At 53.7% G+C, this 141,483-nt stretch overlaps 3 protein-coding genes across 5 annotated transcripts in view; 2 read left to right on the forward strand and 1 right to left on the reverse strand.

The window, feature by feature from the left end:
* Positions 1-32,998: 32,998 nt before the first annotated feature.
* Positions 32,999-92,071, reverse strand: PTPRU (protein tyrosine phosphatase receptor type U). The gene is made up of 32 exons (XM_054395180.1): positions 92,065-92,071; positions 91,896-92,024; positions 84,422-84,693; positions 83,361-83,442; positions 82,713-82,828; positions 81,789-81,963; positions 80,899-81,192; positions 79,666-79,974; positions 77,701-77,810; positions 76,704-76,905; positions 74,747-74,849; positions 73,908-74,181; positions 72,261-72,297; positions 71,454-71,592; positions 68,796-68,825; positions 66,745-66,902; positions 63,279-63,469; positions 61,392-61,464; positions 60,629-60,705; positions 59,817-59,834; positions 58,934-58,970; positions 58,497-58,594; positions 58,292-58,408; positions 56,697-56,851; positions 53,603-53,738; positions 53,368-53,517; positions 53,036-53,209; positions 50,317-50,457; positions 46,324-46,449; positions 38,194-38,351; positions 36,961-37,096; positions 32,999-33,081 (listed from the first exon to the last, which is right to left on the reverse strand). Exons 1-32 carry the CDS (start codon positions 92,069-92,071, stop codon positions 33,019-33,021), a joined length of 4,287 nt encoding a protein of 1,428 aa, XP_054251155.1. The 3' UTR covers positions 32,999-33,018.
* Positions 92,072-127,044: 34,973 nt separating this feature from the next.
* On the forward strand, positions 127,045-131,360 carry MECR (mitochondrial trans-2-enoyl-CoA reductase). Its single transcript, XM_054395384.1, has 9 exons — positions 127,045-127,105; positions 127,252-127,383; positions 128,420-128,563; positions 128,649-128,751; positions 129,007-129,109; positions 129,649-129,722; positions 130,203-130,263; positions 130,699-130,771; positions 131,197-131,360. Exons 1-9 carry the CDS (start codon positions 127,060-127,062, stop codon positions 131,358-131,360), a joined length of 900 nt encoding a protein of 299 aa, XP_054251359.1. The 5' UTR covers positions 127,045-127,059.
* Positions 131,361-134,597: 3,237 nt separating this feature from the next.
* Positions 134,598-141,483, forward strand: part of SRSF4 (serine and arginine rich splicing factor 4) — a 13,432-nt gene continuing 6,546 nt past the window's right edge. For all 3 annotated transcript variants that reach the window (XM_054395144.1, XM_054395146.1, XM_054395147.1), the window contains exon 1: positions 134,598-134,704. In XM_054395144.1, the coding sequence (XP_054251119.1) occupies positions 134,598-134,704 (107 nt within the window). The remainder of the gene's footprint in view (positions 134,705-141,483) is intronic.

Raw genomic sequence — 141,483 nt, forward strand, 5'->3', positions numbered from 1 at the left:
CCCAGTTTCAGCTAATCAGTCTGTGGCAGACCCCACACAGACATCAGGCAACACCTAAATATTGTGTCCCAGAGCTGCTGACCATGAGAAGCAGTCTCTTCAGCACTCTGTGCTAGCTTCACACTCACACACTCTTCAAACAAGCACTCACCACTTTGACAACCTAGCTGGAAACCAGGAGCAGATGCTTTGCAACACGTAGCAACTCCTCTAGCTTGGGCAGCTTACACCAAAGTGACCTTGGCTCCTCTTTCTCTTCCTCCTTTCCCAGCTGTCCTCTCTGACCCCCAGGCAATAGCATTCACCACTAACCCTCTTCCTCACAGGGAAAAAAAAAAAAAAAACAAACAAAACAAACCCAACCAAACCAAGCAGTTCCTTTGAGGGTTGCTTTGGGTCCCAGATGTCTGGCAGGATGATTGCCACATGATCTTACCTGATTTTCCCTCTGATCTCAGGCACTAAATAAGAGCTGAGAAGAGAAGTGGCTTGGATACACACACAGCAATTTTCTAATTTTCTGAGCAAATTTGGTTAAAACTGCTGAACAAGAAAGCTTGAAACCTCAATAACACAGCAACCAGGCAGGCAGAGGAGTGACAACAGCTCTGAGCCTAATTAAGCTTCTGCCCTGGCCTAGAGGGACCATCTGAAGGAGATCTTTGTCCTCCTTTGCCCATCACACCCAGGATGCTGAGAAAGGGCAGGGGGCTTTACCATGCAGTGGTATCTCCCCTGGGGCTCTAGCAGGAGACTCCTCAAGTGGTTTGAATCCATGGTTTGAATGCCTTGAGACAACAAAACAGAGGGAAAGGGTTTGCATGCATGGTAAAGGTTTTGTGTGCTGAAGGCTCTGCCTCCCTGTGCATATTTACAGCTACTGGAGAGCAGCCTGGAGCCAGGCAGGGGCTGCCCGCTTCTTCCAGATAGGATGAGAGCAAATGGCCTCAGGCTGCACCAGGGGAGGCTTAGGTTGAATATCAGAAACAATTTCTTCCCCAAAAGGGTCATTGGGCACTGGACCAGGCTGCTCATGGAAGTGGTGGAGTCACCGTCCCTGAAGGTGCTTAAAACCCGTTTGGATGAGGAGCTCAGGGCCATGGTCTGAGAGTTGTGCACAGGGAGATGTTAAGTTATGGTTGGACTCGATGGTCTTAAGGTCTTCTCCAACCAGGAGATTGATTCTGGGATTGTGGGGTACACACCTGAATAATGACAGAGCATTTGCAGGGTGGAGCAGCCCCCCTGGCAGCCTGCGTGCTTGCACAGGAGGATGGAACCAGACCTTGGGCAGATGTATTCCTGCAGGATGAAAGCTGCAAGCCCTGGAGTTATTCTGAGCACAAGAGCCTCTCTCCCAGCTTTTCTGATCTCCTGTAACAACAGTGCAGAACAAAAGGGCTTGCCTCTGCTCAGGGAGGGAGGGCTGGCCTGCCTCTGTGTCCTGCCTTGGCAGCTGCAGCACCTGGATGTGGCTGCCCTGCCTCCACTGCTGCCTGCAGCAGGTCTCTGGGAGCAGTAAGTAGCTCTGCTGCTGGGAGGATCAGAGAATCGTTAAGGCTGGAAAAGATCTCTAAGATCACCCAGTCCAGCACCACCATGGCCACTAAGCCATGTCCCAAAGTGCCAGGTCTACACATTTTTTGAACACCTGCAGGGATGGTGACTCCACCACCTCCCTGGGCAGCCTGTCCCAGTGTCTGAACACTCTTGCAGTGAAGTTAGTTTTCCTAATACCCAATCTAAATCTCCACTGGTGCAACTTGAAGCCATTTCCTCTTGTTCTGTCAGTTGTTACTTGGAAGAGGAGACCAACCCCCACCTGGCTCCAACCTCCTTTCAGGGAGAGAATGAAAAGATCTCTCCTCAGCCTCCTTTTCTCCAGACTAAATAATCCCAGCTCCCTCAGCCAGGCTTGTGCTCCATACCCTTCACCAGGAAGGTCCTGGGCAAGAGGATCAGATTCCCTCAGTGGATGAGTTGGAAGCAGCCCATGGAGAGCTCTGCTTGGCAGAACCTGTCCAGAAGCAATTTTGCCCCATTACCCACATCCATGGATTTGTGATTCCATGTGAAGCAGCAGCTTGGCTGTCTCCCAGTAAAAGTGGCTGCTGCTGAAGCAGCCCCCAGAGCCCTGGGTCTGTGCAGCAGATGTCAGCAGGCCAGCTCCTCCCACACCCCATGCAAATGGTTTAGCCTTGGCAGCTCTGCTGGGTGCCACTCTCAGCCAAGGAAAAAGCTCTCTTGAAGCCATGTCTTGTGCTGATCTTTTCCTTCCCTCCTTTCTGGTAGCTTTCCAGGATGTATTATCATCTCACTCAGGGGTTCAGGGACTGTTTAAGATCCTAGGATTTGTTACTTCCTCTCTTCTATTGTCTTGCTTTCTCCCAAGCCTTAGTGATCTCCCACCTACAAACATCTTGCTTGACTAATCTGACAGCTTGACTGAGCCCTGGAACAGGCTCCCCAGAGAGGTTGTGGAGTCTCCTTCTCTGGAGACTTTCAAGGCCCATCTGGATGTGTTCCTGTGTGACCTGTGCTGGATTCTATGGTCCTGCTCTGGCAGGGGGGTTGGATTCAATGATCTCCAGAGGTCCCTTCCAACCCCTAACATCCTGTGATCCTGATCCCTATTTTGGTTTCCAGCATGGGGGCTCTCATTTTAGTCACTCTCCACCTTCAGACACAGCAGAAGAGGCAATGCAGATGTTGAACATGCATTCAGGACACACCACCCACCACCAGCATCCTGGTTTCAGCACATTGCCTGATGTGTCAGTCCCTCTGGAGCACACACTGAAGGACATCTGAGCAAAGAGAAGAGCCTGGCAAGAACAACTCATAAAAACTAAACTGCATTAAGAAACCCCCAGACTCATCTCTCCATAGCTAATTAATTTAATGCTGCTAACTAGCCCTATTATCCAGCCTTTTCCAAGTTTTATTACAAGCTTTTTAATGGAGTTGGAAGGAAAATTGACTCTCCCTCGGTGGGGGTAAGCACCATGTTAAATATCAGCCCCAAGAAAAGTTGGATAAGCAGCATTAAAGAAAGGGAAAGGCACTGGGAAAAGAGAAGGAAAGGCTAAAAGACCAATTGAAGTCTCCTGTGATGGAGAACACTTTCAGTGCTGCCAGATAAACCTGATTTGAGCTCCCAATTTGTTCAGAGCCTGCCAAGAGGAGGCTGAGAGATGAGCTGCCTCTTAATCATATCAGCTCTGTCTCTCCTACAAGCCTGATGACACCAAGACATGAAAACCACTGAGATAACAGAGGGTTCCCAAGGGCACAGAGCTGACAGCAGACTTTGCTGGCTGTCTTTAAACCACACCAATCAACAACCATTTCTTCAGGGAGGTTTGTGCCTCCTGGCTTTTGTCTCCTTGTTCTTCTCTCATCTACATAGTCTCCCACACACTGAGATCCATCAGTCTGAGGAGCAGGACTTTGGATGTAATGCTGCAGCTCCAGAACACTCTAAAATAGAGGGACAAGGCTGTCTGCCATGGGGACATCTTCAGAGCCTGCCATGGGGACATGGCAGGCAGCCTTGTCCCTGTATTTCAGGGTGAGGTCAGAGTGGCTGGAGAGCAGCCAGGCAGAAGGGACCTGGGGGTACTGGTTGACAGCAGCTGAACATGAGCCAGCAGTGTGCCCAGGTGGCCAAGAAGGCCAATGGCATCCTGGCCTGCATCAGCAATAGTGTGGCCAGCAGGAGCAGGGAAGTCATCCTGCCCTGTGCTCAGCACTGGTTAGACCACACCTTGAGTGCTGAGTCCAGTTCTGGGCTCCACAATTCATGAAGGACTTTGAGATAGTTGAATGTGTCCAGAGAAGGCCAACAAGGCTGGGGAGGGGTCTGGAGCACAGCCCTGTGAGGAGAGGCTGAGGGAGCTGGGGGTGTTTATCCTGGAGAAGAGGAGGCTCAGGGGAGACCTCATTGCTGTCTACAACTACCTGAAGGGAGGTTGTAGCCAGGTGGGGGTTGGGCTCTGCTCCCAGGCAACCAGCACCAGAACAAGAGGACACAGTCTCAAGCTGCTCAGGGGGAGGTTTAGGCTTGATCTTAGAAAGAAATTCTTCCCAGAAAGAGTAATTGGCCATGGAATGTGCTGCCCAGGGAGGTAGTGGAGTCACCATCCCTGGAGGTGTTCAGAAAAAGCTTGGATGTGGCACTTGGAGCCAGGGTTTAGTTGTCAGGAGGTGTTAGGTGTTAGGGATTAGGTTGGACTTAGTGATCTCTGAGGTCTTTTCCAATCTGGTTGATTCTGTGATTCTGTGACATCCACACATATCCCAACTGAGGTGTTCCTGCTGGACAGGACTCAGCAGACATCCCAGCACCCATCTGCTCCATGCCTTGCTCAAGCTGCACAAAGCCACATTACTCCCCCCTGGTAGAAGGGGTACCCTCATAACTGTCATCACCTTTGAATTGCCCACAATGTGTTAGCAACTCCTCACAGCTCAAATGCTCACAACCTTTGCCCTAAGAACATTGAGGGGTGGTTGGGTTTGTATTTTTTTCTTTTAAGCAATGCTAAACCAAGAAATCTCTGGAAAGTTTGCTGACCTCTGCTTCACCACCATTTTTTTCCAGCTGGGAAGCTCTCTCCCCTGCCCAAATTGTCCTTGTACCAGCACTTTCCTTAATGCACCTTCCAGTGCCACCTCTCTGAAGAGCACACTTACCTGCTTTATTAATCTCTGGGTGCTGCATTCACCTTCTCCAGGCAGCTTGTTAAACATGGATCTGTTGGTGCTTCTATTGATTTCAGGTGCTATTAACACTAATTGTCCTTCCTGTAAGTGGATTTCCCACTGCTTTGGCTGAATCCTGCTCCCCTCACTCTCACCAGCCAGGCTGGGCTGGCAGGGAGCCTCTCCCCCTGGTGTGTGGCTAAGTTTAAGCAGCTTTGTGTTCAGGATCCATGCTGGAGGTGCAGTACAGGCTTAGCACTGGTGTGATGAACTGGGAGCAGCACCACCAGAGCCTGTACAGAATCACAGAATGTCTTGAGATGGAAGGGACCTTAAAGATCAGCCAGTTCCAACCCCCCTGCCATAGGCAGGGACACCTCCCACTAAAGCAGGTTGCTCAGGGCCCCATCCAGTGTGGTCTTAAACACTTCCAGGGATGAGGCAGCAGCATCTTCCCTGGGCAGCCTGTTCCAATGTCTCACCACTCTCACAGTAAGAGCTTCTTCCCAATGTCCACCCTAAATCCACCCTGCTTTAGTTTCAGACATTGCTCCTGATCCTGTCACCACCAGCCCTCATAAACAGTCCCTCCCCAGCTCTCCTGCAACCCTCTTCAGGCATTGGAAGACCACTATAATGCCTCCCCAAAGCCTTCTCTTCCCCAGGCTGAAGAGACCCAACTGCTTCAGCCTGTCCTTGTGGAAGAGGTGGCACAGCCCTTTGATCATCTTTGTGACCTCCTCTGGACCTGCTCCAGCAGATCCAAAGAAAGAGATGGAGGAAACAGATAGCAGCACCTCCAATAAACCCTCAGCTCTGGGCATCTTTGGCCAGGAGCAGTGTCATCTTGCAGGAAGGGATTGTTTCCTGCTTTCTCATCTCCAAAACATCCCAGCTCAGAAAGCACTGAAGCCTCAAATCCTCTTCTCTGCAGCCTGGCAACAGCAGTGCCAAAGAGAGAGAAGGAAAGCAACAGGAAACCTGGACATCAAAGAGAAGCTTCTTCCAGATGCCATGGCCGGTGTTGAGGACAGTCCAAGGACAGCTGTTGAGGTGCTCATGAGGGCAGGATGAGCCTAGAGAGCCTAATATCCATCCCTAATCCAGGAATCAGAGCCAGGATTAAACCCAGCAGCTCCATGCAGATTCTGTGTCTGGCTGCTTGGATGTCTTGGGAACCACCCTGATATTTTGAGGTCCTGGAGTGAAAACAGCAGCAAGTCCCAGGGCACCTCAGCTCTGGAGGGCAAACTGTTGGCAACACGTGCTGGTGTTTAGTTATTGAGTCATTAGCCATGAAATCCTGATTAGCACCCAGGTGCAGAACACTAATGCTGGGGGAACTTAACAGCACTGAGAGAGCATAGGGGAGGCAAAATGGCTCAGGGATGGGGACTCCACCACCTCCCTGGGCAGCCTGTTCCAATCCCTGACCGTCTTTGAGCAAACAAAGTTTTCCTTATCTCCAACCCAAACCTCCCCTGGCACAATTTCAGGCCATTTCCTCTTGCAGCCAGCCTGCTGGAGTGTGAGGTGTCCCTGCCCATGGCAGGGGGGTTGGAACTGGGTGATCCTTATGGTCCCTTCCAACCCTGACTGATCCTATGATTCTATGCTCTTGGGAATCAGGATACTGGGGATACCAGCCTCTGGTTTTAAGGTGTCAGGTAATGATAGGACTAGGAGGAATGGGAAAATAAGTTAGAAATGGGTAGATTCAGATTGGATGTTAGGAAGAAGTTTTTCACCATGAGGGTGGTGAGACACTGGAACAGGTTGCCCAGGGAGGTGGTGGAAGCCTCATCCCTGGAGGTTTTTGCAGCCAGGCTGGATGTGGCTGTGAGCAACCTGCTGTAGTGTGAGGTGTCCCTGCCCATGGCAGGGGGGTTGGAACTGGATGAGCCTTGAGGTCCCTTCCAACCCTAACGATTCTATGATTCTCTGCTGAATCCACCTCCCCCATCCAAAGGATGCTCTGTGGGGAGCAGTGCAGGAGCTGTGTTTGCAGGGCTGGAAGAGAAGCCAGAGGCTGTACCTCAGCTCAGCAATAAACCTCAGCAGCTAAAAAGCAGCTTCAGAGCTTCGCTTCCTAACTGTTGGTTTTCCACAAAAAAAAAAAAAAAAAAATCTGAGTGCTACCAGGCCTGCTTAACTCACAGGCAGGCTGACAGCCCCAATCAGCTGGGTTTGCTTTAAACACCACCTGAGAGCATCTAAGAAATGTCATCTCCTCATTACAGAGTAGAGCCTCGTTAGAAGTGGCTATCCCACTTGTGAGCCTGCCCTTAGCAGCATAGGATACACAAGAAGCAAGCCAAGGTCAAACATCCTCCAGAGTAAGAGCCCCTCATCCCCTAAGTGCTCTCATATTTATAGAGCTTCTTCCACTATTTCTTTTTCCTGATGTTTCTCTCGAGCCCAGATGTAAATGACTGATGAAGTCAAGCTCCCACCACTTCCCCTGCAAGATTATTCCATGGGCTGAGAGACTTTGCTCTTATAATTTAGGTTGTTGTGTGGTTTTGTTTTTTCTTCCTTCCTGACAGCTGAAATTCGATGCAGTTGAATTTCATCCTGCATAGAGAGGAATAAGAAAAGCCACAACTGTAGAGCAGGGAGCTTAAGAGGGCAGAAGGGCCTAGACCAAGGACCTAGAAGGGGGTTTGGGCAGGATGGAGCTAAGGAGTGACAGATCCTGTTGCAGAAATTCCTATGAGGAAAGGCTGAGGGAGCTGGGGTTGTTCAGCCTGGAGAAGAGGAGGCTTAGAGGGGACCTTATCACCCTCTACAACTACTTAAAAGGAAGTTGTAGTCAGGTGGGGGTCAGGCTCTTCTCCCAGGCAGCTTGTGACAGGACAAGAGGCCATGGTATGAAGATTTAGGTTAGATATTAGGAAACACTTCCTCACAGAAAGGCTGATTAGGCACTGGGATGGACTGCCCAGGGAGGTGATGGAGTCACCATCCCTGGAGGTCTTGAAGAAAAGCTTGGAGGTGGCACTTGGTGGCATGGTTTAGCTGATGTGGTGGTGTTAGGTCATAGGCTGGACCTGATGATCTCAGAGGTCTTTCCCAGCCTCAGTAATTCTGTAGTGCCTGGGGTGGCATGTCAGATGGTTCACCTCCACCTTCTCCTCAATCCCTGTTTTGCCATCATAAACTGGAATAACCACCCCCAGCCCCTCTGAGGCTCTGACTACCCTGAAGAGATGCTCCCAGCCTGGGGAGGGTAGACACAAACCCACAGCATCTTGCATGAAAAATTCATGCCCTCTGAACCCAGGGGAGGAAAGTTCAGGGTGTTGCAGTTGTAACAGAACACACTCCTCCTTCCCTAATCAGGATGTGTTGTTGGGGAGCAATTAAAAAGAAGTCAGGGGTAATTAAAGGCAATTAAATGCTCTCAGTGGGGAACGAGATGCTTGTGGGATGCTGCATAGCTGACAGGCAGAGAGCTGTCTGTGTGCAGAACATCTGCCCTCCAGGAAGGTTATGAGGGAGAACAGGATGGGGTGCAGGAAATGCACCCCCAGCTCTGCCCCAGGCAGTGGGGATCCCATCCAGGAGCCAACACTCCAAACCAGGCAGGCTCAAGGTCTGAGGTTTTCCCATGTGGGATATCTTCTGCCTGGAGAAGGCATGGAGGGGCTTCTGAGGGAGCTTAGCAAGAGGAGAGAGATTGTCCAGAGGAGCTTTCAGCCTGAGAGCATCACCCCAAAAATGAGACCATGCCACAGATGAGCAGACACAAGCAGGATGCAGGTAGAGGTCCTGTGTGACTCTTTGTTTTGAGAACCTCGTGGGGTTCCACAAAGCCAAGCGCGAGGTCCTGGCCCTGGGTCGGGGTAGCCCCCAGTGTCCATACAAGCTGGGGATGGAGAAGCCCTGTGGAGAAGCAGGGGCAGGGAGGGGATTCTGCCCCTCTGCTCTGCTGAGACTCCTGCAGTGCTGGGGACAGCTCTGGAGTCCTCAGCACAGACAGGGCCCTGTTGGAGCAGGGACAGAGGAGGCCACAGCAGTGCTGGGAGGGCTGGAAGCCCTCTGCTGTGAGGGAGAAGAAAAGGCTCCCAGGACACCTTCTGGTGGCCTTTCAATATTTCAAGGGTCTGACCAGAAAGCTGGGGACAGGCTTTTGAGCAGGTCGTGCTCTAAGGTCTCCCCAGAGCCTTCTCTTTTCCAGGCTGAACAGACCCAGCTCCCTCAGCCTGTCCTCTGGACCCTCTCTAACAGATCCAGAAACAGTTTCTTCTCCCCTTCTCAGCAGCATTGCCATGGTGAGCTGAGCCCACTTACCCCTGAAGCTGGGGCCAACCTTCATATGGCAGGACCTCTTGGACATGCAATCATAGAATCACTGAGGTTGGAAAAGACCTCTAAGATCATCAAGTCCAGCTGTCAGCCCAGCACTACCAAGGTGCACCCTTTGCAGCATCAGCTGAATGCACAAGGAGGATGTTCACAGAACCACAGACTTAAGCAGGTTGGAAAAGACCTTCCAGATCATCTAGTCCAACCACCCAACACCATCTAACCAACTAACCCCTGGCACTGAGTGCCTCATTCAGTCTTTTGTTAATCATTTCCAGGGATGGTGACTCCACCACCTCCCTGGGCAGCACACCCCAATGGCCAATCTCTCTTTCTGTGAACAATTTCTTCCTAACATCAGCCCAAACCTCCCCTGGCACAGCTTGAGGCTGTGTCCTCTCCTTCTGCCACTGATTGCCTGGGAGAAGAGACCAACCCCCACCTGGCTACAACCTCCCTTCAGGTAGTTGTAGACAGCAATGAGGTCTGCCCTGAGCCTCCTCTTCTCCAGGCTAAACACCCCCAGCTCCCTCAGCCTCTCCTCACAGGGCTGTGCTCCAGACCCCTCCCCAGCCTTGTTGGCCTTCTCTGGACACATTCCAGCATCTCAACATCTTTCTTGAACTGAGGAGCCCAGAACTGGACACAGCACTCAAGGTGTGGTCTAACCAGTGCTGAGCACAGGGCAGGATGACTTCCCTGCTCCTGCTGGCCACACTATTGCTGAACCAGGCCACACAGTTCCTGTGTGACCTGTCCTAGTTGATGCTGCTTTGGCAGGGAGGTTGGACTCAATGATCTCCAGAGGTCCCTTCCAACCCCTACCATTCTGTGGTTCTGTGACTTCTGCAGAATTTGTAGCTAAAGAGACAAGAAAACAACCCCAGCAGAGCAATCTGTCTTTAGGAGCATTCATTGATGTGAAAAGAGAACTCTGTGGATGACATCCTGATGCTGCCTCTGTCTCTGGAACGTGTCTGACATACTCATGGGAATAAACACCCCCCTGAGCTGGCCCTGCTGCTGCCCACATCATACCATGGTGACAAATGGAGGCACAAGGGTGATGACAACAGTGCCCCAGGGTTCCCTGGGCTGGGGAAGATTGATGCAGCCTCAGGCTTGTCCTTCTGCATGTGCAACAGCCCCAGGAGGCCCCAGATGGGGACATATGCTGACACCCACAAGGTACAAGGGCTGCTTGGATGGAGGCTGTGTCCAAATCCCATCTGCCAGTCTGGGCTGAACCTCTCCACAGGGAGTTGTTTCCAGCCTGGATCAAGCCTGGAAAGCCTGAGCATCTCAAAGGGAATGGGATCCAAACTGCTGAACCTCTCCACAGGGAGTTGTTTCCAGCCTGGATCAAGCCTGGAAAGCCTGAGCACCTCAAAGGGAATGGGATCCACACTCAGGAAGCCACAACATCTCCGATGTTTGGGCAAGATGAATGTTTTCTTAAACACCAACATTTTCACCTGCAGATCCCAAAGTATCCTGTAAAACAATCCCCTGCTCCAGCAGAGCAGCAGCATGTCCCTAACAACCACAGAGACAGCAGAGGACCTACCCAGCAGCCAGGTTTGGGCTGTTCAGGGAGTCACAGAATCACCTGATTGGAAAAGAGCTGAAGACCATCCAGACCAGCTGTAACCTAACATCTCCCTGCACACAGCCCTTAGACCATCCTCATCCAAGTGAGTTTCAAACACCTCCAGGGATGGTCATTCCACCACTTCTCTGGGCAGCCTGTTCCAGTGTCTGATGACCCTTTCAGTAAAGAAATTTTTTTCCTAATATCCAGCTTAAGCCTCCCCTGGCACAATTTCAGGCCATTTCCTCTTGTCCTATTGCTTATTAGCTGAGAGAAGAGACCAAGCCCCACCTGGCTCCAACCTCCTTTCAGGGAGCTGTAGAGAGCCAAAAGGTCTCCCCTCAGCCTCCTTTTCTCCAGGTTGAACACCCCCAGCTCCCTCAGCTGCTCCTCCCCAGCCCTGTTCTCCAGACCCTTCTCCAGCTCTGTTGCCCTTCTCTGGACCTGCTCCAGCCTCTCAATGTCCTTCCCCAAAACTGAACCCAGTACTGGAGGTACAGCCTCCCCAGTGCCCAGTACAGGGGTAAGATCACTTCCCTGGTCCTACTGGCCACACTACCCAGTTTGTGAAGCAGGACCATCTCTACAGATCTGCTGCCACTTGTGAGGAAAGAGAAGCTTGCAGGTTAGCATCAGGAAAAGGTTAAATTCCTCTGTGAGCCACTAATTACATTTTTACTGTAGTTTTAAAAGGCCATTTGAGGGCCCTGGGAGCAAACATTTTTCCCTTTTATTGACACCAGAATAGATTAAGAGGGACCTGTCCCAGGGACCTGTCTCCCAGCAAGCATGAAACAAAGGAGATGGATTCCACCAGTGACCACAGCCAGCATGAGGAGACACCAGGGAAAGAGCTGCCCCAGCTTTGGGCACAGATGTTGCACAGAGAAGTCAGCACTGGCATCCCTCCCTGCCCCAGCTCAGCTCCCAACAGCCACTGCAGGACTGAAGCTGTGCCAGGAGAAAACAGAAACCAGCAAGTGCTTGGGGGAGGGAGGAGAGGTTAGTGCAGATGTTTGGGTTATTGCAAGATATCATCCAGGAGGAGGAGGGAAGGGGAGAGACAGCAGGGGAAAGGAAATATTTATCAAGCTTCAAAAGAAGCAGATGGCTGCAAGGGAAGGGAAAGTGCACAGAGGATGATTCATAGAATCATAGAATTGTTGCAGTTGGAAAGGACCTCCAAGATCATTGAGTCCAACCCCACCATGGCCATCAAACCATGTCCCCAAGTGCCATGGCCACACATTCCTTGAACACCTCCAGGGATGGGGACTCCACCACCTCCCTGAGCAGCCTGTTCCAATTCCTGACCAATCCTGCAGTAAAAAAATTTTTCCTAATATCCAGCTTAAGCCTCCCCTGGCACAATTTCAGGCCATTTCCTCTCATTCTATCACCTGATACTAGGGAGAAGAGATCTCCCCCCACCTCACTGCAGCCTCCTCTCAGGGAGCTGTAGAGAGCCAGAAGGTCTCCCCTCAGCCTCCTCTTCTCCAGGCTGCACACCCCCAGCTCCCTCAGCTGCTCCTCCCCAGTCCTGTTCTCCAGACCCTTCCTCAGCTTTGTTGCCCTTCTCTGGACCTCCTCCAGCTGCTCAATGTCCTTCTTGGAGTGAGTGGCCCAAAACTGAACCCAGTACCCAAGGTGCAGCCCCACCAGTGCCCAGTACAGGGCTAAGTCCCAGCGGGAACAGGATTCATCCCAACCTTCTACAGGTTGTTAAGTGCTCCCTGCTCTTTGTCACCCCCTATTGAAACCCCAGGGTGCTCTGGACAAAGCTGGGTGCTGGTGTCTGCCCAGTGGGGCCACTGAGGGGTCCAGAGGTTTGGGAGAATTCTCCAGCAGCAGTCTGGGCACTGGGACAGGCACCATGCAGGACACATGTCCCTCAGCTGGGCTTGGGCCAGGTCACCCTCTCAGGAGGCTACTCTTATGCCTGGGCTGCCCCCAGGGCATGAACCATTGCCAGCCAGGACTGGGGGGAGGATGCTGACCCCTTCCAGCACCCACAGCAGGATGCCAGTGCAGACAGGAGCTCACCAGTGGAAGCAGCTCCAGGAGCAGTGTCTGTGAGTGGCAGGATGGAAATCTGCCTAATTAGCACCAGTAAAACAGCAGCAGCAGCAGGGGCCCAGCCAGCCCCTGCCAAGCAAACATGTTCACATCAAACTGCAGCTTTTTTGCTCCAAAGTTTACAAGATGTTTCTTTCAAACCCTCATTAAGCCCTTCTGCCACCCCCCAGCACCACCTGACCCTGTGCCGAGGCTCAGGTCCCATCCTGCACAGCCACAGCTCCAGCCCCATTGCTGCTGGAGGGATGTGGATGTCAGGACATCTGGTATGCGTGGCATGGAAAAGCCCAGGAATTCCCTAATCCCACATGGTGGGGTTGGAAAGGACCTCTGCTGATCATCCAGTCCAGCCCCCTTGCTAAAGCAGGGCACCCACAGCAGCCTGCACAGGATCACAATGCCCAGGGGGGGTTGGAAGCTCTCCACACAAGGACACTCCACAACCTCTCTGGGCAGCCTGCTCCAGGCCTCCAGCACCCTCACAACAAAGTTTCTCCTCCTGGCCAGATGGTTCCAGTTTGTGCCCATTGTCCCTTGTCCTGTCTCTGGGCACCACTGACCAGAGCCCAGCCCCATCCTCTTGCCCCCCACCCTTTAGTTCTTGCTGAGCATTGCTCAGATCCCTCTGGGGCTTCTCTTCTCCAGGCTCAGCACCCCCAGAGCTCTCAACCTTGAAACCTGAAGGATTGGACTTTTTCTCCTTTGGAAGGCAGGGACACCTCTCACTGGAGCAGGCTGCTCAGTGTTGGACATCTCACCACGATGGAGCAGAGACAGGTGACAGAAAGGAAGAGGCTCCACAGGGAGGAGGCAGTGCCTGAGGATGGGTGCAGGTGGATCCACAGGGTTAGGATGGGCAGACAGCTAACTGGGACACAGTGGTCTCCACTAGTCCCTTGTCATGGAGGACACCTCATGCTTAGCTTCCCTTTATTCTCTCCTCTTGTCTTGCTTTTCTGCTGCTGTTGCTGGAGAGCTGGGATGCTGGACTCACACCACAGGCGTTTCCTGGTCAGCTCAGCACCAAGTGGCAGTGGGACAGAGTGGTGAGAACTGGAGCTGGGCTGCCCCCACACATATCCCCAGGCAAAGCAGGCAGGGCTGCAGGCAGGGCATGCAAACACATCCCTGCCAAGCTGTTCCCTGGCACCAGCAGAGGTGTCTCAGATGGGAGCTGCCCACGCCTCCAACATGATTTTTAAAAATAAGTTAATTTCCTTGGACTTTAATTAAATGCTCAGCAGCAAGTCCCAGCTCTGGGTGAGTACCCAGGCACCTTCTGGTGCTGCAGCCCAGCCTGCTGCTTGCTGCTAATTGCACAGCCCCAAAGTGTCCCTTCACCAAGTGGAGCCTCAGGTGGTGGGACACAGCATGGAGCAAAGAGCCAAACCCCAAACCCTCCCTCTGCAAACAGCTTTCCCTCCTGAGATGCATCCCTTCCTCCCAGGGTGCTCCTAAACAGAGGTGAGGGACCTCAAACCCTGTGTCAGGGGGAGGGCATCCCCTTGGCACGTCCAGCCTCAGAGCAGTGAGCTGGGTTCAGGTGGCACACCACGTGGCTCTTGCTGTGCCAAGGGAGCACAGAGGAGGCCAGCCAGCACCACGCTGGGAAGCAGGATCCTGGGAGCACTCTGTCAATATTTTTTTCAGCATTTTTAACAGTTTTGTCCTTTTCCTTTTGCTGTGCTGCTGTGTTCAGTGCAAGGTGGCAAGATGCCCCACAGACAGCCTGAGAGGTGAGGAGGGCAAACAAGAGATGGAGCAGAACTCACCCAAGGTTCCCAACCATGAATCAAATCAGCCCTCCTGCTGCCCTGCACTCAAGCACTGTTGGAGCACTGCCTGATTTTCACTTCCTTGGCTGGATTGCACAAGAACTTTCCTGCCCAGTGGGGCATCTCTGCAAGTATCACCCCATGGGTGGACTTAGAAGAGGCCACCTCCATCCCTTGCAATTAGCAGATGAGAACAGGAGCAGAGAAAGAGCTATAATTGAGTCCTGCCCTATTCCTGGCTTCTCAGAACTGCTTATTACTCATAAATGGTCAGGGCCCCCATGCAGAGCACCCATACACACCTACTCAGAGCAACTGCAGCAGAATTCCTTGTGAGAGGGCAGAGACACAGAGCTGGGATGGAAAGAGGAAGCTGGGGAACAAGTTAAGTGCTGAAGCAGAGCCACCTGTGGTCAGCATAGCTTCCAAACCTGAGCAGCCAATCCCCAAGGGGTTTGCTTCTGCTGAGGTTTCATGGAATGGTTTGGAAGGAAACTTTAAAGGTCACCGAGTCCAACCCCCCCTGCAGTCAGCAGAGGCATCTGCAACTAGAGCAGGTTGCTCAGAGTCCAGACAACCTGCCCTGGAATGCTTCCAGGGATGGGCACCTCCCACCTCTCTGGACAGCCTGGGCCAGGCTCTCACCGCTCTCAGCATCAAACATTTCTGCAGAGCAGAGCAGAGGGGCAGAATCCCCTCCATGCCCCTGCAGGGGCAGGCTGGGACTGGGTGGGGAGCACAGAGTGCCAGCTCATGCCCAGCTTTTGACCCCCCAGCACTCCCAGTCCTCTGCAGGGCTGCTTTCCAGCCCTTCACCCCCAGCCCTTCACCCCCAGCCCATGCTGATAGCACGGGTTGCCCTGCCCCAGGTGCCCCTTGTACTTGGCCTTGCTGAACCTCATGAGGTTCACCTGGGTCCATTTCTCTAACTTGGCCCAGGGTCTGCTGCCCTCCAGCAAGGCTCCTGCTCACCCCAAGCCATCACATTTGGCCAGCAGTGCTATGTGTTGCTCACTGAGTGCAGGCCTTGGCACCTGCCAGGAAAGCACTGCTCTTGGTGGGCTTAGCAATTTGGGGAGCAGGAGGGTGAAGGTCAAGGCAAAACTCAGCACTGGTCAGTTTGGGAGGTTCATGCCCTTATGTTGGCCATGAGCCATCAGCCTGGCTGTGCCCTGTGTTGTGTGGCATCTGCTCAGAGAGACACAGGCTGGTAGAACAAGCAGCACAGCTGTAAGGGCTGTAGCTGGCAGTGCTGGCTCCACATCAGAGTAAACATCCACAAAGAACACAATAGAGGCAACTGGCAGGCTCTCAGTGCTGCAGAGTGAAGAGTTTCCTCCTCCAACCTCGCTCCACTCCTTGCAGGGTCACCATGGTCTCACCTGCAAACTTTGCTTGCAGCACAACAGCACTGAGCAGCCAGGCTGGAGCTCAGCTCAGCCCTGACAAAAAAAAAATAACAGAATCCCAGACTGGTCTGGGTGGGAAGAGACCTTCGAGGTCATCCAGCCCAACCCCCTGCAGTCAGCAGGGACATCTGCAACTAGAGCAGGTTGCTCACAGCAATAACCAACCTCACCTGGGATGTTTCCAGGGATGAGCATCTCCCACCTCTCTGGGCAGCCTGGGACAGAGTCTCACCTTAAAAAGGCTCCAGTCTGAATCTCCTTCTTAGTTTCAAACCATCCTTGTCCTCTCCCAACAGGCCCTGCTCAAAAGTCTGTCCCCAGCTTTCTGCTCAGCTCCTTTAGGCACTGAAAGGCCACCAGAAGGTCTCCCTGGAGCCAAACAACCCCAACTCTCTCAGCCTTTGTTCAAGGGCAGCTTGGAAGGGGCTTTGAGCAATCTGCTTCAATAGGAAATGTCCCTGCCCATGGCAGTGGGGTTGGACTGGATGGCCTTTAAGGTCACTTCCACCCCAAACCATTCTGTGATTCTGCAGTAAGGAAGCACATGCATGGTGGGACTGGGTAGGGGGGCAACAGCCCCACAGAAATCCATCACTGGAACTCCATTGGAATCAAACTCCAAGCTCTGCAACATTTGGAGATTTGGGGTGAGGGAATGTCATGGAAAAAAGGACAAGAAAAGCTCAGGTTGCAACACTCACAGTGCTGTGTTTTTGCCCTTTTGATGCTGCTTTTTATTTGGCTTGAGAAAGACTTTGTGGTCTGACACAAACCTCACTCTTGCCTGAAGAGCCAATGTCAACATGAAGCTCTGTGAGCTCCTCAAAGGGAAATGTCTGAAATTACAGAAAGAAAATAAATAAATAAATAAATGACAAATAAATGAAAAGCAGCAATTTCTCTGTTCCTGGCTTTGCCTCTTCCTTCTCAGGGACTTTCAGCATTTTTCAGCTCTCTTCCCTGCAAAACAAAGTCACATTTTTTGCATCTCCAGCTTCCTGCCCCACCACTCACAGCTTAAGCAAAGCCCAGCTCTCAAGGGCAGGGGAGAGCCCAAACCCACCCCTCTCCCACTCCAGGATATCATCCCAGGGAGGAGATCCTGGCAGGCTTTTCCATGCAAATTCCTTCTTCCTGGAGCCAAGCCAAACACCTTCCCCTCTTGGCACGGCGTGCAGAGGCCAGCCAGGCTGTTGATACTTGGTTAGTTAATGCAGGAAAAACCTTGGGTCTGGAGAAAAACAACATTTTCCCACTGAAAAATGCAGCCCTCAACTCCTTCCTCTAGTTAATTAAGGCAACACTGCTAATTAGGCTTCCATCTACCCAGCTCACATCCTTCCCTTGGCCAACGCTTTTCTGCCCACCCTCATGCAGTCATCAGCCAGCCCTTCACTGGCTGAAAAAAGCTCATGAAAGCCACAAAATTGAGCAAAGTCCAGATGCAAGCAACCTCAGCTGCTGGATCTCAGCAGCACATTTCATGTCAGCCAGAGAAACTCAACCCAAGACAGACCTTTGCCCAAAGCTCTATCTACAGGGCAGCACATCCGTGAGTGGTTAAGGCAGGTGAAGAGAGTTGTGCCCCAGCTTTGCCCTTGCTGGAGCAGCATGAAAGTGGAAGGAACCTATGTGTGTAAGTCCAACCTGAAAGGAGGCTGTAGTGAGGTGGCTGTTGGGCTCTTCTCCCTAGCAACAAGTGATAGGACAAGAGAAAATGATCTCAGGTTGTGCCAGGGGAGATTTGGGTTGGACGTTGTCATAGAATCAGGGAATTCTGTAAGAAGGGAGATTGAGACTGGATATGAGGAAGAAATTCTTGCCAGGGGGGGTGGTGAGGCACTGGAAGAGGTTGCCCAGGGAGGTCATGGATGTCCCCTCCCTGGAGGTGTTCAAGGCCAGGTTGGTTGGGGCTTGAGCAACCTGGGCTGGTGGGAGGTGTCCTTGCCCATGGCAGGGGGGTGGGAACTGGATGATCTTTAAGGTCCCTTCCCACCCAAACCATTCTATGCTTCTATTAATTGTTTTGGTTGGAAAAGTCCTCTGAGATCATCAAGTCCAACCATCAACTGACCACCACCATGGCCATTAAACCATACCCCAGAGTGCTGTGTCTATGTGTTGGGCTGTTAACACCTTTGGGGATGGTGACTCCACCACCTCCCTGGGCAGCCTGTTCTGCAGATTTTTCCTAACATCAGAAGAAGATTAGAAGCAACTTCTTGACTGAAAGGGTTCTCAAACACTGGAACAGGTTGCCCAGGGAGGTGTTTGAATCCCCAGCCCTGGAAGTGTTTCAGAGAGGCAGAGATGTGGTGCTGAGGGACATGGTTTAGCCCCAGCCATGGCAGAGCTAGAGGATGCTTGGACTGGATGACCTGAAAGGCCTTTTCCAACCCCAATGATTCTCTGACTGGATGATATTTGTGTATCTGAGCCTCTCCTCACAGGCTGGCTGAAGCACCCTCCTGGTGTGGCCACGTTTCAGGCTTGCAGGGGGGGGTGAGGCTGTTTGTTTGTGTCTGTTTATGTCTCTGCATCCTGGCTGTTTGCTGCCTTTCCCTCCGCATATGTCTCCGTGGCTACGTGCCTGAGCGCGTAGGAGAGCTTCCCCCTGGCTTCTGCTGCCATTCCCAGGCAGAGCTGACAGCAAAAGGCACACTCTGCAATTATTAACCAGTGAGGGAAGAAGAGGAGAGACACTGAGGAATGGTTAATGCACAGAGAAAACCCAAATGGGCAAACAAATATGAGAAGGCTCAAGGGAGACCTGAGAGCAGCCTTCCAGTACCTGAAAGGGACCACAAGACAGCTGGGGAAGGACCTCTGATAAGTGCTTGGAGGGATAGGATGAGAGGGAATGGGTTGAAGTTTGAGGAGGGCAGATTTAGACTGGAAATTAGGAAGAAATTCTTGACAGTGAGGGTGGAGAGACACTGGAACAGGTTGCCCAGGGAGGCTGTGGCCTCCCTGGAGGTGTTCAAGGCCAGGCTGGATGAGGTCTTGGGCAACCTGGGCTGGTGGGAGGTGTCCCTGACCATGGCAGGGGTTTGGAACTGGATGGTCTTTAAGGTCCCTTCCAACCCAAACCATTCTATGAATTTATGAATCCAGGATCTCTTTGATATCTCCTGAAGGTGCTGTGGTTGCAAAGCTGGAACTGTGCGAGACAGAAGTGGTTCATAAAACCCCCACATTTGTCCAGTTTCTCCACTCATGTAGTGAGTGAGTGTGCCACTGGCCTGTGTAACCAGCAGACTGACCCCAGCTTGGAGGCAGAATAAGAACAGAAGAGAGGAGACAAGTGTTTTGGGGGTGCACAAGAGGAGCCCAAGCAGGGTGAAAGAGAGAGGAAGGATGACAGCTACCAGGCTCCACCAACCCAAAAGCTCCTCACTTGCCAGGGGCCTGCATATGAACATGCCTTGGCCATGAGGTCCCACCCTCCTTCACTGCTATCACCTGGGAAACACCCAAGACCTACCTGCCCTGGTTGATGAAGGTTAATGACTTAATGATTTCCATCCTTCAGCCTCCTTAGGAGCTTCTCTCTCTGGGTTCTGACAGGCTGGGCAGCTCTTGCCTGCCCTACTGCCCCTCCAAGAGGATTTCCAGTTGTTCTGGGTGCCCAATGCCAGCCCCACATGGTCCCTCCACACTGCAGTCTGGGCTTGTCCACCACTTGTGACCAGATTTCCCTTTCCCAAGTGCCTCTTGGCATGTGAGGGTGCAAACTGTGCCCTCCTTGTCTGCTCATCCCTGCTGAAGGCAGCAGGAGCCACCAACACCCTCCAGTGAGGGCTCAGCCCCGTGGCAGGGAGCAGATTCCCCTTTCACAAAGGAATTTGGCCCTTCTGACCTCAAAGTCATCAGTGGCCAGACTTTCACCTTCCAGATTCAGCAGGGTAAGAGAGATGAGCACAAAAGGAAGCTTCCCAGAGAGGAGCATGGGCTGCAGGTGGCAATAAGCCCCCAGAGGGGCTGCAGGCACTGAGCCAAGGCAGCTCCCAGTGTCATCCCTCAGCCAGACCCACGTGGGCTGTCCCATGGTAGGTCACCCCTTTGATCTGCACCCCTGGTGTAAAGACCAGCCTGTGGCACAGTGAGGGTGGGAAGGGGCTGCTCCATCTGCACAGACACCCCCCACCCTCCTCCCATGCACCATGTCTTCCTCCTCTCTATTTCCAAGTGGACATTTGGGTTCAACTTCCCCTTGAAACCCCAAGGTTTCCTTGAATCCCACGAGGATTCCCTCCCATCCACAGCTCAGATCAACCCACACAGACCACTGTGGAGAAGCATCACTTGGGTTATCTCCCTGACAAAGGTCTCTGGGGGCGTCCCATCTATTACCCTCCTCTCAGCACCCCTCTTGGGTTCATTTCTTTAACAAATCTCCCCTGTGCATCTGGGTGGAAACAGCCCAGAGATAATAACAGCAGATATGTGTTGACCTGTGGGATTCCTGAAGTGATCAAACTGTCAGATAAAGGAATAAATCTTCCTCGTGGGCTGGGGATTAAATCAGAGAGTGTTAGCTGTGGCAGCTTCTTATTTATTTGTCTCCTCTTAAATTGCATTTCCCATCCCCCCATGAAGAGCACTTGCTGCCTACAGCTGTAAATTACTGCAAACCTTTATGGTAAGTTTAGACACTGAGTCTCTTAACCTTGCAAACACCTCCTGTTTTTCTTAATGGTCTCTGAAAGCTCTCAGGGAAGAGAAAGCAAAATGGGGAATATGATTTGATGGTAGGCACATCCCTTGGGAGTGCACTGCAGTGTGACCCCATCTGAAGATCACCTCAACCCCACAGTGTAGAACTCTTGGCTGTTTCATTGACCTGCTTCCTGACCTTGGGTGCAGCATTTCATCTTGGCTTTGCTCAGCTCTTCCTCTCCCTGCTTCTCCACAGCTCACAGGATGTTAGGGGTTAGAAGGGACCTCAGAAGATCATCAAGTCCAACCCTCCTGCCAGAGCAGGACCAGAGAATCCAGCATAGGTCAGACAGGAACACATCCAGACAGGGCTGGAAAGACTCCAGAGAAGGAGACTCTACAACCTCTCTGGGCAGCCTGCTCCAGGGCTCTGTGACCCTTACAGTGAAGAAGTTCCTCCTCGTGTTGAGTTGGAACTTCCTGTGCTGTAGTTTATCCATTGCCCCTTGTCTTATCTCAGGGTGCAACTGAGCAGAGCCTGTCCCCTCCCTCTTGACCCCCAGCCCTCAGATATTTATAAACATTTATTAAATCCCCTCTCAGTCTTCTCCAGACTGAAGAGCAAACAGGGCTGCAAGGAGCCTGAGGGCACTGCTCTCAGCCATTAGAAAGTGTCCTTCCCCCAGAAAGGAGCCTTTCCAGGGGCTGCACCTGGATGTCTGGGCATCAGGCAGCATCATTTGGAATTGGGATAGAATCACCATGACAGCTGTAGGGCACAGGACTGATGGCTAAGCTCTGAAAGAGTGGATGGAGAAATAGACAGAGGGGGTTCAGTGTCTGGTGTCTGTTCAGAAGAAATGTTTTAACCTGAGGGAGTAAGTTTGCCTTGAATCAAAAAGAAACAAAACCAACCCAAGGAATAAAACAAAGCACACAAGAAACCAACCAGAGGATGAACCCCAAACAAACCAAACCCAGAAACAAAACCCAAAGAATTCAAATCCAGAAACAAAACCCAAACAAAACACATCCAGAAACAAAACCCAAACAAACCAAACCCAAACAAACCAAACCCACAAACAAACCCAAGATACAAACAAACTCAAAACAACCAACCAAAACCCAAACAAACCAAAACCAAACCCCAAACAAACAAAAACTAAAACCAAACCAAAACCAAACCACAAACAAAACAGAACAAAACAAACAAGGAAAGAAGTAGAAGAAAGAAAAACCTAGTCAAAACCTGAACCCATGGAAGTGTGGCATTTGCTGTGAAATGGTCACCCTCCCAGAGAAGTTTCTCCATTTCAGTGCTTCAGTGCCAGCTCCAAAGGAGGCTCCTTCCTGAGCCCCTGGTGTTCCTCCACCTCTCCAGGGTGAGCTGCCCTGAGTGCCAACGAACTAACACAGCAGCTGCCTCCAGCAGGGTGTATCCAGAGGCTGCTGCAGACACCTGATGGGAAGCAGAGCTGCAAGACTCTGCTCTTCCTGTGGTGGGATCCAGCCTCTGCTGCCCACCTCCCTGCAGCCCAGCTGCTGGCAATCCCCATCACACTGCAGGCAGCCTCCATAGGGAGAGTGCTGGGATCCCAGGAATGCTTCCGAGTCACACCAGACACCACAGATCCAGCAAAAGGAGTCTGAGAGCTGCTGCTGTTCAGGTGCAGAAAGATTTGCAGTAGTTATTGTCCTGGAGTCATAGAATTGGTCTGGGTGGAAGAGATCTTTAAGATCATCAAGGTCACTGCTAAACCATGGCCCCCCCAGCACCAATTCTGTATGGCTCTGAAGCCCCTCCAGGGATGGAGACTCCACCACTGCCCTGGGCAGCCTGGGCCAGACCTTGACAACCCTTCTGGGGAAGAGATTGTTCCTCATGTCCAACCTGAATGTCTCCTGGTGCAGCTCGAAGCCACTTCCTCTCCTGCTGTTGTTTGTTCCTCAGCAGAAGAGACCAACCCCTCCCCTGGCTCTGACCTCCTTTCAGGGAGTTGTAGAGAGCAATGAGATCTCCCCTGAGGCTTCTTTTCTCCAGGCTGAACAACACCAGTTCCCTCAGCTGCTCCTCACAAGACCTGTGCTCCAGATCCCTTCCCACCCCCTTCCCATCCCTTTCCACAGCCACTCCAGCCTCCCTGCCATGATCTAGACACTTCTCACTGTAAAGCTGGTCCTGGGAAAAAACAAAACAAAACAAAACAAAACAAAAACAACAAACCAAACAAGCACACCCAAGTTCTGAGCCCTGGTTTCCAGCCAGGCATTTCTAATGAGTTTTGATTTTATCAACCCAAAACTCCCAGAGCCACGGAGTCAGCTGATCCCTCTCAAACCACAGTCGGTGTCCCACAGAGCAGGCAGAGATGAGCTGCTCCATACCCCCTGCTCTTCTAACACCATCCAGCGAGGAGTGGTGGGAGCTGATCACTAGGCAGTGCTGGGGCAGGGTGCCTGAGCTGCTCTGCTGCTGTTCCACCGGAGGACGATTGCTCTGCCAGCAGGAGCCCACGCAGTGGGGGCTGAGCAGCCGAGTTCAAAAGCAACCCTCCAAACCCACCCGGGGAGCTCTGCCTAGGGGGGGGGTTCAAGGTCTATGGAGCAAAGCACACAGCCCATCGGGTGCCAAGGGGGTGGTGCTGCCTTTCATGTCCCAGATTAGGAAACAAAACAGCTCTGGCACCCCGGGGGAGAGGCGAGAAGCTTCTGCTGGAGCAGCAGTGGAAAAGTTTCAGGGCTTGGTGTAAGGAGGAAAAAAATCATTGCCAGTGGCAGCTGAGCTGGTGGGGGCTGCTGAGGAGGTAGGCTCAGCTCATTGATGGATGGAGAGTTTTGCTTCAGCTCCCACCCCACCATGGGGGAATAACTTGCCTGGCATGATAGATGTCATCTGCAGTTGTGCTGAGGGTGCCTCAATCCCACTGCCCAGGTCACTGACAAAGATGTTAGACAAGCAGCTGAACTGTGAAACAGGCTGAGGGAGTTGGGGCTGTTCAGCCTGGAGAAGAGAAGGCTCCAGGGAGACCTTATAGCTGCATTTCAGTATCTGAAGGGGACCTACAGGAAGGCTGGGAAGGTACTGTTCAGAAAGGCCTATGGAGAGAGGACAAGGGGCAATAGTTTGAAACTGGAACAGGCCAGAATTAGGTTGGACATCAGGAAGAAGTTCTGCACCATGAGTGGTGAGGTAGTGAAACAGGTTGCCCAGGGATGTGGTGGAGGCTCCATCCCTGGAGACAATCAAGATCAGACTCAATGTGGCTCTGGGCAGCCTGCTCTAGCTGGAGGTGTCCCTGCTATCTGCAGGGGGAGCTGACAGGATGACCTCTGAGGCTCCCTTCCCACCCAACACAACCTGAAGCTGAACACCGGGCCACTGACTGCAGCTCTCTGAGCACCACCAGCCAGCCAGCACACATCTGTGATCAGACACTGACTCTCCAGATATTTTTTTTTTTTTTTTATTATCATTACCCTCCTTATTTTTAATTCCTCCCCAAACTTCCCAAGCAGGAGTTTCTTGTCCAACCATTTGTATTTCCAGATCTGCCCTGGATTTACTGCTGTCTAAACAGCGAGAGCTTGCTCTTGGCTGCAAAGCAGCAACTTCAACTTAAAGCTAAATGCATAATTTACTGCAAATTAAACTTAATGGGACTGGAATAATTATGTTGACTTTTTGGAAGTACTTAAGGATAAATACATGATTAGATATTTTGCACACCGTGAGGAAATATTTATTTGGAAACACAAATCCTTCCCAGTGAGCCTTTTGATGGAACACTTGGAGGTGACACTGGCAGCATATAGATTACAGCACCATTAAGACTACTTAACTGAATTACACCCCCCTCACCCCCACCCCCACACCCCCCTGCGTTTCCAGCACTGGAGAGATGGGAAAGCTCCAGTGAAATGTGGTGTCTGTGCCAGTGGTTTGCTGCATGGCCATGGGGAGCTTGGCATAGCCTTAAATGAGGCTCCTCAGCCCATACCCAAAACTGAGAGACCTCATGGCTCTCTACAACTGCCTGAGAGGACATTGTGGAGAGAGGCTGGTGCTGGTATCTTCTCACAGGTAGTTAGTGATGGAAAAAGAGGGAATAGCCTCAAGCTACGGGGGTAGGTTTAGTCTGGACATTAGGAACAATTTTTTTCCCAGCAAGAGGGGTCAGGGATTGGAATGTGCTGCCCAGGGAGGTGGTGGAGTCACCAAGCCTGGGTGTGTTTAAAGGTGGTTTGGATGTGGTGCTGTGGGAATGGAGCCATCTCCAATGATATGGCACAGGGAACCATGGAATCATAGACTGGTAGGGATTGGAAAAGACCCCTGGAGATGATTGAGTCCAACCCCCCTGCCAAAGCAGGACCACCCAGGGCAGGTCACACAGGAATGCATCCAGAAGGGTTTTGAAAGTCTCCAGAGAAGGAGACACCAATGGGCAGTTGTTTGGGGCAGGATGGTCCTGGTGGTGTTGGCAAGGACAGAGCAGAGCACCCACTGGGAACACCAACCCCTCCAGGCAGGAGAAGAGGGGGTGATGAAGAGGTCCCACCTGTCACCTCTGCAAGTGCTGCTGGACAGCAGCCAGGGGCCAGAGCCAGACTCTCTCAGCACATCCAGCACTGTCAGCCTGGATTAGGGAACAGGGCTGTGAAGGGAACAAGAATATCCTGGTCACCTCCAACAACACCATGGCCTTGGCTTTGGGAAATTATTGCCAGCTCTGCTGGGGCATGTGTGCTGAGATAACAGCACAAAGGAGGCCTTGACTTGGTGAGTGACTCCCAAGGGCCAAACACTGGGCACAGGAGGGCACATTTGGATTAGTTATTGAAATGCAAAGTGCTGCTTCTAAGCAGCTCTAATCCCTCCATGCCTGGCAGAGAGGCACCTGTGGCCATGCCAAGGCTCTCTTGGCTCTGCAGACCAGGAGAGGAGGTGTTTTGCTTCCTCTCCTCCCCAGCCCTGGGCCAGTCCCCAACACACCACTCACCAGGACAGTGAGTACCCAATGAGCTGTGGCTGAAATACAGCTTGGGAAGAGCAAGGCTCCATCTCCAGCAGGCACCAAAGAAATCCCAGAATCCCACATGGTGGGGCTGGAAGGGACCTCTGGAGATCATCCAGTCCAAGCTCCCTGCTAAAGCAGGGCACCCACAGCAGCTTGCCCAGGATCACAATGGCCAGGGAGGGTTGGAAGCTCTCCACACAAGGAGACTCCACAACCTCTCTGGGCAGCCTGCTCCAGGGCTCCAGCACCCTCACAACAAAGAAGTTTCTCCTCCTGGTCAGATGGTTCCAATTTGTGTCCACTGCCCCTTGTCCTGTCACTGGGCACCACTAAGAAGAGTCTGGCCTCATCCTCTTGTCCCCCACAGGTCCTTTAGCTCTTGCTGAGCATTGCTCAGGTGCCCTCTGGGGCTGCTCTTCTCCAGGCTCACCAGCCCCAGGGCTCTCAGCCTTTCCTCCTCACAGAGGTGCTCCAGGCCCTTCAACAGCCTCCAATGGACTCTCTCCAGCAGTTCCCTCTCTCTCTTGAACTGGGGAGCCCAGAACTGGACCCAGTACTCCAGCTGTGGCTCCAGATAGCAAAAGCAGCTCTGGATGGCTGAGCCACCAAGCTGGGCCCTGCTGTGTGCCCTGGGGCTGGGTGTTTGTCACATGGGAGCCAGGGAATCCTGATGCTCAGAGCCACACAACAACCTTGCCAAAGGCTCCTTCTCTTGTTTTTCAGGGAGAATTTCATCAGCTGCTTTCCAGTTTGGTGTGGTTTCAGGATTGGATTTTTTTTTGCACACAGTCACCACCATGGATAGCAGTTGAGAAGAGACAGCAGTAGGTAGCAGTGGGACATTGCTGATGGTTGGGGGCTACAGCTTTGCAGGGAAGCTGCTCTGGTGTGGAGCTCCTCCCCAGGCAGAGGCCAATGTCCCCAAACAGCCCCAAAGTCCTCACAGCAGGGAACTGGAGGCTGCAGGAGCCAGCCCTGCTCATGCCCCAACTCCTGGGGCACTGCCACTGATTGAGGTGACCCTGCCCTCCAGGAAGAGCTCTGTGATGTTAAGGACAATGAGCTCATCTCCAGACAGCCCTGCCAAGGGCTGCTCCACAGCCCAGGGCTGATGTTCACACCCAGAGCCCTTCCCAAGTGCAGGTCTTGATTTCAATTTGCATTATTCTCCTTTTTATTATTTATCAGTAAAACGTAATTACCACATCCTGCACCAACCTTAATTAAAGATGAAAACCAGTCCTGACAAGTCAATTAGATTTTTTTTTTCTCCTTCTTGGTCTCCATTAAATTAAGACTCAAGTGTTACTGGAAGTGTTTCATATCACAACACATTTAACTGAAGGCTGTTGTGTAATAAATAAATCACAGCAGACAATGCAGGAGCTTCCTGCTCCTGAAGGCTCTTCTTGCAACAGCATTTCACTCTCAGGTGGGAAATGTACTGAAGGGGCTTCAGCTTCTTCCATAACACCTGTCCCAGCACTGGGAAACTTCCATCAAAAGTCTTGCATGGAGTTGTGGAGATCTGACCTCTGCAGAAGTGTCACAGGAAGTTATGAGCTCTGAGGTAGCTGGCAGGACTTGCCTGCTCATAGCATTATGAGATTATTGAGTCCAACCATTCTCTAACTCTACCAAAGCTGGTGCTAAACCATGTCAGCACCACATCTCTGTGTCTTTTAAACACCTCCAGGCATGGGGATTCCACTTCCTCCCTGGGCAGCCTGTTCCAGTCTTTGAGAACCCTTTCAGTGCAGAAGTTTCTTCTGACATCCAACTTTAAACCTCCTCTGGGGCAACCTGAGGCCATTACCTCTCATCCTATCAGCTGGTCCTTGGAAGAAGAGCCCAAACCCCACCTCACTCCAACCTCCTTTCAGGCAGTTGTAGACAGCAATGAGGTCTCCCCTCAGCCTCCTCTTCTCCAGGCTAACCAACTCCAGTTCCCTCAGCTGCTCCTCCCCAGCCCTGTTCTCCACACCCTTCTCCAGCTTCATTGCCCTTCTCTGGACCTGCTCCAGCCCTCACTGTCCTTCTTGGAGTGAGGGCCTCAACACTGAACCCAGGATTGAAGGTGTTGCCCCACCAGTGCTGACTGGAGGGGGACAATGTGTGAAAACCTTTCCTGGTCCTGCTTGTCAAACTGTTCCTGATCCAAGGAACTCCTGGGCCAAGACCTCCCCAGAGCAAAGCTCAGCCAGCACAAGGCAACCCAGCCCCCTCTGTGTGCTGACGGTGAACACAGCTCCTCTGTGCCAGAGCTTTGCAGTCCTGCAAGTCCTCCTTGAGAACCAAGACACAGCTGGTGCTGGAGGTCTTCTCTTGGAGCTGCCTCGGGGTGGGGGTACCTCCATCAGGGCTCCCAGCCAGGACTCCAGGGTCAGCACCAGCGAAAGAAATGCAGAGGCCATCACGAATTTGGAACATTTATTTATGCAACTGATTTTCTTAAAAGGAAAGAAAGCCCAAAAGAATAAGAATTAGAGTTAAAAACAAAAAAAAAAAATAAAGAGAGAGAGAGAGAGTTAACAGCAGCTGGATATGCATGGTCCAATCCCCACTGGACATGGCCCTCCTCCACCATCCCTCCCTCCACACCAACCTCCTCCATGGGGGACTCCTAGAAATCACAGAATGGGTTGGGAGGGACCTTAAAGGTCATCATGATGCCATCTGCCTGCCATAGGCAAGGTACACCTCCTCCTAAACCAACCTCCTGGTACCAGTCCCTCGGGCAGCAAGCTCTTGGGATGGATTGCTGCCAGTTTTTGGTGGGGGGGAAGGGGAGGCCAGGTTGTTTTGTTTTTCTGCATATGGACAAAACTGTTCCAATTTGGGTTGTTTTTTGTTGTTGTTGTTGTTTGTTTTAAATTTTATCTTTTGTTGTTATTTATTAAAAAAAAATCCCCCAAAACAAACAAAAATCCCCAAAATAAAGCACTACTCCAACCTGTAATACCAATAGATCATCCATCTTAAGAGCAGTATTTATAGTTTCTCTAAATATTTCTCTATATATATCTTCCTATGTACAGAATGGCCTCACCTCAACAGCAGATGAGCATCTCAGTGGCTTGGGGTTTTTCTAGCACTTTGATTTCAAAGTCTGCCCTTCCCAAGAGATGCCTCTCCCCTCCCCACCCCACCCCCAGAAAAAAACACCCCAAAAACCCCAAAACTGAGAGACATCCAGCAAGGAGATATCAAAGCCAAAAATAATCTTGCCTTTAAAACATATATACAGCTCCTCCTGGCTCTGCTGTCTCTTCAGGACTAAGTGGGGGTTCAGCTGTCATGTTTTTAAGTCTTTCTACCAACACTTTACTGTGGGATGCTCCCTCTCCCTGGACCAAGGGAGGATGCAGGTGGCCCATGCTCCTGGTCCATCTGGGACGAAGCAGCATCATTCCTCCAACCCCCTAGGCTACAGGGCTGGACAGTGTAAGCCTCATCCCATCCCTCAGGAATTTCAAAGGCTCAGCTCAGCCATTTTCATACAAACCCAAACAATCTGCCACACAACATTTGCCTGCAGGACCCTGGGACCTCTCTGCACCCACCACACAACATCAGCCTGCAGGACCCTGGGACCTCTCTGCACCCACCACACAACATCTGCCTGCAGGACCCTGGGACCTCTCTGCACCCACCACACAACATCTGCCTGCAGGACCCTGGGACCTCTCTGCACCCACCACACAACATCTGCCTGCAGGACCCTGGGACCTCTCTGCACCCACCACACAACATCAGCCTGCAGGACCCTGGGACCTCTCTGCACCCACCACACAACATCAGCCTGCAGGACCCTGGGACCTCTGCATCCACCACACAACATCAGCCTGCAGGACCCTGGGACCTCTCTGCACCCACCACACAACATCTGCCTGCAGGACCCTGGGACCTCTCTGCACCCACCACACAACATCAGCCTGCAGGACCCTGGGACCTCTCTGCACCCACCACACAACATCAGCCTGCAGGACCCTGGGACCTCTGCATCCACCACACAACATCAGCCTGCAGGACCCTGGGACCTCTGCATCCACCACACAACATCAGCCTGCAGGACCCTGGGACCTCTCTGCACCCACCACACAACATCTGCCTGCAGGACCCTGGGACCTCTCTGCACCCACCACACAACATCTGCCTGCAGGGCCCTGGGACCTCTCTGCACCCACCACACAACATCTGCCTGCAGGGCCCTGGGACCTCTCTGCACCCACCACACAACATCAGCCTGCAGGGCCCTGGGACCTCTCTGCACCCACCACACAACATCTGCCTGCAGGGCCCTGGGACCTCTCTGCACCCACCACACAACATCTGCCTGCAGGACCCTGGGACCTCTCTGCACCCACCACACAACATCTGCCTGCAGGGCCCTGGGACCTCTCTGCACCCACCACACAACATCTGCCTGCAGGGCCCTGGGACCTCTCTGCATCCACCACACAACATCTGCCTGCAGGACCCTGGGACCTCTCTGCATCCACCACACAACATCTGCCTGCAGGACCCTTGGACCTCTCTGCACCCACCACACAACATCAGCCTGCAGGACCCTGGGACCTCTCTGCACCCACCACACAACATCTGCCTGCAGGGCCCTGGGACCTCTCTGCACCCACCACACAACATCTGCCTGCAGGGCCCTGGGACCTCTCTGCATCCACCACACAACATCAGCCTGCAGGACCCTGGGACCTCTCTGCATCCACCACACAACATCTGCCTGCAGGACCCTGGGACCTCTCTGCACCCACCACACAACATCTGCCTGCAGGGCCCTGGGACCTCTCTGCACCCACCACACAACATCAGCCTGCAGGACCCTGGGACCTCTCTGCACCCACCACACAACATCTGCCTGCAGGACCCTGGGACTTCTCTGCATCCACCACACAACATCTGCCTGCAGGGCCCTGGGACCTCTCTGCACCCACCACACAACATCTGCCTGCAGGGCCCTGGGACCTCTGCACCCACCACACAACATCTGCCTGCAGGACCCTGGGACCTCTCTGCATCCACCACACAACATCTGCCTGCAGGACCCTGGGACCTCTCTGCATCCACCACACAACATCTGCCTGCAGGACCCTGGGACCTCTCTGCATCCACCACACAACATCTGCCTGCAGGACCCTGGGACCTCTCTGCATCCACCACACAACATCTGCCTGCAGGACCCTGGGACCTCTCTGCATCCACCACACAACATCTGCCTGCAGGACCCTGGGACCTCTCTGCATCCACCACACAGCACCTTCCCTGCAGCACCCTAGGACACATCTACAGAGAGATGGGGACTGGGACATGGACACTAATTAATTCCAAGTCAAGGCTTGCAGAGTGAGTGCTGGTGTTGCCATGTACTCATGTTGCCAGTTACTGCTGGACCACTTTGCCCCACTTCTGGTGGGGTAAAAAGCCTTCTTGGTCAGGAGATAGCATGGACACACAGCAGGGTTAGACAGCAGGGATGGGAGGAAGGGGAATGATGTTGTATAGCCCTTGGAATAAGTTATTGTCAGGCCATGTGAATTACTCAAGTGAGCACATGGGAAAGCCAAATGTCTGGGGCAAAACCTCCTGCTGCCCCTGAGATCACCACCACCACGCCCCAGGTGTCAGCAAGGCAGCAAGTGGGACATGCTCTGAGGTGGAGAGAGGGCACAGATTGATCTTGCTGCTCTGCTCCACCCTTGGAAAGGGGATGGAAACATCTCCTAGGTCTGTTCACCCAGGGAGCAGCTGTTTTGGCCCCAAAGCCTTTGTGCTGCACTTTGGTCCAGTCAAATGGTGACTTCCAAAGCTTTCAGCCACAGTATGGATTTGAAGGCAACTCCCCAAGGAGAGGGATCCCCAGTGGCCAGGGCTGGCAGGGCAGGGAAGCTTCCCCTCCCCTGGGGAGATGGCACAGAAGGATGGGGGAGCATGGAGGGTGGCAGGGGGATGAAGGATAGGGATGAGATGAAGTGTGGTGGTGGTGGGATGAAAGATGAGGGTGCCCACATGCGACCTGCAGCATATGGAGGACACTTTCTCACCTGTTCTCCTCCAGCCCCACCTTAGAAACAACTGTGAAGGGTTCTGCCTGGCCCTTGAGGCAGAAGCAACCTCCCCTCAGTCTGAGGCAGACCCCAGATGTGCATCCCTCTGGTTGCAGCTTCTTGAGGCCATTTGCAGGGAGAGAAAACCCTGTCCAGAGCTTGACTGCAGCCAGGCTGTGAGCAGAGCCCCCTGGAATTAGCACAGGATCAGAAAGGTCTCACACCCACCTCCAGCAGGATGAAGCCAAACAGCATCAGGTACCTTCAACCACTGGCCCCATATGCTTGTCCCCAGGTGGCATCAGGGGCATGGGGAGCTCCCTGTGCCCAGCCCTGAAGCAGTGCAATAACTGACCCCATGCCAACAGCATCATCAAACCCAACCCTCCCTCTTCACCCACCCCAGCAAAAGCCAAGCAGCACCAATGGGCAGCTGCCTGGGGAGAGCATCCAGGAGACATATAGGATGGACCTGAACTCTGAGGACTTTGGCTTAGGGCACCAAAGGTGTCTCCTGTGCAGTGATTCACAAGGGAAGGGTTAAAAACAAACCTGTGGGATGGTGACTTTGGGTCAGCCCAGGAGGAATTAATTGGAGATGGAGAAGGTGGTGTGGAGATGGAGGGGAGCCATTGCTTGAAATGCTTTACACAAAGGCACCAGGAGGGGTCTGGGTGATTCCCTGCAGAGGGACATCATGTGCCCAGTGTCCCCAGTGCCACAGAGTGAGCCCAGGCAGCCACTGAGCCCCAGCTCCCCATCTCCTATCCCTCATCCTCACTCTGTCTGGGGCTGGGTACACAAAGAACTCACAGAACTCAAAAAAGCAAAGATCAGACTCATGGTGTGAGCAGGCAGAAACTGAAGAGCTCCTCTCAGGGTCTTGCTCCAGCTCAGAATGACCCCACCAAGGACAAAACTTGCCAGCAGCCATCTGGGCTCCTCGGAGAGCAGCTTTAATTCCACGTACAAAAAGCAACATCTCTTCTCCAAATATCCATCCTTCCCAGCTGGGAAATGGCCTCAGCTCCTTCTGTTCTCCTCCTCCTCCTCTCCATGGCTTCCTCTCCAGCTGCTTTAGAGATGCCCAGGAAGGACCGTGGGGCCTCATCCTGCACACACCAGCCCCACAGCCACAACTCAAAGCGACGCAGGGACAGGACGAGTCCTGGCATCGGACCTGCAGCTGCCTGGACAGGCTGGGGGCAGGAAGGAAAGCTGGAGAGTGGAGGATGAAGATGGGGAGCAGCCAACACACCCCAACATCCTTCTGTTTGCCTTCAGCTGGTGGGTTTTGCTGGCAGGTCCTTTGCTGGTTCCCTCCTCACCTCCAGCACTAACACAACGTCCGAGCGCGGAGCGCGCGGTTGGCACCAGCCCTGCGCAGGCCCTTGCTGCCCTTCTCCTGGCGAGATGCTATCTGGTCTCCAGGGACTCCAAGTATTCCAGTGCTATGTCATAGCAGAAGTGATACTGCTCCTGTTTGGAGAGGAGAGAGGATGTTGTGAGCCCAGATGTTCTGCTTCCCTTTTCAAGGCAAATTAGGCTTCGACAGCCCTAAGGAGCAGCCTGGGAAGGGTTCTATGGACAGGTCACCTGCTGCTGGGGGCTGTGTCCCTCTCCTGTCCTCCCTGACACTCCTGCTGAAGCAACAGCCGGGGGCAGTCCTGCTTTTGGCACACAATACCCACTCTGCTGTGGAGGGGGATGAGCCCTTCACCTGGATCCAAAGGCACTGATCACACCAAACCTTCTGTGCCTTGGGGGCACATGGCAGCTTCTGCTGCCCCGAAGGAAGGGCAAGCACCGTGGCATCCCCTCACCAGGAGAAGAGACTTTATTCACTACACCAGGCTACAAACCAGGCAGCACCACTGTGGGGCTCCCCTGAAGATCCTCACTCATGGAATCCCCCCACACCCCTGCAGTGACTGACATCCACCTGTTGGAGCAGGTGCAGAGTGAGCCATGATCAGAGGGCTGGAGCACCTCCCATATGGGGACAGGCTGGAAGAGTTGGGGCTGTTCAGCCTAGAGTTGGGGCTGTTCAGCCTAGAGATGAGAAGACTCCAGGGAGACCTCAGAGCAGCCTTCAAGTACCTGCAGGGGGCTAAAGGAGAGCTGGGGAGGGACTTTTGACGAGGGCTTGGAGTGACAGGACGAGGGGCAATGAATTGAAGCTAGAGCAAGGAGATTTAGACTGGAGATGAGGAAGAAATTCTTTACTACAAGAGTGGGGAGACACTGGAACAGGTTGCCTGGAGACGTTGTGGGTGTCCCCTCCTGGAAGGTGTTGAAGGCCAGGAGGTGGCCTTGAGCAACTTGGTCTAGTGGGAGGTGTCCCTGCCCATGGCAGAGGGTTGGAACTGGATGATCTTTAAGGTCTCTCCCAACCCAAACCATTCTATCATTCTATTAATCAATCATCAGATAGTGGCAGAGCCATGGGAACAATGGGCTGTGGGGTCAGAAGTGTCTGAAATAAAGCCCCAGCCAGAAGTTTCTTGATTTGGGAGTTCAGTGGAGACTGCACACAGGGAATGTGCTCAGGAGAGTGCTGTGGCCTCACTGCTTCTGCCCCTGCACAAATCCTCTTGCTGCAGAGACTGTGGCCTGGGTGTTTGCTTTGGGTGGAGGGAGAGGTGTGAAGGGAAGCCTCAGGAGCTTTCCCTTCCCAACATCCATATTTTCCAAGGGAAATGCCAAACAAAGGAGTGTTTTGGTGCTGAGGGCAAAGCCTCAGCTGCCTGTGACAGCTGGGCCAGAGCCAAGGGCTGTGAGTGGGAAAGCTTCCCCCTGAGCCCACAGCTGGGAAGGGCTCTCCCATCCTTTCCCTTTCCTGAGATAGCTACAGACAGTGCCAGCATCTTCCCACCCTCTGCTCCCTTCCAGCTGCATGGAGGCAAAGCCCAGCATGGCTGGCTGCTGGTTTTACAGCTCAAACCACTGAAATTGGGTTTGTGAAGGCAGCCTTCTCCATCCTTGTCCTCCTCTACCTGACCTGTTCTTGGGCTCTTCTGTTCTTGTACAACCCCCAGCACAGCAAACAACAGGGAAGCTTAGACCTTGGAATCAGAGAATGCATCAGGTTGGAAGAGACACTTAAAAGTCATCTTGTTCAACCCCCCTGCAGTCCCCTGCAGGGACATCCCCAGCTACATCAGATGGCTCAGAGTCCCATCAAGCCTGACCTTAGATGTCTCCAAGGATGGGATCTCCACCACTCCCCTGGGCAATCTGTTCCAGTGTTCCACCACCCTCATGGTAATGAGCTTCTTCCTAATGTCCAACCTAAATCTACCCTGCTCTAGTTTCAAACCACTGCCCCTTGTCCTAGTGCTACAGACCTCTGGAAGCAGTCCCTTTCCAGCCTTCTTCAGGTACTGAAAGACCACCTGAAGGAAAGCTAGAGAGGGAAGAGCCCATCCCCATGAGCTGTTGCTCCTTCAAGCATCCAAAAAGCAAAACCGCTCAGAGTGAGGGGAGAAAAACTCCTCAGATCAGATTTCTGCTGCTGCTGTGAGCTCTGGGACACGGTGAGAGCATCCTGGGGGGTGACACCACCTGCTCAAATCCTCAGCAGCAGCACAGGGATTGCAGCTTGAGCACCAGCAGGAAAATCCTGTTACGCCTGGTGTGGGTGGGCAGCCGCTCGGGGACTGCAGGTGGGAAAAGGCAGCGAGGGAGAAGGGCTTCAAAGCAAGGAGGTTGAGAGAGCTTAGATTAAAAGCACAAAATGCTTTTTGGATTAAGAAAAGGGATTGTTGCCATTTATCATCACATAAAAACAAGCCCACCCACCCCCCCCAACCCCAGGCAAGTAGGGGGGGAAGACACTCGGGCAGCAGGCAATGGCTCCGCGCCGGCTGCTCTCCACCGGGCTGTGCCTCTTTACACCATGCAAGGATCCGACCTCCCAGTCACTCCAGGGGATTGGGATTCCCAGAATAGATGGTCCAGGTTCATTTGAGGCTGGAGGATGCTCATGTCCTGATGGGAAGTGTTGCCTTTTTGGTTGTTTTTTTGGTTTGTTGTTGTTTAATACCTTTGCAATTTAGCTCAGTGGGTTCGGTGGCTCCATGCTTGTCACATCATCTTTCCATTATCTGCATCCCTCCCCCTGCTCCCCCTCTCCCCTCCCTCACCTTCTCCTCCTCCACTTTTAATTCCTAATGCAAATCACATCCCCCTCCACAAACCCATTTCATTTTGCAACTTAGGGATTTTATCATCTAAACAGGGTAAACATTTCTGGCTGATTGCTTTTAAAACATTATGAGGCACCTGGATACCTCCGGCACAGGGACAGGGACACACCTGCTCCAGCCCCTGTCCTGTCATCAAGGACCTGATAGGGCATGAGCTGCTCACCCTGGTCCACTGCCACCTCCAGCAACCCCATCATGAAGCATGGCTCCATCACTACCCCCAGCAGCTTGTTCCTCACTTAAATTCACTCAAGACCCAATTCCCTCTTCTATTTCTAACAGGAATTTGTCTCTTCCTTGGAGGATCCTTACTGCACCTCGGAGCTGCTCTCAAGCACCACAAACGCTCTGAAAAGCTGCAATGGCATCCCATGAGTGAAAGCCAACCTGCTTCATTGCTCCTGGGAGGGATCCCCAACAAGCCCAGCACCAACACCAAGGGCATGTCAGCACAGTGAGATGAAGGCAAGCTTCAATGGGGGCTGCTCTCAAGAGCTGCCTCTCCTCCCTGTCCACCCCAGCCCACAGCATGGTGCTGGCACACTCACCAAGTCATGATCTGCATGAAGATGGCCACAGTGCTGATCACAGACTGGTTTGGGTTGGAAGGGACCTTAAAGATCATCCAGTTCCAACACCCCTGCCATGGGCAGGGACACCTCCCACTAGACCAGGTTGCTCAAAGCCTCAGCCAACCTGGCTTTGAGCACTTCCAGGCTTGGAGCCTCCAGGACTTCTCTGGGCAGCCTGTTCCAGAGCCTCACCACCTTCATGGGGAAGAATTTCTTCCTAGTATCTAATCTAAATCCAGCTTCTTCCAGTTTGAAGACATTACCCCTTGTTCTTTCACTCCATACCTTCACCAAAAGTCCCTCTCCAGCTCTCCTGTAGCCCCCTTCAAATCCTGGAAGACTCTCTAAGGTCTCCCCCAGAGCCTTCTCTTCTCTGTGTTGAAGAACCCAAACTCCCCCAGCCTGTCTTCATAGCAGAGGTGCTTCAGCCCTCTGCGTTCCTCACGCCACAAAGGATTTGGGATGGGAAAGGAGGTGATTTGGGGAGGTCAGCATCCCCCCCAGCTCCTCTCCTCCCTGCCAGAGAGATGCAGAAGGACCTGCAGCCAGGGTGGACACGGGCAGTGCTTGGTGCTTACCAAGGTCTCTACCATATTTGGCTTGTAGTTGCGGAGGGTCTTGGCAGCATAGAAGACGTCTGCCATGTTGTGGCACTTGATCATCTCCAGGATCATGGTGGAGGCACAGAAGGTGCCACTCCGGCCACCTCCGTTCCTGGTGGGAGAAACACACAGCTTGGTGGTGAGAAGTTGGCATTCAGAGCACCTTCCTGCTCCCTGCAATTCCCCCTCTTCCTCCATCCATCTGTGCATCCCAGGAGGTGCCCTAGAAGAGGAGTCCTCCTAAACTAGGGGACCTGAACCAGCCCCATGCTGTGGCAGAAGCTGTGATCCTGCCCTCTGGTCCTCACAAGAGCCACACCAGAGCATGGAAACACCTTTTTAGACCATTGGGGCTGGATCTTGGTTATTTGGGCTCAGTTTCCAGCCCTGCCATGGACTGATTCCTCACATGACCTTGAGGAAGCTACTGTGTCCCTCTACCATCCTCTTTCCATCTGCAGGGTGGCCCAGGGTTGATGACCTTTTGGGTAGTGCTTGGCTGGAACAACCACCCCACCTGTCACCCAGCTCACTGGCTACATTCCCCCATTCTGGCCTGAAACCATTCCTCACCACCACAGCAAAGGGGACGGCGAGAGGAAGAGAGAACCTGCAGGCAGTGGTTCATAAAGCATGTTCTCAAATTACCCTTGGGCTAATGAAGGCAGACAAGGCTGCAATTAATTTGTGATTAAAGGCTTCCCTGCTGTCTCCACCAACCTAGGAACGTGCTAGGTTCCATCCAAGGAGAGCACTCCTGGGACATGGTGACAGAGGTTGGGACCTCTGCCAAGCCCTGCTGCAAGGCAAGGGGCTGGGGTGAATGGCAAGGTTCTGCCAGCAGCTGTCACTTGTGCTGAGCATCCATCTCACGAGGGAGGCTTGACCTGGTGACCAGAACTCATGTTGTGGGACAGACTGCACTACTTCCAGGGCAGTGGTGGAGTCTTCAGCCCTGGAGGGGTTCCAAAGCTGTGGAGATGTGGTGCTGAGGGCCATGGTTTAGTGGTGACCTGCAAGTGCTGGGTTCATGGTTGGAATGGATGATCTGAAAGGTCTCTTCCAACCAAAACCATTCCCTGATTCTATCTGGGGACAAAGTCACCCTGGGGAGGGATTTTTAGAGGGGTTCCAGACAGAACTGTGGAGATGTGAGCTGGGGGCATCTCTCTCCACACAGCAGCTGACTCCTCTCCAGCTGACACTCACAAGCAGTGCACCACGGTCCTGCCATCGCCACTTTCCTTCTGCCACCTCTCCACCTGGGCCAGGAGGTGCAGGAAGGACTTCTTGGAGTCTGGGGTGTCTCGATAGGCTGACCACCGGAGGTACTGGAAATGCCGGACCATCAGGTGCCCCTCCTGCAACTAGAGAAGCAAACCTCATCAGCCTGACCCCATGGCCTGCCCTCATTTGCCTCCACTGGAGGCTTGATGGAGGACAAGAGGGCTTTGGAAACATCAACAGCAGAGCAAGAGAGTAAAACCCTTTCCTGGTGCTCTAAGATGGATGGTTCAGCTCACACTGATTCCACCACCCCATCCTGCCTTGGGGGAAGCTCCACTGGCAGGGTTGATCCTACCTCACAGCATCTTGGGCTGTCTCTCTATCTCCCAAAACCCTTTACCAGACCTCTGAGCCTCCCCAAGGCTTCCCCATCACGTCTTTGTCCTGCATGCAGAAGATCCCAGAGGATGTGCTTGTGCTGTGTTTGCTGTAAACCAGGAGGCTGAGGAGAAGCTTCCAGCCACAGAGGCAGTGGAGGTGCACCTTAGGGCCCTGGTAATCTGGTTAGCTCTGAAGGCTAATCTGGTTAGCAGGCTGCAGGAGGAGGATTAGATCCACAAAGCTAAACCAGGCCAGGCTTTAGCCAGGCAGATGTGGAGCTCTTGCTCAGAAGTTCTCAGAGCTTCAGGAGTACCTGATGAGATGAAACCACAGTCCACACACTCCAGCTGCTTCTCAGAGCTCAGCAGCACTCACATTGGGAGCAGGCAGTGAAGGAGAAAGTGGGGATCAGATGCACATGAGGGATCTTCAGCTCTGGAGGGTTCTGTCCACCCAGTTTCAGCTGCCCGAGGAACAGGGTGAGCACCAGACCTGCTCCAACCAGCAGGACCTGGAATTGCTGTGGCTCTGCCTGGGGAATGGGTGTTGGGGGAACACAGTGCCCACCCCAGCACACCTCAAACACATGAGAGCTTTTCTGATCCTTTTTGGGAGCTCCAGTGTGGGCTGATGACATGGCTGAGATGAGTTGACCTCCCCAGGTTCAAGGTTTTTGCTGCCAGCTGGAAGGCAGGAAGGCAGAGGTGGAAGATGAAACATAAGCAGAGCTAAAACAGGAGAGAACTCTGACAGGCCAGGAAGGAAAGCTCTGGGACATGTTTTGAAGCTCAGGTGAAGGCTCTGTCTAGCTCTGGAGGGCTTGTGACACACACCAACGTTTGGTTCCCCTCCAGCCAGCAGGGCTTGGCAAGAAGCAGCTCCTTGCATCTCCCAGCACTCTTCCAGGGATCTGCTCCCTGGGAAAATCTCTTCTTAGCTCCAGGTTTCAGTCACACTGCACTTTAACTCAGGGTGGGGTGTGTTCTGCCACCTGAGAGCACAGCACACGTGGGGAAAGACACTGTGCTGACACCCAGGAGGTGCCAGATGCTCCCATGAGGAGCACAAGCCAAACCCTTCTTTGTGTTCAGAGTCCAGATGATCAGGATTTACCTCCTCCAGCTCCACCTCCCACACTGAAGCATCTTTACCAGCAGAGCCATCAGCCAAGCCACTTGCACCCTCTCCCAAGCTCCCTAAGTCCCATCTGTCCAAGGACCTTCACTGGGACATTGGCCTCAGCCTCTTGGTAACCCTCAGGAGATTTAAAGTCTTCATGGATGCCACCTCTTGACAAGTGGTTTTGTAACTAAACCAGCTTTTACCCCACATACAGCTCTGCACCCACACAGGCTCTTCATCAGCATCTCTGTCCCTCCTCCATTCTTCATTTAAGGGCAAGATGAGAGTTGATGCAAGAAGGACAACAGGTGAAAACCTGTGTAGATCTCCCCACCCTTCAGGAAAAGGGTTCTGCTGGTCCCAGGGAAGCTACTGTGCCCATGTGGAGAGACTCCATCCTGTGATACATGCGTGGCAGGGCAGAGTTGGACCTCCAGGCAGAATGAGAAAGGCCTTCCTAGAGAATTATCCAACATCTTGAAGGGAGCTGTGAACTCCAGAGAGGCTGGATGAAGCCAACAGCATTTTATAGGCTCCTTTTGCCCAGGAGGAGATCAGGAGCTACATCTTCTGGAGGAGATGGATTAGGATGAAGAAGACACCAGCACCCACAGCACCATTCAGTTAGTTTGCATGGAGAATTCCCTGGCCAGGCCATGACAAGCTCTAGGATTGCAGATACATCATCCTTCACTAGACACAGCATCCTTCCTTCACTACACACAGCACCCTTCCTTCACTAGACACAGCATCCTTCCTTCACTAGACACAGCATCCTTCCTTCACTAGACACAGCATCCTTCCTTCACTACACACAGCATCCTTCCTTCACTACACACAGCACCCTTCCTTCACTAGACACAGCACCCTTCCTTCACTACACACAGCATCCTTCCTTCACTAGACACAGCATCCTTCCTTCACTAGACACAGCATCCTTCCTTCACTACACACAGCATCCTTCCTTCACTACACACAGCATCCTTCCTTCACTAGACACAGCATCCTTCCTTCACTACACACAGCATCCTTCCTTCACTAGACACAGCATCCTTCCTTCACTAGACACAGCATCCTTCCTTCACTACACACAGCATCCTTCCTTCACTACACACAGCATCCTTCCTTCACTACACACAGCATCCTTCCTTCACTACACACAGCATCCTTCCTTCACTAGACACAGCATCCTTCCTTCACTAGACACAGCACCCTTCCTTCACTAGACACAGCACCCTTCCTTCACTAGACACAGCATCCTTCCTTCACTAGACACAGCATCCTTCCTTCACTAGACACAGCATCCTTCCTTCACTAGACACAGCATCCTTCCTTCACTAGACACAGCATCCTTCCTTCACTAGACACAGCACCCTTCCTTCACTACACACAGCACCCTTCCTTCACTAGACACAGCATCCTTCCTTCACTACACACAGCATCCTTCCTTCACTAGACACAGCATCCTTCCTTCACTAGACACAGCATCCTTCCTTCACTACACACAGCATCCTTCCTTCACTACACACAGCATCCTTCCTTCACTACACACAGCATCCTTCCTTCACTACACACAGCATCCTTCCTTCACTAGACACAGCATCCTTCCTTCACTAGACACAGCATCCTTCCTTCACTAGACACAGCACCCGTCCTTCACTAGACACAGCACCCTTCCTTCACTAGACACAGCATCCTTCCTTCACTAGACACAGCATCCTTCCTTCACTAGACACAGCATCCTTCCTTCACTAGACACAGCATCCTTCCTTCACTAGACACAGCATCCTTCCTTCACTAGACACAGCATCCTTCCTTCACTGGACACAGCACCCTTCCTTCACTACACACAGCACCCTTCCTTCACTAGACACAGCATCCTTCCTTCACTACACACAGCATCCTTCCTTCACTAGACACAGCATCCTTCCTTCACTAGACACAGCATCCTTCCTTCACTAGACACAGCATCCTTCCTTCACTAGACACAGCATCCTTCCTTCACTAGACACAGCATCCTTCCTTCACTACACACAGCATCCTTCCTTCACTACACACAGCATCCTTCCTTCACTACACACAGCACCCTTCCTTCACTAGACACAGCACCCTTCCTTCACTAGACACAGCACCCTTCCTTCACTAGACACAGCACCCTTCCTTCACTAGACACAGCATCCTTCCTTCACTAGACACAGCATCCTTCCTTCACTAGACACAGCACCCTTCCTTCACTAGACACAGCACCCTTCCTTCACTAGACACAGCACCCTTCCTTCACTAGACACAGCACCCTTCCTTCACTAGACACAGCATCCTTCCTTCACTAGACACAGCACCCTTCCTTCACTAGACACAGCACCCTTCCTTCACTAGACACAGCACCCTTCCTTCACTAGACACAGCACCCTTCCTTCACTAGACACAGCATCCTTCCTTCACTAGACACAGCATCCTTCCTTCACTAGACACAGCACCCTTCCTTCACTAGACACAGCACCCTTCCTTCACTAGACACAGCACCCTTCCTTCACTAGACACAGCACCCTTCCTTCACTAGACACAGCACCCTTCCTTCACTAGACACAGCATCCTTCCTTCACTAGACACAGCACCCTTCCTTCACTAGACACAGCACCCTTCCTTCACTAGACACAGCACCCTTCCTTCACTAGACACAGCACCCTTCCTTCACTAGACACAGCACCCTTCCTTCACTACACACAGCACCCTTCCTTCACTACACACAGCATCCTTCCTTCACTACACACAGCACCCTTCCTTCACTAGACACAGCATCCTTCCTTCACTACACACAGCACCCTTCCTTCACTACACACAGCACCCTTCCTTCACTACACACAGCACCCTTCCTTCACTACACACAGCATCCTTCCTTCACTACACACAGCATCCTTCCTTCACTACACACAGCATCCTTCCTTCACTACACACAGCACCCTTCCTTCACTACACACAGCATCCTTCCTTCACTACACACAGCATCCTTCCTTCACTAGACACAGCACCCTTCCTTCACTAGACACAGCACCCTTCCTTCACTACACACAGCATCCTTCCTTCACTACACAGCACCTTCCTACACACAGCACCCTTCCTTCACTACACACAGCACCCTTCCTTCACTACACACAGCATCCTTCCTTCACTACACACAGCATCCTTCCTTCACTACACACAGCACCCTTCCTTCACTAGACACAGCATCCTTCCTTCACTAGACACAGCATCCTTCCTTCACTACACACAGCACCCTTCCTTCACTACACACAGCACCCTTCCTTCACTAGACACAGCATCCTTCCTTAACTACACACAGCACCCTTCCTTCACTAGACACAGCATCCTTCCTTCACTAGACACAGCATCCTTCCTTCACTACACACAGCACTCTTCCTTCACTAGACACAGCATCCTTCCTTCACTAGACACAGCATCCTTCCTTCACTACACACAGCACATTTCCTTCACTACACACAGCACCCTTCCTTCACTACACACAGCATCCTTCCTTCACTACACACAGCACCCTTCCTTCACTACACACAGCATCCTTCCTTCACTACACACAGCACCCTTCCTTCACTACACACAGCATCCTTCCTTCACTACACACAGCACCCTTCCTTCACTACACACAGCAACCTTCCTTCACTACACACAGCATCCTTCCTTCACTACACACAGCACCCTTCCTTCACTAGACACAGCACCCTTCCTTCACTACACACAGCACCCTTCCTTCACTAGACACAGCATCCTTCCTTCACTACACACAGCATCCTTCCTTCACTAGACACAGCACCCTTCCTTCACTACACACAGCACCCTTCCTTCACTAGACACAGCATCCTTCCTTCACTACACACAGCACCCTTCCTTCACTAGACACAGCACCCTTCCTTCACTAGACACAGCATCCTTCCTTCACTAGACACAGCACCCTTCCTTCACTACACACAGCACCCTTCCTTCACTACACACAGCATCCTTCCTTCACTACACACAGCACCCTTCCTTCACTACACACAGCACCCTTCCTTCACTACACACAGCATCCTTCCTTCACTACACACAGCATCCTTCCTTCACTACACACAGCATCCTTCCTTCACTACACACAGCACCCTTCCTTCACTACACACAGCACCCTTCCTTCACTACACACAGCACCCTTCCTTCACTACACACAGCACCCTTCCTTCACTACACACAGCACCCTTCCTTCACTACACACAGCACCCTTCCTTCACTACACACAGCACCCTTCCTTCACTAGACACAGCATCCTTCCTTCACTACACACAGCATCCTTCCTTCACTACACACAGCATCCTTCCTTCACTACACACAGCATCCTTCCTTCACTACACACAGCATCCTTCCTTCACTACACACAGCACCCTTCCTTCACTACACACAGCATCCTTCCTTCACTACACACAGCACCCTTCCTTCACTACACACAGCACCCTTCCTTCACTACACACAGCACCCTTCCTTCACTACACACAGCACCCTTCCTTCACTACACACAGCACCCTTCCTTCACTACACACAGCATCCTTCCTTCACTACACACAGCATCCTTCCTTCACTACACACAGCACCCTTCCTTCACTACACACAGCATCCTTCCTTCACTACACACAGCATCCTTCCTTCACTACACACAGCATCCTTCCTTCACTACACACAGCATCCTTCCTTCACTACACACAGCACCCTTCCTTCACTACACACAGCATCCTTCCTTCACTACACACAGCATCCTTCCTTCACTAGACACAGCACCCTTCCTTCACTACACACAGCATCCTTCCTTCACTACACACAGCACCCTTCCTTCACTACACACAGCATCCTTCCTTCACTACACACAGCACCCTTCCTTCACTACACACAGCACCCTTCCTTCACTACACACAGCACCCTTCCTTCACTACACACAGCACCCTTCCTTCACTACACACAGCACCCTTCCTTCACTACACACAGCATCCTTCCTTCACTACACACAGCATCCTTCCTTCACTACACACAGCATCCTTCCTTCACTACACACAGCACCCTTCCTTCACTAGACACAGCACCCTTCCTTCACTACACACAGCACCCTTCCTTCACTAGACACAGCATCCTTCCTTCACTACACACAGCACCCTTCCTTCACTACACACAGCACCCTTCCTTCACTACACACAGCACCCTTCCTTCACTAGACACAGCATCCTTCCTTCACTACACACAGCACCCTTCCTTCACTACACACAGCACCCTTCCTTCACTACACACAGCACCCTTCCTTCACTACACACAGCACCCTTCCTTCACTACACACAGCACCCTTCCTTCACTAGACACAGCACCCTTCCTTCACTAGACACAGCATCCTTCCTTCACTACACACAGCACCCTTCCCTCACTAGACACAGCACCCTTCCTTCACTAGACACAGCATCCTTCCTTCACTACACACAGCACCCTTCCTTCACTACACACAGCACCCTTCCTTCACTACACACAGCACCCTTCCTTCACTACACACAGCACCCTTCCTTCACTACACACAGCACCCTTCCTTCACTACACACAGCACCCTTCCTTCACTACACACAGCATCCTTCCTTCACTACACACAGCACCCTTCCTTCACTACACACAGCACCCTTCCTTCACTAGACACAGCATCCTTCCTTCACTACACACAGCACCCTTCACTAGACACAGCATCCTTCCTTCACTACACACAGCACCCTTCCTTCACTACACACAGCACCCTTCCTTCACTACACACAGCACCCTTCCTTCACTACACACAGCACCCTTCCTTCACTAGACACAGCATCCTTCCTTCACTACACACAGCACCCTTCCTTCACTACACACAGCATCCTTCCTTCACTAGACACAGCACCCTTCCTTCACTAGACACAGCATCCTTCCTTCACTACACACAGCACCCTTCCTTCACTAGACACAGCACCCTTCCTTCACTAGACACAGCATCCTTCCTTCACTACACACAGCACCCTTCCTTCACTAGACACAGCATCCTTCCTTCACTACACACAGCACCCTTCCTTCACTAGACACAGCACCCTTCCTTCACTACACACAGCATCCTTCCTTCACTAGACACAGCACCCTTCCTTCACTAGACACAGCATCCTTCCTTCACTACACACAGCACCCTTCCTTCACTACACACAGCACCCTTCCTTCACTAGACACAGCACCCTTCCTTCACTACACACAGCACCCTTCCTTCACTACACACAGCATCCTTCCTTCACTAGACACAGCACCCTTCCTTCACTAGACACAGCATCCTTCCTTCACTACACACAGCATCCTTCTGCTCTCCAAAGTGGTTCTTCACTCATTTGAAGCAGCTCTTGGTGATGCCCCAGCCCTTCCCCAATGAGGCTAACAAAAGCAATCCAACCCCTGAACGTGACCTCACCCAACCATGACTTCTGCACTGAGAGATGCTTGGGTGGCAGCTGGACACACACAGACAGAGCCATGCATGAAGCCCCCTGTGCCCACCCTTCACTGGCAAGGAGCCAGAGGAGAGCTCCTCACCCGTGTGATGTTCTGCACTCGGAAGAGCCGGGACACGATGTCCTCATCTGCTGCTCCAGACACATACTCCACCTCCATGGGACCATACTGCTGGAGCCCTGGCTCAGGCCAGTACTGCAAACAGGGCTGTGGAGAGAAGAAGTGCAGCTCACCACAACTGGAACGTGAGGAAGGGGCATCACAGATCATAGGCAACAAGGAGTGGAAGGGAGTGGTGGGTGCTGGACACCAAGAGCAGCTTCTGGCACGGGAGGTGGTCCCAGGGTAGGATGCTGGTCCCTCCATGCTGTTACTCACACAGGTCTCACTCACACTGCTGAATGGAGGATCCCACAGCTTGTTGAGGGATCAAGCTGAAAGGTCATGTCCACCCCTAGCATCCACATAGCCCTCTCCCTGCTGCATGAACACAGCAGCTGATGCTCCTGGAGATGGACTTGGCTGGTCCAGGAGGCAGCAGGATAAGCAGGACAGCCTGGGCAGGCTTGGGTCTGGTCTTGCACAATGATGGAACAGGGCTTGGCTGCTCCAAGACTGCTCTCAGACCCCACTGGCTTCATTAGCTGCTCTGCCAAAGGACCTGGGGGTGTTGACAGCTAGTTGAATGTGACACAATGTGTGGCCAGGTGGCCAAGAAGGCCAACAGCATCCTGGCCTGGATCAGCAACAGTGTGGCCACGGGACTAGGGCAGTGATTGTCCCTCTGTACTGGGCACTCCTGAGGCCACACCTTGAATACTGGGCTCACTTCTAAGGTCCTCATTTCAAGAAGGACATTGAGGTGCTGGAGCATGTCCAAAAAAGAACAATAAATCTGGGGAAGGGTCTGGAGTACAGGGCTGGGGAGGAGCAGCTGAGGGAATTGGGGTTGGAGCCAGTTGGGCTTGGTCTCTTCTCCTTAGTAACCAGTGACAGGATGAGAGGAAACAGCCTCAAGGTGCACCAGGGGAGGTTTAGGTTGGACACGAGGAACAATTTCTTCCCCTAAAAGGCTGTCAAGCCCAAGGGGCTTGGTGGAGTCCCCATCCCTGCAGGAGTTCCAAAGCTGTGTAGATGTGGTGCTGAGGGACACGGTTTGGTGTCAGGTTCACAGTCGGACTTGATGATCTTAAAGGTCTTTCCCAACCTAAAGGATTCTATGAACAGCACCATGGGCTGCCAGGCCCCTCATCCCCATGCCCACCACACTGAGATGTGAGAACAAGCCCAGGCTACAGGCCAGGAGGAGCCTGTTGAAGCAGATGCTGCTTCTCCTCCATGCCTCCAGCACGGCGCTGGCAGCCGGCTCAGTCCGTGGGTCAGGGACAGGACTGTTTGTAGAGGGTGACAGCTGGGAAAGCAGCATGGACACAAAATGGATGATGTTTGTCACCAGCCTTTAACAGGGCATTTAGCATCCCAGGCTGTCCAATAGCTTGGGCCTAACTGCACGGTGAACGTGGTGGAGAAATAATTGGTTATTAATAGAGGCCATAAATCTCCAGCAGCTCACAGCCTTCCAGCCTCACAGCTATCATTTGGATATTAAAACTTCCTTCAGCAAAATGAAGTTCAAGCCAGGGCTACAGCCTCCAAAGTCACCTTTTGGAGCTGCCTGCTGTAAAGGTTGATTTATTACCTGTTGGTCCTAAACTGGTAAACATTTCAGACCCAGCTGATAGTGTAGCACAGACATCCCCTGAAGAATACATGTCCAGAGAGGGAGGGAGGGCTGAGTAATGAAGAAAAATCATAGGATCACAGAATTGGTTTTGGTTGGAAAAGACCTTTTAAGATCATCCAGTCCAACTGTCAAGCTAACACCACCATGGCCATCAAACCATGTCCCAGAGTGCCATGGCCACGCATTTTCTGGATACCTCCAGGGATGGTGACTCCACCACTTCCCTGGACAGCCTGTTCCAATCCCTGGCCACTCTTCCAGTAATGACATTTTTGCTGACATCCAACCTAAACCTCCCCTGCTGCAACTTGAGACCACTTCCTTTCATTCTGTCACCTGATACTGGGGAGATGAGACCAACCCCAACCAGGGTCCAACCTTTCAGGGAGTTGTAGAGAGCCAGAAGGTCTCCCCTCAGCCTCCTTTTCTTCAGGCTGAACAACCCCAGTTCCCTCAGTTGCTCCACACCAGACCTGTTCTTCTTAAGTTCCAGTCTAACCCTACCCTCCCTCAGCTTCAAACCATTCCCCCTTGTCCTGTCTCTTAGACACCTTCATGACAAGTCCCTCCCCAGCCTTCCTATAGGATCCCTTCAGATATTGGAAGGCAGCTCTAAGGTCCCCCTGGAGTCTTCACCTCTCCAGGCTGAACAACCCCAGCTCCTTCAGCCTATCCTCATAGCAGAGGTGCCCCAGCCCCTGGGGATCATTCTTGTGACCCTCTTCTGGACTCTCTCTAACAGTTCTGTGTCCTTTTTATGATGATGACACCAGAACCAGTCCTGCAGAGAAGGTGAAGTTTAAAAGGTTGAGAGAACATTCCTGGTTCAGGTTCTAAAGGTTCACTCCACAGCTCTGTACATATCCAGCATGGTTATATAGACAAACAAACACCAGTTTGCTTCACAGCAGTCAGTGCTGGTGCTGCAGCCCTCTGCATCCTTGCAGCAAGTGTTCTGGGTCATTTACATCAAGTATCTGATCTCAACTCATAAGCCTCCTAATAAAGTCTTCTCCAGACATCCATTGGGAGTCCATAATGCTAATTTTATGTAAAAATCCAGTAAGTTTCCTCATTGAATTACCATTACAGACCTGCAGCTGACTTTTATATCCACTCTGGTGGCAGTAAGGGCTTCTAGGTGTCTCCCTGGGGAGTGGTGCACCAGGAGAGGGAGGCTGTGCATAGCCCCCAACTCCCCAGCTTCTGTTGCCTCTCCCTGGGGTGGCAGGGGACATCTCCCCTCCCATTCAGCACATCCCATTGCACCATAAAACCCAGAGGGCAGTCACTTTGCAGCAGGTTGGTCTATAAAGCAGCATTCACAAGCCACCGGTGCCCTTGGAAGACGAATGTGGGACACCTCCAGTGCCTTGCTCTCCCCATTGTAAGAGGATAAAAATCAGACTTCTACGACCTGTCACTAACCTTCTATCTTCCTGGGGTCACCAGCAAACTCTGTGGTACAGCAAAGCAACACAATGCCAACACCAATGCCAACACCATGCCCAACATCAGTGTCAACACCAAGGCAAATGCCAACGTCAAGGCCCACACCAATGCAACAGGGCAACACCAAGACCAAGGCCAATGTCCAGGCCAGCAGCAATGGCAGTGCAACACAGCCAGGCTGGTTTGCTTCTTTGCTGCACCCAGTCCCATCCTCCTCCCAGGAGAAGGAGCTGAGTGAGCAAGGCAGGGGTTGCAGCACTGCCAAGGTGGTGAGGACAGAGTAGGACAGGGCTACTAGGTTGAGAGAGGCTCTCCTCCTTCTCTGCTCTGCCCTGGTGAGGCCACATCTAGTACACTGTGTCCAGTTCTGGGCCACTCAGTCCAAGAAGGACCTCAGGGAAATGCTTCCAAGAATCCAGCACTGAGGCACAAAGATGCTGAAAGCAGTGGAATATCTCCCTGCTGAAGATAGGCTGAGGGAGCTGGGGCTCTGCAGCTTGGAGCAGAGGAGCCTGAGGGCTGCCCTCATTCCTGCTGATAAAGATGTGCAGGGCAGTGTCAGGAGGATGGAGCCAGGCTCTGCTCAGGGATGTCCAGTGACAGGACAAGGGGCAACCAGGTATAAGTTGGAGCAGAGGAGGTGCCATGTGAAAATAAGAAAAGCTTTTTCACTGTGAGGGTGCCAGAGCCCTGGAGTAGGCTGTCCAGAGAGGTTGTGGAGTCTGCTTCTCTGGAGACATTCCAAACCTGCCTGGATGCATTCCTGTGTGACCCACTCTAGGCAATCCTGCTCTGGCAGGGGGAACCGGACTGCATGATCACTCAAGGTCCCTTCCAACCCCAACATTCTGTGGTGCTGCGGGGCTGGTAGCACTCACCCAGGCAGAGTTGGACTGGTTGAGCTGGTTGAGCATGACGATGGAGGTGCAGCCATAGTCGTAGACCAGCCGCCAGAAGTCGGTGGTGGTGTTCTGCAGCGGGTGCAGGGTGACGATGAAGGCAGCGCTCTTGGTGTAGCTCTGTGCAGAGGGAAGGACAAGCACCATTGAGGACGTAGAGATAGCACTGAGGTAACTGCTGTCACACCCCACAGACCCAGTGCAGCCAGAAGATACATGGCACCAAAGCCAGATCTTCTCCAGGCTTAAGCAGAGCTGGCTTCCCGGCACAGCCTTGGACCCTCCACGTCCTGGTGTGGTAGGAACAGGAACAGTGATCTCTGTCCTTGGTCAGGATGAAAGCTCCAGCTCTCTGCTCTCACAGCAAGGGACACTTTGCAGAAATAAGCAGGGAAATGATGTCACCTTTGAGCCAAGAACACGAGAAGTCCTGGCTGCCAGATGGCCCCAGCCCCCAGCTCTGCACCCTGGCCCCGAGTGAAAGCATCACCCATGGCATCATCCCACCCACAGAGTCTCAACACTGCTGGGTATCAAGAGCAGCTAGGAGACAACCACCCACCTGAGCTCAGTGGGGCTTGGGGGAGAAAAGGAAATCTCCTAATGAAAGACCTCAGAGACAGCAAGAGGAAAAGGAAGGGGAGAAAATTAAACCGTTTCTGTACTTCTCACTGGTGCTTTGAATGAGTTCTGTCCCCTTGGTCATTCTGACCCAGCTTGCCAAGGGACTAGGAGCCCACAGCCCAGCTCAATACCTTCTCAATCAGACTTTTAAATTAACAGACTTTAGCTCAAGCCTCCTCAGATACAGGAACAGAGCAGAGAACATTCTGTGCCCAGGAGTTAGCTCCACTGTCTGCTAACAGGGAGTCCTCTGGCTCCTGCAAACCTCCTCATTTAGCTCATGGAAATCACAGCATCATTAAGGCTGGAAAAGACCTCTAAGGTCATCACATCCAAACCTAAACCAAACACCCCCATGGCCAATAAACCATGTCCCCAAGTCCCATGTCTACACACGTGTTTTTGACGATCTCCACTGCCCCCCTGGTCAGCCTGCTCCAATCCCTGACCACTCCTGCAGGAAAGAATTTTTTCCTAATCACCAATCTAAACCTCCCCTGGTGCAACCTGAGGCCATTTCCTCTCATCCCTTGCTACTAGGGAGAAGAGACCAACCTCCACCTGGCTCCAAGCTCTTTTCAGGACCTCTAGAGAGCCAGAAGGCCTCCCCTCAGCCCCCTCCTCTCCAAACTAAACAACTCCAGCTCCCTCAGCTGCTCCTCACCAGACCCTTCAATGCCTTTATTGAACCTGTCCATGGGGCAGCAGTGAGACCCTTGGCTCCTGGTGTGAGCTCCTTGCCTTCAGGAAGGGTGAGGAGAGAAGTGAGGTGAAGGAGGTTTCAGTGGGCATGGACCAGGCAACCTTTGCAACCTGCAGTCCCTTGGCAATAGTGTAAATGACAGCAGTGGGCACAGAGCAGGGCTAGCACCAGCACTGCACTCAGCACTAGTGATGGGCAGCACAGATGACAGATGGACAAACTGACTGAGCAAACCACTTTGGCACTTCAAAAATGAGACTTTTGAGGGTTTTCTCCCAAAAAGAGGGAAAAGGCTTTTATCCCTTCAGCAAGAATTGCATCCAAAGGGCTTTTTCCAACTCTTTTTTTTTTTTTTCCTCTGGCCCTGTAGCAGAGATTAAGGGAGGCTCAGTGATGTATAAAAATAAACTGGATATGCAAACACCAAGCAAGCTGAAAACAAAGCTCCCATCCCCAGGTTGCCAAAGCCTGCAGCCCAGTGGGTGCAGCTCCTCAGCAGCCACCTCCACTTCACAACCTGTTTTTTGCTGTGAGAGCAGGTACCAGAGAGAGGAGAGCTGCACAAAGACACAAAGTGACAAATCCCCCATTGGGGGGAAAATAGCTGGGCTCAGCCTGGTGCTGGTGCTGAGCTGCAAGCAGGAGGGTTCAGAGAAGGTGCCTTGGGTGTGGGGGGGCTCAGCAATGCCCCTGCAAAGCACACAGCTAGTTTCATGGAGAGGAAAGTGGGTTTGGTGATAAATGACCTATTGCTCAGTGTGGGCTCAAAGCCCATGGTGTCCTCTCTGCTCTGCTTTGTGGTCATCACAGGTAGGACACAGCTTTGCCATCACAGGTGTCACTTCTGACCACACCAGGGAATCCATGGTGGCTTCAGAACCAGTTTGAGTCCCCTGAACTGCACCAGGAGAACAGGTGGAAGGGTGCACAACAGGGTGCTGAAGAGGAGCTCAATGCTACCAAGCAGGACCAGGTTGGATGGGGCCTTGGGCAGCCTGGTCTAATGGGAGGTGTCCCTGCCCATGGCAGCGGGGTTGCAGCTAGATGATCTTTAAGGTCCCTTCCAATCCAAACCATTTGATGACTCTATGATTCTATAACCCTTCCAAGAGCTTCCTCTCCCTCCTGAGCTCCATTTTGCTCTTTGTGAGCAGCTTGCAAGAGGTGGCTACAAGCTCTTCCAAGACAAGCAAGATGCTGTTCCATAAAAGAAAGGGGTGAAGGCCCTCACTGTGCTGCTCCCAGCCCTTCCTCCCTCTGCACACAGCTACCAAAAGCCTTAACACCCAAAGCAAGGTCATAAACTCGAACCAGGCGAGGTGTTACCAGGCGAGGTGTTGCCAGCCAAGGCAGCCCAAGATGCCCTCTTACGTCAGTTAAGGCCGCATTGATGTAGTTGTTGCTGTCTCCATCCACGGAGATGAGGAAGGGAAGGCATCGGTCTGGCGGCAGCACGTCCATGCTGCGGTTCCTCTCCCGGTTGCGGGGCAGCAGGGCGATGCTGCACTCCTCCACGTCCAGGTGAGGAGTCACCGAGTTCAGGGTCTGCAGGTACAGGCTCCCTTAGCTCCCCTTCTGCCTGCACCAGGGCCAGACCCCTCCTGCCACAGCCTGCGACTCCCAGCCACGGTGGGCATCGGGAGGGTGAGGAGCAAGGGAGCGTTGCAGGGTGGGGAGGAAGAAGTTTCAGAGCTGCTGCTCACCTGGAACTCCTCCCGCAGCTGTGAGGAGTTGCTCTGTGGCTCTATCCTCACCATCTCCTTGTAGGTGGGCTTGAACTCGCTGGCAGGAATGCTGGTCTCCCCGCACAGGCAGGCTTCCAGGATGGCGTCGTGAATGAAGATGTACTGCTCCTGCCATGGGGGGCACAAGGGGAAAGGGCTGAGCCCCCAGCCCTGCTGCTGGCAGCAGCCCCGCGTGTCCCCAGCACCACCTCACCTCTGTCTGTATCATGTTGATCCTCCGTGAGCACAAGGTCTTCACGCAGTTGTAGATGTCCACCACGCCCTCACACTCAGCCATGTCCAGCATAACATCCAGGACAATGTAGCAGCCAGTCCTGCCTGTGCCAGCGCTGGGGACAGAGGAGCAACACACAGCAAAGGCATTCTCAGTGCACACAGCAGCCACAAGCAGCCCAAAGACATCAGCAGGCATGGAGCAAGGTCTGTGTGGCTGAGAGCTCCACATACGGCTCCTGTCCAGGGCTGACAGGACCTCACACACCTCTGTAACCAGAGCCTGGTTTTGCCTTAAACCACTCTCCCCACCATCAGCCCAGGGGCTGCATGGTGGTCAGGCTGCAGGTGGGATGTTGGGCACCCATGCCTAGGTTCATTTGTGCTTCAAGACACCAAAACACCTCCTTTCTGCAACAAAACCAGCAGCCACACCATCTGAGTGCTGACAGTCCTCTGGGATCCCACCCCAAAAAAGAAGAGGAAGATGCTCAGCATCAAGCCCTGAGAGCACAATGAGATATCTCCAGTGCAGAGGGGCTCCAAACAGCTCCAGACCCTGGGGTCAAGGTTGTGCCTAGCAGGATGCCTGGAGCCAGACAGAATAGAAGAATCACAGAATCATTGAGGTTGGAAAAGACCTCTAAGATCATCAAGTCCAACCATCAACCCAACACCACCATGGCCACTAAACCTTGTCCCAAAGTGCCATGTCCACAGGTTTCTTGAACACCTCCAAGGATGGTGACTCCACCACCTCCCTGGGCAGCCTGTTCCAATCCCTGACCACCCTTGCAAGAAAGATATTTTTCCCAACGACCTAAACCTTCCCTGGTGCAGCTTGAGGCTGTTTCCTCTTGTCTTACCACTTGTTACTAGGAAGAAAAGATCAACCCCCACCCCACTCCAACCTCCTTTCAGGTAGTTGTAGAGAGCCAGAAGGTCTCCCCTCAGCCTCCTCTTCTCCACACTAAACAATCCCAATCCCCTCAGCTGCTCCTCACAAGCCTTGTGCTCTAGAACCTGATCCAGACAGATAGCCCAAATCCTGGTGTGGTTGGACTCACAGTCAAAGACCCCCCGCAACACATCAGGAACAGAACCCTCCCCCTGCTCCTTTCCTCCCAAGTCTTTCCCAGGGAAAAGCTCATTTCTGGGGCTGGTGAATCAGTGCTGGTGATTATGGGTGATTACAGGCTGTGGGCACTAATCACCCTGACTGCCTCACTGAATGAATACTGATGAGGCAATTGACAGGGACAAATCAAATCAAGTAACTCCCTCCCACTCATCAGCTCCTCCTTGTTTGCCCAGTGGAGGAAGAACCAATAACCCACGGTGTGGGGAGGTCTGCTCAGGGGACAGAAAGTCACTGCTCCCACCCCGACGTGCCACCAGTCACCTCCCAGCTCTGGTGTCCCTGTGGCTGAGCCTTCTGGGGACAGCACTGTGAATGTCCTGCTACCCCCTCCCGCCCTCCTCCTTTGGCCAGACCAAACATCCTGATCTTGCCATCAGCAGCAGTTGAGCTGCCTGTCCTTGCCATGTCACCTCACCCATGGGGACAGTGCTGTGACATCAGTAACAGGTGCTGGGGCATCTCCCAAATGTGCTGCTTGTCAGCCTGGACCACCCACAGCCCCTCCAGCCCTGCAGTCCCCAGCCCAGTGGTAAGCCAGATACCACCACAGAGGGACATCCAACCCCTTGCCACCAGCCTCAGCCTGTCCTCGTTAAACCCAACTTACACATTTCCCTGCTGAGTATTTTAGCATGCTGAGTATTTTAACCTGGAGCTTTCTGCACCACCCAGAGCTTTGTGCAGCACTGTGGTAGTTTCAGGCTATACCTTGAAAGTTTTCCACAGATCTTGAACAGGAAGGGGTAGAAGGTAAATAAATCACCATTGGATGTAAAAAGGAAAACAATGATAAGATCTAAATAATCCCAATGGACAGATATCTTGCATAAAACTATCTTGCTCTCTCTTTTCAGCTTCCTCACCCTGGCTGCTGCTCCTGCTGGCTCTTTGCTGACCTTGGCTGTGTTCTTGGTTTTGGCTAAGTGCTAGCAAACAATTCTCTGCCCTTTCTCTTGTCCCATGTACAGCAAGGTAAGAAGGGGAGCAGGGAAGGGGAAGCTCTTAGCAGCTCCCCTGGTTTTTCTCCAGGGGGGGTTCTTGTGCTGTTTATAAACTGCAAATACCTGTAAAATGTTGTAAATCTTGTCTATTTTGTACATATCCATTGCATTCCATGTGGGATTGCAGTTTTGCTTGTAAATACAGCTTTCATTTGCTTCCAACTGAGCTAGTCTGGCAAATTTAATGTGGGGTGGGGGGAATTTTTAACCCAGAATCACAGATTCACAGAATTAAGCAGGTTGGAAAAGACCTCAGAGATCATCAAGTCCAACCTATCACCCAACACCATCTAATCAAATAAACCATGGCACTGAGTGCCTCATTCAGTCTTTTATTAATCATTTCCAGGGATGGTGACTCCACCACCTCCCTGGGCAGCACATTCCAGTGGCCAATCTCTCTTTCTGTGAAGAAAGTCTTCCTAACATCCAGCCCAAACCTCCCCTGGCACAGCTTGAGACTGTGTCCTCTTGTTCTGGTGCTGGTTGCCTGGGAGAAGAGCTCAACCCCCACCTGGCTACAACTTCCCTTCAGGTAGTTGTAGACAGCAATGAGGTCTCCCCTGAGCCTCCTCTTCTCCAGGCTAAACACCCCCAGCTCCCTCAGCCTCTCCTCACAGGGCTGTGCTCCAGACCCCTCCCCAGCCTCGTTGCCCTTCTCTGGACACCTTCCAGCATCTCAACATCTTTCTTGAACTGAGGAGCCCAGAACTGGGCACAGGACTCAAGGTGTGGTCTAACCAGAGCTGAGCACAGGGCAGGATGACTTCCCTGCTCCTGCTGGCCACACTATTGCTGATGCAGGCCAGGATGCCCTTGGCCTTCTTAGCCACACTGCTGGCTCCTGTTCAGAGCCACCACAAGCACTCAGAGGCTGAGCACCCACCTGAGACACCCACCAGGGTCACCCACACCCCTCCCCAGGCACACACCTGCAGTGGATGACGATGGGGCCGGCGTCGGGCGGCGTGGACGCCTTGACCCTGCGGATGAAGGCCAGCAGCCCCGTGGCGTGGTAGGGGACTCCGTGCTCAGGCCACGACATGAAGTGGAACTGCTTCACCTCATGCCGGGCTGAGTAGCCCCGCTGCAAGGGAAGGTGCAGATGGAGTCAGGATGCACAAGGCGGCCAAAGCCACCCAAACCATCTCATTTTCTTGGTTATCCATCATTCTGCCAGCTCAGATCATAGAATCACAGAACTGTCAGGGTTGGAAGGGACCTCAAGGATCAGCCAGCTCCAACCCCCCTCCTCCCCTGGGCAGGGACACCTCACACTACAGCAGGTTGCTCAGAGCCACATCCAGCCTGGCTGCAAAAACCTCCAGGGATGAGGCTTCCACCACCTCCCTGGGCAACCTGTGCCAGTCTCTCACCTCCCTCATGGGGAAGAATTTCTTCCAAACATCCCATCTGAATCTCCCCATTTCTAGTTTTTTTTCCATTCCCCCCAGTCCTATCACTCCCTGACACCCTCAAAAGTCCCTCCCCAGCTTTCTTGTAGCCCCCTTCAGATACTGGAAGGCCACAAGAAGGTCTCCTCAGAGCCTTCTCTTCTCCAGACTGAACAACCCCAACTCTCTCAGTCTGTCCTCATAGGAGAGGTGAACCACACAGTGGTTTGCTGCTCCAGCAGCCCTACAGCTCCTTCATGCTTGGCTGCAAGAGGGTTAAAAAACAGCTGAAGAGGAGGAGGTGGAAGCAGCTGCAGGCCTCATTCCATGAGCATCTTTGCTACCTGCCCTAAAACTAGACAGTGACTTCACATTCCTGAGAGGATCTTCTCAATGCACATAAACATCTGAAGGGTAGGGGTCATGATGATGAGGCAGAGCTCTTCTCAGTGCTGCCCAGTGATAGAACAAGGGGCAATGGCCAGAAACTGGCATCCAGGAGCTTGCACTTGAACTTAAGGAGAAAATTCTTTACTTTGAGGGTGGTGGAGCCCTGGAGCAGGCTGCCCAGAGAGGTTGTGGAGCCTCCTTCTCCGGAGAGATTCCGAACCTTCCTGGGCATTGTGATCCTGAGCAACCTGCTGTGGGTGGTCTTGCTCAAGAAGCAGGGTTGGTCTAGATCATCTCCAGAGGTCCCTCTTGACCCCCACCATGCAGGGATTCTATAGATTAAGGGGCAAAAAGCACCATTTCCCTTCCCAGGTACCACTCTGGAGGGTAATGGCCACACAACCCATGCTCTGACCCAGAGGACAAGAAGGACCCTTCATCCCTGGCACAGTGATGTGGTGCTGACATGGAAATCAAACACTCACTCACTGCAGAAACCAAACTGGGCCCAACCCTGAGGACACAGAGCCAGGGAAGAGGCCAAGGGAGCATCCTCTGGGTTCAGAAGCTGCACCTCAACCAAGAATGAAAGCCCCACGGTGAGGCAAATAAACAGGGGACTGGTAAATGCCAATCTAGCCATGGTTAGGGGGGTCTGATGGTGAGATCCCAAGGTGTGGGGGGGGCTCTGTGCCTGCCAGGGCAGGGTCAGGCAGCAGGTGTGAGCAGGAACAGGACCCTACCCTCTCGAGAGCGAAGGTGCGCACGGCGTACTCGGCCAGCGTCTCCGAATTCACCAGGGTGATCTTGATGTCCCCATACATCTCAGAGTCATCTGGCCAGTACTTGGAGCATTTCACCTGCAAGGAAAGGATGGGTTTGGCCCTGTGGAGTAGCCTTCTGGTAGAACCAGAGCGCAGAAGGAGAAGGATGGAGCAGAGTCCTTACCCGGCCCACCTCCACCAGCTTGGTGATCATCACAATGCTGGAGCAGTGCTCCTGCCACACCATGCGCCAGAAGTCGTAGACCATCTCCTGCTTGGGCCCTGGGGGATGGAGGAAAGGTCACCAAGAGTGGATGGGCAGCTCTGGTGGAGCTTGGCCACAGCAGCACCACAATGCCACTTCATTGCCCCTCGTGCCTCTGTGGCAGCAACACCCCCACAGCATTTGAACACCTTTTTTGCCCCCAGAGTTTGCAGTTCCCAGGAGGGGTGGGAGGTGGTCAGCATTGCTGCCACCCCATCTGGCCCTGAATGGTCCCATTCCCTCCCTTTCTTGCCCATAAAAGGTTAAATTCCACCAGGAATGAAACCCCACTGCTCAGACAGGAGCTGCTGGACCACTGGCACAGAGGGCAGAGAGAGGAGGAAGGAGCAACTCACCTTGTGTGGCTATAAAGTGGTTGGACCTGTGGTAGCCCTGCAAGAGAAGCAAAGACGTAAGTCCCAAATTAGGGGGACACAGGGACACCCAAGAGCTAGGGCAGAGCCCAGTCACCCAGCTGGTGGCAACTCCTCCTGGCCACTGGGCCAGATCCTGGCCACTGGCACAGCACTACCCACCAGTGCAGAAAGAGAAGAAGGCTCAGGAACCACTCTGCAACTGGTGGGTCCTGTCCTGGGAGGGTGCACCTCCCCTGAGATGCTCACATAACACCCAACTCTCATACCTGTTCTCATCCCCAAAACCCCAGCAGCACCTTGCAGGCATGCTGGGGTCCACCAGCTTGACCCCAGCTCCTGCTGCTGCCACCAGCATCACAGCCAAGCACAGTAAGATCTCGTTAATGCCATCCCACCCTGCAGCAGCCAGATGGTGCTGAATGATGGCACTGCTTCCCTCCTTCATCCCAGCTGCTTACTGGGGCCATTCCCAACTCTGAACAGGGATGTGTCAGCCCAAAGAGCTCTGCCAAAGGGAAAAGGGACCTGTGTCCCACCACTTGGCCATGGGTCCAGCAGAGTTCAACCCCAGCACACACATGGAGGTGATGATGGCTTCTCCATCCACTGCAGGTCCTTTAGAGGGGAACTTTTGTGGGTTGAATTCAACCTCTTCTGACCACGTGGGCCCTGCTCTCCATCACCCTGAGGAGGATGTGTCATGGAGACCTCACTGTCCCCTTCCCTGGGCGATATCCAAGTTCATCCACACATTTTCCCAGCCTGCCTCTCCCTGATGCTATTTCACAGCAGGCTGCCCAGGTCAGTGCCTGGGAGGAGACAGGAGGAGAGAGAAGGGAGGAGCTGGGACCCATCTACTTACTTCTCGGTTAATCCGAATCTTAACGATGCCATTAGGACACAGGTGTGAGAGAAAAAGATCAGAGACAGAGACATTAGTGAGGCACAGCTCAAGAGACAGGTTAGGGCAGGCCCAGCCCCAAAGTGAGTCATGGAGAGCCACAGGGGAGAAGAGACACATGGGGACAGGGGACAGGCATGGGGATGCTTCGCAGGCACAGGGAAGCCATCATGGTGGCATCAGGCCACCACCGCCAGGTGACATCCTCTGGAAAGCAGGGAAGAGTGGGACTTGCTGCTGCTTCCAGGAGATGCTGAAACCCTGTGTCCAGTGGAGCCTTTCTGCTCTTCCCCTGGTCTCACCATTGCTGGAGGTGACAGGGCACATGGCTCCTGGGGAACATCACCCTCAGAGGACACCAGGGCTGAGCTCTACCCAGACTCACATGCCCAAACTAGGGCAAGGGGATCCCACTGTGAATCCCTTTGGCCCCTCAACCTCTGCATCCTTCACCCAGGGAGGAGGGAGATCCATGGCCACAACCACAGGCAAGGAGAGAAGATGAAAAAGGGAAGGAGAAAGGAGGCAGACAGCAGAGCAGGGCAGAGAAGGGAGAGAGAGCAAACAAATTGCTGCTGAACATAAACCAGGCAGGGTTCTTCATGGAGTATCTCAGGGTTGCACACTTCAGCCTATCCTGGGCTGTCTCAGCTCCTCCAAATGCTGCTGGTTCTTCAGGGACAGACCCTGACAAACCAGAGGGTGCAGAGGAAGGTCCTGGCCCAGCCCAGCCCCCTTCCCCCCCCCCGGAGACAGGCACTGTCCCCACTCACATCGATGTAGTTGGCATTGATGTAGTCTGAGTTGGGGTCGCCCAGCAGCGGGTGCAGCTTCACGCGGTGACGGTCGTCTGGAGAGCAAACAGAGAAGGGACCATCAGCACCCAGAGGGGTGAGCACGAGGACAGGGTGCCCCAGGGCTCTGCTTTGCACCAGCAATCCTCAAAATGAAGGCTGGTGGGACACATTCAGGAGCAACAAACAGAAGCTGGTGGAGGTCTTTCCAAAGATGGTGTCTCCATCCCTACGAGAACATCACTGGAGATGCAGCAGGGAGCAAAGCAGCCCTGACTGTGGAGGGAGCTGGTGGGGAGCATCCTCTCTCTGCTGGGCTCAAGCCCTTCCCTAATCTCCTGCCCTACAAACTCATCCTGCATGTCCACACCAGAAGCTCTCAAGGTGCAGCTCCCAAGCTGCAGTTTCTTCTAAGTCTATACAAGAAAACATGTTCCAGGTTATCTGGGGCCTTCCAGAACCACCCAGAATATCATGATGGTGATTTGATCATCACCCCAAGATGTTCCATCCTCAAGAGATACCCAGCTCCAGCCCTCCTATTTGTTCAGGTGTATGATGACCAACAGGAGCTCTGAGGCTGGGAACCTTGCATCCAGCAAGGATCTTTCTGCTGCCCTTGACCAACCAACCCAAGCAGTTTATCCATTGCCATGGACCACACACCTACCAAAAAAAAAAAAAACCCAAAGCCTTTTGGAAGGGTGCTCAGGGTGTCTAAGCCTTTGCTGAAGTCACTCACATGTGGACACATGATCCTGTCGTCCTTTGGTCTTGTCTTTTTTCTTCGAAGCATCCCAGCCTTCAAAGAAACTCTGTGAGGAAAGGATTCAGAGATCCAGAGAATGGTTTGGGTTGGAAGGGACCTTTAAGATCATTCAGTTCAAACCCCTGCCATGGGCAGGGACACCTCCCACTAGCCCAGCTTGCTCAAGGCCTCATCCAACCTGGCCTTGAACACCTCCAGGGAAGAGGCATCACAACCTCCCTGGGCAACCTGTTCCAGTGTCTCCCCACCCTCACTCTAAAGAATCTCTTCCTAATCTCCAGTCTCAATCTCCCCTCTTCCAGCTCAAAGCCACTGCCTCTCATCCTATTGCTAGAAGCCCTTTTAAAAAGTTCCTTCCTGGCTTTCTTGTATGGGAAGGCTGCTCTAAGGTCTCCCTGGAGCCTTTTCTTCTCCAGGCTGAACAGCCCCAACTCTCCCAGCCTGTCCCCACAAGGGAGGCTCCAGCCCTCTGACCATCTTAGTAGCCTCCTTTGGAGCTGCTCCAACAGTTTCATGTCCTTTTAGAGCTGAGGCCACCAGAACTGGAGGCAGTGCTGCAGGTGGGGTCTCGCCAGAGCCGAGCAGAGGGGCAGATTCACCTCCCTCACCCTGCTGCTCTCACTGCTTCTGATGCAGCCCAGCACACAGCTGCCTTCTGGCCTGCAAGCAACCATTGTAGGCTCATGTTAAGGATGCCCATCACGAGCTGAGGGCAGGACTGTGGGGTTTGTGTTCCCAGCTCCACAACCTCCCTGGGAAGCAGGGCAGGCAGGGTGATCCCCCCAAACCCAAAACCTGGGTCCTGCAGCCCTAGCTCCACCTCCACAGCACGCTGTACCAGCTCCATGCTTCTGCTCCATCCATAAAACGCTCCATTTGCCAACAAATTACAGCCTGCTTAGGCTGATTTTTATTTTTTATTTTTTCCAGGGTAGGTTGTGAGTCTTTTCCTGAACCTCCCCAGTCCCTTTCTCTCCCCAGCACAGAATAGGTTTGTGTGTAATAACAGCAACATTCCCAGATTGGCATAAGAGGAGGAAAGTGGAAGGAAATTATATGTTTTCTCCCCTCCTGTAATATCTGAGTGCTTTCAAATGACTAGTTCCAAGAACATACAGCAGCTTTTCAAGGAGCACTAATGATTAGAGCAAAGCCCTGGGTTGGCCAATACAGGAAAGAGGGGCGGGGGTGGTGCAACAAAAAAACCCCAACAACATAAAAGCTCCTGCACTTGAAACAAGGAAAGCACTAAAGAGGGATTTCAGTAGGGAAATTTCAGGTGCCAGACCTAGGGGACACTGAGGAGTGGAGAAATCAACCCTGCTGGGTGCGCTGCGGCTGCGGGGCACCGAGGAACAGCTCCATGACAAACACGCCAGGCTCAGCCAGCTGGCATGGGCATGATGCAGCCAACAGCTCTTGGAAGGGACTTCCCTCCTCCCCCTGGAATCACCATGGAATCCTAGAATGGGTTGGGCTGGAAGGGACCTTAAAGATCAGCCAGTTGCAATCCTCCTTGCCATGCACAGGGACACCTCCCACCAGCTCAGGATGCTCAAGGTCTCATCCAACCTGGCCTTGAATAACTCCAGGAAGGGGGCATCATAACCTCCCCGGGCAGCCTGTTCCAGTGTCTCATCACCTTCACTGTAGAGAATTTCTTCCTAATCTCCAGTCTAATACATCCTATCTATCAGGAAGGGACTTCTGACAAGGGCTTGTAGTGACAGGCCAAGAGGCAATGGCTTTGAGCTGGAAAAGGGGAAATTGAGACTGGAGCATTTTCTCCTTGCACTGGGTTCAACCCATGCCACCATGTCCATCCCACCTCCCATCCTCCCCCAAGACACCAGCACTCACCTCATACTCCTGCTTGAAGCCATAGCCTTCTGCTGTCTTCATCTGGTTGATGTGCTGGAGCAGATCAGCCACACGCACGGCAGGGTGGAGCTGCCCGGTGTGGTATGGGGACCCTTTGCGGCCACACTGGCGGCGAGGGGACCCCCCCAGCAGGCTGCTGGACTCATTGACCACACTGCTGCGCTGGTCACCTGCAGAACAGGAGGGAGAACCAGGCACAGGTAGAGAGGCAAAGCCCTCACCTCTGGGTGCCCCTGCTTTAGCAGTGGGGTGAGACTGGATGACCCCCTGAGGTCCCTTTCACCCCCCAGCCAAGCTGGGATTCCAGGATTCTGTGTGATCCTGCCGTCTGGGTTTGCACAACACCTGATGCTCTCTGCTGCTGCCAAGCCATGCAGGATCCTGCAGCATCCAGCCTGGAATGCTGTCCCCACGCTGCTGGGAAGCAGCTTTGCAAGATGGTGCATCCTGGATGCTGTTTCCCTTAACAGCCCTTCCAAACACCACCTCTGTCACCTTGCTCACCAAGCTGCCAGGCTTAGAGCAGCCCCTCAACCCCTGCCTGCCCCTCCTGGCTGCCCCTGCAAAGTGGGTACAACTTGAGTGCACAGAGCAGGGTCTCCATCAGGCATCACAGTCCCCAAGGAGATGATGCTCCAACCTCTGCATCCAGAAACATCTCCCCTCCAGGCTGCCAACACATGGCTGAACCAAGGGGACAGCCTGGGGGGGGTGACACTGTGCCCCATGGCATGGCTGACAGGCACATTGACCCCTGCCTTTAATGAGAATTAATTGCAGGTGTTTGCAAGGTGCCAACAGCTCCTCAGCCACACGCTGAGGAACCACCCAGGCTTCCATGAGAAGGATGGAGGGGGGCAGCTCCCAGGCAGGGATGGAGCAGCTCATTCATTTATCTTTGCTAATTAACAACACTTACAGGCAGGGGGTGGCCACAGCCGAGGTTGTCCCCAGCTATGGCAGAGCCCAAGCTCCCCACAGAGAATCATAGACCTACTTGGGTTGAAGAGACCTTTAAGATCACCCAGTCCAACCATGAACCCAGCACTGCCAGGTCACCACTAATCCACAGCCCTCAGCACCACATCTCCATGGTTTTGATAACTTTCCAGGGATGGGGACTCCACCACTGCCCTGGGCAGCCTGGGCCAGGACTCGACAACCCTTTTTGGGAAAGAAATAGTTCCTCCTGGGAAACCTAAACCTTCCCTGGTGCAACTGAGGCCATCTCCTCTTGTCCTGTCGCTTGTTTCTTTGGAGAAGAGACCAACCCCCATCTGACTCCAACCTCCTTTCAGGAAGGTGTAGAGAACCAGGAGGTCTCCCCTCAGCCTCCTCTTCTCCAGGCTGAACAACCCCAGGTTCCTCAGCTGCTGCTCACCAGCCCTGTTCTCCAGGCCCTTCACCAGCTACACCTCCTCCTCCAGCCAGCACCTCCTCTGAGGAGCATCCAGGCGCAGCACAAACAAGAGAGTGGGAGCAGGATCCAGCCCCTCAGCCTGCTTCTCCCTAAAGAAACTGAGGAGCAGCAGCAGCTCCAGCTCATCCCACTCAGAGACCCACCAGGCTTTGAGCCTTTCAAGGACATTAACCAAAAAATAATCCCCCTGGCTGGCTGTATTACGAGGAGGAGAAGTTTGCCCTCTAGGCTTCTATTATCCACGAGACAATGCCGGGGAGCACATTAATCCGGCAGCCGGTGGGGCCGAGCCGTGTGGAAGCAGCATCTTGGAGCTACTGTAGCAGATGTTATTAGCATATGGTGGAAACTGGGGCATCCAGCCAGTTATTCTACAACTAAATCAGCGCAGCCATGCGTGCTCCAGTGGGTGTTAAATTATCAGGCTCCTTCCCGTGTCAACACCCTGCCGCTTTAACCCCTGGGAGCCCAGGGCCGTGCACAGCACCGCAGAGCTGAGCCCTGCTGAAGTGCTGGGGGAAGCCCAGGGCAACGCTGCCAGCCCCAGCACAGGGAGGAGCTGGGGTCCCAGCAGCTTCAGGGAGATGCAGGCAATGTTTGAGCCCACAAATGGCCTCGACTCATCCAGCCACAAGCTCAGAAATTTGCATTGCAAGGTCAAGGTGCAGAGCTGACCGTACTGGTGTGCTGGGTGAAGCCCTGTGCAAAGCTCCCAACCTCAGAACAGGGAGGAGTTGGGGTTCCAGCAGCTGTGTGTGCTGGGTGAAGCCCTGTGCAAAGCTCCCAACCTCAGAACAGGGAGGAGTTGGGGTTCCAGCAGCTGTGTGTGCTGGGTGAAGCCCTGTGCAAAGCTCCCAACCTCAGAACAGGGAGGAGTTGGGGTTCCAGCAGCTGTGTGTGCTGGGTGAAGCCCTGTGCAAAGCTCCCAACCTCAGAACAGGGAGGAGTTGGGGTTCCAGCAGCTGTGTGTGCTGGGTGAAGCCCTGTGCAAAGCTCCCAACCTCAGAACAGGGAGGAGTTGGGGTTCCAGCAGCTGTGTGTGCTGGGTGAAGCCCTGTGCAAAGCTGCCAACCTCAGCACAGGTAGAAGTTGGGGTTCCAGCAGCTGTGTGTGCTGGGTGAAGCCCTGTGCAAAGCTCCCAACCTCAGAACAGGGAGGAGTTGGGGTTCCAGCAGCTGTGTGTGCTGGGTGAAGCCCTGTGCAAAGCTCCCAACCTCAGCACAGGGAGGAGTTGGGGTTCCAGCAGCTGTGTGCTGGGTGAAGCCCTGTGCAAAGCTCCCAACCTCAGCACAGGGAGGAGTTGGGGTTCCAGCAGCTTCGGGAGATGCAGACAACGTTTGAGCCCACAAATGGCCTCAACTCATCACACCACAAGCTCAGCATAGGGAAGAGTTGGGGTTTCAGCAGCTTCAAGGGGCTGCAGACAACATTTGAACCCACAAATGGCCTCACCTCATCATGCCACAAGGTCAGCACAGGGAAGAGTTGGGGTTCCAGCAGCTTCAGGGGGACTGTAGCCAACGTTTGAGCCCACAAATGGCCTCAACTCATCAAGCCACAAGCTCAGCATAAGGAGGAGTTGGGGGTTCAAGCAGCTCCAAGGGGCTGCAGACAACATTTAAACCCACAAATGGCCTCAACTTATCATGCCACAAGCTCAGCATAAGGAAGAGTTGGGGCTCCAGCAGCTTCAGGTCACTGCATACAACGTTTGAGGCCAGAAATGGCCTCAACTCACCCAGGCAGAGGCTCAGATCTCTGCACTGAGTGCCAAGGTGCAAAGACCCAGCTCAAGCCTCCACAAGTGTTTCTCCTTCAGCAAAGCCTGGATGACAATAGAGGTACCACAGACACCCAGGAGATCAATTTCAGGCAGGACAGGGAAACCCCTGCCACATGCCACACACACACCAGGCTAAGACAGCTGTAACACCTGAGCCTTGGAGAAGCATTTCAGCTGTTTCTGGGATATTAAGGGCTTTGGGGGGGGTGGGAGGGTTGGATGCCATGGCTGCCCAGCCTTACCACGGTTGCTGTAGTTGTGGGTGTCCATGAAGGACAGCCCCAGGCGCTCGTCCTCCTGCAGCGTGCTCTGGTCGGTGAAGCTCCTGTCGATGGCACTCATCATGTGAGTCTTCTCCTGGCGGTAGTTAATGGTTGCTTTGGTCATGTTGACAGGCTTCCTGCAGGGGGGTGCAAAGGGGAAGAAGAGGAAGAAGCAGACATAAGCAAGGCTGGCCTGATGGTGATGTGAGAACTGTCCCCCAGAGCTACCGGGCTGGGATAGTTCCAGGGGGGGCAGGTTGGATTGTTTCTGCCAGTGATCATTGAGCTTTGGTTTTCTGGTGCCCCAAGTCAGTCACAGCCCCACAGAGATCATCCTTTGCTGGCTGCAGCAGCTCCAGCTGCTTGTCCTCACTGTTCCCTCCCCAAAATGCCCAGGGACATTCAGGAGTGCTCCTTGGGCAAGTGGAGGCTCTGCCCAGCTGGCACAACAGAGGGCAGCCCCAGCTCTCCCCTAGTCCCTTTCCTTCAGGCACTACCCACCTGTCACCCCACCCCTCCTCACTGCAACATGGACCCTCCAACACACCCCATGCATCACTGTGCTGCACAGCACCAGTACAAGAAGCAGAAGAAAGACAAGGACTTGTTGGAATCATAGAATTCTTTAAGTTGGAAAAGACCTTTGAGATCATTTAGTCCAAGACTTAACTCAGCTCTGCCAGGTCATCACTAAACCATGGCCCTCTGCACCACATCTCCACAGTTCTGAAACCCCTCCAGGGATGGAGGATTCCACCACTGCCTTGGGCAGCCTGGGCCAGGGCTGACCAACCCTTTTGGGGAAGAAATTGTTCCTCATGTCCAACCCAAACCTCCCCTGGGGAAACTTTATACTGCTTCCTCTCATCCTGTCCCTTGTTCCTTAGGAGGAGACCAACCCCCACGTGGCTCCAACTTCCTTTCAGGGAGTTGTAGAGAGCCAGAAGGTCTCCCCTCAGCCTCTTTTTGTCCAGGCTGAACAACCCCAGGTCCCTCAGTTACTCATCAGACTTGCTCTCCAGACCCTTCACCAGATTCATTGTCCATTTGAGCAGGTCCAGTGGCCACAGCAATGATGGGAGGGCTGGAAGCCCTCTGCTGTGAGGACAGGTCAAGAAAGTTGGGGTTGTTTGGCCGGGAGAAGAGAAGGGCTCCAAGGAGACCTTCTGGTGGCCTTCCAGTGCTTAAAGGGACTGATCAGAAAGCTGAGGACAGGCTTTTGAGCAGGGCCTGTTACAGGACAAGGGAGGATGGTGTGAACCAAAAGAGTAAGATTCAGACTGGACAGAAAGAAGAAACCTTTGACACTGAGGGTGATGAGAGACTGTCCCAGGTTGCCCAGAGAGGTGGGAGGTGCCCTGTCCATGGAACCATCCCAAGTGAGGCTGGCTGGGGCTCTGAGCAACCTGCTCTAGTTGCAATGTCTCTGCTGACTGCAGGGAGGTTGGACTGGATGCCTTTTAAAGGTCTCTTCCGACCCAAACCATTCCACGATTCTAAACCCATGCCTGGGAGCCAAATCCATCCCAAAGCACAGGCTGGACCCCTGACTGACATGTGTTCAGCACCCCCCAGGGAGGCTTATTTTCCCCTCTGCACCTAGGGTGGGCTTCTTCCCCACCAGGCACCTAATGAAGATGCAGGGAAAGCCCAGCAGCTCTCGCTGGAACAGAACCTCATACCCTAAATTCGAGACATTTAGACAAAAAAAAAAAGAAAATCCCTGACTGATTTGTTTTTGAGGCAGCATCCCAGAAGCCTGAGCAGGGATTAAACCAGAGGAAGGCTGAAGAGGAGACGATCTGAGCCTATGTCAGCATCTCAGTGGGGCCAGGACACTGCAAGATGCTGCCAAAATCCAGAATTCATCCCGGAGTCACAGACCCTTTTCCTTTAAGTCTCTCAGCAGTGTTATTATCCCCGAGCCAAAGAAGCCCTTAAAATGTACTCAGCAGCAGAGAAAAGGACTTGGTGGAGCAGCAGGGCGAGGGGAGGAAGGGTGAAGGAGACAGAGAATGACAATTACTTACGGGTAATAGGAATAAGAATAGTAGTTCCTCCTGGCAAGCGTGCAAACAAAGAGAACAGCAAAAAATTGCATAAGCAGCTTTTCTCCAGCACAGGGAGGGGGGGAAGGGGGGTGTTAGGGGTAACTCAGCTGCTGGAAAATTAAATGCACCAGAAGGAAACCTGGTTCCTTGTTTGCATCTGGAGGTTGTTTATTCCAGGCAGGAGCTGGTGTCCCAGCGGTAGAGCTGCCCACAGGGTGCCCAAGCTCACAGGGTCCCCCCCAACATAGGTGGTGGGGTGTCCATGGTACCCACATCCAAGAGGTTATTCCACAATTTGAAGTCTGAACAGCAAATGTGGCCAAAATTGAGGGAGCTGCTTAGGGGGTAGGCTCAGCTGCAGGAAATTAAATGCACCAGAAGGAAACCTGGTTCCTTGTTTACATCTGGAGGTTGTTGATTCCAGGCAGGAGTTAGTGTCCCAGCAGCAGAGCCCAAGCACCAGCTTGTAGGGTACCCTCCATTGTCCATGGTACCCTCATCCAAGAGGTTATTCCACATTTTTTAAGCCTGAACAGCCAATGTGGCCAAAATGGAGGGAGCTGCTTAGGGGCCAGGCAATCCCAGTGTGGAAAATGGGGTGAGGACATCTCTTAGAGGTGAGCACATTCTGCTGCTGCATTTCCACTCCACCACATCAGTGTTTTTCCAACAGCAAAGTGCTCTGGAGGAGATTTATGAGCTCTTCCCAGCTTCCCAACAGCCCCACATTCAGGGCCCTTGACACCAGGTTCTGATTTGTACCTCTGGTTTGCCCTTCAGCAGGATCACCCTGGGATGCTGAAGCCAAGCTGCTCTTCCTCCTGCCCCACAGCACTGGCAGTGGGAATGGAGCAGCCACACTGGTGGCTTCCCATCCACACCAGCACTCTGAAAACACACCAGGACTGCAGGTCCTTGCCCCACCAGATTCACAGACTGCACAGGGTTGGAAGGGACTCTCAAAGGTCCTCTTGTCCAAGCCCCCTGCAGACAGCAGGGACACCTCCAACTCGATCAGGCTGCCCAGGGCCACAGCAAGTCAGGGACGGATCTGATGCCACACAGCTGGGCAGCAGCAGGCAGGGAGCCAGGAGCCAGTCCCAGAGCCCTCACAGGGATCCTCCAGCCTCACTCCTCAGTGTTAAGCAGCAAAGAATCCTTTCAGGCTGAACGGAGCCATCAAGAGCTCTGCAGATTTACAGGAGGCTGAGGCTGTGCCCTGCTATTTTTCTCTCCCTCCAGCTATTCACGTTCCTTCCTCCCATCACCCTGAGCCCTGCACGGGGAAGGCCTTTAATGGCTGCCCTTCCTCCCCTGCTCTAACAGCCCCCCCAGCTCAGCTCAGCACAGCCTCCAGCCCCGTGTAAGAAGCAGCTTTCCAGGGCACTGAGCCCAACTGAAAAGCAGCAGCCGCATCCCCAGTGCTCCTGGGGATGAGTGTCCCAAAAAGCCCTCACCCTCCTCCCTCCCACCCCACTGAGCTGCCTGAGTGAAAGCTCATCCTGATGGCCATGGCTGCAGCTACACCAGCAAGCAGAGGGTGGGAGAGCAGTCTGGGGGTTCCCCAGAGACTGTCAGCCCTGGGAAAACCTCCCCTCCAGTGTGCACCCAAATTTCAGCCTCCCACATAGAGCCAGCTGGAGGCTCTCAGCCAGGGATCCCTCACATGTCACTGGTGGTTCCCCAATTAAACAAGCCCAGGATGAGGCAGGACAGTCTGAGCACCTGCACCCCAAGGTGGGCAGCCACCAGCAGCCCCCTGCCCCATCCAGGACAAGAGCTGGACTACCCAGGTATTTCAGCAGGACACACTGCACCATATTCCAGGCAAGAGCCATGGATGGAAATTGTTTCCTGGCCATCACCCCAGAATTGAGCATTCCCAGGGCTCTGCTCCCTCCTTGCCATCTCAGCAGGGCTCATCAGAGCAAAAATGCCTTTCCCTCCTCCCTGTCTGCAGGAATGCTGGCAGGATGCAATGGAACTCACACAGCCCCATCCCTAACCCACCCCAACAGCAGCTACCAGCACGAGCAGACCCCAGACAGCAACGTTCACAGGGCTGGATCCAAGGCAGCAGGGAGACCCAGAGACAACATCTCAGGGCTGATCAAGCTGATTTGCGTAATTTTGAGCTGGAGGGGTGCAGGGCTGCACACCCCAAGGTCCACCAGCTGAGGGAAAGCTCACAGGATGGGGACAATCAGACTCAGCACCAGCCCAGGGCCCCTCTGAGGTCCTGGTCAGAAGCACTTCCATCAATGAAGTATTGACAGAGCAGCACAAAGCCAGGAAGCAGCAGGAAGAGGCAAAGGATTGAAAACTACAGGGGAGATGGACAGTAGCACAAAGCTCCAGAGCCCCAAGGGCAAAGGGACAGCCCTTGGACTTTGCTCCTTGGACCCCAGCATCCACAGAGCCTCCTGACCATGCCTGGAGTCACTGGAGGAGGAAGGCACCGTGCCTGGGGGCGATGCAGGAGCGCAGGGAGGCACAGCTCAAGGGAGGGTTTGGAGCCTGCCCAGCACAGCACTCTCAGCACCAGCAACTCCCACTTAGCACTGGGGTGGTGGAGAAGTGCTGAGCTGAGAGGAGGGCCCAGAGGCAGGCACCAGCCCCCAGGGCAGCTCTCCTTACCCTTTCCGAATGACGATGATGATGGCTCCCAGGAGGATGATCAGGACAATCAGCCCTCCAGCACAGATGCCCAGGATCAGGCCCATCTCCTCCGAGTGCTGGGAAACCTCCAAGGGACGTTTGGTCTCTTTGCAGGCAGCTGCCAGGGGACAAGGAGAGGCAGGAAGGATCAACACACAGCTCCAGGAAAACACTGGGATTTGTCCCATGGGATGCTCCTTGGACCCTTTATTTCACTGAGGTGTTACAGGGCTCTGCAGTGCCATGCCATGACCATGGGCAAGTCTCTTTCTCAGCTCTCATGAGGTATGATGTTCCCTTTGTGCCACCCTTCATCATGCCCAGCCTAACCTTGTCCATCCCTGGATTCAGCCCCCAGCACCACCAACTCCAGCCTCCCACTCCCACCACCCCCACAGTAACAGTAGGAAGAGGAAAAACTCAACCATGAGAAATACAGAATCACAGAACCACCATGGTCAGAAAAGACCTCTAAGACCATCAAACCCAACCATTACCTAACCCTACCAAGGCCACTACTACATCCTGTCCTTGAGCACCATACCCAGATGTCAAGGACAGTGAGAACAAAGAGCTTGGAAGGGGCTGGTTATGGTTGGAGTCAATGATCTTAAGATCTTTTCCAACCAGGCAATCCTATGATTCTATGAAAACATTAAGCACATCCCAGCCACCACCAGCACTGGTAACAAGACCCCCCCAGCATTACCCTGAACACCAGAGTGGCTGCAGGCTGGGATCCACAGCCTGTTTGGGATCACTCCAGCTGGGATCTGGAGGACTCACCTTTGCGAGCAATCCGGACACAGTTCAGCCGAGTTTCCTACGGAGGAAAAAAAGGAGGATCAGTGTGGGAGGAGCATCCCAGTGCTCCCCACTCCCAGAGAGGCTGGGTGGACCCAAGGCTGCTCCATTGATGCTTTGACCCCCAAATGGAAGGAGTTGGTACGTGATTTGTGCTGCTGAGCCAAAAGAGTTCCTGGGGACACACACACCAAGAGATGCTGCTGAAGGAGCTGTCCCCAGCATGCCCAAAACCAACATCCACTAGGTTAAGCCAAGGGTCCTGACACAGAGGAAATGGTAAAGCTGAAGATCATCAAAGGAAGAAGCCAGGACACACAGCAGAGCTGCAGGTCACCACTGTGTCACCAGCTACAGCTAAAACACTTCCAGGTCATCCTTCAGAGCTTCATGAGGTTGTTTTTCATCAGTCCAAGTTTTCAAGCCCCAGTTCCAATGCTCTGTGCATCCTGCCAAGGCTGCTACAAGACCTTCCAGCTCAGGTCTCCAACAGTTTAAAGGATCCACATTTTTAGGGATGGGTTCAGCTAAAATCTTGATTTTTCCATGCATCCAACTTCAGTTGCAAAAAAAAAAAAAACACTGCTCTGGCTGGATTGCCTTCTTCCCTCAGCATCCTCCAGCCTCTCAGGACACCAGGGCTGGCAATGCTGCTTCAGCCACCCTTGGCCAGAGACCTGCCCAGGGCAGAACCAGCTCCAGCACTGCTCTCCCCGAGGTCACCAGCTCTTGCTTCTTGTGCTTCTCGCTCCATCTGGCACAACCACCATCCAGCTTGCTTGCAATGTCTGACAGCAGCCAGCACAAATCCATTGCCTCCCAGCAGGAAGCCTCTAAACCAGCCTCAAACCACCATCCAGCAGCACCCAAGCGAGGCCAGAGTCCAGCTCCTCCCTGTCCCTCTGGGCTCTAATCACAACTCAGTGAGGTGTGAACCATCCTGGAGCTGAGAAACTGATTCACAACCCAGCACCCTTCCGGAAAGATGGAGCTCTGCAGGATGAGCATGCTGCAGCAGTCCTGCTGCTTCACCTTCACAGCTCATCCTGCCCAGGGTGGGATGGGAGCTGTTGGAGCAGGTGAAGCTGAAAAGCATCCTCAGGGGATCCTGGTGGTCCTGCCACTCATCTCAGTTCACCAGAATAGACAGCAGCAGGCAAGGAGAGGACAGCCCAGGAACTCAGCAGCTTCCCTGCAGCAGCTTCTGTGGCAGCCGCAGCTCCCAGTAACACACAGACAGCTCTTGTGCCCAAATGGTCCTTTTCCACCCCAGCACCAGCCCCAGGAAGGTGGTCTCCCCAGCACTGGTGATGGTTAGAGTCCTGGCCAGTACCATAGTGAGTGGTGAATGCTGGGCTCCTCCATCCCCAGAACCAGCAAGGGGACAGGCACAGTCCAGGGGTGCTGGGAGGACTGGGGACACACACTGGTGATCCCAGGTAAGGGTGGCCTGAAGCACCAGCTACTCTGAGGCAGGACACTGGGTGTGAGCCCAGGATGGAGCCCAAGAGAAGGGCTTCTGCCATTTTTTCTCACCCCCACCCCAGACCCCAGCTGGCTCCAGCCTGATCCAAACATGGACCCCAGGCACCCCTCCAGCGGATGGAGCAGGGTCCCACAGCTACTCACCCCCTTGAGGTTGCTCATGGCTTGGAAGTAGATGAGATAGGCCTTCTTGGGCTCCAGAGGTGGGTTCCAGTAGCCACTGTAGGTCTGGTTGTCCCCCACAGTGAAGGGTTTGGCCTCGGTGAGGCTGCTGGCAGGCAGCTCAGCCCCAAAGTAGTGGACGGAGCCCCGGGAGACGGCGTCGTCGAAGGTGAGCGGCACCGGGAAGCACTCCTGGCCAGGCAGCTCCCGCTTCAGCCTCCGGGGCCGCTCCTCTTCCACAATCACCTGGTAGGTGCTGGTGAGGGCCAGGCACAGGTGAGCTTTAGAAAAAGGATGCTCCTGCCCTTCCCTGGGTGCTTGACCCCCACCATCCATGCTGTGTCCCCCTAGCTGGGAAGGGTCAGCTGCTCACTTGGCCCCAGTGTCCCTGATGGGAGCCCCTCTGCCCTGTGGAGGGGTCTGCTCCTCCCCCAGCCCCAGGCATACCTGATGGGAGCCCCTCTGCCCTGTGGAGGGGTCTGACCCAGGCATACCTGATGGGAGCCCCTCTGCCCTGTGGAGGGGTCTGCTCCTCCCCCAGCCCCAGGCATACCTGATGGGAGCCCCTCTGCCCTGTGGAGGGGTCTGCTCCTCCCCCAGCCCCAGGCATACCTGATGGGAGCCCTGTGCCCTGTGGAGGGGTCTGCTCCTTGCTCAGCCCCAGGCATACCTGATGGGAGCCCCTCTGCCCTGTGGAGGGGTCTGACCCAGGCATACCTGATGGGAGCCCTCTGCCCTGTGGAGGGGTCTGCTCCTTGCTCAGCCCCAGGCATACCTGATGGGAGCCCTGTGCCCTGTGGAGGGGTCTGACCCAGGCATACCTGATGGGAGCCCCTCTGCCCTGCGCGGGCCGCAGCAGCACGGTGATGGTGCTCTCCGACTCGCCCAGCGGTGAGGGCATGTCCCCGTAGTCGAAGGTGGGAGCTGCAAAGGGAGCAGGGGTGAGTCCTGGTCCCTGGGGATCTGCCTGGGGCTGCACGTTTTCTGCTGGGAGAAACTGAGGCACAAGCAGCCCTGCCTGTAGCAAAGCATCACCAAACGGTGTCCTGTGAACCATTCCAAATACCAAAAGCCCTCAAGGTCTTGGACAAGTGTTAGAGTTACAGAAGGAAGAGGACCCCTGGGTGTGTGCTGAGGAGGGGTAGCACACAATCATGCAGTCATAGAATTGTTTTGGCTGGAAAAGACCTCCAAGTCCAAGCTTCAACCTAAGAGCACCAAGACCATTAAACCACATCCCCAAGTGCCATGGCCACACATTTCTCCAACACCTCCATGGACAGCGACTCCACCACCACCCTGGGCAACCTGTTCTAGTGCCTGACCAATCAACACCAGTCTGGTCAAGGGGAGGAGATGAGAGCAGAATCCAGCCTCAGAAGGACCCAAACGATCCAGCCTCAAGATGCATCCTGGGGACAGCACCACTACATTGCCTCTCACAATGAGCATGAGCGCCATGGCCAGGGCAGAAGTACTCCCTAAGCAGTCCAGCAGCACCCCGAGATCAAGGTGGGGAATCCCAATCATGCCTGGCATGTCCCTGTCGTTCCCAAGCCATCACTAGCTGCTGCTGAGCTCTGGCTTGTCAGACTTTGCCATTTCAGTTGTCCCATCAGGGCTCCTCTCAGCCCATTTGCTGAGGCGAACAGCAAAGCCATGGACAAGAGCAGACAGCTGGAAGGGAGGCTCATTACCAACCCCAATGTGCTGGGCTGGTCAGACTGCCAGCTGGGGACCCACACTCAGGGTGTACCAATGGGACCCTCCCTTGTCTCCACAGCAGTGTGCCAATAGGACCCTCCCTTGTCCCCACAGCGGTGTGTACTGATGGGATCCTTCCCTTGTTCCCACAGCAGTGTGTACTGACGGGATCCTTCCCTTGTTCCCACAGCAGTGTGTACTGATGGATCCTCCTTGTCCCACAGCATGTGTACTGATGGATCCTTCCCTTGTCCCCACAGCAGTGTGTACTGATGGGATCCTTCCCTTGTTCCCACAGCAGTGTGTACTGATGGGATCCTCCTGTCCCACAGCGGTGTGTACTGATGGGATCCTTCCCTTGTTCCCACAGCAGTGTGTACTGATGGGATCCTTCCCTTGTCCCCACAGCAGTGTGTACTGATGGGATCCTTCCCTTGTCCCCACAGCAGTGTGTACTGATGGGATCCTTCCTTTGTTCCCACAGCAGTGTGTACTGATGGGATCCTTCCCTTGTTCCCACAGCAGTGTGTACTGATGGGATCCTTCCCTTGTTCCCACAGCAGTGTGTACTGATGGGATCCTTCCCTTGTCCCCACAGCATGTGTACTGGGACTCCTGTCCACAGCAGTGTGTACTGATGGGATCCTTCCCTTGTCCCCACAGCAGTGTGTACTGATGGGATCCTTCCCTTGTTCCCACAGCAGTGTGCACTGATGGGATCCTTCCCTTGTCCCCACAGCAGTGTGTACTGATGGGATCCTTCCCTTGTTCCCACAGCAGCGTGTACTGATGGGATCCTTCCCTTGTTCCCACAGCAGCGTGTACTGATGGGATCCTCCCTTGTCCCCATACTCAGGGTGTACCAATGGGGCCTTCCCTTGTCCCCACAGCAGTGTGCACTGATGGGACCCCTCCTGGACTTGGTAGGTCTGATGGCACAGCTGCCACCACGACCAGCATCTTTCAGCAGCAGCATCCAGCCCCCAGAGTCGACAGGAAAGCACCAGAGACTCCAGCACTGCCATCAGAGCTGCGCAGTGGGGAAGCTCCAGCAGGAAGCCCGAAGGAACCTACCGGAGATGTTGGTGGTGATCTCGGTGAGGGCTGTCTGGCCGAAGCCCTTGCCGGTGCGGGCCCGGACCGAGAAGAGGTAGGTGGTGCCAGGGTGGAGGTTGGAGAAGACGTGGTAGGTCTCGTTGCGCAGCTTGGAGACGGTGCGGCGCGGGCCGGGCACGTTGACCGCCGGGTCGGAGGACTCGATGCTCTGGTAGCTGATCTGCAGGGACAGGGCAGAGCATCACCAGCAGCCAGGGAGAGGGGAGAGAGCCTGCAGCTGGGCAAGGAAGGGCTTAAAGGGATGAATTCGGAGCAGAGGATGGTGGTGAAACCCGGAAGGCAGATGGGGTTCTGGGGTGCATCAAAGCAGAAGGGCATTGGAAGAGCCATTGCTGGGTGACGCTGGTGACACAAAATCAGGACTCCCAGCAGGGGCAGACCCTGCCAGCAGGGGGATGAACACAGGCTGGATCCATGCTCCAAACAAAAGGCTCAAGGCTAGCAGTTGCCCAAGATCCCCCCTTCTACATCCCCCTTGATGGGACCCTCCCTTGTCCCCACACTCAGGGTGTACCAATGGGACCCTCCCTTGTCCCCACAGCAGGCTGTACCAATGGGACCCTCCCTTGTCCCCACAGCAGTGTATCAACAGGTCCTCCCTTGTCCCTACACTCAGGGTGTACCAATGGGACCCTCTCTTGTCCCCACACTCAGGGTGTACCAATGGGACCCTCCCTTGTCCCCACAGCAGGCTGTACCAATGGGACCCTCCCTTGTCCCCACACTCAGGGTGTACCAATGGGACCCTCCCTTGTCCCCACAGCAGTGTACCAATGGGACCCTCCCTTGTCCCCACACTCAGGGTGTACCAATGGGACCCTCCCTTGTCCCCAAAGCAGAGTGTACCAATGGGACCCTCCCTTGTCCCCACAGCAGTGTACCAATGGGACCCTCCCTTGTCCCCAAAGCAGAGTGTACCAATGGGACCCTCCCTTGTCCCCACAGCAGGCTGTACCTCGTACTGTGTGATGAGGCCGTTGGGCTCCACTGGCTCCTCCCACTTCAGGAATATCATGTCCTCCAGAGGGGTGAAGGTGAGGGACTCAGAGGCAATGCCACCAGGCACTGGGGAAGGAAGGGGGACATGCTTGGATGAGGCAATAAAACCCAGCTAGAAGGAGAGACCCTCCAAAAACCCTCTCCAGGTGGCTGCAGCAGCTCTCCCTGGTGACCAAGGCACCACGTCCCCTCTACCAGGTCATCCAGTTCCGGCACACCATCCCAGGAAGACACTTCCCAGGCTGATGATATTGCTGCTGTGCTGCTGGGCCTACAAGTGCCCCCCAGTTTCTGAGAGCACAGCATGCACCACCACTGGCCAAGCACACCTGCACCCACCAGCGAGGGGACGGAACAAAACAATTGCCTATTCATGGATTCATAGGAGTGTTTTGCTTGGAAAAGCCTTCACAAAGTCAAATCATCAACCTAACACCACCGTGGCCATTAAACCCTGTCCCAGAGTGCCATGGCCACAGGTTTCTTCAACACCTCCAGGCATGGTGACTCCACCACCTCCCTTGGCAGCCTGTTCCAATCCCTGACCACTCTTGCAGCAAAGAAATTTTTCCTAATCTCCAACCTAAACCTCTCCTGGCACAATTTCAGACCATTTCCTTTCATGCTGTCACCTGATACCAGGGAAAAGAGGCCAATCCCCACCTCACTCCAACTTCCTTCCAGAGAGTTGTAGAGAGCAATGAGTCTCTCAGCCTCCTTTTCTCCAGGCTGAACACCCCTAGTTCCCTCAGCTGCTCCTCACCAGCCCTGTTCTCCAGACCCTCCACCAGCTTTGTTGTCCTTCTCTGGACACACTCCAGCACCCAAAACTGAACCCAGTATTCAAGGTGTGGCTTCACCAGTGCCCAATCCAGAGGCATGATCATATCCCTACTCCCACCCAAGACCAAATCCGTGTCCAGCCCCAAGTTCAATCCAAGGGGAAGCCACAAGCCCTGGTTGATCACAGCACAGGGGAGAGCAGCTGGAAAGAGCACAGCAAAACCACTTCTGGAGCTGCTGTATTAATGTTGCCTAAGAAAACAGCTGGAGCAGCCCCAGCAGAGTGAGAACAGCTGGAACTGTTACAGCTGGAGAACAAAGCACTAGGAGCAAGAAGCTGCCTGCCCCAGGGCAGGAGGCTCAGGGCTGGGGATGCTCAATTCAGGCTTCAGAGATGAAAGCTGGATCTGAAAACTCTCCAAGCTCTGCTCCAGCCCTGCAGGTTGTGCTTTTTCCAGCCTGGGACCCAGGAGCAATGCCCAGTGCACAGACCAGAGTGGCATGTTGCAGTGGGTGCCAAATGGGGGTGGGTCCCACTCAGGAAGATTTGATGGCAGGCTTCTGCTCAGGGGCCATGCAGGGCTCTGGAGCTGACCAGATCCTTTGCAATTATCCAATTTTTCTGCCTTAATTGCTGCTTCTTGATGCTGAAAAGTGCATCAGAGATTAATTATCATCTCCAGAGAGGGGGCATCCACAACCTCCCTGGGCAACCTGTTCCAGTGTCATCATTTTGAGGGGGGCAAGGCAGCTCCCTGCCAGGACTCCGAGGAGAAAGCTCTGAGGAGACCTTATTGTGGCCTTCCAGTATCTGAAGAGGGCCTCCAGGAAAGCTGGGGAGGGACTTTTTAGGGTGTCAGGTCTAGGACTAGGGGGAGTGGGACAAAACTAGAAATAGGTAGATTCAGATTGGCTTTTAGGAAGAAGTTTTTCACCATGAGGGTAGTGAGACACTGGAAGAGGTTGCCAAGGGAGGTGTTGGAAGCCTCATCCCTGGAGGTTTTTGCAGCCAGACTGGATGTGGCTGTGAGCAACCTGCTCTAGTGTGAGGTGTCCCTGCCCACAGCAGCAGGGGTTGGAACTGGCTGATCCTTGAGGTCCCTTCCAACCCTGACAGTTCTAGGATTCTACGACTCACCGTCCTCATCCGTCTGGAATATCACCTCCTTGCCTTCCTTGCGGCCCTCGGGGTTGGAGAGGATGAGCTTGACGTGGATGTTCTTGTAGGGCAGGAGGTTTTTGATGGTGTAGTGGTTGGTGTTCCGCTCCATCTTGACGCACTCCCGGAAGGTCTGGTTGTGGCCGGAGCCCAGCAGGTAGCGGTAGCAGAGCGAGATGCTGTAGGTGTGGCAGCGAGTCAGGTTGTACCCCAGCGGCTCCCACTGCAGAGTCAGCTGCCTGGACTGGATTTCGGAGAAAGCCAAACCCTTGGGGGCTCTCATGGGCTCTGCAGGGGAAGAGAGGTGAGGAGAGATGAGTTGCGAAGCAAAACGTCTCCTGGGGTTGTGTCTGTTCGCAGGGAAAGGAATACTGGGTCCAGTTTTGAGCTTCCCAGTTGAGACAGAGAACTACTGGAGAGAACGCAGTGGAGGCCATAGAGATGCTGAGGGGCCTGGAGCGTCTCTGTGAGGAGGAAAGGCTGAGAGCCCTAGGGCTGTTGAGCCTGGAGAAGAGAAGCCCCAGAGGGGATCTGAGCAAAGCTCAGCAAGAGCTAAATGGTAGAAGGCAAGAAGATAGGATATCAGGTAGTGACAGGACTGGGGGGAATGGAATAAAGCTGGAAGTGGGGAGATTCAGGCTGGACGTAAGGAAGAAGTTCTTCACCATGAGAGTGGCAAGACCCTGGAATGGGTTGTCCAGGGAGGTGGTTGAGGCCCCATCCCTGGAGGTGTTTGCAGCCAGGCTGGATGAGGCTCTGGCCAGCCTGCTGTAGTGTGAGGTGTCCCTGCCCATGGCAGGGGGGTTGGAACTGGCTGAGCCTTGTGGTGCCTTCCAACCCTGACTGATTCTATGATTCTAAGATGGGGCCAGACTCTTTTCAGTGGTGCCCAGGGATGGGACAAGGGGCAGTGGACACCAAATGGAACCCAGAAGGTTCCATCTGAACAGGAGGGGAAACTTCTTTGGTGTGAGGGTGCTCGAGGCCTGGAGCAGGCTGCCCAGAGAGGTTGTGAAGTCTGAAGAGATTCCAAACCCTGGCCATTGTCATCCTGGGCAAGCTGCTGTGGGTGCCCCTGCTTGAGCAGGGGGGTTGGACTGGATGACGCCCAGAGGTCCCTTCCAATCCTCACCATGCTGCCTGCAGGGCAGTTGGAGCAGACACCCTTTAAGATCCTTCCAACCCGAAGAGCTCCGTGACTCTGTGACTCACCTGCACACTTGGTGCGGCTGATGAGGGGTGGCCCTGGTTTGCCGGTGCCCCCCTCGCCGGGCCGGGTGAGCAGGACGCTGATCTCGTACTCCGTGTCCGGGTCCAGGTGCCAGAGCTTGTAGGTCTGCATGTTGACAGCGTGCACCTCCGACCAGGGCCCCGAGGTCATGCGGTACTCGATCTCCTTGCGCACGATGGGGCCGTCACCGATGATGGAGTTGGTGTTGAGCTGGATGATGAGGTAGGTGGAGCCAGCCCGGAGCAGCTGCGGGGGTGCAATGGGTGTGGGGGGCTCTGGAAGAGAGCAGAGAAGGGGCAGGTGCAGCATCCTGCTCCAGAAGCAGCTCCACAGCATCCCCAGCCCTGCAGCCACTGGCACGTCTCCAGCTCCCAGCGTTTTGTTCTGTTTTTCCACTAGCTGCAGTCAACCACAACATCTCTTCCCAAACACACCCAACCCAACAGCTTCCCAGTGCAGAGCACAGGACAAACCCAGATGCCCTGCCCAGAGGACATGGGGATGGACACCAAAGTATGGGAGGGTAACCCTCAGCCTTTACAGGTCAGCCCATGCCCTCTATCACTTTTACTGAGGCTTTAATTGCTGCAGCAGGGTTTCATCTGATCAAACCTTAATTATCTTTGTAAGGTATGAGACTGCCCAGCATGGTGCTGCACAGTTTCACCATCATTAATTAACTCCCACCTACTGCAATCAAAAAAGGAACAATCTGAAGGCCACCAGGAAAGGCAGGTTCCTGCTTTTATGCTGAACCACCCATGCATTAAAACCCCACCACCCCGAGGGTCCCACCTTCCTCTTCCTCTGCAAAGAGTGGAGCAGAAATAGCCCAACCCAGAAACCCAGCAAGCAGCAGCAAGTCACTCACCTTTCACGATGAGCTCAGCAAAGTTGGAGACCCCTGAGCCCCGGCTGGACTGAGTGACACAGCGGTAGAGGTCCTGCTCCTCCTTGGACACCTCGTCCAGCTGGAAGGTGGCCAGGAAGCGCCGGTGGCTGATGTGCTTCACAGAGGCAGCAGGGACCACCTCACCACTCTGCCTCTGCCCCATGGGGAGAGAGAAGATGTCAGCAGCAGGCACAGCATGGCACTGGATGAGGGACTCTGCTGGGTCACAAACTGGCTGGGTGGTAGGGTCCAAAGAGTGGTGGGGAGTGGAGTTAAATCCAGTCGTGGCTCAAGTCACAGTGGTGGCCAAGCCAGGTGGTTGAGGCTCCATCCCTGGAGGTGTTTAAGGCCAGGCTGGATGAGGCTCTGGCCAGTCTGATCTTGTGTGAGGTGTCCCTGGCAATGGCAGGGGGGTTGGAACTGGCTGATCCTTGTGGTCCCTTCCAACCCTGACTGATTCTATGATTCTATGAAATGGACTCAAGTTGCACCATGGGAAGTTTAGGTTGGACAGCAGAAACAATTTCTTCCCCAGAAGGGTTATCAAAGCCTGGCCCAGGCTGTCCAGGGAAGCGGTGGATTCCCCATCCCTGGAGGGGTTTCAAAGCCATGGAGACGTGCTGCTGAGGGCCATGGTTTAGTGGTGACCTGGCAGTGCTGGGCGAACCTTTGGACTGGATGATCTGAAAGACCTCTTCCAACCAAAACAATTCTGTGATTCTATGACCCAAAGCCCCCAAACATGTCCTCAAATGACACCTGCATAGAAGTGTGGAGGACCTGCCCTTCTCCTTGCTGCCCAGTGTGGTTTTGTCCCAAAACAGCGTCACAGAGGCACTGCAGAAGTAACAGCCATATGGGGTTGCTGGTGGAGATGTTGGTTTCACCACTGCCACTGCTCACCTGCATGAGGAACCTCTCGGCCTCGGCAGCCTTGCCAGCAGCCACGCACTGGAAGGTTGCATTCTGCCCTGCGTTGACCTCCACATCACCCAGGCGGGAGAAGTGTGGTGCTTTGGCTGCCAGGGAACACACACAAGGGCACTGCTGTCAACAGCCCACCACAGCCCACTGGGATGATGCCCCAAAAGTACCCAGGAGATGGAGTTCTACCAGCCCAAGTGACAACAGGACACCCAGGTGACACCAGGCTGCACTATGACAGGATTAGAGGGAATGGAGCAAAACGTGAAATGGATAGATTCAGATTGGATGTTAGGAAGAAGTTCTTCCCCATGAGGGTGGTGAGACACTGGAACAGGTTGCCCAGGGAGGTGGTGGAAGTCTCATCCCTGGAGGTTTTTGCAGCCAGGCTGGATGTGGCTCTGAGCAACCTGCTGTAGTGTGAGGTGTCCCTGCCCATGGCAGGGGAGTTGGAACTGGATGAGCCTTGAGGACCCTTCCAACCCCAACAATTCTACGAGTCTATGATCCATCAGCTCTCCCCAGTGGTCCATCCCAATGAACACCCTCTCCAAACCCTGCTGCCCAGCTCAACTCAGCACCACCTACCACCACCCCACCCACTCCCCAGCATCCCCTGACACTCACAGCAGGGATAATTCAGCAGCAAAATGTCATCCAAGCCAAGGTAACCTTTGCGCTCGCTGGAGACCACCGCCTCGAAGAGCACCTGTGGCACAAAGAGAGGGTCAGCCACTGCTGGGGAGCCAGGTGACCCAAGGGAAGTCCATGTCAGGCAAGAGAGGGCCCTGCTGGGACTGAGCCTGGGGAAGAGAAGACTCCAGGGGGACCTTAGAGCTGCCTTCCAATACCTGAAGGGATCCCCCAGAAAGGCTGCAGAGGGACTGTGCATGAAGGTATCTAGAGACAGGACAAGGGGGAATGGTTTGAAGCTGAGGGAGAGCAGGGTTAGACTGGAGCTGAGGAAGAAGTTCTACAGTATGAGGGTGGTGAGACTATGGAATAGGTCGCTCAGGAAGGCTGTGGATGCCTCCCTTGGGGTGTCCAAAGCCAGGCTGGATGAGGCCTTGAGCCTAGCTGAGAGATGTCCCTGCCCATGGTGGGGATGTTGGAGGAGATGATTAAGGAAATTCTTCTCCCTCTCTACTCTGCCCTGCTGAGACCACACCTGGAACGCTGAGTCCAGTCTTGGGCTCCCCAGTTCAAGAAAGACAGAGAACTGCTGGAGAGAATCCAAGGGAGAGCCAGGAGGATGCTTAGGGGACTTGAGCATCTCCCCTGTGAAGAGAGACTGAGAGCCCTGGGGATGTTTAGTGTGGAGAAGAGAAGACTGAGAGGGGATCTGATCAATGTCTATCAATAGCTGAGGGGTGGGGGGCAAGTGGAGGGGACCAGGCTCTTTTGGGTGGTGTGAAATAATGAGACAAGGAACAACAGGTACAAGCTTGAACAGAGAAGATTTCACTTCAACATGAGGAGAAACTTCTTTACAGTGAGGGTGACAGAGCCCTGGAACAGGCTGCCCAGGGGGGTTGTGGAGTCTCCTTCTCTGGAGGCTTTCCAAACCCACCTGGATGCATTCCTGTGCAGACTCCCCTGGGTGATCCTGCTCTGGCAGGGGGGTTGGACCTGATGATCTCTGAGGTCCCTTCCATCCCAAAGCACTCTGAGCTGACTCCACGACTCACCTGGTACTCGCTGGGCCAGAACAAGCTGACAGCCAGCTCAGCCTGGTGCCACTGGCGGCCATGGGAGCCGGAGGCGTTCCAGACGGCGCTGCCCGGCGGGGCGCCGGTGACGCGGACGTAGGCGCTGAGGGTGCCGGGGCTGTGGCCGTCGCGGCTGTACATGAAGTAGCTGAACTGCAGGCAGTGAGTGTCGTTCTCGCTCAGCGCCGCCAGCAGCAGCTGAGCTCTCTGCCCCGCGCCGTGCTGCGACGAGTTCACCACCAGGTAGGAGCCTGCGGCGCGAGGGAGAATCACAGAGCCACAGAATCGATCAAGCAGGTTGGAAAAGACCTCAGAGATCATCAAGTCCAACCTGTTACCTAACACCCAGCACCTCCTGGCAACTAACCCATGGCTCCAAGTGCCACATCCAAGCTTGTTTTGAACACCTCCAGGGATGGCGACTCCACCACCTCCCTGGGCAGCACATTCCATGGCAAATTACTCTTGCTGGGAAGAACTTTCTCCTCACCTCCAGCCTAAACTTCCCCTGGCACAGCTTGAGACTGTGTCCTCTTGTTCTGCTGCTGGTTGCCTGGGAGAAGAGCCCAACCCCCACCTGGCTACAACCTCCCTTCAGGTAGCTGTAGACAGCAATGAGGTCTCCCCTGAGCCTCCTCTTCTCCAGGCTGAACACCCCCAGCTCCCTCAGCCTCTCCTCACAGGGCTGTGCTCCAGACCCCTCCCCAGCCTTGTTGCCCTTCTCTGGACATGTTCAAGTATCTCAATGTCCTTCTTAAATTGAGGAGCCCAGAACTGGACACAGTACTCAACGTGTGGTCTAACCAGTGCTGAGCACAGGGCAGAATGAGTTCCCTGTTCCTGCTGGCCACACTATTCCTGATGCAGACCAGGATGCCATTGGCCTTCTTGGCCACCTGGGCACACTGCTGGCTCCTGTTCAGGGGAGGGAGAGAGCATGGAATGATCCCCCCTGGCTCCACAGCTGGTGGGCAGTACAGGACAGGAGCAAGAGACATAGCATGAAGTCAGGGCCAGATACCAGTTTGGGCAGCAGTAGGACACCAAAACCTGGCTGCTGGGCAAGGAGGGAAGGATCAGTTCCACTCTCCCCAGGATAAAGTGGTCTCCCAAGGATGCTTGGGTCAGTAGCAGCTTCAATGCCCCAGAGACCCTCCACCTACTTTCCTTTAATGCTCCCAGCTTCAGCTGTGCCCATGTCACCTCCCTAAGCAGTTCATTTCCATTCCCATCCCCTCAGGCAACTTACCACCCAGCTGTCCCCCAGACTGAACTGCACTCAGCAGATGCTCTGAAGGAGGGAAAAAAGCCCTTTGTGGTTTAAAGAGCAGCAGCACTGCAGCTCTCCAGGATTCTGGGATGTCAGCACAGCAGCTTTTGGGACTGTTGGCCCCAAAACTGGCTTCCCACCTTCCCTACCACCAGCAGCTGCTGATACCCCACATCCCATCACCCCAAATCACCAGCACCCAAACAGGAGTCCCAGTGCTTGCCCCAGTGCAACCCCAAAGCTGTACTTACAGGGCAGACAGAATAAAAATCTCAAAGGGGATCCCAAAGGCAGCAACATTCCCTGCCCCATGTGCTGCAGCCCAGGTGATCCAGAGGGAGGAGGGGGGATGCAGGAGAGGAGGTGCAGGAGAGGAGGTGCAGGAGGAGAGGTGCAGGAGAGGAGATGCAGGAGAGGAGATGCAGGAGAGGAGATGCAGGAGAGGAGATGCAGGAGAGGAGATGCAGGAGAGGAGATGCAGGAGAGGAGATGCAGGAGAGGAGATGCAGGAGAGAGATGCAGGAGGGGGGATACAGTAGTCCAGCTCTTCACAGCAACTCCCAGAGCTCTCTGACATAGTCTTGAAGCAGAGACACAGGATGGGTGGGAAGCTGCCCTACCAAACCTGCATTCTCCCTCTTGCATCCTCCTCATCCCCAAAGGCAAGGGGATCATTAATATCCCTTCCATTTTAATAACAGCTGAAGCTGTAAGTAACAAAGCTGGGCCATTTATTCCACTCTACCCTTGTTTTCCTGACAGTAGGCACTCAATTATTAATAGCTTTCACCACTGGTTAATTTGAAGGAATCCAGGCACCTCCCTCCCACCGCTGCCAGCACCGAGGAAAGCCTAATGAAGGCAGCAGAGGATGGGGGGCAACCATCCATCTCCCTCCAGCATTTGGGAGCTGCACCAGGGGTAACCCCAAAAGGCCTCAAAGGACCCCAGAAACACCCAGGGGGTCACAGGATGAGCTGGGGAGACAGTGCAGGGTACCACAGAGCATCCTTCAGGGATGGGAGCTGGGAGAGAGGAAAGCACCACAAAGCAGAATTGTCACCGCGTGGCTGCTCCACGCTGCCTCCAGGCAGATATTGGGGGTGAAATAAAAGGGTAACAATTTATTTTCTCGGAGTTGAGCACATTTCACTGGCAGAGGGGAAAGCACTATGTCTATATTCCTTCTCTTGTTTTTTTTTCCCCTCTCTTTTCCCCCAGCAAAATCCTTCCTGCTCTAACATCACGGCTCCGTTCGATCCAGGCGACGGCAGCACGGAGAGCAAACACCAACCCTCCCCATGCCACGGAGAGCAAACACCAACCCTCCCAAAAGCCACCTCCACCTGCTCAACCTGCTGAGCTCTCACTGGCAAACACAGCCCCTTCCTTCTCCCTCCCCTCCTTTTCAAAACAAGAACCCAGAGAACCAAAATAAAAAGAGCAAGACTAAAATTAACCCAGTGATGGGTTGTGCTAGAAGATGGAGAACATCCACCAAGGTCATCCAGGACCCAAGGGGCACCAATGGGTGGCAACGTGCCCATGTATCACTCCTCTGGCAGGGCTTCCCCCATGTGCCATTTCCCTCCCCTCAATTTTCTCCCCAGTGTTGCTGCATCGTTAAAAGCAGCTCCCACCACTTGCTTTCGTGCTAATTATATCCTCCTCCCCCATAAGTGACTGGGCCCAGCTTCAGCTGCAAGCCCAGGGTATAGGTTGGGATTTTTTTAAAAGCAGGAGGGATTTGTCTTCATGCTGAGGTGCTGCATCTGCCCTGGAGTGCTGCATCCCACACTACAGCATCCCCAAGGTCCTGGGACAGGCAGCTCCTTGCAGAGGTGGCTGGAGGCTACAAACACAGATTGCATCAGGTTGGAAGGGACCCTCAAAGGTCATCTTGTCCAACCCCCCTGCAGTCAGCAGGAACACCTCCAACTAGATCAGGCTGCCCAGAGCCACATCAAGTCCCTCAGCAGCTTCTGTTGGTTTGGCTTTTATTCCAGAGGACATTCTTGGGTTTCAGTCAGGTTTTTTGGTTGTTATTCTTTAATGCACCCCAATACAGTGGCACCACAGCCTCACCTGGAGGTGGTGGGAACAGCCAACTGGTGACAAAAGGGTGGCAGCCTCCATTCACCCTGCAGGACACAGTCCCACCACAGGTCACCAACTTGCTCCTCACTGGCCTCTCAATCCTTTTGGGGTGCAGCCAAGGGTCAAAGGGGTTGCACAGTCCCAAGCCCCTCAGCCTTTCTTCACAAGAGAGATGTTCCAGTCCCCTAATCATCTTTCTAGCCCTCTGCTGTACCCTCTCAAGCAGTTCTCTGTCCTTGAACTGGATCCAGTACTTCAGATGTGGCCTCATCAGGGCAGGGTAGAGGAGGGGAGAACCTCCCTTGACCTGCTGGCCACACTCTTCTTGATGTACCCCAGGATGCCAGTGGCTTCTTGGCCCCAAGGGCACATTGCTGGCTCATGGTCATGCTGTTGTCCACCAGGACTCCCAAGGTCTTTTTTCACAGAGCTGCTCTCCACCACTTTTGTTACACAAAAGCTGAGGCTGAGGGTTGAGCTGCAGAACCAGCCCAGAGGGGCTATGCACAGAGATCCTCACACCCCTCCCAGCAGAGTCCTCATGTGTGAGTCCTCCAGCCAAATATTCCCACTTTGGGGACCATCAGCCCTTCTTTGGGATTCCAGTGAGGTCTTTCAGGATAACTCCAATAACCTTCTTAGCCATCAACTAGACAGCAACAAGCTCCCACGGATGTTCTCCCTAGCTTGGAGCAGCTCTTCCCACATGCTGCCCTTCCCACCAATCCTGCATCCCTCTGGGAACAAGCCCAAACAGCCAAGCAAGCCGAGGAGGGAAGCACCCACTCCCCCACCTCCACTTCCCTGTCTCGCCAGGGTTCTTCCTCCTACAGAACCACCAAGAGATAAAAATAAACCTAAGAAAAAAACACAAAAATCCCAAACCCCCAACAATGGAAGCTGTGTGAGAAGGCAGCACCAGGAGGGATGACAGCAGAAGGCGGCACTGCCAGCCGAGGGGTGCCAGGGGACCAGCTCTGCCTCCAACAGCATCTGCCTCTGGGAAATCACTCTGGAAGATGAAGCCCTGATGATGCTTCCTCCTCCTCCTCCTCCTCCTCCTCCTCCTCCTCTGCTAGATCTTCTCAACACATCAGAGCCAGCACAGGAATGAAGCAACCACTCCCTGCTTCTACACCGAGCCCCCAGGACAAGAATCTTCTGGAGGAGTTCCACCACCAACAGCTGATCTGCCACCACCACAGGGTATGGGTTAGTGGCCATGGTGGTGTTGGGTTGATGGTTGGACTTGCTGGTCTTTGAGGGCTTTTCCAGCCTTCATGATTCTGTGATTCCATGATGCTGGTGCAGACACAGGGATGGTGCAGCCTCCTGCCTGCCTTACCTGGCTCCCTGCTACAGCTCCTGCAGAAAGAAAGAGCTGGAAAGATCAGGATGGCAAGGAGGGAGAGGCCTTTAGGTGCAAAAGAGACAAGTCAAGAAAGGAAGAGAGGTGAAAAAATGAAAACAAAGTGAGCAAAAAGCAAGAAGAAAAGAGGGATGGCAAGGTAGAGGCGGGTGGCCAGCAGCCAGCATCTGCTCCAATAAATCCTACGCTCCCTGAACCTGGCTGGTCTCCAACAAAAACTCATTTTAATCTGAGACCACGAGACTCCTTTGGAAAGTGCTCCCTGGAGAGGTGCTGCAAAATACTCCTCACCCACTGAGCTGCTGGGGAGGGGGAGAGCAGGAGGGGAACACAGCTCCCCACCAGGGTAAAACTGCACAAAAATGGGGTTCCTGCACCCACTGGGTGCCCCAAGACCAGGAGCAAACATCATTGAGCCTCTCTTAGAGCAGCTATGGGGATGAGCATCCCTTTGGTGTCACCATCAGGGATGAATGCTCTTCCCAGAGGCTGAGCCCTGTGATGCTCCATGCTCACAGCATCCCATCTCAGCTGGTCACATCCACTTCCCCAGCATCTCTGGAGCTTGTTTCTTCAGCTCTGCATCATTAAATCCCCATCTCGGGGTGCTTTGGGACATGGCTTTAATGACCATGGTTGAAGGCTGGACTCCATGATCTCAAAGATCTCTTCCAGCTGCAACAATTCTATGATTCCTTCCTCAAGCAGAGCAAGCTGCCCCATTCCACCCTGCCCCTTCAGCCCCCTGCAAGCCCCCAAGCTTCAAACTCCACCAGGTTTGAAATTACAGCTGAAAAAACAAGCAGAAAACCTAACTAATTACAGGCTCAAAACCCTTCATCAGGAGGCACCTCAATCCCCAGCTCATCTTCTCTCTTCTCTGCCCTCAGGCAGCCCCCCCAGGACACCCACAAATTAAGAGGGTTCTGTTTAAAGCAATTATTTGGAAAATCATCAAGGGAGGAGCAGGGAACTGTCAGCAGGTTAAGGGTTGTTCTGCACTTGCTCAGGACATGCCAGCAGGGATGGGGAAGGAAGGAAAAGGCAGTGGGAAGGGGGAGAAGGTAAAGGAAGAGGAGAGTTAGTGGAGGGGAAAAGCCAAATTAAGCCCTGGCACGAACAAGGCAGAAGACAAACAGCCAGAGAGGCAGATTGATGGAGCAGTAAAGAGTTTTCTGTAAAGCTTTCAATAAAGTTTTGATTAAAACTAAGTCATTTTCACTGTCCAGCTCTAAAGCAGCTCTCCTGCTTCTGCCCAGCATCAGTACCAGGGCCAGGCAGGAGTCAGTGGTCCCAAAAACAAGGAGCATCCCGAGCCTGGAGTATCCTGCAGAGCAAACAGGCACAGGGACCACTCAAGATGGGCACAGCAGGACATGGTGTGGAGCTAGGAGAGAGCAAAGTCCTGAGGTGCCACCCAGGCATGGTGGCCATGCCAGCCCCATGGGAGCTCCCCACTGGCAGTGCTCCCTGAGTCTGGTCATCATAGAAGCCCAGCATGGTGGGGTTGGAAGGGACCCCTGGAGATCATCCAGTCCAACCCCTTGCTAAAGCAGGGCACCCACAGCAGCTTGCCCAGGATCACAATGGCCAGGGGGGGGTTGGAATCTCTCTAGACAAGGAGACTCCACAACCACTCTGGGCAGCCTGCTCCAGGGCTCCAGCACCCTCACAGCAAGGAATTTTCTCCTTAGGTTCAAGAGAAACCTCCTGGGTTCCAGTTTGTGCCCATTTCCCAGAGAACAGCTAGGCCCAGAAAATAACAAAAAAGGGGTTAAAAGCAGGAAAAGTTAAAAAATATAAGAAAGTCTCTTGGTGTTTTCCTCCTTATAGCTACTGACACTCTGAAGATGTCTCCAACTTCCACCCATGAGCCCTTCCCCACACTTTGAAGAGCCAGAAAGACCTTTCCATCCCCATTTCCACACCTCCCAGAGATGGGAATTTCTCACAAGACCCCAGACCTGCAGAAGCAGCAGGAGCTGGCACAGCAGCAAGGACAGAGCCAGCAGTGGTTGCAGATCCTGGGCATGCAGAGTGGCTCCAAAGATGCCCCTTGATGACTGGATCTGGGCACAGCCTGGCTGGCACAACAGATGGGGAATTTGGCATCGCCAGAGATGCTTCCCAGACCTATGGGAAGCGTGGGAAGCTGAGCTGCTGCCATCCCACTGCCACAGGCAGGGAGATGCCAGGTGGAGGGAACATCCCCAACACAGCCCCTAGCCAGGGACAGCAACCACAGCCATAGGAGAGGTCATGTGCAGAGGGAGAAAAGCTGCAGATCTTGGGTTTCCACCCCAAAAATGCACACCTGGCCCGTCTGCAAGCTTCCCATGGCTTGGGGGTGATGTGAGGCTGCCCACAGCAGTGCCACAGGGCTCAGAGGCAGCCTCAGCCACCCCATGGCCCTGTGCTCACTGTGCTGTTACAAAGCCTCCTCTCACAGCAGCAGCAGAGCCCCACGGTCCCTGCCCCCAGGTGCCACCCAGGGCCCTGCAGCATCCTGCCTGGCTGTGCTGAGGGCCGACCCAGCTCACTGCACCTCCCTGGTGGGCACCGCAGCACCCTGCCCACGCTGCCAAGGACAAGCCAGCCCTAAACCCCTGCAGGAATTCAACCAGGAGAAGCCCCACGGTCCAGCTGTGGGGCACAGGAGCAGGGGGAGGGCTGGGGCCAGAGGGGACAAGCATGGCCCCTGAGGGAGCAGGACTCACCGTGGGGCAGGTCAGCGGTCAGGTGCGGCACCATGTAGCTGCGGATGAGCTCCCACTCGAAGTCATCGTCCTCTCCCTGGCTGTACTCACACTGGTTGGGGTCACTGTCCTCCTCGAAGGTGCAGCCAGCTGTGGGGAGAGAGAGACTCATCAGCCCCCACTGACACACCCGGCATGGTGTGCTGTCCCCTGAAACACGAGGGGACCTCCAGCAGCCCCCCCCATGTGCACCTGTGAGCCAGGGCATGGTCCTGGCTGCTGCTAATCCCCCAGCTCTCCCCTTCAGCTCCCCCATCAGTGAAAGGAGCTGGCAGGTCTCAGCCACCGGAGCAGGACAACCACAGGGGTTGGTCACCAAAGCAGGGGCTTCACCCAAGAAACAAGCACTCAGCTGAGGTGGCCACAAAAGAAGGCTCCTGCAAAAATCCTGCTTTGCCCTCAGCCCTGCACCTGGTTTGACTTTGAGCTCTCAGGGGTCCATCCACTGCCTGGCACAACAGAGACAGGACCTCCAAGAACCCGCAGCAATCACACCCCTACTAATGCAGCACTGCTCTCCCTCCCTCCCCCCAGATGTGGGATGGCACTTCTGAGCCCTTTGATTTATCTCTTGGGGGTCTGGAGTTGGTTTTTAGCCTTTGCAAAGAGCAAGGGTGAAATAAAGACCAAGATGCCACTTGTCCCCCACAGAGCAGCCATGGAGACAGCACACTGAGACACCAGCCAGCCCCACATCCAGCCCTGTATCCTGTATCCAGCTCCCCTTATCCTGCATCCAGCCTCTCATCCCACATCCAGCCCCTCCATCTCACATCCAACCTCCCCAGCCTGCATCCAGCCCCCTGACAGAATCACAGAATTGTTTAGACTGGAGAAGACCTTTAAGATCGTGGAGTCCAACCATTAACCCAACAAGCATCCTGCATCCAGACCCCCAAATCTGCATCCAGCTCCTTCATTCCACATGCCAGCCCCTCCGTCCTGCATCCCAGCCCTCCCATAGGACCACTGAGGCTGGAAAAGACTTTTAAGATCATCAAGTCCAATCGTTAGCCCAACAACCAGCCTGCATCCAGACTCCCTTTCTGCATCCAACAACCCAATCCTGCATCCAGCTCCCTCATCCCACATCCAGCCCCCACCGTCCCTCATCCCAAGAGCTCAGGGCCTTGCCTGTGCCCACGCTTCATTAGCACTGCCCCATTGTTCCCTTAAACCCAGGGATAAGAGGAGCCAGGCCACCAAAGCTAATTAACAGGAGCCCCTGGGCTGAGGAGGGCAAAGCCCTGAGCCAGCAGAACCAACAAAGGCAACCAGTCCCTAATGGAGCAGCCTGAAAGCAAAGCTGGGCCAGAGGATTATTCCCTCTGGATTTTTTTCCTGTGTTATCCCCAAATTACATCAGTAATTCCCCTGCCACCCAGGGATTTGCCAGTTAATGGCCTGGCTGCTGCTGGCACTGGTTGTGCTCTGTGCTGGGGGATGCTCCAACACCTTGCTTGAGCAAACAGCAGTCTAAAGGCTGGCAAAAAACCCTTCAGATGCCCAGAAAAAAATGATGACTCCCTGTACGGGGCAATGCTGAGGCCACACCTTGAGTACTGCCTTCAGTTTTGGCCACTCCAGGATCACTGAGGTGCTGCAGTGTGTCCAGAGAAGGGCAACAAAGCTGTTGAAGGGTCTGGAGAACAGGGCTGGGGGCTGGAGAGTAGCAGCTGAGGGACCTGGGGTTGTTCAGCTAAAGAAAAGGAGGCTGAGGGGAGACCTTCTGGCTCTCCACAACTCCCTGAAAGGTTTGGAAAGAGGTGGGGGTTGGTCTCTTCTCCCAGTTAAAACGTGACAGGACAAGAAACAGCTTCAAATCACACCAGGGGAGGTTGAGGTTGGACATCAGAAGAAACTTCACCACTGGAAGGGTTCTCAACCACTGGCACAGGCTGCCCAGGGAGCAGCTGAATCCCCAGCCTTGGAGGTATTTAAAAGAGGCAGAGGTGGGGCTGAGGGACATGATTTAGCCCCAGACTTGATAACGAGTTAGAGACTGTTTGGATTCATAGAATCATAAAACCAACAAGGTTGGAAAAGACCTCAGAGATCATCAAGTCCAACTTATCACCCAGCACCTCATGACTAACTAAACCCTGGCTCCAAGTGCCACATCTAATCCTTTTTTGAACACCTCCAGGGATGGTGACTCCACCACCTCCCTGGGCAGCACATTCCATGGGACTCTTTCTGGGAAGAACTTTCTCCTCACCTCCAGCCTGAACTTCCCCTGGCACAGCTTGAGACTGTGTCCTCCTTTTGTTCTGGTGCTGTTGTTGGTGCTGGTTGCCTGGATTCAATGCTCTCAAAGATCTTTTCCAACCCAAACCGTTCTGTGGCTCTCCCGTCCCCAACTCCTCATACGTAAGAAGCTGTTTGAGGCTCTCCCTGCGCTTTGCACTCGGTTTTACAGCACCAGGGTGTGCTCAGCTCCATTTATTCCCTCTCAGCATCACCAGCAACTCGTCTGCAAGGAGCTCAAAGCAAATCCCCCCTCCTGCTCAGACGCCTGGAGGCAGCCAGACCTCACAGCTTGCTTCAAACCCTTCCCAAAGGGTGGAGTCTGCCCAGCCCCCGCACGGCTCTGCCCCCGCACACAGACCCCAGGCCTTGGCTCTCCCCACAGGACACGTTGGCTTTCTTCAGGGTCTGAAATTTGGCTGTGCTTCCTAACAGGAGAGGGAAAAAAAAAATAAGAAAAAAAAAAAAAAAAAACCCCACACCACAAATCTGTCAAAATTTTCCAGGAAGGCAAGAAAGGAAGAAAAAAAAAAAAAGTATAATTTCCAAATAAAACACTGTCAGGGACCCAGTGCCAAGTGATTTGCCCAAGTGTTTCATTCCAAGAGCTGCTGAAATGGGATATTCTGGGAGAAGGAATTTGTTCTGTGTTGGGGATCTTTTTTTTTTTTTGTGGGCTGAGAAACCAGAGCAAGAGACAAACAGCATTTCAGGCTGGCACAGCCTTGGTTCCCCAGGAAAAGTCATTCCTGCATGGATTGAAGCTTGAGGAGAGGAGATCGAGAATGGAGGTGAGGAAGAAATTCTTTCCAGTGAGGGTGGGGAGAGACTGGAACTGGTTACCCAGGGAGGTTGTGGCTGTCCCCTCCCTGGAGGTGTTCAAGGCCAGGCTGGATGAGGCCTTGAGCAACCTGGGCTGGTGGGAGGTGTCCCTGCCCATGGCAGCTGGTTGGAACTGGGTATCTCCAAGGTCCCTTCCAACCTCAGCCATCCTGAGTCTATGAATAACCTCTTCCCCAGACACTAACAACATCAGCAGAGACATCACCACCACCTCCTCCTCCTCCTGGGCTGTATCTCCACCACCCCCATCCCACTGCCACCCCCAGCACCAACCAGTCCCATGCCTCAGTTTCCCCACTGCTCCAGCACTCCAAGGCTGGATCCTTGTCCACCTCTGAGATGATGCCCAGGCTCCAGAAGCTTAAAATGCAATTAGTGAAGTAGATACTCTGCTGGCTGAGGCACAGCTGGCCAAGTCCATCCATCTCCTCCTTGGACAGGTTTATTGTTATGGCTTTTCCCAGCCTGAGCCTTCCCTCCCATCCAGGGAAGGAAATGATGGTGGCTCGACAGGCTGCTGCATCTCACCAACAGATCTGGCTGTGATTTGTGTATAGCGAGGACAAAACAACAGAAGTTTTGCAGAGCTTTGGTTTCTGTGAGCTTTGGGGATGCTTTGGGTGCCATCTCTTACCGCCCAAGGGTAGGGTTGGGGAAAAATTCAACCAGCCTCTTTTTCACAGAATCAGGGAATGCTAGGGGTTGGAAGGGACCTCTGAGGATCAAGTCCAACCCTCCTGCCAGAGCAGGATCACCTAGGGCAGGTCACACAGGAACCCAGCCTGGCAGGTCTTGAAAGTCTTCAGAGAGAGTCTCCAACAACCTCTCTGGGCAGCCTGTTCCAGTGCTCTGCCACCCTCAGAGTAAAGAAGTTCCTCCTTGTGTTTGGATGGAACTTCCTATGTTCAAGTTTGCCTGTTACCACTGAGAGGAGTCTGGCCCCATCTTCCTGACACCCACCCCTTAGATATTTGTAAGCATTAATAAGATCCCTCCTCAGCCTCTTCTCCAGGCTAACCAGCCCCAGCTCTCAGCCTCTCCTCACATGAGAGATGTTCAGTCCCCTCAGCATCTTAGCAGCCCTGCACCAGACTCCCTCCAGTAGTTCTTTTTTGTTCTTCCTCCTCATCACAACAGTGGCACAAAAATGAACAGCAGAGCATTTAGATGCCAAGGTCCCAGCTCCAGAGTGGGTGGCTGTGGGTGCCCCAGCAGCTGTGGAAAGTCAGAGGGGGTAAAACCAAAGCAGCTCTCAAACACTTCAGGTTTCATCAAAATATTTACAAGGAGAGCAGGGAGACTGCGACCTGGAACGCTCAGCTGCAGTAACAGGGATGGTTATACCCATTCTGCAGGCTAACAGCAGCAGGAAGGGAGCTGTCAGAGTCAGCCAGAGCTGCTCCAGATCTGGGTGTGCCCTAAAAATCACCAGATGGAATGAAGGAGCCCCCAGTCCCCAGCCCTGCGCTGGCTCGAGGCCAGGGTCACAGCAGCTCCGGGCGGCGAGATGAGCGCAGGAGGTGTGACTGGAGCTTCAGCAGCTAAAAATACTGCTGGGGAAGTGATGGAGAAAAGGAGGCTGAGGGGAGACCTTCTTGCTCTCTACAACTCCCTGAAAAGAGGTTGGAGCCAGGTGGGGGTTGGTCTCTTCTCCCAAGGAACAAGTGTTAGGATGAGAGGAAATGGCCCCGAGTTGCACCAGGGGAGGTTTAGGTTGGACATGAGCAACAATTTCTTCCCCAAATGGGTTCTCAAGGCCTGGTCCAGGGCAGTGGTGGAGTCCCCATCCCTGGAAGGGTTTCAAAATAAAGAAAACAAAAGAAGTGGTTTGAGAGGCTCCCCAGGGAGCTCAGCCACCCAGTATCCCCAGTGCAGGTACCACCACCACCTCCACAGCTCTGCAGTGTGCCCAAGCAGAAGGGGTAAGTGCTAACATAAGGGTTAAACACCACATGGACCAAGATTTCTTTCAGAAGAGAAAAAAACGAGGTGGGAGGTGGTTTGAGGGGTTTGCCAGGGAGCTGGGTACCAGTGCTGCTCAGCCTTCCCCCTGGGCACCACCCCACCTGGAACACAAACCCTATGAGGAGAGGCTGAGGGAGCTGGGGGTGTTTAGCCTGGAGAAGAGGAGGCTCAGGAATGACCTCATTGCTGTCTACAACTACCTGAAGGGAGGCTGTAGCCAGGTGGGGGTTGGTCTCTTCTCCCAGGCAAGCAGCACCAGAACAAGAGGACACAGTCTCAAGCTGTGCCAGGAGAGGTATAGGCTGGATATTAGGAGGAAGTTGTTCACAGAGAGATTTGCCATTGGAATGGGCTGCCCAGGGAGGTGGTGGAGTCACCATCCCTGGGGATGTTCAAGAGAAGCCTGGATGAGACACTTAGTGCCATGGTCTGGTTGATTGGCTAGGGATGGGTGATAGGTTGGATTGGAGGATCTTGGAGGTCTCTTCCAACCTGGTTGATTCTATGCTTCTGTGATCCCTCCTGGGTATCACTGTGGCATTGGGACATGCTCAGGGCAGAGGGGTGAGCTCCAAGATGGGGTTAAACATCAGGTGGACCTAATTTTTATTACTAAATAAAGGGATGAGGTTGGACTAACCAACCAGGAATTCACCATGGAGATGAGCACCAGTGCTGCTCAGCATCCCTCCTGGGTACCACTGCCACCCAACATCCTCATCCCCAAGGATGGAAAAGAGGAAATTCAGGGAAGGGGAAAGGGGGAATGAAAGGTTTGCAAGGAAGAGGGAGGGAAAGAAAGCCCAAGGAAGGCAGCACAATGGCTGCTGTCTCATTACATCTCTGTGGCCACCAAGGAACGTGGCTGCCTGCCTGCCCGGCGCTCCTTCATCCGCCACGTCTAGGCTCCTCTCACTTCAAAGTTAATTACACACTTAAACCTTTGCTGTTTAACCTCCTGCACCGTGGGACATGCTCCACAGGCTTCTCTTTTCTCTTACTGAGCAGCCTTGAAAAGGTTCCAGTGCTAAAGGGTGACCCAGGCACCATGCAGGATGGGATCGGCCACTCAGGCATCCCATGGGGGGTGACAACACAGCCCAGACCCTGCAGGGCAGCCTCTGCTGGGGATGTTACAAGAGGAACGGAGCAAAAAGTGGCAAGGCTTGCTAAACGAAGGCTTTCTCCCCAAATTTTCCAAGTGCAGGCTCCCTCAAGCTATGGCACTGAGGATGGGTGCTGGAGACATTCAAGATCAGCCAGCTGGAGGTGTCCCTGCTGACTGCAGGGAGGTTGGACAAGACCTTTGAGGGCCCCTTCCAACCCCATGCAATCTGTGAATCCGTGATCTCCAGACCAGGACAAAGCAAAGCAAATTGGTGGGGAAAGAAAAAAAAAAAAAAAAAAAAAAAAAAAACCACACAACGTTTTACTCTCATCTTGGCTTAGCCAGCACTGGATTAGGCCCACAGTCATCTCTGGGGTGCAGCATCTTGGGGTCAGCACCCCCACATTGCCACAGGAACTGGCCAGGAAAGCTAAAACAAGTGACCTTCTGGAGTCAGGATGAATTTTTCCATCCCTGTTTCCCCTCCAGCAGCTCCTGCCCCTCATCCCAAGTAATGAATAGGACATGAGGACTCAGGTAGCCATAGGACATGCTGCTGCATCACCCCAGCAGCCAAGTGGTTGCATGCAAGCACCCCATGCAGCAAAAGAGGGCTACAACCCATAGCCATCAACATCCCAACACATCAAGATGGGGCAAGGCAGCGAGCAGAATTCCTCTCTCCCAAATCTAGAGCTTTCCCTGCTTCCCTGGGAGCAGGGATGGAGCCAGAGGCCACACAGTCACACAGCCCTGGACTATCAGACCCCAGACCTCTCCTCCTCAATGCATGAGAAAGATGCTCCTCTTCTGCACTGACGAATCAAGTTCTTCCCAGGGGATACTTGGTTAATGCCACCACTGCTGCAAATGAGGAAGCTGAGGCACAGAGGCAATTTGCTGCAGTCCCATAACACCAACAGCCCAGAACCATCCCCTGGGATGGTTTAAAACTAGCAGAGGGAGATTTAGAGTAGATAACAGAAAGAAATGTTTGACACTGAGGGTGGTGAAAGCCTGTCCCGGGATGCCCAAAGAGGTGGGAGATGCCCCATGCCTGGAACCATTCCAGGGCAGGCTCTCTGGGGCTCTGAGCAACCTGCTCCAGTTGCAATGTCTCTGCTGACTGCAGGGAGGTTGGACTTTAAAGGTCCCTTGAACCCAAGCCAATCTGGGATTCTGTGTTTAAAGGAGAAGGGATCACAAATCCCACTTCTGTCTTGGGGGGTGGGGCTCAGACTCTTCAGAGGATGATGCTATAGGGGCCCAGGACTTGCTCAGGGGGACAAAGCACTGAGGAACCCAGCTCAGCAGGAACAGCAAGAAGCAGAGTGGGTCCCTGCATCACAGCATCCAACCACCTCACTCCAGTGGACACCAGCAGCACCACAGCCAACCCCAGACAAGCCCAAACACCTCAGGAATGAAGTCTCAACAGCAGGAAAACCTCTTCTAGTCCAGGCTCAGGGGAGCTAAAGCCCCAAGCTTCACTTTGCCCACTGAAAGGACATTGGGGCAGAAGCACAAGGAGGCACCTACAATGTCTTTGTGCACAACACAAACTGGAGATGACAACACCTCCCTGCTCCTTGCTATTTCCCCACTTCTACAAACCAGAATAATTTCCAAAGAATATCCCTTGATTTCCTGGCCCTGATAAAAGCTGATTAGAAGAATATGGAAAGCAGCTCCATTAAAATTCTCACCAGTCATTTGTTTTTGCTTCTCCCAAATCATTTTAAATATTGCATTTAATAGCAAGGGAGAGGGATGGGGGTGAGGGGGGAGGGTGGAGAAGAGGGGGAAAAAGAGAATTTGCTCAGCTGTAAGAAACATCAATTTGCAACTTGAAGCCTTGTACATTAGCCAGAGAAGCTAATGTGTAAACATTAGCAGCCCCAGTAACACACAGGGCTTGGCCAATGCAATTCCAGGGAGAGAGGAGCCAGATATTAAGACAGAGGATTAGCATAATAAGTCACTTATGTCTGATAACCTCAGAAAGCACAGGACTAGGAGAACAAAAAGCATCTACAGTTGGAATAGATCTCTGTTGGGGTTGGGTTTATATTTGGTCTGTTAAAAGCTCCTCATGGTTTTTACCTGCAGGTCTCCATAGAATTGGGTTTGGTTGGAAGAGTCCAACCAGCAACATGAACACCACCACAGCCACTAAACCATCTCCCAGAGTGCCACATCCACACATTTCAACACCTCCAGGGATGGAGACTCCACCACTGCCCTGGGCAGCCTGGGCCAGGCCTTGACAACCCTTTTGGAAAAGAAATTTCTCCTGATGTCTGAATTAAACCTCCCCTGGTGCAACTTGAGGCTGTTTCCTCTCATCCTATCACTTGTTACTAGGGAGACCAACCCCCACCTGGCTTCAACCTCCTTTCAGGCAGTTGCAGAGAACAATGATGTCTCCCCTCAGCCTCCTTTTCTCCAGTCTAAACAACTCCAGTTCCCTCAACTGCTCCTCACCAGCCCTGTTCTGCAGACCCTTCACCAGCTTCATTGCCCTTCTCTGGACACACTCAATCCCTCTCCTGCAGTGAGTGGCCCAAACCTGAGCTCACTATTCAAGGCTGTGTTTAAAAGGGGAAGAATTTATCCTGCCAGCCCAAGTCTTTCCTTGGGGCACATCCTGCTGCAAACTGCACCTCCCCTTCTCTCCCACCTTCCAAAGCAGCTCCTGGGGGGGGATCAGCACCAAAGGGACCAGGGTGCTGCATCACCCCAAGGTGGGTGCAAACATTTCAGTTCCCCAGCTGCTTTACAGTGATGCTGTGGGGCAGCATCTGAGATGTTTTAGCCCCACAAGAGAGTGTACTTAAGACCCCATCCAAGCCCTGTCCCTGCACAGTGCCTGGATCCAGCCAATGCTGCTCCCAGGGAAAGGACCCAGCATCATTCCTCCTTTATTTCTATCCAGGCAGGGAGAGGTCTTGCAGCACAGGAACAGCCTCAAGTTCCCTGGCCAGGAGGCCACTCACCTGCAACACAAGTGTTAACAATCAGCCATCACTTAATCAACATAGTCAGGGCTGCCTCTTGGCCTCCAGAGGAAGCTAAACCAAGGCAGGTCTTAGGAAGCCTCTGTCCTGCTGCTATCGATCGCTCGCTGTGCAATTACAGCTCCTGGGTTATGGAGCTGGCTCCCTGGGAGGGGGGAAAAAGGGACAGAAATAGATTGGGGAAAAAGGGGCAGAAAAAAGCTCATTTCTCACCCCCAGCTCCTTTATTGCCATCAGGTCCCCAGGGCCCTGCTGAAGGCAATCCACCCTGCATGCCCATGCACTGGAAGCCCTTCGGGGTGAAATGCTGCCTTTGGGGAATCCCTCAGGATATGGAGATGCTTCCTTGTCTGAGAAAGCAGCTGCCCCAGGACACAGCCCAGGAGGAAATCCAACACCAGAAATCATGGGAATGGCCAAGTTTCCAAACCAGGGGAGAAGGACAGGTGAAACCTTCAGCCTCCCCCAGGCTCTCTCCCTGTGGGGCCCACTTCTCGGCAGTGAGGGATGCAGGAGCAAAGCATGCCTGGGGGCCACCCTCCTGTGATGGAGCACATGCCAGCACTGCTGGCCTCGGGGACACAGCTCAGTCAGGTTATTTATGGCCTTCCCAGGCAGAGAGCAGAGCTGCTTGTGCTGCCTAAGAGCCCTCGCGTGGCAAGACCAGCTGGTGACAGAGCCACATGGTCCCCACCGTGCCCAGCATCAACTTCTCAGCCCTCAGGAAAAACAAGAGTGGGAGGAAGAGGAGCAGGGAGAAAGGGCAGGGCAGAGCAGCAGCACATCTGGGTGTAATGCAAAAATCCAGGTTGAGGTCATCCTCCTGCCAGTGCATCAGGAGAAGCAATGTGGGAAGATTGACAGCAAGGTTTTAAGGTGGTGACGTGGGCAAATCAATCACCATGCTGCCAGCACTGAGAGGCAAGGGCTCAGCCAAACCCTCTGCTGGTAAATGGTGGGGAAACAGCATCAGCCAGGAGATTAAAGGCACCAGAATCCTCTGTGGGGGAATAAAAAGGAGTCCTGGGCACCAAGGGTCCATATCATGGCTCTCCGGAGCATACTGGACCAAGGCAGGCACCCTTCAGCCAGGCAGAGTTTAGGATACAGTTCCCCCCCGCTCCAAAAAAAAAAAAAAAAAAAAATCAGATCCATCAGCAGATGTGGTTTTTAGCAGTCCCCAAGCTGGGCTCAGGCATTGCTGGCCAGTGCTGGCCTGTGCATGCATCCAACCAGCCACATCCAGCCCTGAAAAATCCAGCAGCTCCAGCAAACTCCTCCCAAGGTCTCCACCAGCACCACCCACTGCTCCCAGAGGTTCATTTAACCAGGGAGATCATTTCCTCAGGTCCCCAGGTGCAGGTCTAAGAGCAGGCAGTGCTTGGGGATGGCAGGTTGTAAATCCAGAGTCACAGCAGCAGCCTGCAGCTGCCTTTCCTCAACAGCTTATTTATTGCTTTCAATACCTGCCCTGCATCACCGGCGGCTGCGAGGCTCTGGGCTGGCTCTGCAAACACTCAAAGAAACCCAGCACAGTTCCTTTCTTCCTCTGGAAAGCTGCTCCAAGTCCCTCCCTGCTGCCTTTATTTTCATAGGGTCTCTAAATACCTCAGCTGAGATGCAGGCAGCTCCTCCCCACAGCCTGCCCCTCTCCAGCTCGGAGGGTGAGCAGGCAGGAGCACCACGGTGCTGAGACCTGGCAGAGGTGGTGCAGGGAGCACTGGGTTTGAAGCCACATCCAGCACCAAAGCCCTCAGCTGGGTCACACAAGATGAACTCACAGCTGGCAGCAGGCATGCAGGATAGATTCATAGATGCAGGATGGATCCAGGGATGGTCCTGGCAGCAGGGACACAGGATGAATCCACAGATGGTGCTGGCAGCAGGGATGCAGGATGAGTCCATGGATGGTGCTGGCAGCAGGGATGAAGGATGGATCCATGGATGGTGCTGGCAGCAGGGATGCAGGATGGATCCATGGATTATGCTGGCCAGCAAGGACACAGGATAAATCCATGGATGGCGCTGGCCAGCAGGGATGCAGGATGGATCCACGGATGGTGCTGGCAGCAGGAAGGCAGGATGGATCCATGGATGGTGCTGGCCAGCAGGGATGCAGGATGGATCCACGGATGGTGCTGGCAGCAGGGAGGCAGGATGGATCCATGGATGGTGCTGGCAGCAGGGATGCAGGATGGATCACAGCCAGCACTACCAGTCAGAGTGCAGAATGGGTTCACAGCCAGTCCATGAAGCATCCCAACTCCTTCCTTCTCTCCTCCTTTGCTGTTCCCATGGGGACCTTCTCCCCAGCCCCACTGCAGCACCCCAATCCCCTGTCCTCATCCTGCCAGGATCCCACCCCCTCCACTCAGGTGTTGCCCTCCCTGAGAACCTGAAGAACCTCCCCCCCAAAGCTGGATTTTCAGCAGGCCCCTGGGATGCAGCACCCATCCACACATTCCCCGCAGGAAGGCTCAGGATCCTCCATCCAGCTCCAGGGAAAGGAAGAGAGCTGCCAAGCAGTGAGCAGTGCCACACACTGGGCAGAGACACTCACCTGCAGCATCCCCTGCAGAAGCCCCCAAAATTATCCCCCCCATGACCAACAGCTCTCAGGACAGAAGACTCCACTGCTCCAGGCTGGACTGTTTGCAGTTGTGGGTTCCCCAGTGTAAGAAGGACATGGAACTACTGGAGAGAGTCCCACAGAGGTCACTAAGATGCTGAGGGCCCTGGAGCATCTCTGTGAGGAGGAAAGGCTGAGAGCCCTGGGGCTGGTGAGCCTGGAGAAGAGCAGCCCCAGAGGGGATCTGAGCAATGCTCAGCAAGAGCTGAAGGACAGGAGGATAGAGCCAGACTCTCCTCAGTGGTATGACAAAGGGCAAAGGGCACAAACTGGAACCCAGGAGGTTCCACATAAACATAACAAAAGAATTCTTCTCTTTGAGGGTGCTGGAGCCCTGGAGCAGGCTGCCCAGAGAGGTTGTGGAGTCTCCTCCTGTGGAGAGATTTCAAACACACCTGAACATTGTGATCCTGCGTGATTTACTCGAGGGGAAGCTACTCTAGCTGGGGGGCTGGACTAGCTCTTTAGAGGTCTTTTCCAAACCCAACCATGCTGGGATTCTGCAAGACCCCTGCAACCTCTCCCTGCCCCAGTCAGGACCCAGCTCCCATCCCCAAATGCAGCCCAAGCAGCAGAGCTCAGCCATCCCACAGAGAGGCAGGCCTCTTGCACTGAGAACACTGTGTGGAGCTGGGCATGGTGAGAAGCACCTCCCCAGACAGGGGTCCAGGTGAGCTACTAAATAAAGAGTTCAGCTAATGAGAAGAGAACCAGCCCAAGGAGGAGGTGTGCTGCTTCAGGCTGATATTGTTATAATCCATGGAAAGCAAGCTGACTGCTGGCTGCAGAAAATCAATGGATGTTATCACTCAGCAGACAGCTGAAAATACAGCCAAAAACAAGCAGAAAGAGGAGAGTCCTTGGGAAAAGACCTGGCTGGGCAGTGGTCAAACCTGCACCATGTCCCCACCCCCATGAGGAGAGACCAGAGCCTGCCCCAGACCTGGAGGGCTTCCAAAGTCACCCCTGAGCTGCTCCTTCCCCAAAAGCTGTCTGGAAAGCTCCAGCACCCACCTCCATCAGGTATGGAGGCACCACAGGCACAGCCCCAGATGTCCCAGTGGTGAGCAGGGATCACCCAGCCCTGCTCATTCCACCAGCCCTGCTCATTCCACCAGCCCAGGGATGATGGAGAGCATTTCCTCTGCTAATTACAGTGTGAAGTGCCTCTGCCGGTGGGGCAGCAATGGAGCAAACCCCTGCCAAGGGGCTTGGAGCTTTGCATGACCTGGGACCTGGTGTGTGGGGCTGCCCTGCCCTCTGACAGGTCCTTGTCCCCATGGATGGGCTGCCAGCAGCAGGAAAGGGCTTCAGAAGACATCATCCTTTGGTGGATCTGCCTGGACTTGCTCCTGGGTTTCAAAATCTTGCTGTTGAAGCCTCCATCATCACAGCTCAAGGGGGAATCGAGGCACCAAGGCCATGCAGCACAGTTCAGGAAGGGGGCTGCCCCTCAAGGAGACCTGCAGAGCATCTCCAAATCCACAGCAGCTCCACTGACACCTCCAAATCCATCCAGGCAAGGAAATGCAGCTTGTCCATAGTCCATCCCTCCACGAGCAGCCTCGATGCTCCATCCCCTCAAGCCCACCAGAGAAAAAGCCATTTCCACAGCTCCTGTAGGACAGCAGGAAGACCCCCAGGCAGTGCCCCAAAGAGGAGCCCCTGGCACTGGGGGAGGGCTCAGCTGCAGCAGAAATGTTTCATCTCCTCTTCCAGCCCAGCCACTGCTCACCTCCTAGTGACACTGTCCTCTGGGTGACATCCTCCTCCCAGTGATCCATTCAGCAGTTGATGGTCTGATTGCTGGGTGAAGCTTGCTGGACCAGAGCAGTGCTTGCTCCTCAACTGGGTTAATTGGGTTAATTAGGCTGAAGGTCTCCACAGGCTCAGCTGCCCAGGGGCTGCCATGGCTCTCTCCACATCCAGAGTGGCCGTGGGGACAGTGGCCTCGTTAAGACACATCAGGTCATTGGTGTCCCTGTCCCCTCGTCCTGTCCTGGGAGAGCTTGGAGCATCCCCAGCCAGCCACTGCATCCCATGAGCCTGATCAACTTAATGTCAAGAAAGCTCTGCTCCATAGCAGGGCTCCAGCAACAAAAAGCACTTTGCTGGCTTATCTACAGAGCTCCCCACAGCAAGGGGTTCCCCAGCACCCAGTGGGTACCACACTGGGGCAGAGCCCAGCACCCAGCACAGCCTCAGAGAGAGGAGGGATGGACCCTCTGCCAGCTTCATGCAGCCAAGGAGAGGCTGCATCAGCACAATGACTCTATTTGGGGTGATCCTCCAGGAGTTTTCAAGCCAAATCAAACCAACTAACCCACCCAACAAACCAACAGTGTATGACCAAGATATTCAGAGCTGCTCTGGCTGCAACACATCTACAGCCCCAGCTGCAGGAGGCTGCAGTGCTCTGCTCCCCACTGCATCCCTGTCAGGGATGGGGGGAGGCTTCTTCCCATGGGCAGAGCTCCCCCCAGGGTGGGCAGGTAAATGGGAATGCAGAGCAATGCCCTCACTCCATCAACAACGGATCAATCTGGTAACACCCCCCACGCACAGCCCCCCCTCAGCTGGGACCACCAGACCCAGTGCAGGATGCTGGGGAAGGGAAGCCAGGTGCAGGACCCACTAAGCCTCACCCAGCTCCTATTGCTTCAACATCTGGAGCACTTGTGTGGATAGAAAGGCCAAGAAACAACAAATGTATGGCCAAAGGCAGTCAGGAGGCTCCTTCCAGCTGCATGTTTGCCAGGCATGGAGCAGGGTGAGGGGGGCTCACACACTGGGACTCCACAGCCCTATCAAATCCCAAACTGCAGGAGCATCACCTCCCTGAGCTCCCACTGCAGCTGTGCCTCTGCTTCAGAGCAAGCACTTGCTCTGGCACCCCGATGGTTGGTCACCTTGGTCACCTCACAAGAGTGGCCCCCACACATGCCTGCAGCTCCCCAGCAAGTGGGAAGCAGGAGCTGTGCTGTTCTGCAGTGGACAGAGCCACAGCACTAGAGTTTGGGGGCTGACAACAGGAGATGGAGGGACAGAAGATGGGCTGTGACCAGCAGACCAGGGCTGTGACACCCCAGGCAGGACTTGGAGGAGCAGGAAAGGGGTCAGGGGATGAGCTGCAGCTAAAAACTGCCCAGCAACAGCAACACTACTCCTCATTTAAAAAAAAAAATAATCACAAATCCAGCTCAGAGGGCACCTGGTGTGTGACACCTCTACCTCAGTGCCAGCAGCAGGTTGGGGGAACAGGGCTGTCCCCACAGGCAGAGGCTCTGAGCACCTCTGCTTCCCAGCAGCTGGAGCAGAGCTGCACTTTGGCTCTCGGTGCAGGCAGAGGATGTAGAAGAAGCTGCTCCCAGGAAAGAAAACAGCTCTGAGAACATGCTGGGAAGTCCCTCCAGCACCTACCAGCTCCACAGCCCTCCTCTTCCTCCCCAAAATACCTTTCATCCAGTGAGGAAGAGCATGTCCCATGTCCCCAAGACCCCTCCAGCTGGCATCCCCCTCCCTCACATCCTATCACCCATCCACATCCATCCCAGCACAGGGAAAAGCAGCAGCAGCCTCTGCCAGGCCACCTGCAGCGGAAAGCAAAAGCTCCATCACCAGGACTTCTTTATTTTTAAGGCTGCCAACAAGGAGGCAATTAGCTCTGGGGGAGGCTAATTCCTGGGAACCTTCCTTGTCTGGAGGGGAAAACCTCAGTTTCCCCAAGTTCAAGGTGAGAGTCTCCAGCCCGGAATGTGAAAGCAGGATGCAGGGAATGCTGCAAAGCAAAAGCAAATCCCAAGCTGTCGTCGGGGAGGAGGTTTGGGAATCTTGACATTTAATCACGCAGTAACTAAAGGTTCCCAGACATGTCTAATAAGACAATTATAGTGCATGTTAATAATAGATTATTAAAAAGCTTATTTATGGAGGTTTAAGCAGGCAGATGGCAGGGCTGTGTTGATAAAGCTCTCCAGAGCCTGCGCTACCTCCCAGCTCCGAGCATACAGCAGGGATTTACCTGCCTCTGCCTCACCAACCTCTCAATCTTAACCCTTCCACGGCTTGCCCAAAGCAAAGCACTAAGTCCCTCGGGGGACCCTGAAGCCAGGAGAGGATTTTTGAGGTGCTTTGGGGTGCTTAAGACTCTTGGCCCCTCTGCAGAGGTTCTATGTGATGGAAAAGCTCCATCCCGGGTGCAGTCAGGGGAAAACCCAACACTACCAGGGAGCAGGGATGTTGTCACAGCTAGGGCAGGGGTCAAAGCCACCAACAAGCATCTGCCTTTGTCTGCAAGAAGGTGTCCTGCTTCCCCCTAGAGGCCCTGTTCCTGTTGGGCTCTGCTCCTGGAAAGCTCCCAGGGAAGCTGGAATGGGGCTGGTTTGTCTCAGTTTGGATAACAAAAGGAAAAATGTACAGTGCTGGCCAGGAGGTGACTCACCAGGATCCCTGTTCCCGAGGCCAGGGCAGGTCCAAGCGCACAGAGGAAAACAAACAACCATGAAACAGGAGTTTTGGAGCAAGGAGAAGAGGCTAAAATGAAGCAAATGTAACTGCAAGTCTTGGTGGAGGGGAAAAACAGGCACTGCACCGCAGAGCTGCGGAGCCAGAGCCAGAGGGGCAGGTCCATCCAGGAGCACCAGCATCACTCAGAGCATCCCTAAATTCCACTTCACCCCCACAGAAGGTGAAGATCCACCCTGCTCCAGTGCTTGGAGAGGCCACACTGGATAGGCTAAGGGCTTGGAAGTAGGAAATCTCTGCCCTGGGCATGCTTGGGCATGTCAACAGGATTTTCTGGAGCATCCCAGCACAGGATCCTGGGGGGATGTTTGCACTGTCTGGGAGCTCTGGGAAAGGACATGGCACTCCCAGGGCATTAAAAACACACAGGTAGGAGCAAGCAAGAGGAAGATTATTCCCTGGCATGGCAGAACAGGCAAAGGGAGTGTGGGGGGAAAATAATAAAATCCGAGCCTGAAACCAGCTGGCAAGGAAAATGTAAAGCTCTTGAACATGTTATGTGCTTGGTGGGGGGGAAAAAAAAAAAATCCCCTGGCATGGGAGAGGCCACCACAGGCAGGGAAATAACCCCAGGGAAAGAGCAGGATCAGGCACTCGAGCACACAGCACAAAACACTGACCCGGTCGCCAGCAGCACCCCAGGACAGTCTCCAGTTCCTGACCCCCCCACCCAGCCCTGTGCTGAGGTGACAGATGCAGCATCCCCCCCTCTCCCTGCCTCTTCTCCGAGCATCCCCCTTGTGACCCCAGGGATGGGGACGCTGCAGTTAACGGCCGGGGGACGCCAGGCAGTTTTGTTCCGCTCCCCGACCCCAATCCCAGCCTTGGGCACAGCGTCTGCTCAGCGGTTCCCATTCACTCGGCCGAGACAACACAGCCACAGCGGGGTCAGGGTCACCCGTGCTACCCCCTGCCAGCCTGCAAGGGGGGAGGGGGAGTGACAAGTCCCTTGGGTGGCCCCAGCCCTCCCTGCCTGGCCCCCGGCAAATCGTTCAACCAACACAATAAGCAACGATCCCTCGCAAAGCTCCCCGCGAAGCAATCCTGACGCCATCGGAGATGCCACCAAGCCGTCTGGGGCTCCTCGGTGGCACTAAGCTCCTAAGTGGAAGCTGCAAACCCAAATATTTTCTTTGCTGGATCGCTGCTGACAGCCAAGCCCAAGTGCAAACAGCTTCCGCATCATCATGGCAGGAGTGCCACGCAGCGCTGGCAGCTGCCGCCCCGTGTCCCCCGCGGCGTGTCCCCACCGCTGGAAAACAATCCTGGAGCACGGCGAGGACACTGGGGTACACCTGGACAACAACTCAGTGATGCAGTTCTGGGGTGCGTGGGTAAAACAGAGAAGCAGAGTTGCTCCCTGTCCTAGCAGGAGAAGGCAAAAGGAGGAGGAAAGAGCTGAGTTTGCAAAGCCCGGGGCTCCATGAGCCAACCCGGAGCGCCTCACGATTCAGCCCGCTCCCAACCACAGGCTTTTAGCAAGGGGGAAGGCTCCGTGCTTTATTGCAGAGCCCAGGGAGGAAAGCGGGAGCTGGCAAATCCCACCGGTGACAACTTGCAAGACCCCATCTCAGCCAGCTGACACCACAAGAGCACAAGGGACCGCTCAGCTTGAATGCTCAGCAAGAACCTTTCACCACCACCCTGGTTTCCTCCACGCCAAACCCAACGCAGGCAGGCACCAACAGCTTAGTCACTGCGAAATCTTCATGAGCTGCAAAAGTTCGCCCGCTCCAGGAAGGAGCAAAGAGCATCCCAAGCCGGTAGGGAGGCTGTGACTAGGGTTCCCAGATTCACTCCCAGCTCATCGAGGTCTGCTGGTCCCAGCCATGCCGTGCCTCAGTTTCCCCACTTGTGGAAGGGATCACACTAGGACCCTTCTCTGCAAAGGAGCAGCAAGAAAACCACTCATCTCCCAAACAGCTACCGAGCCAAGCAGCTGGTCCTGCCCGTCACTGGTTTCGGGGTCTCCAGTGACAGGCAGCAGCTTAAAGATTTTTTACAGCCCTGCTGCCGCACAGCCCCGAACCCGGCAGGGACGAGCCAGGCAACGTCCCCACAACCAGGCAAATCCTGTCGGCAGGAGGATTCACGCAAAAAAAGCAGTCTGCAATGGAGCCGGGGGGGCCTGGCAGCAGACCCCTTGTCTCCATCCAAATCCAGCCCCCGCGGCTGCATCACGGAGCTGAGCCTGCTCTGCATCTACCGGGCAAACGCTGGAATAAACACACCCCTGATTTACACCCCGGTGGGCTCAATCCTGCCCCTCGCAAATTCCATCTTGCAGGGAATTAAGCCCATGAAGGGGAAAGGGTTTGCCTGGGAGTCTTCTCAAAAAGTCCCCCCAAGCCCAGCGGCAGCACCAGGACCCCCACCACTGTCACTCCAACCCCTCGCAGGCTGCGGCAGCTCAGAGAAAGGCAGACACCCAAGGACTGGGGAGCAGCACAGCTCAGGGCCCCTTCTCTAACACCCTTGGGGGACGGTGGGGGGGTGCACAAGCCCCTTCCTCTGGGGGTGTGGACTCAAAGCCCCTCAACTGGCTGCGTGCCTCAGTTTCCCCGTTGCCTTCTTGCTCTGCCCTGAAGCACAGAGCTGCTTGGGGCACAGATGAGCATTGCCCCCCAGCACAGCCCCTTCCAGTTACCGCAACAGAATATAAACTCATTCCCTCCCCATCTAGCCCACTTCACATCAGCTATGGAGAGACTCAGCTGCTTCACATTCCCCCCATCCATCCAGCGTCCCACCCCCTCCGGGGCAGCTGTATTGAGCTTTCTGCTGATGGGTGACACTATTTATAATTTTTGGAGAGAAGCCACTACCCGGAAAAAAAAAAAAAAAAAAAATCAATGCACCAACACAGGGACTGCATCCAGGTGAAGGCAAAAAAATTCAAGAACCAGGGGAAAAAAATATAGTAACATAAAAAAAAAAATGTTAATGCCCAGAGCATCACCCAGGAGCTGGGGGCTGCAGCACTGGGGCCCTCGCAGAGTAAGGCACCAGTTCCCTCTTCCCTTTGTGCCTCAGTTTCCCTTGCAAAAGACATTTGCAGCCCCCAAGAACCCCGAAATCACCAATCCCCCAGCACTCAAACCTTGCTCCTGCCTCTCCCGAAAGAGGTGGGGAGTGACTTGTCCCCCCCAAACCTCGCCTCTGCCTTCAGCTCCTGCTTGCAGGGTCGGGCCATGCTCCTTCCTTGGGGGAGCAGGGACAGAGCTTAGCGCTGAAGTGCTCAAGGGAACGGCAGAAAAAAAGCTCAAAATCAATAAAATAAGTTAAATATACATATAACGGGATCGATTTGGGTTCAACTCTAATTATAGCCCTGTGACGGGGGCCGCCGCAACCGGAGAACGGCTCCGGTCACCACCTGTTCCTCCCAAAGGGTCCTCGAACCCCCCCAGCCCGGACACACCGGGAGCTTGTAAATCAAGAACTCGGATGCGCCGCTCCTCACCCGGGGCTGCAGCAGGGCTGCACCGCCTCCTGCCCGGCGGAGCTGCCGACGGCGCTCCCCGGTCTACCCGTCCCCAGTGCGCCCGGTCTCCCGGTCGCTTCTCGCCCGAACCACTAAACCCTGCCAGGGCTTCTCTCTGCAAACGAAGTCGTCGTCGTCGTCGCCGCCACCACCACTACCAGGATTAAGTTTTCCTTCCCGGGGATGTAGCGGGAGGGGAGAACGGAGGTAGACCGAGTACCGGGGAGCGATGCCGTGGGTGGGATGAGCTCCAGCTGTGCAGACGCGGGGTACGAAGATCCAGTGGGCTGTGAGCGCTCCGGTAAGCTACGGCCACCGGCGTCCCGAACTCGACGGTCTCAACGGAGAAAACCTCGGCGGCGGCGGCGGGACAGGCAGGAGCCACCAAACACACCGGGGACTACCGGAGCCCTCTTTGCCCCACCACCGGTGCAAACCCCACAAAGCAATAAATCCCGTCGCCTCAATCACAAACACGCACCCCCCTCCTTTTCCCGTTCTTACCGGCGGGTGCCTCGGTATCCAACGCGTAAACCCGGAGGGCGAGAGCGAGCAGCAGCGCCCGGGCGCTTCGCATGGTGCGAGCGGGGCGGGTGGAGGGGGAAGGAACGGCGGGCGGGAGGGGCCGGGACGGGGCCGTGGCCGCCGCCGCCTGCGGGCCCGCGGTTCCGGCGCGGCGGGGGCACGCGCGCCCGCCCGCCCCGCGCCTCAAATAAGCGGCGAGCGCGCGGCGGCGGCAGCTCCGCTCCAGCCCTGACGTCAGTGCCGTGCGAGGCTCCGCCGCCGCCACCGAACACCGGAGGGCAGGCCGAGGGCGCCCCCTGCCGGCCGCCGCCAGCACACGCAGCATTGAAGCCTCTTAGCCCCCCCCCTCTCCTGCACCCACCTCCCGCCGTGAAGTGAGGAGGAGGAAGAGGGAGAGTCCCGGTGGGTGCGGGGAAGGAGAGGGTATGGCTATAGGAGGGGGTTCCCGGTAACCGGAGAAGCGGGAGTGGAGGCAGACTACTCGGGAGTGCTGGCTGCGGGCTTGGCGATAAGGGAACGGGGGGCGGGTTGTGAGGGGGAGGGTAAGGAGGTAGGGTGTGCGGGTGCAGGAGGGTGCCCGGTTAAACGGGGGGGTCCCGGTTGTACTGTGGTCTCCGGCTGCGCGGAGGGCCCAGGTTACAGCAGGGTCGTGGCTTGCACGGGGGTCCCGGTTGCACGGAGGGGGGGGGGGGAATCGCTGCAGGGAGGTCCCGGCTATAGCAGGGTTCCCGGGTGCAGAAGGGTCCCGGCTTGTACGGGCGTCCCGGTTGCGCGGCTGTAGGCGAGTTCCCGGTTGCAGCGGGGGTACATGGCTGCAAGGGTTACACAGTGGTGTCCGGTTGCAGAGGGGTCCCGGTTGCGCCGGGATCTGCGGCTGCATGGAGGTCTCTTGTTACAGGAGGGTCCTCGGTTATAGGGGCGTCCCGGTTGCACGGGGGAGGCACGGCCGCAAGGGGGTCCCGGGTTGCACGGTGGTTCCGTTTTCGCGGGGAGGTGTGGCTGTAGGAGAGCCCCCAGATGCACAATGGTGTCCGGTTATAGGGGGAGCACAGCTGCAAAGGGTTATCAGGGGGTCCCAGGGTGCGGGAAGAACTCCCTAGTTGCAAGCGGGTGTAGGAATTTGGGGGGAAGAGGGGTGTGGTGTGTTAATCCCTGGCTGCAGAAGGGTCCTCAGCTATGGAGGTGGTCTCCTCAGAGGTCCCAGTTTGGGGGGAGTGGTCCCCACCCCTGGGGGGTCCCCAGCTGCAGAGTGGGTACTGGGTGGAAGATGGGGAGGGAGAAATGGAGGGTGGAGCTGCAGCAGCACTTCACAGAGCTGAGGTGGGGGAAGGGAGAGGGTAGGGAGGGGGGTGACACTCACTCCAGCCCACCCCAGCATCGTTGTGGGGGCTGTGTGGGGCAGAGCTGGGGCATACCGTTGTCCCCATGGGCTGGGCACTGGGGACAAAGGCCCTGCCACCCCTTCAGGACAGAGGACTCTGCCCATCCTGAGGGGTCCTCAGTCCCCAAGACCCTCCAGGTCTTCTGCCATGAGCTGCTGTGTGCTACTGGATGTCCTCAAGGGTCAGGGACAGGTTGCTTTCTCCCGCAGGATGGTGATAATGGCAATCTGGACAAGGCTGTGGCACCCTGGTGACACCCAGCAAAGCCACCATCTCCTGGGGTGGGAAGGAGGTGACAGAGGGAGGGATGAGCAGGAGATAACTGAGAGCGAGCAGAAGGGAGAAACCCAAAGGGGTGTAAAAGGAGGAAAAATCTCCATCTTTTTCCCAGCCGGATTGTGGGACGCAGGGGAGGGAGGAGGCACAAAGAGCTGGCAGCCCCTGGTGTCCCCACGGCGGTGCCAGCGGCCATGAAAAGGAGCCTTGTTCAGCGACATCCTCCCCGGCCCTGCTCCTGCAAGGAAAATGTTTTCCCAAAGGTTTGGGCTGAGGAGCGGCGAGGAGGAGGGGGAGGGAGTAGGGCAGGGGGGTGGAGAGAGCTTCTCAGAAGCTTTCCGGTGTGAGCCCTGCTTGGGTCACCCAGCCCCGGCTGCACTCCCGGCTGGGAAACTGCCTGGGTGAAGGAAAACCTGAGAAGTGGAGGAAATGATACTGGCAATACTGGGGATGAAGGAAAACTTGGGCGGTGGAGGGAATTGACACTGGGAATATTGGGATTTTTTTTTTACCCCAAATCATGTAGTGAGCAGCCCTGGGATTAGCAGCACCCTGAGTGAAAAGGGGGACAAGGGACAGCACCCAGCTGTCACTGAGCCCTGTGAACCCAGTGGGATGCTCTCAGGCCTGGAACTGGGACACCACCACCTGCCAGCAGTAAAACCCTTCATCCAGGTCCAGCTCATCCCAGGGATGCTACCATGCAACTTTTCCCATCCCTCCAAGGACATTGAGGTGCTGGAGCATGTCTGGTGAAGAGCAATGAAGCTGGTGAAGAGCCTTGTGAGGAACAGCTGAGGGAACTGGAGGAAGAGGAGGCTGAGGGGAATCCTCATTGCTCTCTATAACTACCTCAGAGGAGGCTGGAGTGAGGTGGGGGTTGGTCTCTTCTCACATGCAACAAGTGACAGGACAAGAAGGAACAGCCTCAAGTTGCACCAAAGGAGGCTCAGGTTGGATATTAAGAACAACTTCTTCCCAGCAAGGGTTGTCAGGCACTGGAACAGGCTGCCCAGGGAGGTGGTGGAGTCCCCATCCCTGCAGATGTGGTGCTGAGGGGCATGGTTCAGCAGTAGTGGAGGGATTGTGGGCTCCAGGCAAGCAGTTGGACTTGATGATCTTAAAGGTCTCTTTCAATCTCAACAGTTCTATCAGGCTGAGTTAGTTATTTGGGATCAAATCCAGCCCTGGAGAAACATATGTTGGGAATACCAGGAAGGACAAACCACCCCAGGTCTGGCTCTTGGCACATGGGCAAAGGACTGGAACACCAAGAGCACTTCTATTGATGGAGAGAGGCTGTCACTGGTTTGGATCCCAGCCCTTGGGATCATTCAAGTCCATGTCAGAGGTGAGTTTTTTCCTGGGGAAGAGCTCTTTGCAGAGTAAATCCCAGTGGATGCTCCCCAGAATGGGAATGACTTGGTTGGAAATGGCACTTGGGAAAGCCTAGAGGCACTGGCTGAATCAGAGCTGCAAATGACAGCCTGGCTCACAGGGCCTTCATCCCTGCTCCTGGGAGGAGGAAGGGAGGGGAGGAAGGTCACAGGGATCACAGGGCTGTGTCTGGGCCATCCTGGGAGCATGGTGCTGCCCCAGGGACAGTCCTGTCCCCACGGCTCCACATGTAAGGTGTCATCTACCCAGAGCCTCAGCACCAGTGTAATTGGAGTGAAGGAATCTGCTGGTGGCAGGTGGATCTGCTGACAGCCTGGGGACACTGCACTGACCCAGGGACAATGCACAGCCCGGGGGACACTGCAGCCCCTCTCTGCCTCCTCCCAGGCTACAACAGGTCCCCAGAGCAGGGCCTCAGCAGGACTGGGGTCACCCTAAATCTGCCAGCCCCAAACACTGCCCCTGGCACTGTCATGTCCCCCATCCCTGTGCCATGGCAGGTGCACAACCTCCATTCCCAGTTCCCTCCAGTTACTCCCAGCAAGCCAAGTCAGGACCATGGTGGTGCTTGCTGGCAGGGATGTGTGTGTCCCCAAGGCTCCGGGGACAAACTGGGCATGTCACACACACCCCTGATCAGCACCCAGGACCATTTTGGGGTGGAAGAGAAGGGTGATGGACCTCCCTCCAATCCATGCCAGCCCCAAGCTGAGTGCAGATGTGTCCCCATCCGTAGCTGGCACCAGCAGTGCGTTATCCCACGCCAAGCCTGGAGTGATCCTGACAAATCCTCTCCCAGCGGCCTGCAATCCAGTTAAAATAAAGCCCAGTAACGGAATTAAGCTGCTTAGCCACGTGGCAGCAAAGGCAGGAGGGGGCTGGCACTGGGCTGGCTCTGCAGGGTCCCCCCCAGAAAGCCCCAAAATCCTGTTGGCAAGAGGATCCAGGTCAAGCAGCAGCCAAGGGCTGGGCTGTGCACAGGCTGGGGGGGGATATAGAGATTTTTTTCCCCCCAGCAGCTGAACTGAAACATCGTGATTTAGGGTGAGAAAACCACTGAGGTGAGGCAGGAGCAGGATATTTCCTGCATGTGGGAGGCAAATATGGAACTTTTCAGCCCCACAAGCCTTGCATGGATGCACCTCTCTTCCCACCACCCTTTACACCCCAATATCGTGTTTCCAAACCAACCTCTTTGCAAATCAAAACTAAAAGGAGAGGGTTTGCAGCCAGCAGATTGCCTCAAAACTGTCCCCAGTGCCCTGGTGTGTCCCCATCCCGCTCCATCACCCCACAGCCCAAACCATGAGGGGGAAAATCCCAACTGCAACCTCCTCCCATGAGCTCTGGGATTCATTCTGTTGCTTAAGGAGCATCATTAAGACAACCCTGCCCTGCTACCTGTCGTGGGGACACAGCTTGGATTTGGCATGAGAGGAGCCTGAGGGAGCTGTGGGCTTCACAAAGGAGTCTTGCTCCCAGAGAGGGGCTGGCACTGGCCCAGGGCAGGGTGCTGTGGGGTAGCTACCAGCTCCCAGGGGCTCCTTACTTGGGGAAGAGGCTTGGGGGAGTGCCCTGGGATGACTGTGTGGCCAGTGCCAGTGGCCTGCAGGGAGGGGATGCACGGGAATGTGAGCATGCAGGCTGTGGAAGATATGGAGGGGATGGATGGATGGATGGATGGATGGATGGATGGATGGATGGATGGATGGATGGATGGAGGTGTATGCATGCATGAAGAGGATGCATGGATGAGGAAAGGGAAGGGAAGAGAAGGCAAGGCAAGGCAAGGCATTAGGACCAAGCTCCATCCCATTCCCAGGGTGCAGATCCCATCCTTGATCCTTGAGCATCTCCTTCCACCCTGAGCAGCTGAGAGATAGCTCAGCACCCTGCAGGATGAGCCCACAGTCCCCCAGCCCTTCGCCTGCCTGGTCTGCCCGCTGCCAGCAGCCCCTGAGCTCCTTGCAGGAGCAATCGAGTTAAAATGAAGTAATCACTCTTCAAGTATAGTCATTTGCAGGAAAAATACAGGCCTCACCATGATTGCAAATGGTCTCGACTGAAACTGTCCCTCCCATTCGAAGGATAAATGTTTGCAGCTCCAGGCTGTTTGGTGACAAGAGCTTCAAAGCAGCCACTGCAGCCCAACCACATCTCTTGGGTTCCCCCATGCAGGGGGTAAAAGGCTGAGGTTTGGAATCTCTTAGGAGTGAACATTACTTTGGGGAGGATTTTGTTGGGGTTTGGGTTTTTTTTCCTCTCAGTTATCACTGTAAAAAGGCACTGAGGGAGAGGGGCTGCCCTGAGCCCTTACTGGCACCTGTGGGATGGAGCTGCGGCGCTCACTGATCTCACCCAAACCAGCACCTCCACCCCGACCAAGGCTTTCCACATCAAAACCCTTCCATTTGCAATTCCCCTCCGAATACCACAGTTTGCTGCCAGCACACTAATTCCCCATTTCCCCCCCCTCCCCCGCCCCCCCCCCGTTAAACCCACAGGCTGTGGGGCTGGCACCTTCTCGGGCATCGCTCTCACTGAGCACCACCCCCAGCAATGCCTGCCGTGGAGCTGCACGGACACAACCCCCAGCAGCCCACACTCAAATGAAGCCATTTCCTTACTTACATTTTTACCTTCTGGGATTTACACACACACACACACACATTTTCCCTTTACACCAATCTCTCTCTCTCTTCCCCCTCCATCCCTCTCTTTTCTTTTCCTTTGCCTCCACCTATTACACCCCCATCCAGTCCTCCATCTCTAATGAGTCTCTGCTATTTTCTCAAATCACCTGCCTTTTGCTGATGCCAAAAACCCTTTTTCTTCCTTAACAGACAAAATAGATTAGCTCATCCCGACGCTCTCCTCCCCGTCCCTCCAGCCCCCAGCGGTCAGACGCCCGACGCGGTGCCGTGGCCGGATATAATGGGGCTATTAGATGAGTTATCACAGCCTGAAAGGATGAAATAACTTCTGTGTCTTCTGTCCAAATAAACCTCCCCATTCCTCCTCAATGCAACGAAAAGAACAAGAGTTCCCAGAGGAAATAGGCAGGAAAATGTTAGAAGATGTTATTTAAGCCCCGACCTCTTGCCAACCCGGTTCCTGCTTTGTGCTCAAAAGGGTGCTAATGTTTCTCCATGGGGAACTGGGAAGTAATTCCCAACAGCTGGAGCTAAATCCTCACCGAGGTGCTCCTTCAACAGCGTGTTTTGGAAGGGCACAGCCTTGCAGATCACAGAAGCACAGAATGGTAGGGGTTGGAAGGGACCTCTGGAGATCACTTGAGTCCAATTCCCCTGCCAAGGCAGAATCACCTAAAGAAGGTCTCACAGGAACACACCCAGGAAGATTCTGAATGTCTCCGGAGATGGAGGCTCCACCACCTCTCTGGGCAGCCTGTTCCAGTGCTTTGTCACCCTTAAATTAAAGATGTTTAGATGGAACTTCCTATGTTCAAATTTGTGCCCATTAGTCCTTGTCCTGTCACTGGGCAGCACTGCCCCAGCCAGCTCAGATTGACCTCTCCATGACCACAAATTCTCTCAGTGGGATTTTAAAGGGATCTCATCAGAAGGATGCAAAAACACTGGATCCTCTCTCCCAGGCTGTTAGGGAATGATCTGAGGAAGCAGCACCACTTTGAACTGCCAAATCCCAACAGTGTTGTCAAGATCATGGAATCATAGAATTGTCTGGGTTGGGAAAGGACCTCCAAAGGTCATCCAGTCCAACCCCCTGTGCAGTCAGCAGGAACATCCTCAACTGGATCAGGTTGCCCAGAGCCCTGTTGAGCCTTACTTTGAGTATCTCCAGGGATGGGCCCCCACCCACCTCCCAGCATCATTCCTCCCATCTAAAACCTCCTGTTTCTGTCCTTCCTGGATTGTGACATCTACAAGGGAACCAGCACCATTGGTGTCACCTCCAGGTACACTGAGATCCTCCTGGGGCTGCATCCATGGACTGCACTTTGCTGCCACCCAGGCAGGCTTAGCCCAAATGTCTTCTCCATGGCACCTTTTCTGGGTTATTTATCTCACTTTGGGTCACTTTTCCTACTCCTGGAAAGACCTCCATGATGCTAGGGGTGAAGTGGGGGAATGACTCTGTTCTTCCCTGCAGTCCCAGACTCAGCATCTACTGGTGGTGCCATGTAAAATGGGTTAAAATCCCATTATTGAGAACATGAGAATCAGAATCTGTCCCTTCCTCTCTTCCAGCACTGCCTGGGAGCACCATATTTGCTCGTGGGATTTTCACAAATGGCTTTGAAACCAAAACTATTCCAGAGCATCATCCACTGTGTGTCTGTCCATCAGGTCATTGCTAAACCCAGACCAGTGGCCATCCTAGCTGCATGGATTTGCCCTTCCCTAAACCTTGCAATAAAATGACCATGGTAAAAAAAAAAGGATAAATAAAATAAATGCATTAAAATCAAGCAGATCCACACCAAAACTCTTCATGCTGTCTCCTCCAGTAATTCCTCAGGGTATTTTGTTGTTGTTGTTTGAGGGAGGGGTGTAAATTAGCCAGGGAGGTGGGGAGGGGGGAGGGGGGAAAGGGGGTTGGGTCTCTGATCACAACCAAAATGGCAAAAGTAATTTCTTTTCAGACCTGGAGTTTGGATATTGCTCAAATTTCTCATAATCATCTCTGGGTGCTGACAGGCTGGAGCCTGAGCATGGAGCAGCTTTTCTTTCAAATCCAGCTGAAAGGAAAGGAGAGAGCAATATTGCATCTAGCATTTATTTTTTATTATTATTAATAATTTGTTTTTCCAGCTTGTTTGGGTTTGTTTTATTCAATTTTATACACAGGGGAAGAGTCATCTCTCCTCCCCCCCCTAGTCCCCCCTTGTTTGTCCTCCTCAGAGCATCAGCAGCTCCAGTTTGGTGGCTTTCCAAAGCTGGTTGGAGAAAGGACCTGCTCGGCAGTTTCCAACAAAAGGAGCTCGTCAGGCTTTGAGCTGAACAGGAACAAACAAAACCAACCAGCTTTTGAATGGCAAACCCCAGGGATCGATCAGATCTTCCCCCAGACAAGACAGTTCATGCTCAGGGTTTCCTGCAATGTTGGAAATGTTTCAGGTCTGCAGCCAACAGGAGCAGGATGGAAACACAGTAGAGGGAAAAACGCAAGGAGGGAAAAAGAAAAGTTAAAATAGAGTTTAAAAGGCAAAAGGTGCTGGTCTGGTGCCTTTTTTTCACTTGGCCATCATTGCACAGAATCCCCAAATCCCATGGTGAGGGTTGGAAGGGACCTCTGGAGATCATCCAGTCCAACCCTTCTGCTAAAGCAGGGTGCCCACAGCAGCTTGCCCAGGATCACAATGGCCAGGGGGGTTTGGAATCTCCCCAGAGAAGGAAACTCCACACCCTCTCTGGGCAGCCTGCTCCAGGGCTCCATCATTCTCAAAGTGCAGAATCTTTTTTCCTTATCCTTCCATGGAACCTCCTGGGTTTCACAATATTTCAAGAGCTCTTCCCTGTCAAGTCACCCTGGAGTGACACCTTTGGGCACTGTCACAGTGATGTGAGTCCCAAAAGTACCATCTCATCCCCCAGCCATAATCCTCCTCCACCATGTGGGCTCCACTTGAGCCCAGGAGACCAGCTCCTGCACTGCCCCACAAGGTGGAAAGATCCCCAGACAGGATGAGTCCTCCATTAATCCCCATGGAGAGCCTGGGGATGGACCAGCTCCATTGCGCAGCCCACGGAGGAGCAGCACAGGAGAAAGCAGTGCTGGCAAAAGCACCAGCAAGGACCAAGTGAGGTCGATGTCCTGGGGTTACACTGCTCATGGCCAAGCTCACAGGCAGCAGCACAGCTGGGTCCTCTCAGCATCTCCCTCTCCTGCCTTATTTACAGCTCGAGATGAAGCCTCCTTGTTCATCTCCTTGGCAGAGGATCAGAACTCATCCATTCCCCGTCAGCCACCCAACGTTCTGCCTCTTTCTATTTATTTCTTTTTAATTACCTGACTATGGAACAATTTAAATCATGGAATCAGAGAATTGTTTCAAGCTGGAAAAGACTTTTAAGATCATCCAGTCCAACCATTATCTATCTACCAAGTTTAGTGCTAATCCACATCCCTCAGCATCACATCTCCATGGCTTTGAAACCCCTCCGGGGATGGGGACTCTGCCACTTCCAGCCTCTTCCAGGGCTTGACAACCCTTCTGGGGAAGAAATTGTTCCTCATGTCCAACCTAAACCTTCCCTGGGGCAACTTGAGGCCATTTCCTTTTGTCCTGTCCGTTGTTCTTTCAGAGAATAGACCAACACCTACCTGGCTCCAGCCTCCTTTCAGAGAGTTGTAGAGAGCAATGAGCTCTTCCCTCAGCCTCCTCTTCTCCAGGCTGAATACCCCCAGTTCCCTCAGCTGCTCCTCACCAGCCCTGTTCTCCAGACCCTTCCCCAGCTTCGTTGTCCTTCTCTGGACCTTCTCCGGACCTTCTCCAGCTCCTCAACGTCCTTCTTGGAGTGAGGAGCCAAGCTCCAGAACCCTGTGCTATGTAGGATGGTGCAGCCCATTGACCACTGTTCTTCCCCAGAGTGTTTTGAAGCATTCTTGCCTCTGCCTGAAAAAAAGGGAATTCTTTTGCAGATCGCTTTAGGGGCCTGGTCCTGTTGGATCCCAAACCCTGGGATCCCAGCCCAGGGTCTCTGGGAGATCCAGCAGAGCCTGAACCACATCTGTGTGCCACATGGAGATGCCACCACAAGCATTCCCCCAAGGAGTCCCCCTTCAATTCAAGCTCTCCAGCCTCAGCTTCCTTAATTATTGCAGAGCAAAGCAGACACACCTTCAATTTCTCCACCAAAAAGGGGAAAGGCAATAGATGATTATTCTCCTTAATTAAAAAAGCCTGTCGATCTTATAAGCAGTTAATTAATAATTTCACATTAACTTGATTAAGTGCTGGGAGCGCTGGAGGCAGCACAGCACACAGGAGGCTGCAGGGTCAGGCTGAACCCACCAGGCTTGACTCATCCTCATAAGCCAGGGAATAAATTCTCTGTCCTCAACAGGGCTTGAGGTTCTGACCTGACCAGGTTGGGCTGAGAGGAACTCCTTGAAGCTCAACAAGGAGAAGTGTAGGGTCCTGCACCTGGGGAGGAACAACCCCTGCAGCAGTACAGGTGATGAGGTGACCTGCTCCACAGAGAAGGACCTGGCAGTGCTGGGGGACAGCGAGTTGCCCATGTGCCAGCAATGTGCCCTCGCAGCCAATAAGGCAAATGGTCTCCTGGGATGCATCAAGAAGAGTGTGGCCAGCAGGTCCAGGGAAGTTCTCCACCCCCTCTACTCTGACCTAGGGAGGCAACATCTGGAGTACTGGGTCCAGCTCTGGGATCCCCAGTTCAAGACAGACAGGGAACTGCTGTTAAAAGTCCAGTGGAGGCTACAAAGCTGCTGAGGAGCCTGGAGAGTCTCTGTGAGGAGAAAGTCTGAGAGCCCTGAAGCTTCTGAGCTGGGAGAAAAGCAGCCCCAGAGGGGATCTGAGCAATCCTCAGCAAGAGCTAAAGGGTGAGGGGCAAGAGAATGGGGCCAGAGTCTTGTCAGTAGTGCTCAGTGACAGGACAAGAGGCAATGGGCACAGACTGGAACCCAGGAGATTCTATCTGAAGATGAGGAAAAAATTCTTTGGTGTGAGGATGCTGGAGCCCTGGAGCAGGCTGCCCTGAGAGGTTGTGGAGTCTCCTTGTCTGGAGAGATTCCAAACCCCTCTGGCCATTGTGATTCTGGGCAAGCTGCACTTTAGCAGGGGGGGTTGAACTTTAGCAGAGGTCCCTTCCAACTGCCACTATTCTGGGATTCTGTATTTTAGGGACAAAAAATCCCAGCAATTGTCACCCTGTTATCACCCATCTCCCATGGGTGCTTGCTCCCACTCATCCCCAGATCTCTCCAACCACCCTCCAAGAACAAACCCACCTCATTGGCAGCACTTTTGCTTTCCAGCCATGAAGGAGGTATGAATAGCTCAACTTAATCAATGGCTGTGATAAATCACAGCTCGTTAAGGAGAACAGGGATGTTCAGAGCAGAGGGGAGCAGGGAGCATCACTCCTTCCTCTGGGTGCAGCACCCATCACAGTGCCAGTTGCTGAGGAACTGTCTCTTCTTCCTCTTCTCCCCATCCTGCTCCCCCTTCAACTGCAAAGTGGATTTTCATGCATCTCTTCTAAAAAAAAAAAAAAAAATTAAAAAAGAAAGGCAATTCCAGGATATGGAGTAGTCATTAATCACCAGGAAATTGTGCTTGTTACAGGAGAAACATTAACAAAATAATCATAAATTGTCTGCCAGCCCTGCTCTGCAGATGCATACATTTGGAAGGGTATGGGAAGCATCTCAGCTTGGTGCTGTAGTGAGTTATTAACCCTTTGTCAGACGGTGCAGAGTGTGCCCACTCGTGTCTGCCAGCATGCAGGCTCACCAGCATCATCAGCATCCTCCACCAGGATCCAACCCTCTCCTGCAGCTGCCCTGATGTACAAACTCAAGCACAGGCAGAAATGTGACCTCTGCAGTCAGCAGGGACGTCTGCAACCAGAGCAGGTTGCTCACAGCCCCACACAACCTGAGCTGGAAAGGTTTCAGGGATGGGGCATCTCCCACCTCTCTGGGCAACCTGGGACAGGCTCTCATCACCCTCAATGCTAAAAATCTCTTCCTTCTCTCCAGTCTGAATTTCCCTCTTTTAGTTCAAATCATCGCCCCTTGTCCTGTCACACCAAGCCCTGTTCAAAAGTCTGTCCCCAGCTTTCTGATTCGCTTCTTGAAGTCCTGCTAGGCCACCAGAAATTCTCCCTGGAGCCTTCTTTTCCCCAGGCTGAACAACCCCAACTCTTTCAGTCTGGCCTCACAGCAGAAGGGTTCCAGCCTTCCCATCATTGCTGTGGCCTCCTATGGCTTCACTCCAACTAGTCTGTGTCCTTTGAACACCAAGTGCCTCCAAAATGCCAAGTGCTGGAGAGCAGCACTGAGGCAAGTAAGGAAGCCTGATCCCAAGTCTCCAGGAGGTACAGGATCTGGCCATGGGCTCCTGTCATAGTATCACAGAATTGTTTCACTTGGAAAAAACCTTTAAGATCACCCAGTCTAGCCACCATCTAACTCCACCAAGGCTGGTGCTAAACCATGTCCCTCAGCACCATATCTCTGCACCTTTTAAATGCTTCCAGGGAGGGAAATTCAACCATGTCCCTGAGTAGGTCATTCCAGTGCTTGAGAAGCCTTTCAGTGAAGAAGCTTCTTCTCATTTTCAACCTAAACCTCCCCTGGTGCACCCTGAGGCCACCCCACAGGCAGCAGCATCAGCACCACTGCAGGGTTCTCCCCATGAGAATCTTGGTGCTCTGGCCCATGGGACCAGCAAAGCTCCCAAGCTGGTGAGGGGAGGGGTGGCTTTAATAAAGGAATCTGCTAATTGCATGTAGAAATGGATGTGATGAGCAAGGCAGGATTTATTGAGCTGCTCCCACCACCTATTTGGAGAAGTCTGATCTCCACATGAAAGAAGAAATGATTTGGAGAAGCTGCTGTTTGTTCTGCTGTGACAGGTCGATCAGTAAGGCAGGAATCTCCGCTCCCTTTTTCCTCTCTCATCTAATCAGTCTTAATTGGAAGAATAAATGAGACCTTTCCTTCAAGATAATTATACAAAACATTGAATTAAATTACTAATAGGATTTTTTTTCTCACCATTCCTGACAGCCACTTGTTGGAAAGCAGCCCTGTGGAAAAAGACCTGGGAGTGCTGGGGGACAGCAAGTTGCCCATGAGCCAGCAATGTGCCCTCGTGGCAAAGAAGGCCAATGGCCTCCTGAGGTTCACTAAGAAGAGTGTGGCCAGAAGGTCCAGGGAGGTTCTCTTCCCCCTCTACTCTGACCTAGGGAGGCCAGAGCTGCAGAACTGCAGTTCAGTTCTGGGCTCCCCAGTTCAAGAGAGACAGAACTACTGGAGAGAGTCCAAGAGAGGCTGGGAAGATGCTGGGTGAACTGGAGCATCTCTGTGAGCAGGAAAGGCTGAGAGCCCTGGGGCTGTTGAGCCTGGAGAAGAGCAGCCTCAGAGGGGATCTGAGCAATGCTCAGCAAGAGATGAAGTGTAGGGGGCAAGAGGATGGGGCCAGACTCCTGTCAGTGGTGCCCAGCAACAGGTCATAGGGCAGTGGACACAGAGTGAAGGTTCCATCTGAACAGGAGGAGAAACTTTTTTTGATGTGAGGCTGCTGGAGCCCTGGAGCAGGCTGCCCAGAGAGGTTGTGGAGTCTCCTTCTGTGGAGGGATTCCAAACCCACCTGGCCATTGTGATCCTGGGCAAGCTGCTGTGGGTGCCCCTGCTGTAGCAGAGGGGTTAGACTGGGTGATCTCCAGAGGTTCCTTCCACCCTCCATGATGGGATTCCCAGATTCCGTGATGTGTTGAACACTCCTCTGACGGATTTTTGCCATGGAGCTGTGCCTGCCCACAGCACATGTATACTGCCCTTGAAGGGTGGCTAAATCAGTTCATAAATCATATAAAAGGGGTTGTTTTCCCCATGATGCCTCAGGATCCCAGGACCCAGCTGCCTGAGGATCCCAGGACCCAGCTGCCTGGGCTCTGTAGGATGCTGCAGTGCCCATCACACAGGCATCTAGGCTGGCAGAGGTGGACACAGGGAGCTACTGCTGCTGCCTTTGTTACAATCACACTGGCACAATCCATGCCCTTATGAGCGTCTTGTGATGCATTTCTTTGCTGAAGAGCGGTCAGGAATTGAAAAGACAGTCCAGGGAGGTGCTGGAGTCCCCATCCCTGGAGGGATTCGAGAAACCTCTGGATATAGCACCTGTGGTGCTATGGTTTGATGGCCATGGTGGTGTTGGGTTGATGGCTGGACTCGATGACCTTAGGAGGTCTTTTCCAGCCGAAACAATTCTATGATTCTATAACCCAGCCCCGAAGCAGGACGCCGGTAATCCCGGAACACCCCCACGCCAGCCGCAAACACCATTGCAACTCATCGCAGTGTGCTGGAGCCCCCTTAAGAAGAGCGGGGGGCGGAGCCAGCGGGGTGGGGGCGGGGCCGACCCGGCAAGGGGCGGGACTGCCCTCGTGACGCCTCTGGCGGCCGTGTGGCATCAACCGAGCATAGTCGAGCGGAGCCGAGTGGGACCGAACTGGGCCGAGCGGAGCTGAGTGGGACCGAGCTGGGCCGAGCAGAGCCGAATGCAGCGGGCGGCAGCGCGGGTGCTGCGCGGGGCGCGGACCCCTCCAGTGCGGGCACGCTCGGGCACGGCGCCCGGCCCCATCCTGGGGCTGGTGTACGAACGGCACGGGGAGCCTGCGGGCGTCGTGCAGTAAGGGGGGAACACAGGGGATGCTGGAGGGGAGGAGCACATTGAGCGGGGTACAGGAATGGCGGACACTGGGGGTGCTGGTGTGGGAGGGACATTGCGGGGACTACACTGGGATGCATTGCAAGGGGTGCAGGAATGAGAGGGCTGTACTGGGATGCACTGCAGGGGGTGCAGGAATGAGAGGGCTGTACTGGGAAGCATTGCAAGGGGTGCAGGAATGAGAGGGCTGTACTGGGATGCAATCTGGGCAGCAGACATCAGCCAAACCCATTAATGTGCTTCTCCTTTGTGTTTCTGTGTTCAGATTAAAGGAGATTGAGTTGGCCAAGTTGGGGGACTCTGATGTCCATGTCAAGATGTTGGCAGCCCCCATCAATCCTGCTGACATCAATATGATCCAAGGTAAGACACCAGAGGCATCTTTGTGTGTGTTAATTTTCAGTGGAAATCTCCTGGTGGGATGTCTCGGAGGGTTTAGAGTTGGCTCCTGGGATGGGGAGGTCTGGGGTAGGGGGAGGTCTGCAGCTCACCTCTTGACATTCTGGCAGGGACCTATGCCACCCTGTCCCCACTGCCAGCAGTAGGAGGGAATGAAGGTGTTGGGGAAGTGCTGGAGGTTGGGCGTCGTGTGGCAGCGCTGAAACCTGGGGACTGGGTCATCCCAGCTACCAATGCACTTGGTGAGTACAAACCCTGGAACCGCAGCACCGCTGGATGCTCTGTATCCCTCCACCTGCAAACCTGGCCAGGCTGGAGAGTTGGGTGGAGAGGAACCTCATAAAGTTCAACAAAGGCAAATGTAGGGTCCATCCACCTGGGGAGGAACAACCCCTGACACTTTTACAGGTGGGGGCTTGACCTGCTGGAAAGCAGCTTTACAGAGAAGGACTTGGGTGTGCTGGGGGAAAGGTTCTCCATGAGCTAGCAGCCAAGAAGGCCAGAGGTCTTCTGGGGTGGATGAATAACAGTGCAGCCAGCAGGTCCAGAGAGGTTCTCCTCCCTCTCTACTCTGACCTAGGGAAGCAACATCTGGAGTACTGGGTCCAGCTCTGGGATCCCCAGTTCAAGAGAGACAGGGAACTACTGGAGAGAATCCAGGAGAGGCTACAGAGATGCTGAGGGGCCTGGACTGTCTCTGTGAGGAGGAAAGGCTGAAAGCCCTAGGGCTATTTGGCCTGGAGAAGAGCAGCCCCAGAGGGGATCTGAGCAATACTCAGCAGGAGCTAAAGGGTGAGGGGCAAGAGGATGGGGCCAGAGTCTTGTCAGTAGTGCCCAGTGATAGGACAAGAGGCAATGGGCACAAACTAGAACCCAGTAGCTTCTATCTGAAGATGAGGAAAAAAATTCTTTGGTGTGAGGGTGCTGAAGCCCTGGAGCAGGCTGCCGAGTGAGGTTGTGGAGTCTCCTGGAGGGATTCCAAACTCCCCATGGCCATTGTGATCCTGGGCAAGCTGCTGTGGGTGACCCTCCTTTAGCAGGGGAATTGGACTGGATGATCTCCAGAGGTCCCTTCCAACCCCTTCCATGGATTCTGTGATCCATCCCCAGCCTCTCACAATGTTTTGGCCATGTTTCTTCATTCACTCTCCAGGATTTAAATGGTTGTCGGTGTGGCATGACCAGTGTTGAGGCTGTGACATGAGCTGATCTCTGATAACATTTTCCTTTCCCTTCCCACCTTCCTGATGCTCTGCCCGTGCTGCTGCTGGTTCCCAGGGACATGGAGGACACAGGGAGTGTTTCCAGAGGAGACACTGCTGAAGGTGCCCAGCGACATCCCGATGCTGTGCGCTGCCACGCTGAGCGTCAACCCCTGCACGGCGTTCCGCATGCTGGCTGACTTTGAGACCCTGGCACCAGGTACAGCTCTGCCAGTGGGGAGAGGGACATCCAGGGGGATCTGCTGTCACCTCTGCCATGGAAACCTGGATTGATTCATCTGCAGGTGACTCCATCATCCAGAACGCTGCCAACAGCGGCGTGGGCCAGGCTGTTATCCAGATTGCCAAAGCCTCCGGCATCAAGACCATCAATGTGGTGAGGGACAGGTGGGTCCCCTGGCAGAGGAGAAGGTCTCCTGTGGGGTAGGAGCTGCCCTCAAGCATGGGCTGGAGGTTGGCAGGAGGTCAGGCAAGTTTGGGAGCTGAATCTGGTCATCCTGCCCATACAACGCAGGATTTTCTTCTCTGCTTTTCCTCAGTGTCCTCCAGCCTCTGCCCTGTTGTCCCCAAGCTACATCTGAGCAGGAGAGAGGAGAAGGTGTCGCTGCTTTCTGACTCACTGAATCCCTTTTCCTTCCCTAGACCTGACCTCCCAAAGCTGGTTGAGAGGCTGATGGCCCTGGGTGCAGACCACGTCATCACAGAGGAGATGCTGAGAAAGCCAGAGATGAAAGAGATATTTAAGGTACCTCAATGCTGATCCCACTGGAGAGACAATCCAGGGCAGTTCAGCACTGTGGGGAATGGTGGAGGGATGGTGGGAAGGACAAATCTTTCTCCAAATCAGGATTTAGCCCAAGAATTTGAGGGCTTTTGCTGCTACTGCAAGGGCCGGATCATAGATTTTAGCTCTGCAACTCTTAGCTGCCCCCAGGTAAATCATAGAATCACAGAATTGTTTTGGTTGGAAGAGACCTTTGGGATCACTGGAGTCCAAGCATTAACCCAGCACTGCCAGCTCACCACTAAACCATGTCCCTCAGCACCACATCTCCATGGCTTTGAAATCCCTCCAAGGATGGTGACCACCACTTCCCTGAGCAGCCTGCTCCAGGGCTTGACAATCATTTCCGTGAAGCATCTTTTCCTACTGCCCAATCTAAACTTGCTCCCTTGAGAACCATGGTCCCATCCTCAAAAGGAGCTTCCAAAATAATAATAATTAAAAAAAAGGGAACCTTTAAAAAAGGGAACCTTTTTCAACTTCTTCCTAACCTCTTGCAGAGCATCCCAAATCCTCGCCTTGCCCTGAACTGCGTTGGAGGCAAAAGCACCACGGAGATGCTGCGGCATCTGCAGTAAGTTTGGGTGGGTGGTGGCTTGGCCATGAGCTTGGGGACAGCAGCTGGTACCAGAGGATCCTATTCCAGAGTCTCTGGAGTGCAAGAGGTGGCCAGAGGTGTTGTTAGCTGCTGCTGGTCATCACTGAAGTTTTGGGGAAGTGAAGCGAGTGGAGAGGAAGTGGTTTGGAAAGCAGCAGTGACTTAAGCTGACTCATCATAACTGTTGTGTCTCAAATGCTGCCAGTGGCTGGAGGCAGCTGAGCTCCAGTTATGAAGGTTCACCAGGTCCTGACCAGCTATAGCTAATGATTTTAGCTGCAAATTCAGCTAATGGGGCATAGGAGTGAGAGGGGAGCTCTGGGAAGTGGAGTCTGGCAGGGGAGCAACTGGGAGAGCCCTGGGTGCAGTGGTGGGGTTGGAGATGGCTGAGCTGGAGGTTGCAAGGTAAAAGCTGCACACTGGGAGCTGTAACTGAATACCTCCCTCCTCTTCCAGACCCAAAGGGACTATGGTCACCTATGGGGGGATGGCAAAGCAGCCTTTGATGGTGCCTGTGGTGAGTGCTGGAGATGCTCTTGATTTCCCCTGGGGCATGTCCCTGGTGCTCCACTGTGGGTGTCCCCATCCCGTTGGCTCCCAGCTCAGTGCTGCAGGAGCAAAACTCTCCCCTGCCTGTAAAATGAGAGCCTCCAACCTTCTTGTTCTGTAACTGATGGGGTCCATTATAGGACAAGCTGCTTTGTACCCCAGGGTAGGTCTCTTGACTTTATTTATGGAGGATTTGGGCTGCTGTGAAATCCCAGCGGGGAAATGGCCCTCCAGATGTCGAGCATCAATCCCACCCTGACTCCACACCTTGGAGTTGCATCTCTGCATCCCACTGTGCCCTGACTCACAAATGAGAAGGAGCCTCAGGGCCACCTTCCACTGCTGTCACATGGGGTACGGAGCTGCAGGTCTCAGCTGGGTGCTCAGCTCCCTCTCTCCACAGAGTGCCTTCATCTTCCGGGATGTGCGGCTCCGCGGCTTCTGGATGACACAGTGGAGGAAGGACCATGCACAGGGTGAGCTGATGGCACCACTGTGGCAGGTTGGCACAGGAACAGGTGGGAAACTGCCACACCAGTGCTGCCCTCTTTGTTCTTGTGTCACGAGCACAGTCCTCAAGGTGGCTGAAACGCAGGTGCTGAGGTTTTTGCAGCCAGGCTGGATGTGGCTCTGAGCAACCTGATCTAGCGTGAGGTGTCCCTGGCCATGGCAGGGGGGTTGGAACTGGATGATACTTGAGGTCCCTTCCAACTCTAACAATTCTATGAGGCTTCCACCACCTCCTTGGCAACCTGTTCCAGTGTCTCACCACCCTCACGGGGAAGAATTTCTTCCTCCCATCCAATCTGAGTCTACCCATATCTATTTTTGTTCCATTCCCCCTAGCTGTGTCATTACCTGACACCCTAAAAAGTCCCTCACCAGCTTTCTTCCCTTGCAGACCAGGAGAGCCTGGCCACTATGATGGACACCTTGTGCCAGCTCATCCAGAGGGGACAGCTCATTGCACCAGCCTGCACTGAGGTCCCACTCCAAGATTACAAGGCAGCACTGGAGAATGCCATGAAACCTTTCATATCCTCCAAGCAGATCCTCCTCCTCTGACCTCCTGCTCATGGGCTGAGCCCTGTGCTGCTCCACCACAGCCAAGCTTTGCTGCCTTGTCCACCAACAAGAGATGCTTAGGGGGGGAAAAAACCCCTCCAGATCCATTGATTTTTCTTTATTTTTAAACTTCTGGGTGCCTTCTTGAAGTTTTGCAAAGCCTCTGCAATTTTGCATGGATGGCAGCCTGGGGAATTGTCTGGAGGGAGGCTGCCATCATTCTTTAGGTGCAAGAGGAAGCTCAGGGAGCTTGGGGGCAGCAGCTTGCTCTGCTCAGGGTAGCAAAAGAGCCACAGTTCCCCCTTCATGTGTGTTTTGGGGGCTGGGGGGGGCCTGCACCTCCACCTCCAGCCTGGCTTAGCAGCTGTCAGTGTTGTTTTGGTCAGTGTTGTCCCTCAGGGTGATCTTTGGCTGCTTTTGGGTGATTTTGGAGGGTAGCATGAAGGTATTCACTGCCTTTCTCCCAGCTGCCTCTACCCTGTGGTGCTGCAGCCTCAGAGCCACCTCCTTGTTCCCCCCTCCAAGTTCAGCAGCCAACTGCCCCTGGACTAGGGGCATTGAATTAGAAGAAAAAAATACAAATTACTTAAATTTAGGGGGGGTTACATTTATTTTTTCTTTCACTTTTCCCTGCCCAGCCCATGCAACACTGGCAGGACAGAGCAACAATGCTCATGCAGGCTTGGGAACAAGGGCACAAAGGGTTTATCCAGCCCATGGCAACACTTCATCTCAAAAATTAGTTCAAAAGGGAATAAAACCAGGAGAATTGACAAGTTACCAAGCATGGTCCAGCACTGCTGCAACAGTGGGGGCTGTAAGACACCATTGTTCCTTCAGGGACAGCCCTGGGGTGGTGGCATTTGAGGTGGGGACAGGGCAGGTGGACACATGCATGGCAAGGGAGGCTGTTTGCAACACTGGGACTTGAATTCACTTTTTCTGCTGTTTCTGCTGCCACTACTGATTGTGATGAGAACCTCTTGGAAATCCATGTCCAATAAAAATATATTTTTGTAAGATGCTGCCAAAAAATGTTACTGTGCTCAGTTTTGGGGGTGCATGAGGGTGGGCAGGGGATGGATGCATGGCATTGAGGATGGACAAACAATACACCAGGCTCTCTGCCTGCCTGCCTGGCCCTTTGCCTTTCCTAAATCCCAAGGGAACAGAGTTGGGTTCTTTCCTGCACAGCCATGGTGCAGCACCACGCTGTGTCTTGGGTAGTGCCATCCTGCAGCTGAGTAAACTCCAGCTGTGGAGTCAATGCAGTATTTTGTCTTTCCCACAGGGATCTTTTGAATGTCACCAGTGGACACTGGTAAACTGCTGCTCTGCTCCACTGCTGCCATTTGCTGATGGCAGAGAACAGCCCCCAGCAGCACGTCCACGTCCCCAGGGGGTGATGTGCAGTGGAAAATACTGATGTAACATTACTGCTGGAGGAACAAGTCTTGCTTCAAAACCTCAGCTCTCAGGTGTGAAAACGGGGAGTCAAGCATCATTTCTGGGCATTTTCTATGTCCTGAGGGGCAAGGAGAAGAGCAGTGGAGAGGGACATTGTTCAGGACTGGAGAAGGCTCCTCTGCAGCTCCATGAACTTTTGGTAGATCAAACCACCTTGAAATTAGAGCTCCCAGCCTATGCTAGCAGCTAAATTTGCCTGGATTCATTAGGCCATATTATCCCCCTTATAACCCCTCACACTGGGACCTTCCTTAAGCAAGGGCCTGCTAGATGTAGCCCATCATAAACTCCTCATCAGCATCTCCCCCTTACTCCCCCATCACTGTTGAACCCTGCAATATTCTGCATTTTCATTATCCCCCTGGCATTGGCAGCAGAGCAGCACCATGTGCCCCAGAGTTTTCCTAATCAACAAAAAAAAGGGAGAGTGGGGGGTATGTTTAGGCAAGAAAAGGACTTTCAGATCATTCAGAGCACCATTAAGCATGACATAAACCAGAAAAAATTAATGCCAAGCTTTTATCCCCCTTGCTTATTTGACTGGGCAATAAAACCTAACAAGCTTCAGAGAGCTCTCTCCTCCTTTCACATAATGTTCCCGAGCACCAACTCCTACACCAGGGCACGAAGGAATAAATAATTAAATTTAATTCTATTTGTCAAACGAGCAGGATCGTGGATGGAAATCCAGCTGCTGGCATCACAGACACAGGGTGTTCATTTCTGGGGGGTGGATGATGGTGAGTTATTTTTAGGGGAGCGGTGGCTGCTTTATAGCTGAAATGTTCCCAAGAGCCTCTGTTGGGGTTTGGTGGGATTTAGGCATCTGATGAAATGATAAAAATAAGTCCTAAAAAAATGGCATGTAGGGAGCTGCAAGAGGGAAGTTGTTGCTCATCAGTGGGAGTGAGGAATGGGTGAGTGAGGCCAGCAGTGGGGGTGTCCTCAGGAAGGGGAGGATGTCAAGAGCACGCTGGGGTGTGGGGATGAGGACCTTCCATCCCTGCCTGTGTTTGGGGAAGGAGGAACCCATCAGTATCCAGCATGTTGGGAAGGGGACACCCCACAAAAACATTACCATGAGGAAAACCCTCAAATGCCTTGGCATATGGGGGACCCCAAGCAGTGCCTGACATGGGGAAAGGGTACCCCACAAGCCTTTTGACCCATGGGAAGGGGTCCCCCATCATCACCATGACTTCTGTCAGACCCCAACAACCTCTGTGTATGGGCAGGCTGGCTCTCCACAACTCCCTAAAACAACGTTGGAGCCAGGTGGGGTTGGCCTCTTCTCCCCACCAAGATGTGACAGGAAAAGAGGAAATTACCTCAAGTTGCACCAGGGGAGGGTTAGGTAGGGCATTAGAAGAAACCTCATCAGTGAAAGGTTCTCAACCACTGGAACAGGCTGCCCAGGGAGATGGTTGAATCCCCATCCTCTGTCGTGTTTCAAAGCCGCAGAGACGTGGTGCTGTGCGACATGGTTTAGCACCAGCCTTAGCAGGGTTAGGCACTGGCTGAACTCCGTGATCGCAAAACGCCTTTCCAGGCCAAACGTCTCTCTCTAGGTGGGCCCCACCCCTCTCGCCGATTTAAGACCCTCCGGGCGGGGGCGGAGCCTGCCGTGACGTCTTCCCTTCAAGGCCCCCCTCTCGCCTGCCCGCGCGCTCTGCTGACGTTCGACGTCACCAAGCCCCGCCTCCCGCGCGTCCGCGTCGGCCGCCGGTTGCGCCCCGCCCCTTTTGCCGCGGCCCGGCCCCGCCGGGCGCGATGCCGCGGGTCTACATCGGCCGCCTCAGCTACCAGGCGCGGGAGCGGGACGTGGAGCGCTTCTTCAAGGGCTACGGGAAGATCTTGGAGGTGGATCTCAAGAATGGGTGAGTGCGGCTCGGGCCGGCCCGACCCGGACCGTCCTGCTCAACCTCCGGTGGAATGAGGCCCAGCCCGACCCGGCCCCAGGCGGCGGTTGTGAGGAGCGGACAGGAGGCTCGGGTGTCTTGGGATGGGGCGTGCAGGATGCCTGAGTCTACCGGAGTGGGTTTGGCAGAAGGCTTGGCTCTAATGGGGAGTTGGGGGAGGAATGGGGGTGAGGGCAGGAGGCCTGGGCCCACTTAAAGGGGCTGGGCAGGGCACCATGGTTCCCTTGAGGGAGTGGGTAGGAGGCCTGGGTCCCTCCCCGCGAGGGTCGGGACAGGACGCCTGGGTTTCCATGTCAGCGGGGCGAGTGACAGGACGCCTAGGCCTCTGTGGTAAGGTTGGAGGGAAACAGGACATCTGGGTCCCTGCTTCAGTTATTGGGTGCCTTGAAGAGGAAGTGGGGTAGGTGACCGGTGGCCTGCCCTACTCTGTGGGGATGGGATGTCCCCTAATGGGTTCCGTTCTGCCCCTAGGTTCTTCTGCACCCCTCTATGAGCACCCAAGGGTGAGCCAGGCTGTACCCCAGAACAACACTCCTCATCCCCAAGAGAGCCCCTATATGGGGGCAGAGATCCCCTTTACAGGCATTGCAGTAGCAGCAGAGGTGTGTTCTGGGAGCCCTTGCTGGGATATCAGCCAGTGTTGGTGTCCTGTGCACCCCTCAAAGCCTGCTGAAGCCCTGAGGTACCCTGTGTGTTCTTCCCTGTCGCCTGTTCCAGCAGCTGCCTCCTGCTGCACCTTGCAGCTTTGGTTCCTGCTCCACCAGGATTTGCCCAAGACTTTCAACTGAAAAGAGAAAACAAATTGCCATTTTTGGTAGCTTTACACCCCAACACTTAAAGCCTCCTAAGTGTTGGTGCCTTTACTCTTTGCAAGAAGCCCCAACTTGAAGCCTTGCTTAGGAAAGCTGAGTGCAATATGGGGTTCATTATTATTAGCCAGGAGAGTCAATTATTAGTTTCATTTTAGAAGTGAAGAAGAGGATTTTCCTGTAAAATCAGCCCTTGATTGTAAAAAAAGGGTTCATTAACACTGGTTGTACAGGTAGGTGGACATACAACAGGTTTCTAAGTGGAATAAATTCTGTTATTAAAGCAGGCAAGTGTGCATGTGTTAGTGTTTTAACAGCATGGCCTCAGGAGTGTTGGAGTTTGCTCATAAATAAAATATCTGAGTGCTTTTCCAGACCTACTGCATATCCTTGAAGTGTTTTTTTGAGATCAGTTTTTCTGATGCTGAATAAGCCTCCAAATCAAATATTTCCATTTCACAGACAGATGTTAGGGAAAAACATCCCCTCAATATCTTCTTGAAGATGTAGAACTGCAAAGTTTTGTGGCTAATGGACTTGTTTTTTTGCAGTTGATGGTCTGCAATGATCTCAGAGGCCTTTTCCAACCAAGCAATTCTTTGATTCTATGAAGCCCAGCCCTATGATCCCCTCTCAGCATTTAGAATTTGTGATGCAGGAGCTGGCTCGGGGTGTGCTGGAGCTGCCCAAATTTGTGGCATCTTAATTCTGGGTGGTAGCAAGAGGGGAGGAGTATATAACCTGCATGTGTCCAGACTACAGATGCTCTGTGTGCAAAGCCTTAATTCCAGGGCAAGAGTCCTTTCTGTAACCACGCTGAGGGGAGACAGAGTTCAGAAGCTGCAGATGGCAGGAGGAATCCAGGAGCCTCCAGATAAGGTGCAGGAGTTGTCTCTCGCTTTGCTGTTTGCTGCTTCTGGAGCAGGCTTCTTCCACTGTGGGCTGAATAGAGCTCAGGCTGGATTGCTGGGATTAATTCAACAGTTGAATCCCTTTTTTAGTTGTATGCTCTGAAGTTCCCTCAACAAGCTGCTGTGGGTTTGCAGTTAAATTCTGGTTTGACAAAATACATCCCAGAGCTCTCAGGTTTTGTCTCTGTCCTTGGGACAGCCTCGCACTGCGCTTCTGCTAGGTCCTCTGCGGTTGGCTTTGTTCCTCCTCTGATCCTTTCTCCATGGCTTATTTTTAGTAGTGCTTAGCAAATGATTAAATATTTCCAGCACAGTGTTTGACATGAGAGATTCTTCCAGTTACTTCTGGAAACTTGTGGGCTATCTCAGATGCTCAGGCTGCAGGAGATTAGCCGAGCGCTGTTGTAGCACTTGAGCAGGAGCTGAGACCGCAACGTGATACAGCGCAGCCTGAAAAGCTCAGCTGGGGCTGGCTTGCTGCTCCTGTAATTGAAGCTCAAAGGCTTAAAGCATTGCTTACCTGAGAGAAGAGTGGGGAAAGCAAACCCTGGGTGGGCTAAGTTGCAGTTTCTAACTGTCTGCTTGTAGTATTCATGGAGTATCTCTGTGAGGAAGCAAGGCTGGGAGCCCTGGGACTGTTGAACGTGGAGAAGAGCAGCTTGAGAGGGGATTTGATCAGTGTTCAGCAAGAGCTAAAGGGTGGGTGGCAAGAGGATGGGGCCAGACTCTTCAGTGGTGCTCAGCAACAGGCACAAACTGGAAAACAAAAGGTTGCCAAACACTCAAGTTGATTCATTTGAAGGAGAGTGGGGTGAGACCTGAGCAGGTCTGCCTTGGTTGGGAACCTGCAGAGCAACTGCTAAATTGCTCCTGCAGCCAGAGGTCCAGCTTGGACCAGTACAAACCTCATGGATTTTTGGCCTGTGTTGGCAGAGGGCAGGGACAGCTGCTTTGAGATCTTTCTCATCCCATGGGACTCATGGTTTTGGGTTCCAGCACCAGCTGTTGATGAGTAGTGGGGAAAAATTGGCACTTAAGGAGTGCTGAGGATTTGGGTTGGTGTGGAGAAGGGCTGCAGAGTCAGGTGGGGGGATCCAGCAGGTGTCAAGCAATGCAGGTGGGGAGCAGCTGAAAGAAGGAGAGAGGTGAGGCTCCGCCCTCAGGTATTAAGCAGGTCTAGAAAGTCTCATTTTTTCCTTTCACTTTGGATTTAAACCCCATGTTTTTGGAGTTCAGTCTGTTGGATTTACTTGGGATAAGGCCATATTCCTGTACTTTTTCCTGTTTTGATACATGAACAGAAAATGGTGCAGCTTCACCTTAGCTGAAGTAAATTGCATTGACATTTTTAGTAAGTAGTTCTATGCCACATATGAAGTAATAATAGTAGACATTTAAAAGAAGATTTACTCATGCTGCTGTCATATCCCAGCAGGTTCAGATTGCTGTAGTTAAGGCTGTGTCAGCAGTTGTGGCTTTCTGTGGTATGAAACTGGGCTTCTGAAGGGGTTTGATTCATGGGATTAGATCATACAGTGAAATGTTCCCAGGTGGGTCAGTCTTACTTCTATTCAGGAGTGATATGGGGGGGATGATTTTTAGTATTCTTTAAATACAACTAATCCCAAAGTTGTAGGAGCTTGTTTGTCTTAGAATTTAGAAGCTTCTTGTAACATCTGCTTTTTTCTTTTCCATCAGACTAGAATCATATGGTAGGGCTACTGGCATCTTGCATATTCCCAGGTGAAAATGAACAGCACAAGGTAAATGATCAGCATTTCCTTTTTTAAATCAGTGAGGAGAAGACAAAGCCTTCATGCTTCCCATCCAGAGTTCTGTAGGACCATCTTGGGATCAAATTCCCATGGGAGGCCAAGAGGAGCAACTGGCAATAAAGTGCTACTGGAGGTGCTGTGTTTATCTGAGTGTGATATGGGTGACTGAGTTCTCCTCCTCCTCTACTCTGCCCTATTAAGTCCACATCTGGAGTAGTGTGTCCAGTCCTGGGCTCCCCAGTTCAAGACAGACAGGGAACTACTGGAGAGAGTCCAGCAGAGGCTACAAAGATGCTGGGTGAACTGGAACATCTCTATGAGGAGCAAAGGCTGAGAGCCATGGGGCTGTTGAGCCTGAAAAGGGATCTGCTTAATGCTCAGCAAGAGCTAAAGGACAGAACAAGAGGATGGGGGCCAGACTCTTTTCAGTGGTGCTCAGTGACAGGACAAGGGGCAGTGGGCACAAATGAACCCATGAGGTTCCATCTGAACACGAGGAGAAACTTCTTTGTGAAAGTGCTGGAATCCTGAAACAGAGAGAGGTTCTGCAGCCCCTTTCTCTGGAGAGATTCCAAACCCACCTGGCCATTGTGATCCTGGGCAAGCTACTCTGGGTGCCTCTGCTTTAGCTGGAAGGTTAGACTGGATGGCCCTTAGAGGTCTCTTGCACCTGCCACCATGCTGGGATTCAGTAATGCTGTGTTCTGATTGAATTTAGCTGTTCCTCTGCTGTTCTAGCTTCAAATGTCTGTGCATTTATTGTCTTGAAAGTGCTGGTGCTCCCAGGCACTTCACCTTGTAAGTAATTGCTTTTAGGGTGAGATCTGTTGAAAGGTTTGTGCGGGCTCTATTTTTGGAATTGAAGGGAAGAGAGTTGCAATTTGAATGGTTTTATAATGACTGTGATTGTTTCAGTTGTTATAAATCAATCATGCTTGTTTCTTCCCTGAAACTACAGCACTTGCATACAAAAGCAGCTACCATTTGTGTGGAGTTTGGAGCCATTCTGAAGTATCTCATCAATACAGGGACAAATGCCCAGCAAAGCTGTAGCTGCTGGTAGTGCTGTGCTTGGGAAGGTGGTGAACAAGCTTTAAAATGAAGTGACCTAAAAGAGGAGGCTAACATTTTTATATCAGAGCTTTGTTCTTCTGCATGATCTCTCTGGGGAGTTCATTCTGGGGCTGTTGAGCCTGGAGGAGAGCAGCCTGAGAGATCTGATCAATGCTCAGCAAGAGCTAAAGGGTTTGGGAGTAAGGGATGGGGCCAGACTCCTGTCAGTGGTGCTCAGTGACAGGACAAGGAGCAGTGGGCACAAGCTAGAACCCAGAAACTTCCATCTGAACAAGCGGAAAAGCTTTGGTGTGAGGGTGCTGGAGCCCTGGAGCAGGCTGCCCAGAGAGGCTGTGGACTGTCCTTCTGTGGAGAGATTCCAAACCCACCTGGACATTGTTGTGATCCTGGCCAAGCTGCTGTGGGTGCCCCTGCTTTAGCAGGGTTTGGACTGGATGGTCTGTAGAGGTCTCTCCCAATCCCTACCATGCTGGGATTCGGGGTTCTGAAACATGACCATGCACAGAAGTTTCCCCCAGAAGTTTCCCCCTTGGCTTGCTAAGCCCCAAGCTGAGGATTGTGTTTGGCTGTGGCAGTTGGAGAGGTTGTGGCTGTAAAGTGGTTCTCAGTTGTGCCCAGGCCTGCAGCATGCTCAACTATTTCCTGGGGGGGACTATGCTCTTGCAGGTAACTGAAGGAGAAGTGATTTCAACTGCTGGTATACCCTGAACTCTGCTAAACAGCTCTCTGGTCTGTTTTGTTCTCTTCCCCTGCCCCATGGGGATAATGAGCATCCTCACAATGTTGGATCTAAGTAGGTGTTTAACTCCTGTCAGGTTAGAAATTGGCAGCTTGAGTTTTGCTTCAGTGCTGCTGTGAATTTGCTGTGTGACTGTTATCAGGTCACCAGCTTGTCTGTGAGCAGCAGCTCTGAGGATTGATTTAAAACCCTACACTTGGATTTTTGGGATCCCCAGCCCTACAGAGATGAGGGATTTGCAGCAGCCTGCTGTTGGCTTTGGTGCCTCTGAAGATTAAACTGAAGATGCTGGCTTGAACTTTTTGGGCAAATCATGGTCTAGAAGCTTCTGCTCAGGTTAGTCCTGGGGAGGTTCTGATGGAACACAAATTTTTCCACAAGAACAATCAACCATTGGAACAGTCTCTCCAGGGAAGCAGTGGAGTCCCCAGCATTGGACACTTAAGATTCAGCTGGACAGGGGCTGTGCCAGCTTGTCTGGATGGGGCTTCTGCCAAGAAACCAGGTGATCCTTGAGGACCCTTCCAACCTGGGATTCGATGACTCTGTGACTGTCTCTGTATTGTGTTCAATATTGGTAAAAGGAAACCAATGCCACAAAGTTCATTGGAATGTTGAAACTGAGTATTAGATGTTTTTTCAATCTGTCTCTTTCCTCTCGTGCTTGATCTGCCTGTGACTTCAAGTCTTGAGCAAAGTTTGTGCAGCAGATTTTTCAAACACAAAACTTTGTTCGTCCCTTGGCCAGGAAATTAGTTCCTTATTACTGTTGCTGGATTTTCGTAAGTCCTCTATCAAGGTTTGGACTCAGGATGCTCTCGAAGCTGCTAAGATGTTGGAAATCTAGTGAGCATAAAACACTTTGCAACACTTTTGTGTTTTCTTTCTTGTTGAACCTTTCTTGCAGAATGTACAGACCACTTGTTTGCAGAAATGAGGGAATATTTTTATTGTGCAACCTGCCCTGGGTCAGGTCAACCTGCCCTGCTAAAGCAAGGGGGTTGGACTAGATGATCTCCAGAGGTCCCTTCCAACCCCTATCATTCTGAGATTCTGTGATCTGAAGTGTATGAATTAAGGCAGCTTCCAGATAGCACCAGGAATGAACCAAGGGCTCTTCAAGTTGTGCCACGGGAGGTTTAGGTTGGCTACTAGGAAAAAATTCTTTCCTGCAAGAAGAGTGGTCAAGCATTGGAACAGGCTGCCCAAAGAGGTGGTGGAGTCACCATCCCTGGAGGTGTTCGAGAAGCTGTAGATGTGGTCCTTCAGGATATGGTTTAATGGTCTTGCTAGTTGGGTTATGGTTGGACTTGGTCATCTTAAAGGTCATTTCCAACCTTAGTGATTCTATGAATAAAGCACCATATTGAGTGAGTTTGTGGGGTAGTGCTTGATGGCCTTCAACCTTCAGGAGGGTGCAGTCACTGTT

The sequence above is a fragment of the Indicator indicator genome, chromosome 33, assembly GCF_027791375.1.
Source record: "Indicator indicator isolate 239-I01 chromosome 33, UM_Iind_1.1, whole genome shotgun sequence".
Classification (NCBI taxonomy): domain Eukaryota; kingdom Metazoa; phylum Chordata; class Aves; order Piciformes; family Indicatoridae; genus Indicator; species Indicator indicator.

Excerpts from the sequence above, each read along its gene's own strand:
- PTPRU (XM_054395180.1), bottom strand. Across the intron at positions 53,518-53,602 it reads TCAACATGATACAGACAGAG|GAGCAGTACATCTTCATTCA; the intron begins GTGAGGTGGTGC and ends CCCCCATGGCAG. Across the intron at positions 33,082-36,960 it reads CAAATATGGTAGAGACCTTG|GAGCAGTATCACTTCTGCTA; the intron begins GTAAGCACCAAG and ends CTCTCCAAACAG.
- MECR (XM_054395384.1), top strand. The coding sequence starts at position 127,060 with ATGTTGGCAGCCCCCATCAATCCTGCTGACATCAATATGATCCAAG. Across the intron at positions 128,564-128,648 it reads CTTTGAGACCCTGGCACCAG|GTGACTCCATCATCCAGAAC; the intron begins GTACAGCTCTGC and ends ATTCATCTGCAG. Across the intron at positions 128,752-129,006 it reads ATCAATGTGGTGAGGGACAG|ACCTGACCTCCCAAAGCTGG; the intron begins GTGGGTCCCCTG and ends TTCCTTCCCTAG.